Source organism: Schistocerca piceifrons, chromosome X (genome assembly GCF_021461385.2).
Source record: "Schistocerca piceifrons isolate TAMUIC-IGC-003096 chromosome X, iqSchPice1.1, whole genome shotgun sequence".
NCBI lineage: Eukaryota > Metazoa > Arthropoda > Insecta > Orthoptera > Acrididae > Schistocerca > Schistocerca piceifrons.
In genome coordinates this window covers 429,946,917-430,091,095 of record NC_060149.1, presented here as the reverse complement: position 1 = coordinate 430,091,095, position 144,179 = coordinate 429,946,917, and the positions used below count along the sequence as shown (strand labels likewise).

At 38.9% G+C, this 144,179-nt stretch overlaps 1 protein-coding gene across 3 annotated transcripts; it reads right to left on the bottom strand.

Moving 5' to 3' along the window:
* Positions 1 to 27,951: 27,951 nt before the first annotated feature.
* Positions 27,952 to 122,798, bottom strand: LOC124721261 (alpha-1,3-mannosyl-glycoprotein 2-beta-N-acetylglucosaminyltransferase). Of its 3 annotated transcripts, none has more exons than XM_047246137.1 (12): positions 122,716 to 122,798; positions 121,490 to 121,618; positions 113,499 to 113,610; positions 105,432 to 105,517; positions 103,515 to 103,742; positions 103,134 to 103,272; positions 78,625 to 78,853; positions 78,396 to 78,500; positions 78,158 to 78,248; positions 72,074 to 72,244; positions 53,830 to 53,960; positions 27,952 to 33,501 (listed from the first exon to the last, which is right to left on the bottom strand). In XM_047246137.1, exons 2-11 carry the CDS (start codon positions 121,595 to 121,597, stop codon positions 53,847 to 53,849), a joined length of 1,383 nt encoding a protein of 460 aa, XP_047102093.1. In that variant the 5' UTR covers positions 121,598 to 121,618; positions 122,716 to 122,798; the 3' UTR covers positions 27,952 to 33,501; positions 53,830 to 53,846. The 3 variants fall into 3 exon arrangements, with proteins under 3 accessions (XP_047102093.1, XP_047102092.1, XP_047102094.1); XM_047246136.1 differs by having other exon boundaries at positions 121,977 to 122,782; XM_047246138.1 differs by having other exon boundaries at positions 113,499 to 113,607; positions 121,977 to 122,782.
* Positions 122,799 to 144,179: the final 21,381 nt, after the last annotated feature.

The following is a 144,179-nucleotide window of genomic DNA, read 5'->3' as shown; positions in this document are numbered from 1 at the left end:
GTATCAAACCCCAGTCTTTGGATTTGTAGTCTAGTGCTTACTTATCATGACACTGAGCTACACCTGCATATTGACTTTATTAAACCATTTTGTGCAGCAAACATTTTCTTCCTCAATGAAGAATTGCTCCAGAATATGATTCCATAAGACATTAGTGGATGAAAATACACTCCTGGAAATGGAAAAAAGAACACATTGACACCGGTGTGTCAGACCCACCATACTTGCTCCGGACACTGCGAGAGGGCTGTACAAGCAATGATCACACGCACGGCACAGCGGACACACCAGGAACCGCGGTGTTGGCCGTCGAATGGCGCTAGCTGCGCAGCATTTGTGCACCGCCGCCGTCAGTGTCAGCCAGTTTGCCATGGAATACGGAGCTCCATCGCAGTTTTTAACACTGGTAGCATGCCGCGACAGCGTGGACGTGAACCTTATGTGCAGTTGACGGACTTTGAGCAAGGGCGTATAGTGGGCATGCGGGAGGCCGGGTGGACGTACCGCCGAATTGCTCAACACGTGGGGCGTGAGGCCTCCACAGTACATCGATGTTGTCGCCAGTGGTCGGCGGAAGGTGCACGTGCCCGTCGACCCGGGACCGGACCGCAGCGACGCACGGATGCACGCCAAGACCGTAGGATCCTACGCAGTGCCGTAGGGGACCGCACCGCCACTTCCCAGCAAATTAGGGACACTGTTGCTCCTGGGGTATCGGCGAGGACCATTCGCAACCGTCTCCATGAAGCTGGGCTACGGTCCCGCACACCGTTAGGCCGTCTTCCGCTCATGCCCCAACATCATGCAGCCCGCCTCCAGTGGTGTCGCGACAGGCGTGAATGGAGGGACGAATGGAGACGTGTCGTCTTCAGCGATGAGAGTCACTTCTGCCTTGGTGCCAATGATGGTCGTATGCGGGTTTGGCGCCGTGCAGGTGAGCGCCACAATCAGGACTGCATACGACCGAGGCACACAGGGCCAACACCCGGCATCATGGTTTGGGGAGCGATCTCCTACACTGGCCGTACACCACTGGTGATCGTCGAGGGGACACTGAATAGTGCACGGTACATCCAAACCGTCATCAAACCCATCGTTCTACCATTCCTAGACCGGCAAGGGAACTTGCTGTTCCAACAGGACAATGCACGTCCGCATGTCTCCCGTGCCACCCAACGTGCTCTAGAAGGTGTAAGTCAACTACCCTGGCCAGCAAGATCTCCGGATCTGTCCCCCATTGAGCATGTTTGGGACTGGATGAAGCGTCGTCTCACGCGGTCTGCACGTCCAGCACGAACGCTGGTCCAACTGAGGCGCCAGGTGGAAATGGCATGGCAAGCCGTTCCACAGGACTACATCCAGCATCTCTACGATCGTCTCCATGGGAGAATAGCAGCCTGCATTGCGGCGAAAGGTGGATATACACTGTACTAGTGCCGACATTGTGCATGCTCTGTTGCCTGTGTCTATGTGCCTGTGGTTCTGTCAGTGTGATCATGTGATGTATCTGACCCCAGGAATGTGTCAATAAAGTTTCCCCTTCCCGGGACAATGAATTCACGGTGTTCTTATTTCAATTTCCAGGAGTGTAGAAAAAGTAAGCCAATATTTTGATATCTTGTGTTTTATGCGAGTTCAGTGACAGTCCATTTGCAGAGAACTAATTAATAATTTTCAATGTAATTTTACACTTTTAAGTGTTGAACATCTCCAGCAAACAGAACTACACACATCAAAAAAAAGTTTTGCATCACCTTGGTTCCAAGAGTTCCGGAACCTGTACAGAAAATTGGAATAGAGATCAACATAAACTTTATTTCCGCCCTTTTTATTGCTCACGAAAACAACACATTGCATGTTGTACCACCATACAGCAAGACCTTCAGAGGTGGTGGACCAGATTGCCGTACACACCGGTACCTCTATCCAGTAGCATGTCCTCTTGCATTGATGCATGCCTGTATTCATCATAGCATACTATCCATATGTTCATCAAGGCACTGTTGGTCCAGATTGTCCCACTCCTCAACGGTGATTCGCCATAGATCCCTCAGAGTGGTTGGTGGGTCATGTCATCCATAAACAGCCCTTTACAGTTTATTCCAGACATGTTTGATAGGGTTCACATCTGGAGAAGGTGCTGGCCACTCTACTCAAGCGATGACGTTATCCTGAAGGAAGTCATTCACAAGATGTGCACAATGGGGTTTCGAATTGTCCTCCATGGAGACGAATGCCTCGCCAATATGCTGACAATGTGGTTGCACTATCGGTTGGAGGATGGCATTCACATATCGTACAGCCGTTACGGCGCCTTGCATGACCATCAGCGGTATATGTCAACCCCACATAATGCCACCCCAAAACAGCAGGTAACCTCCACCTTGCTGCACTTGCAGTGTATCTAAGGTGTTCGGCCTGACCAGGTTGCCTCAAAACATGTCTCCAATGATTGTCTGGTGGAAGGCATATGTGACACTCATCAGTAAAGAGAACATGATGCCAATCCTCAGTGGTCGATTTGGCATGTTGTTGGGCCCATCTGTACCGCACTGCATGGTGTCGTGGTTGCAAAGATGGACATCGAGAGTGAAGTTGTGCATCTTGCAGCCTATTGTTCACAGTTTGAGTCGTAACACAATGTCCTGTGGTTGCAAGGAAAGCATTGCTCAACATGGTGCTGTTGCTGTCAGGGCATCTCCGAGCCATAATCCATAGGTAGTGGTCATCTACTGCAGTAGTAGCCCTTGGGCAGCCTGAGTGAGGCATGTCATTGACAGTCCCTGTCTCTCTGTATCTCCTCCATGTCCAAACAACATCACTTTGGTTCATTCAGTGATGCCTGGACACTTCCAGTGTTGAGAGCCCTTTGGCACAAAGTAACAATGAGATATGATCAAACCATGGTACTGACTGTCTGGGCATGGTTGAACTACAGACAACATGAGCCATATACCTCCTTTCTGGTAGAATGACTGGAACTGATCATCTGTCGGACCCCCTCTGTCTAATAGGTGCTGCTCATGCATGGTTGTTTACATCTTTGGGTGGGTCTAGTGCCATCTCTGAACAGTCAAAGGAGCTGTGTCTGTGATACAATAGCCACAGTCAACGTCTATCTTCAGGAGTTCTGGGTACTGAGGTGATGCAAAACTTTTTTGATGTGTGTGTATTTCAGCTCCTAGGGTATACTATGGTACATTCCTGATGTATATCAGTTACTCTCATAGTGTAGATGATAGCACACAAGAATGCTCAGCCTTTGGTTTGAGTTCAATCCTTAATAGTGACTCATGTCCAATTTTTGTATCACTCTCCTGTTTGGTTTTAGCAAACCAAAGAAATGACACATTTGGTGACACCATCTCTTTTATGTACTGATATATTCCTGTAAATGTTGTGTGACAGAGTGAAGAACTCATGCTGGCAGTGTACAGCAGTGGGTGGCCAGAGTGCAATGCTGCCTTGAAGCAGTCTGTCATCATCACCATGATGAGGCTGCAGTACCCACTACAGATCCGAGCTGCTTCCTACTGCACTCTGTCTTTGGAAACACTTACCAAGGTACACTGTTAAGTAACACAATCTGCTGCACATAAAAAGTAATAACAAATGCGAGAGAGAGAGAGAGAGAGAGAGAGAGAGAGAGAGAGAGAGAACGATCATATAATGTGTGTAAAGAGTAAATCTCATAGCTACTCACTTTAGTTGACTGATGGTAGACAGTGGGGTATCTGATGGTCAGTACCTTTCCTTTTCTCTCCTACACTTAAATGTGACCATTGGTGACATCTGCAACACAGAATATTTGTCCACTTCCTGAGTGACAAACTACAATCACAGAGAGTTGGAAGCTCTGGACAGAAAGAAGGGTCATGTGTCAGTTTTAGTTCAGCACTATTATTTGAAGAAATGCATTCCTGACAAATGCTCATATCAAGATTTCATAATTTTCATGGGACATTAATATTATATTACATTTTCATGTGTTCAACTTTCTCCATCAGGGCTGATTAGAATACTTGTATCACCACCAAAGATATTTATGGATATACAATCATAGATCATTTGTATAAGGGTTGGTCAGCAACAGTCTGAAAACCTTGTAAGGCTTATGCAGGATGGATTGTGGTGAAAAATTATTGTTAAGAAAAGAATACTATACATTATGCTGTTTCTGAGTTAAATAGCATTGACGTTAACCAGTCAGGCCATTGCACATACAAATACAAGCAGCCCATCAAAGATGGTATCACCAAATGTATTATTTGTTTGGTTTTCTATAACCAAACAGGAAAGCAATACAAAAATTGGATGTAGGACAGCAGTGAGGATTGAACCTGAGTCAAAGCCCGAGCAATCTCGTGTGCTATCACCTACACTATGGGAATAACTGTCACTAACAGTACCTGGTGACCCACTTGAATTTGAGCCTGATTGCCTAACTTCGATACTAATTCAATTGTAAACAGCACAACATATTGATTTTTTTTCTTAACAGTTATTTCTCAGCACAGCTTGCCATTCAATATCATTACAAGCTTTTCAGACTGTTTCTGACCACCCTGTGTAAGAAGAACAAGAGCACACTCAATATAAACTCCTGTGGTACTCCAGTAGCGATTACAGCGAAACCCTTACTTTACATTTCTGTGCCGTCCATACTTAAAAAGCCCAAAATTGAGGAAAATTCAGAATTGAAGAATAAGTTAAAATCCCCCTAAAAACATGTGTAACTGGCGTATACAATTAAAAATGGAAATCCTCACTAATATTTTGTATAAAATCTAAGTGAAGGAAATTAAATGCACAATGCAATGTTTATACAATAATTTGTGGTAATGAATTTCATCAGTTCTTAAAATGTCACAGATTGAAACAGCTGGTAAAAACTCATAAAAAAATCAAAACTGGTATAAGGTAATCGAGCTATTTTCAGACTTGCTGCAGCCACAAACTATATGTTCAAAATACACATTTTTGAGAGTCATCCTTTGTGGTCACCTAGAAAAAAGCAAAAATTGATGATCATGTTGAATTAAACCAAAAACATCACAGCAGCTAAGTGGTTAAATCATGAGCATAAACACAAACATCTGCTTAATGATGAACTTTGTAACTATTAATGTCATTGTTTGACACTTTTCTTACAAGCTGCATTTCATGTGCTCACCACTGTCAAAGTGTTACTTTAGGCTTGATGAGAGAATCAGAGCAGTGAAAAAAATGAGTTTACTTCCCCAACTGACGTTACAACTTTATTAGAAGTTGGCTCAGTGAATTTCTTTACACTGTGTAAAATGTAAATGTGAAAGAAAGCTCAGGTGCTTCATGCCTCATCTCTGGTGCCACTCTTTACAATCTTCAGTGTGTGGTGCAAAGTTTATGTGGGAGTAGTATATGTAGTTGTTGCGACTGTATTGTGTCAGATTTGAAAATGAAAATCTTTAAAATGTGCTATCGCAAAACCCTTGTTCTATTTCCATGTGACATCTCTGTCATAGCATGTCATCTGCATAAAAAGCATATTTTCAGCACTGTAAGAATGCTTTCACCCCTACCTGCATTCCCATCATTGAAGGGCCAATACCCCTCTCCACACACCCAGTAGGTGAGCTCATTTTAAAGTGTTAGTGTGGTGTGGTGGTTGCACTGGCTGTTGGGTGACTTAACAAGTAGCCAACCAATAAAAGTTCACTAGCCTGAAATAGATAATGTTTCCTTGATTATAACTGAGCATACTCTTCAAGATTCAGTGTCTGAATTTAAAAGGGTGACAATTGATCTTGTTGCTGAAATACATGAAAAAGATGAGACCGAGTTATAAGTGGGACAAGGAAAGGTGGTGGCTGGGCCCCTTTGTCACATATTGGTTTGGTCCAGAACACTTCACATTGACTGTCTTGTTTTTCATTACTGCTGAAACCTAGCAATAGTTGTATCATAATTGCACAGTGAAGCTAAATGTTGCAAGCTGTGTTTGCAACAACGATTGTGGATGTAAATGTAAATGTCGTGTGACTTGGGCCTCCCATTGGGTAGACCATTCGCCGGGTGCACGTCTTTTGATTTGACGTCACTTTGGCAACTTGCGTGTGATGGGGATGAAATGATGATGATTAGGACAACACAACACCCAGTCCCTGAGCGGAGAAAGTCTCTGAATCAGCCGGGAATCGAACCCAGGCCTTTAGGATTGACATTCTGTCTCACTGACCACTCAGCTACTGGGGGCAGACATGATTGTGGATGACATCAGCATTTCCTCTTTCATGTGTTTCCTCTCCACAATGGTCTAAAATATTCCCGTAACTCCAACACCACCCGTGTGTGAACCATCCGTCTTTTGTGCCACTTATAACTCGTTCGGTCACGTCAAATGTCAATAGGAAGAACACACACACACACACACACACACACACACACAGCACACAGAGAGAGAGAGAGAGAGAGAGAGAGAGATAGAGAGAGAGAGAATGATCAAAGTCTCATAGCACCAGTAGAACAATGGTAATCAGTAGAGTACATGATGGCTAGTACCTCACCACCTTGTCATTCCACTCCTGACCTTAAAGGTGGTCATTAGTGTCACCTGCAACACAGCATATTTGGCCACATCAAGCAAGGTGAACTACAGTCACATTGAGGATTGGAATCTCATAATATAACAAAGGCATTTTAGTTTTAGCTTAAGGCTGGTATGTGCAGAAATTAATTGCTGATAGAGTTGGATACCTAGCTTTCAGATTTCTCACATTGTGTCATTGTAGGGAGGACACATTAACAATGCTTGACTTCATCTGACAGACTATGCACTGCTGTTTGCCTACTGATTGATCTGCATCATGGCCACTTGCTTCAACAAAGGGCTGGCACAAAGTTGGAACAATGATATTTCTAAGTGGAAATGTAAACTAACCCAGCACTCAAAGTTGATTTGCTGCATAATCAGGTGTGTCCTGTAATATCTATAACCACCTGTAGAGGTATTATGTTTACAGAAATTTTCTCTATAATAAAGCTAAACAGACACCAACTTCTTGAATATTTCAGTGAGGATAATTGCCCCACTGGTTACCTTTTATACATTTTCAGTTCACCTGTACCCAACATAAATTTCAATATTTTTAAGTACTGGGTGATCAAAAAGTCAGTATAAATTTGAAAACTGAATAAATCACGGAATAATGTAGATAGAGAGGTACAAATTGGCACACATGTTTGGAATGACATGGGGTTTTATTAGAACCAAAAAAATACAAAAGTTCAAAAAATGTCCGACAGATGGCACTTCATCTGATCAGAATAGCAATAATTAGCATAACAAAGTAAGACAAAGAAAGGTGATATTCCTTACGGGAAATGCTCAATATGTCCATCATCATTCCTCAACAATAGCTGTAGTCGAGGAATAATGTTGTGAACAGCACTGTAAAGCATGTTCGGAGTTATGGTGAAGCATTGGCATCGGATGCTGTCTTTCAGCATCCCTAGAGATGTTGGTCGATCACGATACACTTGCAACTTCAGGTAACTCCAAAGCCAATAATCGCATGGACTGGGGTCTGGGGACCTGGGAGGCCAAGCATGACGAAAGTGGCAGCTGAGCACACGATCATCACCAAACGACGCACGCAAGAGATCTTTCACGCATCTAGCAATATGGGGTGGAGCGCCATCCTGCATAAACATCATACGTACCAGCAGGTGTTTATCAGCCAGGGTGGGGATGGCCCGATTCTGTAACATATCGGCGTACCTCTCACCCATCACGGTAGCAGCCACAAAACCAGAATCACGCATTTCCTCGAAGAAAAAAGGCCCGATAATGATAGATGTGGTAAATCCAACCCATATTGTGACTTTCTTGTCATGCAATGGAGTTTCCACGACAGTTCTAGGATTTTCGGTAGCCCAAATTCTGCAACTGTGGGCGTTGACAGACCCTCGGAGCATGAAATGAGCTTTGTCGGTCCACAACACATTACTCAACCAATCATCATCTTCTGCCACCTTTTGAAATGCCCACACCGCAAATGCCCTCCGCTTCACTAAATCCCCAGGTAACAGTTCATGATGCCAATGGATTTTGCACAGATAGCATCGGAGGGTACGCCTAAGTGCCAACCAAACAGTAGTGTATGGAATGCCGGTGCGACGTGCGACCGCACGAGCACTATCTTCCCCATGCATAGACGAGCCCGCTACAGTCTCCATTTCTTCCTGAACTGTCTCGGCAGCATTACGCCTTGTGCTCTGTCGGCCACTATGGCGTCTATCGTCTGAACAACCTGTGGCATTGAACTCCGAAATCATTCTCGCCACAGTTGTATTTGTCAACGGACCTTTACTTGTTCGAATCCCCTTCCTATGGCAATAGGATTGTAGTGCTGAACTAGCACATTCCCCATTCTGATAATACATCTTCACTAAAAGCGCCTTTTCAGGTAACGTCAACATGCTGCGACTGCTGGTGCATCTGATTCTCTCTCTCATTACAGCTCCTTTTATACATGATTGTAACGTGCAGTCACTGATGTTTTGCTGTCCAGTGCCATCTGTCAGACATTTTGTGAGAACGTTTTTTTTTAATAAAACCCCATGCCATTCCAAGCATGTGTGTCAATTTTTACCTCTCTATCTACATTACTCCGTGGTTTATTAAGTTTTCAAATTTATACTGACTTTTTGAACACCTGGTATATTAACCTGACAAAATGACAACAATGTATCTATCATTTTTTAAATAATTCAGCAATGTCATAATTTTTCACATACCGGTATATATTGCTTTGTTCACCCTCTCATCCTCAGACAGAAGAAAATCATGGGCATTCTCAGAGAATTATTAGGCAGTTGGCAAAGTCACAAAAAAATATGTCACTCTTGGCTGGGAGAGTGAAATTTAGTTCATGTAATTGGAAATAATTTATTCCTCCACACACATTAGCTCTGTCTGTCTGTGTGGTGCAAGTGCCACACATTAAGTGTTCTGTTTAGTGTATATGAGTGAAAACAGAGTGCAATGTCATATTTGTGTTGTTAACGGTGAAGGAGGGAGAGTGGAAACCTCTGTTAGCACATAACTTACTCTTTCAGACAGCTGCTGAGCTTTGTTTTTCCATTTATCTCCATCAGCAATCTCACAGCCCTTGTATTATCAGGCAATGAGGAGAGTTTTGGAAAATAAGACAGGAAACTGACACATGATTTGGTGGTGAGGATCTATAACCACAACCTTTTCTCCTTTTTCTGACTAAATAGTTAAGATGAAAATAGTTTCCAACACCAGGAATAGAGAACATATGCTCCAGCTCATGCAAAACCACACTTGTGATGGAGGTAGGCACTGCATCCACATGAGTATCCACTGAAACACATCCTTACCCCTGGCAATGCGATATGCATGAACATCATCCTTCATATTGCAAAAATTGTGAAGGCCAGCATTGAAGGCTACATTATAAATTGGATTTTGCCACTGGAATGTGTTATTTGGTCTTGCCAGAGACTGACTGAGATAGTATACATTTATCAAACATCTGACCTAGTCACTACAGCAGGACTTGACATTCAATACAAGATCACAAAGAAAAGTCACCTTGTGTATCAAAGTAACACAATACAGGTGAAGGTATCTGTGTATATCATGAAATGAAAAGAGAAACTGATGGAAGTTGTGTGATGAATGTATGCTAGTGTCAAGAGAGTCCATGAAGATGATATAGAACAGAACGCATCTTGTTCACCAAGTGGAACATGGGGTGAAATACCATTATGATGGAGTGATGAAAGGTAGTGAATGGCTTTGGGTGTATGGAAGATCATCTAGGGAAGAAAGTGGCAAACCACATTTCTGCCCAAATGTGAGTGACATTTGGATTTGTTTTTACCACAGACTTCAGGAAGCCTTTAAGAAGAAATTCATGCCAAAATCATACATATTCAATTGCCCACAATGTGCCTTACTGGAAACCTCTGAGATTATCAAGAACAATTCACCAAGTATGCAAAATAGTATCCACACAATCTGGAAGAAATGTGTGATTTGTGGCAGGAATAGTGGGATGTTGATGTTTCCTGCATCCAAAAATTTGCACCAACAGTTCCACAATTATTCACAGCTGTCAACTAGACTTACACATTATTTAACTCAATATTCATAAGCTCGTTTGTGTGATTGCTAATGAAATTATGAGCAACAATTCTGTTGGCTATGAAGATATAATTTTAAACATACTGGCAGAATCAAACTGTGTGCTGCACCAGGACTTGAATCCAGAGGCTTTGCCTTTCAGTGGAAAATGCTCTGCCAACTTAGCTATACCTAATCTGCCAGGAAATTTCATGTGAGTGCACACTCCACTGCAGGGAGAAAATTGGTTCAGTATATATGATTTGTTTCCGTGTATGGCTACTTGATAGCCATTAACAGATTAATAAAGAGCACAGTGACTCAAATTTAATGAAAATAAACACAGTAGTGTCTGACACTACTCATGTCAGTTGTGAAACAATCTTAAATTTAACAGTAAAAGAGTCCTTTTCATCTAAATTACACATGAAACTAGATTTTCATTTTAAAAATTCATCTTAGAATAGAAATAGTTGTCCAACATACAAGATTTCCACACCAGTAATAGGGAACTGAACTATTTTGTTTTGTGTCCAGTGATCATACTTCATGGCCTGTATGCTGCTGAATTCTCAGAACTGGAACAACAAAGTAAATATTTAACTTCACAAGAAAAGAGAACAAAAGAGAAAAAAAACTGTAGATCTATCAGTCTTTTCATTGTATGCCGCAACCCACTGGCTCCACAGGTGTGTGCGTGCTTGGAGGGTGGTCTCTCAGTCTTATACCAGTGGTTAGTAGTAGTCTGCCTTTGTATCACTGTTCAAAGATGGTACAAAATGTTCATGTCTTTCTCTTTTTTCATGTTTCTTTGTGTTTCCCTTTCTCTCTCTTAAGTTGAAACCATTCACCCTGACATTAATAAACTACTTAGGGTATGTCCAGTGATCATATTTCATGGCCTGACAAACTTCACCTTCATCTCCATCTACACAAATTTCACCAACAGAATTTCATCTCAAGGTAAGGGGGACAGTTCATAAACACTTCAGAGTATGATGTTGGCAGTGACAAATGCTCATTAAAATATTGGTGGAGTTTACATATTTGCGCCTTTGTCTAGATATGAAAATCTCCAGCAAAGATTGATTTCACTCACAGACATTGTATTTTGACTCCACCTTGGAGGAATCCCTAAAAAATTACATCTTTGGTTTAAGTATATACGTTTTCCCTAAGTGTACTGTGGTTTCCTTTGGAGGAAATAATTGAATGATGAGCAGTTTATATCCAATTTCATTGGTTTCAATGTCTAGGATATGAACCATTTTTAGTTAAGATTAGCCTGTGCTTACATATATTCAGAACACCTCTCAATTTGTTGACATGACAATGCTTTTTATATCATAACTATGTTAGAATGCTGCAGTACTATTCATAATGTAGTTATAGTCACAAGTAAGGTCTAGTCTTTGAATTTAGGTAGTTCACACAGGGCTACTTTAAGCCTCAAGCAGAAAAAGCTGCCACTTCAGGCACCAAACTGAGAGGATTGCCAGAGGCACCACAGCTGTAAGACTTTTATACAGGATGCATCACAACTAGTAGTGGCCACTTGGGGCACCAAGCTAAGAGGGATCCCAACGGTGACGAAGTGCAAGATTTTTATACGGTGTGTATCACAATTATTTGTGAAAACTAACACGGGTGAAAGTCTGTGACAGGAAATGGGAGAAATGGGTGCACCAAATGATAAGTCACTTAATCTGCCAGGAAGTTTCATATCAGCGCATTCTCCACTACAGAGTGGAAATCTCATTCTGGAAACATCACCCAGGCTGTGGCTAAGCCATGTTTCTGCTATAGCCTTTCTTTCAGGAGTCTTCTTTCTGCAAGGATCGCAGGAGAGCTTCTGTAAAGTTTGGAAGGTAGGAGACGAGGTACTGGCAGAAGTAAAGCTGTGAGGATGGGGTGTGAGTTGTGCTTGAGTAGCTCAGTTGGTAGAGCACCTGGCTGCGAAAGGCAAAGGTCCTGAGTTCGAGTCTCGGTCTGGCACACAGTTTTAATCTGCCAGGAAGTTTCACATCAGTGCACACTCTGGTGCAGAGTGAAAATCTCATTCTGATAAGTCACTTGCTTAGAAAAATGTTTTTGAACTGGTCCTGATTTCATATGTCACAGATCAGGTGCAAAAGAGATTATAATGATGTAGAATGAGTCAGTTTCAAGGGTGTTTAAAGGAATTCAGTTCTATACATGTGCACATGCTGCACATCTACAGGGTTGCCCAGAAGGAATGGTCAGTATTCAGGGATATGACAGGAATGATCACTCAAAACAAAAAACTCTGGTAAACATGGGCTCCAAAATGCATATGTTAAGAGCTATGAGTACTTCATCTACAATGCTGTAAAATAAAACTCTTCTACTGCAAGCTCTTCCCTTTTCAAATTCTGAGATGTGGTAGTGTGAATGAAAAGAAGTAAGATAACATCCATTAAACATGAACCCTAAAGTGCATACCTTAAGAGCCATGAGCACTTGTTCATCCTCACTACTATGAAACACATCTCTTCTACTGAGCAAGTGCTCATAGCTCTTTATGGATGCATTTTAGAGCACATGTTTACTAAACAAGTTTTTCTTGTTTCGGTCCATTCTACTTCCTTGAAAAATATGGAAACAAAGAGCCTGCAGTAGAAGAAGTTTGTTTCACAGTATCAAAGATGAAGTGCTCAGAACTCTTAAGGTATGGGCTGTAGAATCCACTTTTATTAAATTTTTTTGTTTGCAGTCATTCCTCTCATATCCCTGAATGTTGACCATTCCTCCTGGGACACCCTGTATAAATGACCAGTGGCATACGAAATAGTGAAAAATCATGAAAGTCTCTTCAGGATTGCTGCCAGATCCTAAAATCAACTTGACTTGATATTTCAGCAATCCAACTGGCCACCATCCTCAGGAGAATGCTGCTTTGCTGATGAGTCCCACTGAGAACTGACACCAGGCTGCAAATCGACATCCTATATAGGCGACCATTCAGCATGCGGTGCGTGCGCCGCCAATCACTGTTGCTGTCTCCAAGATGGGAGTTGGTGCTTCCCTTAGAAGAACACTGGCAGCAATGATATATCGCACTCAGGGCTGCACTGAGGAACATTCAGTTTTGATGTGGGATAGTACAGGATTCCACATCCTGCTAAGATTAAACCCATTGTCTCTGTTAATTAAATTATCCGCCAACCTAATTTCAATCGCCTCTTTATAGACACTGTTCCAAAAACCGGAAATGTTGGCAACTACCACATTTTTGTCAAATTTCATACCATGTCCCTCATTTCAGCAGTTGTCTGCTACTGCCGATTTTTCTGGCTGTTGTAGCCTCGTATGACGACGATGTTCCACACACCTGTCATCAACTGCACAAATCGAACGACCAACATAAGCCTTCCCACATTGACACAGAATTTTGTATACACTGGGTTTCCTAAGCCCCAAATCATCTTTCACAGAGCCCAGTAGTGCCCTAATCTTAGAAGATGGACAGAACACACTCTTAATGCTAAAATTCCTTAAAATTCATCCAATCTTAAACGATATGCTTCCAGCATAAGGAATAAAGGCAACTGATCTATGTTCCTGTTCATTCACCTCTAGTGATGGTCCAAACTCCATAGCCTGATGAATCTGCTTCTCGGAGTATCCATTTTCCTTAAAACAGCTGTAAAATGCGCAAGTTCTTGGGTTAAGCTGTCCATGTCGCAAATGGCACATGCTCTGCTTACCAAAGTCCTAAGGACGCCACTGCGTTGGTGTGATGGATGACAACTCTTAGAATGCAGATTCCAATCTGTGTGTGTCGGTGTGAACACAGTGTCCCAAAGTTCCATCTGGTTTTTTATAAACCATAACGTCTAAAACTGGAAGCATCCCATTACTTTCAACCTCCATGGTAAATTTAATGTGGGGATGAAGACAGCTGAAATGGTCCAAAAATGTATTAAGAGCATCACGTCCATGTGACCAGATGAGAAAGGTATCATCCACATATCTCCAGAAGCATGTTGGTTGCAAAGCTGAAGTCCTCCGTGCCAAATCTTCAAAGTCTTCCATAAATAAACTGGCAATTGTGGGTGATAAAGGACTACCTGTAGCCACTCCGTCATTCTGTTAAAAAATGTTGCCATTAAATAAAAATTACGTGGATGTCAGCACATTATGACAAAGCTTCAGCAACTCTTCATCCAGTTTTTCACTAATCAAACTAAGGGACTCTTCCAGAGGGACTCGTGTAAACAGAGACACCACATCAAAACTCACTAATAGATCTGAAGGACTCAGCTTCAGAGATTTCAATCATCAAATAAAATCCACTGAATTGAAGATACGGTGTTCACACTTGCCAATATACGGACTGAGAACAGATGATAAATACTTCGCCAGGTTATAAGAGGGTGCACCCAAATTACTAACAATAGGGCATAGAGGAACCTCTTCGTTATGCAACTTAGGCAGACCATACAACCTAGGTGGAACGGCAGCACTAGAATGAAGTTTCTTATGTAAATCTTCAGACAACAAAATCTTTTTCAACTGTGAAAGTTTCTTGTGCTTAATCCTTTCTGTGGAGTCACTAGACAGTCTCCTGTACGCTGGGTCATTGAGTAGTAAATCCATTTTTAGAACATAATCATCCTGCGTCATTACAACCATGGCATTCCCCTTGTCAGCTGGTAAAACTACTTCTTCATCATCATTCCTAAGGGAACAAATGGCTGCTCTCTCTGCAGAAGAGATGTTATCCCACGGTTAACAGAGACAATGGGTTTCCTCTTAGCAGGACATGGAATCCTGTACTATCCCACATCAAAATTGAACATTCTTCAGTGTGGCCCTGAGTGTGATATATTATTGCCACCAATGTTCTACTAAGGGCGGCGCCACCTCCCAGTCTTGGAGACAGCAACTGTGATGGGCGGCGCATGTGCCATGTACTTAACAGTAGCCTATATAGGATTTCGATTTGCAGTCTGGCATCAGTCCTCAGCGGTACTTGTCAGCGAAACAGCATTCTCCTGAAGATGGTGACCAGTTGGATCACCGAAATAACGAGTCAAGTTGATTTTAGGATCCAGCAGCAAACCCGAAGAGACTTTCATGACTTATATTATGCCAGGAAAGCCTACAAAGTCACAATCGTGAAAAATGATTTATTTTAATAAATTATAAATTCAAATATGTCAATTCACTGACTTGTTTGTCTTTCATATTTTCAAATATATGACATGCAAAACTTCTTCAATCTAGTTATTTCAGAAGCTTCAGCATAACCTTTTTCCAGTTAAAATTCTCATCTGTATGTAAAGTCTAATTAGAAAGTTCTGGTCTATTCCTGATGAACTTAAATAAATCCATTTTTTGCACGTGATGTATCAGTAATAATTATTTACAGTCAGTCACCTTAATAGTACTTGATACAATTCGACTATACTTTCAACTGTGTCAAGTACTATTAAAGTTGTGTAAGTTAATTGCCATCTTTAGCAACTGTAATAAAAGTCTTATTCAGACCAGACCTGTTTCACTTTATTTTAAAGCATTTTCAGCTAAATGTGTCTAGTCTGAATAAGACTCTTATTACAGGTCCTAAAGACGACAAACAACTATACAACTTGTATATGTGTGACTGTGGGAAAAAAGAAGCCAAAAATCAAATAAAATAACTATTAAAGTAGTTGAACGCAAATAATTATTACTGATGTTGTACTATACTTATCAGTGATGTCTGACTCATTGTTTTGCAGAACTAAATATACAGTATTCACCCAAAATCATGGAAAAGAACTCTATAGAATTACCTAGTCATTCTTTAAAAAATGTTACTTATCATTTCCTGTACAGTTTTATGTTCTTTGAGACAGATTGCGATATTTGACTCATTCACAAAAAGTACTAGCTGTGCTTGTTGTTTTGCTAATAGAGAATTTGTTCATTTATATAGAACAGTAGCAGTTCCAATATGAAACCCTGAGGGGCAATATTTATGATTTCACCAGAGTGAGCCTACTTTCTCCTGTTTCCTTTAATTGAATTACTTGAAGGTAAAACTTACTGTATGAAGCCATCAGTAGACGTCCGTCAGAAAATACATAATATAACTGAGGAAGCAGTAGCTTTTCTTGGGATAGCAGGCTTTCTTGTCATTAACTAGGCTACATTTGGCTAACAAAAGTACTTTATCAAGCAATATAATGATATTTTATTGTTGTACAGTGTACAGATGAAGTTTTTGTTATTTGTTTGTAATTGTTAATGTACACTCCATTTCATTCCACATCCCTGATCGGATCTGTATAACATGATGAATGAGTACATACATTTTCTCATTAAACGTAGCATATTGTAACTATTTCATGCACTGTCACTTTCAACTAACCTCAGTTTATCTAGTGAAATGTAATGACTGACACAGTTAAATGTCTTGTGCAAGACAAAGGAAACAAAACCTATTTCTGTGTAGTGTTTGTAGATTGAATATGTAAATCATGTTCTGTACTGAGTAACTATTTTCAAAATCAAACTCTGATTTACTAACTAATAAGTACCCCAGCTCATACAGTTAAAAGAGAATTTAAATGATTTTAAAATAAAGAGATGCATGTGTTCTAAAACTCATTTAGGTTATTTATCTGTAAAGTTCTGCATTTGAATACAACAATGTTTGATGGCTAATGAATTTAAAGGCAACAGATGCACAAGTTACTGAAGGAACAATATCTTGCAACAAACAATGATTTACAAGACTCATGAATCAGGTATATTTGGCATAAAACTGAACATTTGCTTGAAACAATATACAAAGTGTTCTGAAACTATTCATCCAGATTAATACAGGAGAACATCAAAACAAATATACATATCGTCCCTGGCAGCAGTTTCTGATGCAAGAGATGATTTGCACAGGAGGTAGTTTACCATCCTAATTAAGTAGTGTCATTCACTGGGAATGCTCAAACATGCGACCATTGTGTGCACACATGGAGTACATTGTCAGTTTCAAGAATCCTGGCATGTTTGCAATAGTACCAGCAATGACAGCAATTCTAGAGATGAGGTCTTCTTCCGTTTCCACAACAGTTTCATAGACCACCTACTTCATGTGTCCCCAGATGAAGAAATCCAGACATGTGAGGTCAGGTGCCCTGGGTGGCCGATTCATCGATTTCCGAAGGTGGCTCTAAGATGATCCCTCACAGCAGCGCTGAAATTGGTTGGCACTACATCAAGCTGGAAGTAGATTCTTTGTCTAACATTCATAGGTACACCCAACTGGTACAGACAACCATCCATATACAGAGCAGTTTTCGAACATCAGTACACATTCCCACTCACTGACACCAACACAAAAGCTTACATCATTGGCACTAACAAAATATTCCTTAACATCACAAGTTGACTTCAGAGACCATATGTTCCTTATCCAAATATATTTGTTTTGATGTTCTATATCTCCTGTATTAATTTGAACAAATAGTTTTGGAACATCCTGTATGTTGACAAATGCAGAACTTGCAAAGTAATAGTTTCTAAAACAGAAGCTGCTGTGTCGTATGTTCTACCTTTACGGTGGACTGGAAAAGTATGAACACTTGATCAGTGCAACATGTGGACATAACATCACATCCAATGTATCCACAATGCAGTAGTCCAGTCTCAAAAGGCACAGTGAGCACATTACCCAAATCATTCCCTTGAGCTGTTGGTTGACCGCTAATGTTACTGCAATAGCCAGCATTTACTTCACTGATGAGCCAATTAATTGGAAGCCAATTAATATAATGGGTATAGAGCAAAAGGGGAAATGGGGTCGGGTCAGAAGAAGACTGTAGAGACACCACAGTTTTCATCACTTCTCCATTACTCAATACAATGTTGAGAAAGGGGGAAAGTTTCATTCTCAAAGTAAAAACACTATTTTCTGTATGTATTGCCTTGAATGATAGCCAGGTGCATTCTCTAACAGCTTATTTTCATTGATTAGCAGTGCCTGAAATCAGTGCCAAGGAAAATCAATAGAGTTTGGTAGTATAAGAGTTTGGGGTTGGATTAGGGACAAAATTGGCTGTGCTCTTTCAAAGGAACCATCCTTAAATTCCCCTTAAATGATTTTGTGAAACTGCAGGAAACTTACATCAGAGTGGCCATCCTCTTCACAAATGCATGTCCAGTGTCTTTATAGCTTCATCACCTCACTTGGTAATTTGCTCTTGTTCCCTTGTGCATGGCAAATTCTGGTAGAATTTACTTCCATTGCTTCATATCTTACAATACTTCTAATTATTGATTTCCTCTCAGAAATATTAGTTCTTCAAATATGGTGAGCATTTTAAAAATTACAGTAATTTTGATACCTTGCTTTGGGAAAAACTTGATAATAATTCATTGCTCATTGTTTTTGCTATTGATGATAGTCACACGTTACAGTATGACTTTTGACAAGCCAAGCCAACATGTATTCCACTGTAATCATTTTGCTATTTTGTTCACTATATACAATGCAAGAATAATTCTAGTTTAAATATAATTCATCTCCATATTTCAGTCACTTGTAGGCTGAATATGTCACGCCTTACTCTTCAGGTCCTTGTACAAATGTGAAACACTGGCTGAAATCATGTTTGAAACTAAAGAACATAAAGAATGTCATTCATATCTTTACACTACATTTTTGGGTTGTTCATGGAAGATAAGAATCATCACAGGTCCCATTCAGGACTTTTACACCCTACCTCTCACATAAAACCAAACAAAATCACACAGAAAAAAGTACAGAACACCTACCATAAAACATTACAGTAAATTAGAGATAAGTATGTTCACTGTTGAAAACTCTTTTTCTTATTGCCATTTCTTACTATTCATACCATCTATAAAATTGTGCTGCAAGAGGATTATTGATAGCTAAGCAACTGATCATACTCAAAGGTTTTGGATTCAAACATAATCATAAGCACGCAAATCACTTTCTTGTGAAGAAACTTACAATATCATTTTTACAGTGCCTACAGAGGCATAACAGTCATCATCAGCAACTGAAGACAGTAATACCATATAGAATACACAAACTGTAACTAAATTCTTGAGCTTCTGGAATCCAAGATTTCATTTTACTCACCAATAATGAAGATTCTACATTCAAAAATTAGTATCTACATTACCATTATTCCACATTGTCTGCTATGTTGATGAGAACAAATGTTTATCTGTCCTTACTATTGTCTTATGCATACCTGCTGTATTTTGTAATTAATATTTATGTTTTTATTTTCAGATCCTTCATACATCTTATACATTTTTCACATTACTACGTCAAGTAAGTGAAACACAGTGACATCTGAAGTATACAAAGGGATATAGATTATTCTGCATAAAAAATCTTTAATTATTCTGCCAATAAAAGGCATAGTGGTAGCCAAAAGAGACTCTCTCTCTCTCTCTCTCTCTCTCTCTCTCTCTCTCTCTCTCTCACACACACACACACACACACACACACACACACACACACACACACACAGAGTAGAACTTTTCTCTGAATAACACTAAAATTTTCATAAGACAGTATTGTATCCTGATGAAAATGATGCTTCAGAGCCACAAAATACATTATAACACTCATTTTTGCACTCAAGCATAGCTTTAGTTTGTCCGTAATTCTCAGTCTCAGCACTTAAAACTAAAGATCATCATGAGAAGTGAAGTACAAGAAGGGAATGCTGTTGGTTGAGTAGAAATAAAGGGGTTGGACAAAACTAAGGAAACATTCGGAGAAATGAATGCTGGACCATAAATGCAAATGCTTGCCTAGCCTACAGGTTTTGCTGTTGTTTTTGACCATGAATGGCACCTGTGCAATATCCTCAATATGTTGCAAGCACCAGTCATGGTCAGAACAGTGCTCTGTGTAGTTGTGAGTGCATTATTTCAGAGCTAAGTGAATTTGAAGGTGGGCAAATTGCTGGTGCTCATAAGGTCGGTGCTTCCGTAACCAAAGGAGCCACAGCATTTGGTGTCTCAAGAGGCACCATATTGAAGATTTATACCACATACAGGGAAAGCAGAAAAACATGACAATGCAGACAAAAGTGTGTGTTTTGTGATCATGACAGTCATTGAACAAGATTGTGACAAAAAATTAGTCATTGCAGAACTGAATGTCGCCCTTGTGAACCCTGTCAGCACTAAAATAATGATTTTATTCAACCCTTGTATGTAGCACATGATAACCTAAGACTGGTTATATTTCTGTGACATTATGGATCAAAAGCCAGTAACCAGTAGCGTATAACATCAATACAAATCGACTACTATACACCCACAAATATGTAGGAGAAACATTGATTTTAATAAAACCTCAAGTGCTAATGAGACTTTTTGTAGGTACTATGTCAAACTAGGTTCTTCAGCTACCATAAATTAACACGTGGGAAAATGTACTAAAAAGAAAGAACTATGCACTCCTCCTTACAGCTTTTTGCTAACTTCAATAGTCATATGAAACAGTAGAATACAGCAATTTAGTATAACATTCCTCCTACAGCAATAAACAGTAGATATATATTTGTGGATTTCACAGTTATAATGTCATCAAAAATCAGACTACAGGAATCAGGGAGAGATGATACTAATGACTGATCCCTCCCTGATAATTTGCAAACTAAGTAACTTTTGGTTCCTATTTTGACCCTTCTTTATACAAAATGTTTAATGAAAGTGGGCTATGAAACTTTGTACAACTCTGTTACAGGTCTGTTTCTCAGCCAACTTACATGATGGATTCCTGTTAGATTTCTCAAAGTCACAGTCACAGATGCATATTTACATGGATAAAATGCCTGTAAGCAGTATAAATTAGGAGTAGTTGTTAGATACATACTGAATACAGGAAATACTTTATTTATAGCATATTCAGTAATGGGCTGCAATTCTCAGACAGCTTCAAGTGAAAAACTATAACACAAAGTGAGCGTGTGTGATTTACAGTAACTTTTTCTCTCATATTAGACATATTTCTCAACTACATATTTATACTGCTGCATAAAGATGAGACATTGTTTAAAATTGTTACTAAAAATCCCAAAAAGTTCTTGACCAACTTATTTCAGAATTTTACATGATATTCTAATAAATGTTTCGACAGACATGAGCTACATATTTTTAATACATGCAATGTATAAGTGTATATAATATATAAAAGGGAAACATTCTTAGCAAAAATCTCAAAAAGTCCTTGACTTATTTACTTCATATTTTTACATGATGCTCTAATAAATATTTGGATGGGCATAGATTATTTGTTTTTCTAATATATATAATATATAACACAGAAACCTTGTTAGCACAAATATCAAAAAGTTCTCGACAGATTTACTTCAAATTTTTACACAAAACTCTCACAAATATTCCAACAGACATAGAGCATATATATTTGTGAACACCTATAACAGATTTTCTGTTAAGATCAACTGCAAGAAAGAAAATTAAAACTATGCAAAATACTGTCATTGAAGCTACTATCCTCACCCATCCAGCAGCAGGAGAGGGTCTCTCTCGTACACCGTATACCAATGATCCCAACAGATTTACCCACTCATTCTAAGCAACTTGCAGTTCCCAATCAAGGTTTTGTTCGCAGTAACAATAAACAAGGCTCAAGGTCACAAAGGGGGAAGAGGAGATGAACAGAGAAGGGGGGGAGGAAGTGATCAGGGTGGGAGGAAGGAAATGGATGGGGGGAAGGGGGGAATGGATAGAGGTGGGGGGAGGGGAAGGATGAAATGGACAAAGGAGTAGGAGGAGGATTCAGAGAGTTGAGGAAGGAGGAGATGGCCAGAGAGAATAAGGGAGGAGGTGATGGACAGTGAAAGGAAGGGGGGGGGGGGGGAGGACAAGGAGATGGACAGGGAGATGGGGAAGAAGGAGATTAGGACATATATCTGATTCAAACACATATTTAGCTATTGAGAAGCATTGCCGGACTTACTATATTAACATGCTGATTGTCACAATGGTGCCGCTGGCCACAGCACAGCATCACACTTGATGCCATGTGTCTGCCGGTGAAACATCCACTGCTATGCATGCAGCAGTCAACATGTTAATGACAACGGTTTCTGTGCTAATCAGCAGCGGTCTCCAGATTAAATGTGTAGAATCACTTTTGAATCAAAGTTGCAGTTCATGCAATACATCTGTCATATTTCTTAATTTTATTTCATCTCTTACTTTATGTTAATCAACTTTTCTATTCCTTTATGCACAAAACCATGATGTTTAAAAGGTTTCTCATACTCTAATGGGAGGTTGCTGGTCAAAGTTAGGAAGGAAAAAAAAATACCTTTTCAAATATGTGCAGTTACACTTGCACTGCAAAATTTCTGTACTTAGAGTCAAAATTTCTGTATTTAGTGGGGCTTCCTGCTGAAATTTGGTGCTGATTGTGTACTTGGTTAAGCTGGGTGTATTTTGTAAATTGAGTTTCATATTAATATCAGTTACAGCATTTGTACCAACTGTCTTCTACAAGGGAATACCCAAATGAAACTGAACTAATTTTTTGGTCATCACAGCTTTTGTAGTACCATGTTTTGCCACTAGGGGCACCTAGTGTCAGTATGCCTGGTGTCATCACTGAAGGGGTTCAGTAGTAGATTTGGCAGAGTTTATAGTGACAACTGTTTTGTGTCATTGTCGTTTTTGAAATGTTTGATTTTCATGAACAGCATACTGCAGTGAAATTCTGATTTATGCTCACAAAAGTTGAACAGAAACTCTTGAAATGTAACAAACAGCTTACAAGGACAATGCTATGGGGAAAACTCAAACGTTTGAGTGGTTTTCCCATTTCAAAAATACTGAAGTGTCAGTTCTACATCTACATCTACATCTACATACATACTCCGCAATCCACCATACAATGTGTGGCGGAGGGTACCTCGTACCACAACTAGCATCTTATCTCCCTGTTCCACTCCCAAACAGAATGAGGGAAAAATGACTGCCTACATGCCTCTGTACGGGCCCTAATCTCTCTTATCTTATCTTTGTGGTCTTTCCGCTAAATGTAAGTTGGCGGCAGTAAAATTGTACTGCAGTCAGCCCCAAATGCTGGTTCTCTAAATTTCCTCAGTAGCGATTCATGAAAAGAACACCTCCTTTCCTCTAGAGACTCCCACCCGAGTTCCTGAAGCATTTCTGTAACACTCACGTGATGATCAAACCTACCAGTAACAAATCTAGCAGCCCGCCTCTGAATTGCTTCTATGTCCTCCCTCAATCCAACCTGGATAGGGATCCCAAACGCTCTAGCAGTACTCAAGAATAGGTCATATTAGTGTTTTATAAGCGATCTCCTTCCTAAAATTCTACCAATGAACCAAAGACGACTATCCGACTTCCCCACAACTGCCATTGCATGCTTGTCCCACTTCATATCGCTCTGCAATGTTATGCCCAAATATTTAATCGACGTGACTGTGCAAGTGCTACACTACTAATGGAGTATTCAGACATTACAGGATTCTTTTTCCTATTCATCTGCATTAATTTACATTTATCTATGTTTAGAGTTAGCTGCCATTCTTTACACAAATCACAAATCCTGTCCAAGTCATCTTGTATCCTCCTACAGTCACTTAATGACGACACCTTCCCGTACACCACAGCAGCATCAGCAAACAGCCGCACATTGCTATCCACCCTGTCCAAAAGATAATTTATGTAGATAGAAAACAACAGCAGACCTACCACACTTCCCTGGGGCACTCCAGATGATACCCTCACCTCCGGTGAACACTCACCATCGAGGACAACATATTGGGTTCTATTACTTAAGAAGTCTTCGAGCCACTCACATACTTGGTAACCAAACCCATATGCTTGTACCTTAGTTAGGAGTCTGCAGTGGGGCACCGAGTGAAACGCTTTCCGGAAGTCAAGGAATATGGCATCCGTCTGATACCTTTCACCCATGGTTCGCAAGATATCATGTGAAAAAAGGGCGAGTTGCGTTTTGCAGGAGCGATGGTTTCTAAAGCCGTGCTGATGCATGGACAGCAACTTCTCTGTCTCAAGGAAATTCATTGTATTCGAACTGAGAATATGTTCGAGAATCCTGCAACAAACCAATGTTAAGGATATTGGTCTGTAATTTTGAGGATCCGTCCTTCTACCCTTCTTATATACAGGCGTCACCTGCACTTCTTTCCAGTTGCTCGGTACTTTATGTTGGGCAAGAGATTCGCGATAAATGCAAGCTAAGTAAGGAGCCAATGCAGTAGAGTACTCTCTGTAAAACCGAATTGGAATCCCATCAGGACCTGGCGATTTATTTATTTTCTACCCATTCAGCTGCTTCACAACCCCAGGGATGTCTATCACTATGTCCTCCATACAGAAATCTGTACAAGACTCAAACGGCAGTATGTTTGTATGATCCACCTGCGTGAAAGATTTCTCAAATGCTAAATTTAAAATTTCAGCTGTCGTTTTGCTGTCTTCCGTTACAGGCCAGACTGATCAGTGAGTGACTGGATGGAAGCCTTCGACCCGCTTGATGACAAACCTCATTCTGGTTGTCCTTCCACAAACTGAACACATGAAAATATTGAAAACATTCATACAATCATCAACTAAGATCAACAACAGACCACTGAAGAAATTGTGGAGCTGTTGGGTGTAACTTGGAGTTCAGTGCAGCGAATTATGACAGAAGATTTGGGAATGAAAATGGTGGCTGCCAAGTTCATGCCACAACAGCTGAATGAAAAGGAGGTCATATGGAAACATGCTGTGCTTTGAAAGAAGAGTCCAAAAATGATTCAAACATTTTTTCAAAAGTTATCATAGATGAAGAACGATACTGAATCAAAAGAACAATCAAGCCAGTGGAAGACTTCAAGTTCGCATCACCCCAAGAAGGCTCGTCAGGTGAAATTACAAATTAAAACAATGCTGATTTGTTATTTCGATGTGAGAGGAGTTGTCCATTCAGAGTTTGTTCTGCAGGGTCAGACAGTTAATCAGGCTTCCTTCTTGGAAGTTTTGGAAAGACTGCACAACAATGTGTGGCGGAAGTGGCCTGATTTGTGGCAGTTGGGTGATTGGTTTTATCAGAAATGTTGTGACCCCTGTTCCTCTCCCCCCCCCCTCCATACTCACCTGACCTTTTTGCTTCCTAGAACAAGAACAGATGCGAAAGGAAACTGTTTTGCTGATGTTGCTGAGGTACAGAAAAAAATGACGGAGGCGCTGTCATGAATTTAAACAATGTTTTGAAAAATGGAATAAAGGATTAGACAACTGAATTTGGGCAAGTGAAGAGTACTTTGAAGGGGATTCAAGGTTTGTGTTTAAAATGTGACTAAATAAGTTTAAAAAAAGTTTGGTTTCTTTTGTATACCCCTTCGTACATGAACCATTCCATGTGTATCTAACTGAGGTTGTGTTGGTATCAGAACAATGTTAACAGTTCTGTGTATTGTAAAAACAGAAACACTGACTGAAATGGAATTCAGGGAAATAGCGGTATTGTCTGTCATACACACTAATTTAAATCCACAACACTGCATGCCATTAGAAAAAAAAATGTTAAGCAATTTATTTCAGTGACTTGCAGACACTGGGTCATTTGCAGCAGGGAGAAAGGGCCACAACCGACATAACTGAGTTCCATTGCAGGGAGTGAGTGTTCAAAGAATAGAAAATATTCCTTTAACAACTGTGTGAAGAATTTCAGCTGGTGTGGGCATCAACATGCAAATGAAAATGACACACATGGAAAAGAAGTTGTTGAACTATTTATTATTTCAAGAGTAATCATCATAACAGTTAACATATGTATCCCACTGAGAGACAAGATGATCAATGCCTTCATGTGAAAATGTTTGCAGTTACCTATGGAACCGTGGTTGTACCATGGCTTGCCCCTCTTCATCCAAAGCAAATAGACAGTCACAAATGTCTTTCTTTAGGGCTCCAAAAATATGGAAATCACATGGAGAGAAATCTGAGCTATATGGAGGATATGTAAAAAGCCTCCCAGTTAAACTTCTGCAGTGTACTAGGAAGCACTCTCAGTAACACGTGCACAGAAGCAAAGGAATAGTGGGTCACTAACTTGTTGGTAAGTATACTTTAATGGACACATTGTCAACAATTTGTTCACAGCAGAGAATGCTATCCTTGCACAGGGTGATTTATGCATGACACAACACTATTACACTTTCAACATCTCAGACGATGGTAGCACACCAAAACTTTTAATTGATGACAGATCCACTGAAGAGAAAGCAGAAATGGTTCCCTGTTTATATGACCTAAAGCCTTTAGATTTATGGCTATATGTAATTTAAAGACATTCATTGGTCTCTGACATAGATACAAACCACACACACCAAGTTCAAGATTATTGGAAGAGAACTGGATGATGTGAAAAAGAGGTAGTAACCAAATGGAACACCATCTGCAGTTTCCACAGGTTGGCCTACATATAACCTAGTTTTCATTTCCAGGCAGAAGTTTATATTTTTTTCTGTTGCTGACCATAATAGTTTTTGCAAGAATACGGGGAGCTTTTCAAACATACTGTATGTGTGTATTTCAAAACATCATACATCTACTACACAGAAAAAAGTATATTCCTTCTTTCTCTACCCAACAATACAAGGTAGCCCATTAATGTAGGCATAAGACACTCTAAAGAACATATCAACTTTCAAGTGGATTACCATTGACAGTTAAGGTCCCCTACTGTTCTAACTGGAAAGACATGAATGACATCATAAAATATTCTGCAGTTATCCTCTCACTTCTAAAACTGGAAATTCTGGACTGACCATGGACCCTATTTTCCTGCGCAACAGAAACTTTCATAAAAATAAAAAACTAAATCCCTTACAATTCATTCTCTCAGAGAGAGAGAGAGAGAGAGAGAGAGAGAGAGAGAGAGACTTGGGGGGGGGGGGGGATGAGTTACTTCAACCAACATGTACAGAACAATTTGCTGACTGTTGTTGACACTATTCTTAATTATACTCTTCCTGATGATGAATTTAACAATCTCATATCCTCCAGCATCACTTTCTTTAAGTCAGTTTTTTCTGATGATGTAGTACATTGTACAGAACTATTTTATTTTTAAATGTATCAAGTCTCCAATGCCCTACACAAATGTTTGCAGACATGCTATGGAACCAAAAGCTACAAAGTGGAAAAAGTATCTCTTATTTAGGAGAGAATAAATAATCTGATTTAGTTCAGTGTTCTCCACATACATTTTGTTTAAAAAATCGTTAGCCACACTCGGAGTATATTTAATCACTGATGAAATTTTTTATCAAGAACCTATTAGAATTTGAACAGTATTTACAAACACAATATTAGAAGGAAAATTGACAGGGTTACCTTCTAGTGAATGTAATGTTGGTACAAACAGGCAAGAAACCCAGATCTATAAAACTCTTTGCAATCTACCAATGGAAATGACATTCTGACGGGCAGCAGAATTATTTTTAAAATCAGACTGAAGTTGCTTCTCACAGCCTTAGGGGCTTGATTAAAAATTGGTAGTAAGTTAGAAGCATGTCAACAGACAATATGTAGCCATAGAAACATATTGGTTTTAGAAGTGTGTGCAATAGCTGTTCCACTGACTTGCTGTACACATAACATTTATTGTTAATGTTATCTATGAAACATGATTTACTAATTACACCAGATGACCCTTGAGGTCATCAATAGCACTGAATCTTAAATACTAATAAATAAACTGATGTGGATGAGAGGATAAAGGACACAAATAAAACTGAGTAAAAAAATTACCATGAACTGTTTTATTTCTGATTCACTTCACACGCAGTGGATATATCGTCCGACTAATTCAATCACAAATGTAGTTTCTCCAAACACACACACAGTGATCACTGCAGTAAAGATTCTTAAGTTTAGTGCCTTGGATGAATGACAAGTGACTTGTACAATGGCCCACAGCATTTACTGTTATGGTAATAAATATAATGTTCCTTCCCCACAAAATTATGGAAAAAAGGTAAAAGAAACACTGCTTCACCTTAAAATTCTACAAGCTTTGTAGCTCCTCCAACATTTTATTTCCTGGAGCTAAACAAGATAATTTTAATCATCTTGTTTTTATCTTTAACATAACGTAAAACACATTTATAATATCCAACAGCACACAAATGAATATGATCATCAAATAATAACACAGCAGAAGTTACCTAAATATTGCTTTTCATAACTGCAGCATTTCTTTCTTTATATGCAGGATCTCTCTCACACATTACAAAAACAAATCACACACAAAAAAACAATGAAGAATTATGTAAACACAATACATTGTTATAAATTTGACTGGGTAAACTTACACACAATTTTAAACCAACAATTAAATATCTGAGCCGTTAATCAAAGGGAAACAATAATTACTTAGTGAAAAGGATAACATAACAAAAACTCAGCAAGCAACATGAGATCATCAGTAACCTATTTATATAAGGTTTTCGATAGTTAATGTATTCATTTTATTTACAATAACAATTTTTAGAAAAATAAATTTATGCAATGATAACCAACAAGAAATTCATTATAGCAGCTGTGAAAATGATATGTCACACAAGAATTTATATTCTTGTTTTGGAAGTTTTGCACTTGCTAAACATACAAACAGCAGACACCTGTCTGATGACATTGCTGGTAACAGAAAACTTCACAAGGAACTATCACTCAAGAAACATAGCTCTGCTGTTCTTGTAGCAAGAAAGATTGTTAATAAACATGACTGAAACAATGTTTCACAAATACAGTGGTGGCTATGACCAACAGCACTGGCTATTACCTAGTATCAAATTTTAATGCAACACTTAATTCAAAGTTTAAAGGTGGTGACCTGAATCATAGTACACACATACAATTCTTCACACTAGTGGTCCACTTTTCCAAGAAAATGACAATTTCCAAAAATACTGGACAAGCATACAAATTATAAAATGACAAATGAAAATCTACAAAGATATTCCTCAATCAGTATGGAAAAAAAGTACTGAATACCGCTGATGATCATCATCAGAATATTCTCCATAAACGTCAATTACATGAGATGTTAAAGCAGCTCTAAAAGTTATTGTAAGAGTACTTTGCATTTCCAATACTAAATGGTGATATATGGATGGTAAACAAACAATATATTTACTAATGCCTAGCAACACAATTTTTGTCATTAAGAACTGGCAGAGAGGAGAAAGAGGTGAAAGTAGCTCAATCACTGCAGTATTAACAATGTCCATTTTTGTGATGGACATCTGAATGCCAAAAAGAGAATATATAAAGAGATGGTGACACGGAACACAGAGATTTATCCATCATTTATAAAATTAGGTAATTAACAAGGAGTGATGTAAAAGGTAACAAACCATTCCACGAACACCCATAAGTAATTGTAACAAACAGATAACCTGAAAAAGATCATGTCATTAGAAGGAAAGAGAGGAAGGAGCAATTTACAGTGGGCAGATTATAAGGATGGTAAATGAACCTCAACAATTGTGTGTTCTGTGATTTTTTAAGCTGCTTTCTTTCAGCGACAATATTTAAAATCTGAATGAATTAGGAAACTTTATATGTGATGTTTGCTGCAATTTTCTTTTCTTCCTGTGTTTTCTTTCAGCATGTTATTAATGAGCCATAATTCACCATTCATAATATAATACAATATAACCCAATATTTATAACATATTTGCACAGTTTTCATGGAAACTTACACACACACACACACACACACACACACACACACACACACAAAACCAACCACCTATAGCACAACTGCAAATTCAGACACAAAAACAATAACCAATAACAATTTAATAAAGTCTTCATTTTGCAAAGTACTGCTACTGAACAGACCAGTCTTATGTTTTACCAGTTTTCACTAGACCTATTGTCAAGATGAACAAAGTAGCTGTAAATGCACTACTATGACCAGAACATGAGAGCACACACAATGATGTGATACACATTCAATATTAGTACAGGGGAATAAAAGTAAACATAAGAGAAGACATTTTCTGAGCTTAAAAGGGAATAATGTCTCACCATCATGTGTGTGCATACATGGCTAGGAATGATTTTGATATGCACCGCAAAAATTATATTACACAATAAGGAACTGTAACACCACATGTTGTGCACAGTACCACTACCAAATTAATGAACATGGGTGGTCACAGTCAAAAAGTGATAAGCTTATTTCTCTAGGTGCGACATACATTTTCTTAAAAACTGAAAGTGATGTTTAACAGTGCAAATATTCAGCCCACACTTGGTAACACTGATGAAATAAAAATGTTTCCTTTTTCATCCATAAAAGGATAACGTCATGGAAGTTTTCTGTAGCTAATTTTAAATTTAAAGGTACAACTACCTGAAAAATAATAGCTTATCAACTACTATATTGCACCAAACCAAACAAGCAAACATATAATGTTGTACCATTAAGTATACTTAAACCACAAGACAGGTAACAAATGAATTACTATGAAGTTTGCATATTACCCTTTGCTGCACTTTTGTGACAGTCTCTCCCACCGTTTTCCATGCCTTTCCAAGCTGCCATCTCTTAGTGAGCGTAGTGAACATATTTTTCAACATTTGCTCCTGCAATTTCTATTAATTGACATTTACTTTGAACAGTCTGCTGTTATTTCTTGTTAGTTTTAATAATTTTCTCTGTGTCTGACATGAGCTTTGGTTAGTTCTTCATGTCAGTCTTGTTAGCCACAATGAAAAAAAAAGTGCTCAAGAGTGGAAAATGACAACAAAAAATTATATCATTGACGAAGGGAAGAATTCTCAGTGGCACTACAAAAATCAGTATGGGACATACTGTTTCTGTTCAAACTACAACACAGCTAAAGATTTAGAATGTGATTCATTTAAGGTCTCATTCCTTACATGGAGAGATATAGTTTGCCACTATCTTTATTCAGCTACAGAGTTCCTATTGTATTAATGATGCCTCTGTCAGATCTGTAAAAAAATCACCAAGGAATCTATCAATCTCCTGTTGTGTGCATCACTACGCATTCTAGAACTGATGTGTTGCCACTGGAACTGTAGTTATTACCTTAATCATTACACTCCATATACAAATGAGATTTGTTGTCTCTCTTGCCAAATAAAGTTTTCAATTCAATTTCTTTACATCAAGTTTTAGTGTGTGTGTGTGTGTGTGTGTGTGTGTGTGTGTGTGTGTGTGTGTGTGTGTGTGTGTGTGTGTGTAATGATATCACGCACTCAGCGACCCAGTCTGAATGCTTACTAGTACATGAAATGTGTGCCAAAATATATGACATTTCCTTTCTCTTCTTCTCCTTCACATTCTTATCACATTGTACATTTCCTCCTGCCAAATGAAGGAAAGCAAGGATTCCTGTACAACACCATCATGTAGTAGAAAAGAACTCTGCTCAAAATGTTCTGTTTTAATTTTGAGAGGACCCTTTCAGCAAGTAACTGTTCCAATTGGCAGATGCATTTAGAAACATTACTATGACACCTTTGTACCTCTGACAACAAGCAGAACTTCTGTAACTATCCAGAATAATAGCAAACATAAAGAATGTTTTGCTTCTCTTTATGTGCTGACATTAATTTAAAATATTTACAATTCCTAGGTAAACTGACACCCAATCAAAAGGCCTTTAGTGGATTACACATTTTACATCAAAGTTTGAATATCCCTGTAGCAGTGTTCATTAAGAAGTATGATACTTTAATGTAATGCACAGACTTCCTGTATGACCCACATTAATAGCACTACTCAAATTAGTCCCAAAGCTTGCGAAAAATAAAGACCAAAAACTGCAGTGCAGCCTATCTGGTCTATTGACTGTTTTGGTCTTCTACATATATGAAATGTGAAAAACAACAGGGAGACTTGAAGGAATTAAGCAGCAACATGAGTGGAATGGAGACACGAAGGAGAGGAGGCAGGGGGCCAGTATGAATTACAGTGAGATATGGAGGGGGGAGGGGGGGGGGGGGCACGAGGGTAAGGAGGACGGAAGGCGAACAGAAGGAGCGTCTAATGTATTCAAAAATACATGTGGTGTGGTTTCATCGAAGGCTAATCATACTGATTTACATATTTAGCAAGCCATACCGATCGGTAAAGTTTATATCCAGAAAGTGAGACTGTATGGTTATCTTTTGTACTCAAATACCCCTAAAAAAAGCTACATTGTAAATTACAGCACAAACTGAAAAAGATAAATCAGTTTGTTAGATCTGTTTTACTATCAATTCATGGAATCACTCGGTATAAGAGATGACATTTACATGTTGTATTTTCACATACATAGATCAGATTATAGAGCTGACCAGCAGCCTCTCGTGCAGCAAAGGTAATATGAAACGTACATCAGTAGATTTTAAATGCAGTATATGACAAAGAGTTTTAGTCAGTTTTCTGGTGGACATCAAAGGCTATTAAAAAAAGTTTCACATTATTTATCATGAAGAAGCACATCAGCTTCTCGAAATCAGAAACTGAGGTTATGGTTACAGTTAAACACAAAATGCCAAAATCGATTTTTGACTTGCAGAAAGAAATCTTTAACTCAGACATCAATTTTGTCAAATGACACATCATTAAATACTTCTGCAAAAGTTACAATGTAGTTCATACCTTATTTCATAAGTGAATTAAAAAAAACTCAATGCCAAAATACTTACAATCTATTTTAAAATATTAACACACTTTGCTAAAACCTTTCGCAATCTCCCAGCGCACCCTGTTTCTCTCCCTTACTTCATAGTACATTCAAATTTAATGTAAGTACAGATGACTCTACTATTGTCACACAAGTTTTCTATTAGAAAATAAGCTACCCCACTAAAGCAAAATGGCAGGTTAATGATGTACCTAAGTAGTGTATCACTGAAATTCCGTCATTACAAAACTCATACATAAATAGCAACCCACAGGGTCTAGGAATAACCAGATTCTGAAAACAGCTTGTTCTGCAAAACAGAGACTGGTTTAATAGAGAGAATGACAGCACATATATGGTCTGAGGGACAATTTCACATTACATATCACAAGCTTTTAGCTCCACAAAGCATGAACCACATGCCATTTTTTAATTATTTATTTACTTGTCTCCCCAGCACATTGCTTTTAAATTTACAAAACAATCATTTAGGCTCTGTTCAACATTCTTCATCTACTGCCTGCAAGCAGATCACCACCACAGTATAATTCTCGGAAGAAACAGCATCAGCTCTGAGAAGCCACGTCAGGACCTGGAGGTGGACTTTATTGTCGACCACAATTTTCTCTATAAACCAGCCACCTGCAAACAAAATTTTTACTTTTATAAGTACAATTTTTTTATGTATCTACATAATGGATTCAAATTATGTAGTCAGCAGTCATACACAGATTAAGCAGAACAATGAGCACTCCAAGGTCAAGTGGAGAGCATGTGATAGAGTAACATGTGCCTTCAGAGCAAGCTGAAATGTGACAAATGACAACCTGTATGTCTATTATTGTTTAACCTATGTCATTATCAGGTCTATAAGATATACAAAAAGTTATACCATAAAGTAAGAAATTGTGAATCCCTACCACTACAAAAGCAAATTTAAATGTACCCCATTATCCACTTTTTCAGCAAATTATCAGAGTATCTAGACTGAGACTGAAAACTTCAGTGTTTGTTATAAAGCTGTAAGAAAAGTAATAATGTAATATAAAGAGCACTCAGTATTTATAGATGTAAGAAAGTTTTCTCTGAAAAACAGCATCGTAATCATGTAAATCTTAGCTACTAATAGCAATAAACAACAGCTGTGTAATAAAACTGAGGAGGCAACAGCTTTTGTCAAAGTAGCAGCTTTCTTATTAATTTACTCAACTAATTTTAGATAGCATAAGCATGAATAGCACTAAGCTGTGGAGCGAGAGTTTATTGTTAATACAGTACACAGATTATCTTTCTATGGTGTCTTCTTCTCATGTTAATGTATACCTTGACACATTCCACATCCCTGAAGGTGTTTCTTCTTGATGTGGACCACAGAATATGATGGATGGATGAATTAATTAATTAATTAATCTCAGATACAAATGGAGCATGCATGGGAATATTGTGATTTGTCTGTAGAACACTGGAAATGATTTGTTTTGTGCCAGCTTGTTGATAGTCAGTAGACACATGGCTTTCAGGAGAATGCCTTCAAGACACATGTACACATGTAGGAGCTGTATTGCTAGACTACCGAGGATTTTTATATGGGCCTCTTTAAGATCTGTGGTTGTTACACAAAACATCATAAGAGCTGTGGTTTAAGTCATTTAGCACGGGGCAACTTTTACAGAGGCAGAGCTTCTGTGCCATTTCAGTTGGAGACTCCAAGTAGCTCTGGTTGAATGGGGAGTGAGGGAATTTCAAACATTCAGCCTCTGTGGCCCCAGGGTAGCATTGTTTCCCCAAATCCCACATACATGGCCAGGCATCTATTTCACTTTACATACTTTTTGATATGCTAAATATAATGATAATTTGTCACTATGGCCTCAAAAATAGTGTGTTATCATAACCATATTAACCACTAAGATACAGGTATCAAATTTTTTCTTCTGTTTTAAATTAAACTGTGCTGTTTGTTGGTTTCAAAAAAATAGCTGTAGACAACTTCTGCTGCTCTTTATGCATTCTCAGTAAGTTAGTACATTGTCAACTAATTATACATTAATAAAAATCACTGCAGTCCTAAAATTCATCTACTCATACAAGTTTATAAGACTATCATACTAAATATTTTGTGATCAGTATAAATTAAATAAATTTTTGCACTTTGCTCAAATCTACAAAATGGAAATGTCTTTCTTCGCGGAGGATTTTATTCTGGAGAGAAACGTCAGATTCCAGGTGGTGCATATTCAACCCACCATAGGAATAATAGGAAAACTTAACAATAAATACATTTTTACTAAATAATTTATTCACAAATATCTTCAGAAATTTTCACATACATATATTCATTTTTCGTAATTCAATATTTCATTATTTTCTTGGACCCTCATCACTATTATAATTTTTGTAACATTCCTTTACATAATTGTGGAGACTACACTTTCCTCTCAGGACCCCACACAGGCTACATAGTTTGTTTTTGGTGCTCTTCTTTCTCAAAAAACTGCCATACAACCATTTTCATATTTCACATGGAGAAAAATTATTATTTTTCAGTTAGAGATGGAATAATATTCTCAGACTTGATCAAGAAGAATCTGCAAATCAATATAAATTTCAATATACATGCTTCTCTCTGTTCAATACATTCAGCATATGAGAAAATAGTGTCAATGTTCATCTGCTGTCTTTTGTCAAATGACTGCCTCATCTCTTTCCCCACTGCCTCTTGCAGATAACTGCAGGGAGCACACTAGTTGGTAGCTCTAATTTACTCATCCATTAACCAAATCAGCTATCTAGCTATATTTAGGTCAAGTAGCTGTCATTTTATTTGCTCTGGCTGGACCCAGACTTCTCATCTGCATCTACAGCAGCACCAAAAGTAACCAGTGGGCACACAGTACCTGGTACTCCACATTACTCGATGGATAACTGAATCCACTGACCAGCTCTAATGTTAATATCATTGTTGACCACGTACATCTCTCTCTGACAGACTCCTTCCTCACCAGTCACTTTATTTTTAAGGACACCTATCTATATCATAGGCCCAGAATCACACTACAGAGATTTGAAGAGCACTGTGATGAATTTGAGTTTATGCTCTATGTAGTTTATGAAAAACACCCCAAATCTTTTTTTCCTTCCTGTCCATCCAGTTGTTATCTTAAACTGCTTTACATATCAGGTCATCAACTGGTTACATGACTTCAGAGTCACTTTGTACTACTTTATACTCAACTGTTAACTGTACATTGGTTTTGTCAAATTATAACTGATTCTCGGGCCTACTTCCAAACATACTCTATTACATTCTTCCACTCATTGTTTAAGTTTATCTTACCTCCCATAGAGGTAAACAGCATGTTATCTTGAAACAGAGCAATCTAGAATCTTTCCATCTGTTCTTATGGCACCTCTACTAATAATTCATTTTTTTTCCCATTTTGAAGTTAGTTACAATCATTGGGTACGAGTAGTAAATGCCCAAATCTGTCCAAACACTATTCACACTATCACACTGTATTTCTTGCTAACTCAATTTTTCCTATGATAATTGTTGGTCAACTGGTTCCAACAGCATATTTAGTTGTATTGGAAACTTTATTAATTAAAAGTAATGAATAATTGAACTTATCATAAAGACATGTAAGGATAGATTTTGTATGAACTAATCAGTCACTTAGATACATAGGTACTACTCATTAGAAAGACTGGCATCCAAACACTATAGTAACATAATTTTAATTGAAACTAATTATCTTATGAGACAATTAACATTAAATTTTGGAAGCACCTAGAGTTTCCATTGTGAATTTACTTGTTACATTCCAGCTTTTATCACTGTACTTTTAGTGCTCAAACTCTGCTGGCATGAATAACATCCTCCATTAAGATGAGTAGGACGTCAAAAATTTTAAAAAAAATCCAATTTTTCAAAAATATGCCTATTTTGTAGTGCACATCTTCCTGAATAGTTTGATGTATAAAACATATATATTTGAGAGATTATAAGGCATGTTATTTGGTCTTAAGTGTACCAAGATGCAGCACCAAACTCCTTTGCACAGCATTCTTCTGTCGTTCATAAGTGTATTCCGCTCTGTAGAATTCGAATGTTTATATTTGCGCCAGAGATTGTCATACGTGAAACAAAAGACTATTGATATCGATACTTTCTCTGCTGCTATCGACGTGCACTGTTTTGATCATTGATTTTGTTTGTTCTCTGTTTTGAAAAGCTTGCAGTGTGGTGGTGTGAATTTCGAAACAATTTTCATTTGGCTGTGTTGTTTTGTGTTCATTTGTGGCATATTATCGCACAAGATGCCTAGAATTCATTGCTTCAACCGTAATCAACGTCACCAGGGCAACAGATACACAGTAAAGGGGGGCTATAACAAGTGTTACACCAGTGTCTCAAGACTGCAACCTCTCAGAGCCAGTAAAAAAACCACTGCCGAGTACTTCAGGAAGGAAACTTATTTTTTGTGCAAATCGAAATGGAGGCTGTGAATCTGAACATTCATGTCATATTATTGTTGATGTTAACATACTGTCACAGTTAATATTGGACAATGTTATCTGCAAGAATTGCTTTCGTTTGCAATGTGTTTCTGTGGTGGAAGATGAGGGTGCCAGGAAACGCCTTGGTATGAAGATATCTGTGATATGCAGCAAATGCAACATTTGTGCATCTTGCACAACATCTAAAATCATAAACAAAGGTTATGAATGAATTTGAGAGTAGCATATGGCATGTGCTGAATCCTTCACCTCCTCCAGCAAGTTGCAGAATCATCAATGAAAAGTGTTGCAGAAGAATCTATTATCGAAAATGATGGTGACAGGGCCATAGTGGCCACTTTTGATGGTACCTGGCAAAAAAGAGGGCACACTTCATTGAATGGTGGTGTTACAACATCTGCTGACACTAGCAAAGTACTAGATGCTGAAGTGTTGAGCAAATTTTGTAATAGCTGCGTGAAAGGGATTCCAGATGATCAATATAATATGAACTATAAAAGCTCAAGTGGAAAGGCAGTTTACCAGATCTGTTGCCTCCCGTGGCCTGCGATATGTGAAGTGTCTTGGTGATGGTGATAGCAAAGCTTTCCTTGAGTTTCAGAAATGTGATCCATCTAGAGCTGAGACTATTGTCCAGAAGTTAGAATGTGTGGGATGTGTACAGAAAAGACTTGGCACTAGACTTGGAAGGTTGAGACAAAATTTGTTAGGAGAAAAATTACCTGATGGGAAGGGAATAAAAGGGAGAGGGCGACTGACGGATGCAGAAATTGACAAGCTACAGACATATTATGGCCTGGCAATAAGAAGGAACACAGGGGACTTGAAAAATATGAAGCAAGCAGTTTGGGCCTTAAACTTCCGCAAAATGTCCACAGATTATAACCCTACCCACAACATGTGCCCAAAAGGAAGTGAATATTGGTGTGTGTGTGTGTGTGTGTGTGTGTGTGTGTGTGTGGGAGGGGGGGGGGGGGGGGCTACCAAAGGTCAATTGCTGGTGGTGAAGAATATCATCACAGGAATTCTCTACCAACTGCTGTAATGGAAGCCATCAAACCTATATTCAGGGACCTTGCAAATGAAAAATTATTGAATAAATGTCTTCATGGTGGTACCCAAAGTCCAAATGAAAGTTTTAACCAATGTGTATGGGATAGATTGCCAAAAGCCATTTTTGTGGGAAGAAATGCACTTGCTATTGGTGTTTACGATGGAGTTTAAGGTTTTACTGATGGTGTGCAAAGCAGGAAATATATTTTAAGGAAAATGGGAATTAAGCCCAGAGTGCATTGCATCAAAGCTTTGTATGCTATAGACGGAGAGCTTGTAGTGGAAGCAGATAAATCATTTTTGGAGGTGATAAAATCAAGAAGAATGCATCATAGGAATGTGAAAAGAAAGAAAACTGATTTAGAAAATGAAAAAGAACCTGCTTATGGTGTTGGGCTGTACTAAAAGAATGCCAAATACAAGCAGAAACTTTAACAGCCATTTTCAGCAAAAAACAAATTTCTGTGCTTAGGTAAATGTAACATCCAAAATAAATATCCTATTACTTTCAAACTTGGTATGCTTATTAAACACAAACTCCTTAATGCAAAACTCTAGAATTTTCCAAATCCATTAAAAACTGTGGTAAAAATTGAGAAAAAATTAAATAAATTCTAGAGTTTCACACACCTGTAATTGTGGTTTGTATATTGTGCAAAATTCATTGAAGAATATCTCTTACTTATGAAGAAAAGTATACCTATAGCAACAAATGCAGCCAATAGTAAATGAAAAAATGATGAAATTTCACATGTAAAAAAAAATTGTTTTATATCTGGACTTCCACTGCTATGAGTGTGAATCCTGAATCCCTCCTGGTCATGTTGACAAAGTTTTATGAATTTATTTGTAAAATTATAGCCAGTGGAAATTAAAATGTCCTGTGGTGCCTTTCCTGATCCAAGTCAGCCCATTCGTCTGCCTTCCACCCTTAATCAATCACGCAAATAATTATAAATGTGCATAAATGCTTAAAAGTCTGTAAATGGTGTATGTACTAGTAAATGATTGTTCCCCATGTTGACATATAAAATGGTTACATGAACTTTTACGAGGATGTGCTGAAAAGTAATGTCTCCAATTTTTTTTCTTCTTTTTTTGTTATAACTATTAAGGCTTTTTATATAAAATGAATGTTATTGATATTCTACATCTTTATTCTTCATGTTTACATATTCATTTCTCCAAAGAGTCACTCTGGTGATGAACACATTTCTCCCAAGAGACCAATTTGTTGATACTGTCACTGTTCAGTGTTTCCCTCTGCTTGCACCACTTCATCACTAACAAAGTGAAGCCCTTGAAGGCGTTCTTTACGTTTTGGAAACAGATGCAAATTGGATGGGGCCAAGTCGGAACTTTATGGAGGGTAATCACTGACAGGGAACCCAAGGCATCAGACTGTTGCAGATGTCGCAGCACTTGTGTGTGGTCTGGCATTGTCATGCTGAATGGGAGGTTGCTCCAAGTGTGGATGAACTCTTCAAATTAGAAACTTGATTACAGCATGCTGTTTCTCAGGCACCAACATAGTTGCATTACACACTACAATTTGGAGCACAGTGGTGTTAGAGGGCTACAAATATGTGTACATGAAGAATCAAGATGTAGAATGTTAATAATGTTTGTTTTATTTTTAAAAAAGGTGCAGAGTTTTCACATAAAAAATTTGGTGGCATTAGTTTTCAACACACCCTCCTACATTTTATTAACTCACCACATATCTACATCTACATCGTTGCTCTGCAATTCGCACTTAAGTGCCTGGCAGAGGGTTCATCGAACCATTTTCATACTACTTCTCTATCATTCCACTCTTGAATGCGCGTGGGAAAAAGGAACATCTAAATCTTTCCGTTCAAGCTCTGATTTCTCTTATTTTATTATGATTATCATTTCTCCCCTTATAGGTGGGTGTCAACAAAATATTTATGCATTCAGAAGAGAAAGTTTATGATCGAAATTTCATAAATAGATCTTGCCGCAAAGAAAACCGCCTTTGTTTCAGTGACTGCCACCCCAACTCGCATATCATATCAGTGACACTCTCACTCCTACTGTGCAATAACACAAAACGAGCAGCCCTTCTTTGCACTTTTTCAATGTCCTCCGTCAATTCTACCTGGTAAGGATCCCATACCGCTCAGCAATATTCCAGGAGAGGATAGACAAGTGTAATGTAGGCTGTCTCTTTAGTGGGTTTGTCGCATCTTCTAAGTGTTCTGCCAACAAAGCGCAGTCTTTGTTTCGCCCTCCCCACAATATTATCCATGTGATCTTTCTAATTTAAGTTGCTCGTAACTGTAATTCCTATGTATTTAGTCGAATTGACAGCCCTTAGATTTCTGTTATTTATTGTATACCCAAAATTTATCGGATTTCTTTTAGTACCCATGTGGATGACAACACCACACTTTTCTTTGTTTAGTGATAATTGCTACTTTTCGCACCATACAGAAATTCTCTCTAGATCATTTTGTAATTGGAATTGATCATCTGATGATTTTACTAGACGGTAAATTACAGCGTCATCTGCAAACAATCTAAGGGTGGCTGCTCAGATTATCACCTAGATCATAGCAGAGGGCCTATGACACTACCTTGCGGAACGCCAGATATCACTTCTGTTCTACTCGATGATTTACTGTCTATCACTATGGAAAGTGACCTCAAATCCAGACACACAACTGAGACGATACCCCATATGCACGCAATTTGATTAATAGTCGCTTGTGAGGAATGGTATCAAAAGCCTTCTGGAAATCTAGGAATATGGAATCGATCTGAGATCCCTTGTCGACAGCACTCATTACTTCATGGGAATAAAGAGCTGAATCCATGTTGGTTATGTATCAATAAATCACTTTCTTCAAGGTGATTCATAATGTTCGAGTACAGTATATGCTCCAAAACCCAACTGCAAATTGAGGTCAGAGATATGGGTCTGTAATTTAGTGGGTTACTCCTATTTCCCTTCTTGAATATTGGTGTGACCTGTGCTACTTTCCAGTCTCTTAGGTACAGACCTTTCGCCAAGTGAGTGGTTGTATATGAGTGATAAGAAAGGCGCTATTGTATCTGCATACTCTGAGAGGAACCTGATTGGTATACCATCTGGACCGGAAGACTTGCCTTTCTTAAGTGATTTGAGTTGTTTCGCAACACCTAAGATATCTACTTTTATGTCACTCATGCTAACAGCTGTTCTGGTTTCGAATTCTGGAATATTTACTTTGTCTTCTTTCGTGAAGGAACAAAGGAAAACTGTATTTAGTAACTCCACTTTAGTGGCACCATCATCGGTGACATTTCCATCACCATCGCGCAGTTACGGTATTGACTGTTTTTTTGCCACTGGTGTACTTTACATACGACCAGAACCTCTTGGTGTTTTCTACCATATTTTGAGACAATATTTCATTGTGGAAACTATTAAAAGCATCTCGCACCGACATCCGCACTAAATTTCGAGCTTCTGTGAAACTTAGCTAGTCTTAGGGATTTTGCGTTCTTCTGAATTTGGCATGCTTTTTTTGTTGCTTCTGCAACAGTGTTCTGACGTGTTTTGTGTACCATGGTGGATCAGTCCCATCTCTTATTAACTTACGTGGTATGAATATATCTATTGCTGTTGATACTGTATCTTTGAATTTGAGTCATATCTGGTCTACACTTATATAATTCGCTAGGAAGGAATGGAGACACTCTTAGGAAGGCATCAAGCAAATTTTTGTCTGCTGTTTTAAATAGATATATTTTGTGTTTATTTTTAGTGGTTTTGGTTGATATGGTTTTGAGCCTCAGTACAATGACCTTCTTGTTGTTGTTGTGGTCTTCAGTCCTGAGACTGGTTTGATGCAGCTCTCCATGCTACTCTATCCTGTGCAAGCTTTTTCATCTCCCAGTACCTACTGCAACCTACATCCTTCTGAATCTGCTTAGTGTATTCATCTCTTGGTCTCCCTCTACGACTTTTACCCTCCACGCTGCCCTCCAATACTAAATTGGTGATCCCTTGATGCCTCAGAACATGTCCTACCAACTGATCCCTTCTTCTGGTCAAGTTGTGCCACAAACTTCTCTTCTCCCCAATCCTATTCAATACTTCCTCATAAGTTATGTGATCTACCCATCTAATCTTCAGCATTCTTCTGTAGCACCCCATTTCGAAAGCTTCTATTCTCTTCTTGTCCAAACTATTTATCGTCCATGTTTCACTTCCATACATGGCTACACTCCATACGAATACTTTCAGAAATGACTTCCTGACACTTAAATCAATACTGGATGTTAACAAATTTCTCTTCTTCAGAAACACTTTCCTTGCCATTGCCAGCCTACATTTTATGTCCTCTCTACTTCGACCATCATCAGTTATTTTGCTCCCCAAATAGCAAAACTCCTTTACTACTTTAAGTGCCTCATTTCCTAATCTAATTCCCTCAGCATCACCCGACTTAATTAGACTACATTCCATTATCCTTGTTTTGCTTTTGTTGATGTTCATCTTATATCCTCCTTTCAAGACACTGTCCATTCCATTCAACTGCTCTTCCAAGTCCTTTGCTGTCTCTGACAGAATTACAACGTCATCGGCGAACCTCAAAGTTTTTATTTCTTCTCCATGAATTTTAATACCTACTTCTAATTTTTCTTTTGTTTCCTTTACTGCTTGCTCAATATACAGATTGAACAACATCGGGGAGAGGCTACAACCCTGTCTTACTCCCTTCCCAACCACTGCTTCCCTTTCATGTCCCTCGACTCTTATAACTGCCATCTGGTTTCTGTACAAATTGTAAATAGCCTTTCGCTCCCTGTATTTTACCCCTGCCACCTTTAGAATTTGAAAGAGAGTATTCCAGTCAACATTGTCAAAAGCTTTCTCTAAGTCTACAAATGCTAGAAACGTAGGTTTGCCTTTCCTTAATCTTTCTTCTAAGATAAGTCGTAAGGTCAGTATTGCCTCACGTGTTCCAGTGTTTCTACGGAATCCAAACTGATCTTCCCCGAGGTTGGCTTCTACTAGTTTTTCCATTCGTCTGTAAAGAATTCGTGTTAGTATTTTGCAGCTGTGACTTATTAAGCTGATAGTTCGGTAATTTTCACATCTGTCAACACCTGCTTTCTTTGGGATTGGAATTGGAATTATTATATTCTTCTTGAAGTCTGAGGGTATTTCGCCTGTTTCATACATCTTGCTCACCAGATGGTAGAGTTTTGTCAGGACTGGCTCTCCCACGGTCGTCAGTAGTTCCAATGGAATATTGTCTACTCCGGGGGCCTTGTTTCGACTCAGGTCTTTCAGTGCTCTGTCAAACTCTTCACGCAGTATCGTATCTCCCATTTCATCTTCATCTACATCCTCTTCCATTTCCATAATATTATCCTCAAGTACATCGCCCTTGTATAGACCCTCTATATACTCCCACCTTTCTGCTTTCCCTTCTTTGCTTAGAACTGGGTTTCCATCTGAGCTCTTGATATTCATACAAGTCGTTCTCTTATCTCCAAAGGTCTCTTTAATTTTCCTGTAGGCGGTATCTATCTTACCCCTAGTGAGATAGGCCTCTACATCCTTACATTTGTCCTCTAGCCATCCCTGCTTAGCCATTTTGCACTTCCTGTCGATCTCATTTTTGAGACGTTTGTATTCCTTTTTGCCTGTTTCACTTACTGCATTTTTATATTTTCTCCTTTCATCAATTAAATTCAGCATTTCTTCTGTTACCCAAGGATTTCTACTAGCCCTCGTCTTTTTACCTACTTGATCCTCTGCTGCCTTCACTACTTCATCCCTCAAAGCTACCCATTCTTCTTCTACTGTATTCATTTCCCCCATTCCTGTCAATTGCTCCCTTATGCTCTCCCTGAATCTCTGTACAACCTCTTGTTCTTTTAGTTTATCCAGGTCCCATCTCCTTAAATTCCCACCTTTTTGCAGTTTCTTCAGTTTTAATCTACAGGTCATAACCAATGGATTGTGGTCAGAGTCCACATCTGCCCCTGGAAATGTCTTACAATTTAAAACCTGATTCCTAAATCTCTGTCTTACCATTATATAATCTATCTCATACCTTTTAGTATCTCCAGGGTTCTTCCATGTATACAACCTTCTTTCATGATTCTTAAACCAAGTGTTAGTTATGATTATGTTGTGCTCTGTGCAAAATTCTACAAGGCGGCTTCCTCTTTCATTTCTGTCCCCGAATCCATATTCACCTACTATGTTTCCTTCTCTCCCTTTTCCTACACTCGAATTCCAGTCACCCATGACTATTAAATTTTCGTCTCCCTTCACAATCTGAATAATTTCTTTTATTTCATCATACATTTCTTCAATTTCTTCGTCATCTGCAGAGCTAGTTGGCATATAAACTTTTACTACTGTACTAGGTGTGGGCTTCGTATCTATCTTGGCCACAATAATGCGTTCACTATGCTGTTTGTAGTAGCTTACCCGCATTCCTATTTTCCTATTCATTATTAAACCTACTCCTGCATTACCCCTATTTGATTTTGTGTTTATAACCCTGTAGTCACCTGACCAGAAGTCTTGTTCCTCCTGCCACCGAACTTCACTAATTCCCACTATATCTAACTTCAACCTATCCATTTCCCTTTTTAAATTTTCTAACCTACCTGCCCGATTAAGGGATCTGACATTCCACGCTCCGATCCGTAGAACGCCAGTTTTCTTTCTCCTGATAACGACATCCTCTTGAGTAGTCCCCGCCCGGAGATCCGAATGGGGGACTATTTTACCTCCGGAATATTTTACCCAAGAGGACACCATCATCATGTAATCATACAGTAAAGCTGCATGCCCTCGGGAAAAATTACGGCTATAGTTTCCCCTTGCTTTCAGCCGTTCGCAGTACCAGCACAGCAAGGCCGTTTTGGTTATTGTTACAAGGCCAGATCAGTCAATCATCCAGACTGTTGCCCTTGCAACTACTGAAAAGGCTGCTGCTCCTCTTCAGGAACCACACGTTTGTCTGGCCTCTCAACAGATACCCCTCCGTTGTGGTTGCACCTACGGTACGGCTATCTGTATCGCTGAGGCACGCAAGCCTCCCCACCAACGGCAAGGTCCATGGTTCATGGGGGGGACAATGACCTTGTGTTCACTAATCCCTGTATCCGTCATGACGCTCTCTATTAGATCAGGAATATTTGTGGCTAAGAGGTCAAGTGTGTTTTTGCAACCATTTAGTACAATTACGGAAGAAGTTTTCTGTCTACCACCGGCTTCGAACATGTATTTTCGCCAACAAATCGAGGGTAGATTGAAGTCTCCACCAATTATAACTGTATGGGTGGGGTACTTATTTGTAATGAGATTCAAATTTTCTTTGAAGCGTTCAGCTATCATATCATCTGAGTCGGGAGGTCAGTAGAAGGAGTCAATTATTATTTTGGTACAGCTGTTGAGTATAACCTCTACCCACAGTAATTTGCAGGAACTATTTATTTCAACTTCACTAGAAGATAAACTACTACCAACAGGCACAAACACTCCACCACCTACCTTATTTAATCTATCCTTTCTGAACACGGTTTGCACCTCTGTAAAAATTTTGGCAGAATTTATCTCCGGCTTTAGCCAGCTTTCTGTTCCTATAATTATTTCAGCTTCAGTGCTTTCTATCAGCGCTTGAAGCTCTGGTACTTTTCCTACACAGCTACCACAATTTACAACTACAATACCGACTGTTGCTTGGTCGATTCTCATCGTTTCTTTACCTGGTACCATTTGAGACTGGAGCCCCTTTTTGATCTTTTCCCAGACCGTCTAACCTAAAAAACCACCCAGCCCACACCACACAGCCCCTGCTACCAGTGTAGCTGCCTCCTGTGTCTAGTGGACACCTGACCTATTTAGTGCAACCCGAAACCCCACCACCCTATGGCGCAAGTCGAGGAATCTGCAGCCTACATGGTCGCAGGACTGTCTGAACCTCTGATTCAGACCATCCTCTCGGCTCTGTACCAAATTACTATCTTTACATACAGCTCATCCATTAACAAAATGTAACCTATCTGTTTTCCAAATGATTATGTAGTAACCAAAATACGACAGTGTTCATACATTAGTCTTTATAACTCCTACCTCACCCCAAAATCCTCAGTCTGCACCTGGTAATCTTAGAGGCAACTTCTATGCAAAAGTTCAGGAACTTGAAGCTAGTTAGTATTGTGTAGAAGCCTGTGCCCACTTATTTTATGAGCAACATCTTGGTTGTGTTCTGCAATTATGTACTCAGTTAACATATATGTGGATGTTTGTTGCCAGTAATCACACATTCAGTATACCTGTGTGGTCAATTAGCATCTAAACTGTATTAAACATTATGAATTTTACTTCGAGCCAATACTGAACAATACAGTGTTTTAGGGAACATTTGTTTATTTGTGTCACCTATCATAAGACATGGTGTACTGATAGCTTATGTACATACTGAAGTCAATATGCTCAGCTGTACGTTGTGTCGGAGTCTAGCTGTGACTGTTTACTGTTAATATTCTGCCACTGCGATACTGATAATTAGTGCAGTGAAAGTGCCTACTTGTAAAAGTTATTTCCCGTGAGAAATGGAACTGCCCATCATACTGTCTACATTGATGATAAATGTGGGAAAAAGCACATTAGTTAAATGTTGCCCAATGTACATCAATGGAATATTTCCCATAATATCAGCTCTACAGCAATCAAATTAACTTCCTTCAATACGACTCCAAGTATAGAATACGGTTTTGCAGTTAGGTTAACTCACACTCAGCGAAAGAGTGGTGGTTCAAATATGTTCATGTAACTCATTCCTCCTCCTTTTTCCCAGTTTAAGAATCTGGGAACTTCCTCTAGCACTTCTGAGAATGGTTTTGATAATATGGAATTTTCAGGCTTCACCTACAAACAACAACATGGTACAGCAATGAGCACCCCTGCATTGCACCATCCTATGCAAACCTATACATGGGCCACCTAGAAGAAGCCTTCCTAACCATCCAGAACCCCAAACCCATCACCTGGTTCAGGTTCACATCTTTGTGATCTGGATTGAAGGTGAGGACACCTTCTCCCCCATTCACTTCAGCTGGTCCTCCTCAACCGAACAAGCCACCTTCCTCTATGCTGACCTCCACCTCAAAGATGGCTACATTAGTACCTCCGTACATATCAAACCTACCAACCACCAACAATACCTCCACTTCGACAGCTACCACTCATTCCAGACTCTGAAGTCCCTTCCACACAGCCTAGCCACCCATGTCTGTTGCATCTGTGGTGATGAGCAGTCCCTCTCAAAATACACCAAGGGTCTCACTGAAGCCTTCACAGAATGAAATTACCCTCCCAACCTCGTACAGAAAGAGATCTCCCATGCTTTATCTCTTCAGTCACCCACCAGCTCCCAAAGCCCTACTCTCTGGCGACAAAGGAGTATTCATCTGATGACTCAAGACTGGAGCAACTGAATCGCACTCTCCACCAGGGTTTTGACTGACTCTTGTCGTGCTCTGAAATGAGGAATATCCTACATGTTCTTCTTCCCATCCCTCTCACAGTAGTATTCCGCTGCCCACCAAATCCACACAATATCCTCAAGCTAAGCTGCAACCACTGAGCTGCATTCTACATAAGCGTGGCAACCAACAAGCTGTCTGTCCGCATGAATGGCCACCAACAAATTGTGGCCGAGAGACAGCTAGAACATCCAAATGCTCAGCACACTGCTCAATGCAATGTTCTTCACTTCAGTGACTGCTTTGCAGGCTGCACCACCTGGATCCTTCCTGCCAACACCAGCTTTTCCGAATTGCGCACGTGGGTGCTCTCCCTGCAAAACATCGACGTTCCAGTAATGCCCCCCCCCCCCCAAAATCGTGGACTCAACCTTCGTTAGTCACTGTCCTTCACCCACCAATCCCCATCCCTGCTCCCACTACAGCACAACACAGTCTTCTATTCCACCAATGCATCACAGAATCTTTACTTCTCTCCTTTTCCACTCCCTGCCCTCCCTCCCCTGTCCTCCCAGTCTGGCCCCTGACTGCACCTACCTGCTTTACCCTGTCCCCACAATGTCCCTGTGTGCTCCCACAAGCAGCACTTTACAGTTCCCCACTCCTACCATGCTTTCCCTCAGTCTCCCTGCCCCAGCCTCCTCCTTATACACACCACCCAGATTGCTTCTCCCATCAAGTGTGTCCAACCTCTGTAGCAAGACAGTGGTTTTTGTGTTTGTGTGTTGTGTGTGTGTGTGTGTGTGTGTGTGTGTGTGTGTGTGTGTGTGTATTACTAAAGTTAATACAACACAATCTATAAAGCTATTATGTACAATGTTTCTGAGGGAAATACGATCGGAAAATTTTTTTTTCTTTAGAACTCATTGTTCTTTGATAGTATCTTTCTGCACCTGGACACTTACGGCAATACTCACATTTATTGCATTACTCCATGAGCTTGGTGTGTCTCTGACGATGAGGAGATTAGTATTTAATGCTCTTTCAACAATGTGGTCATTAGAGATAGAGTACAAGCTCAGATTGGGGACTGATAGGGATGGAAATCTGATGTGATTTTTTGTAGGAACCATCCCAGCATCTGCCTTACACAATTGGGGAAATCACAGAAAACCTAAATCAGGATGGCCAGATGAGGGTTTGAACAGTCATCCTCCCGAATGCACGTCCAGTGTGCCAACAACTGCACTGCCTCACTTTGTTCTCTCAGCTGGGTCATTTACGAAATTGTTTAATAACTAGGTACAGAATGTTGAACATCACAGAAGTTCTTCTGCTGTATCAGTGCACACAATGCTGCAGAGTAAAAATTCATTCTCGAAACAATTCCCCAGGCTGTGGCTAAGCCACCTCTCCACAACATCCTTTATTCCATGAGTGCCAGTCCTGCAAGTTATGCAGGAGAACTTCTGTAAAGTTTGGAAGGAAAGGGATGAGGTACTGATGGAAGTAAAGCTGTGAGGGCACGTCACTAGTTGTGTTTGGATAGCTCAGACAGTAGAGCACTTGCCCATGAAATACAAAGGTCTCAGGATTGAGTCCTGATCCGGTGCACAGTTTTAATTTGCCAGGAAGTGTCATCTGTAATATTGTTATTAATGCTCCCATTCACACTAAAGTCTACACCTGAGTTTCCTCCCAGTTCCATCCTATTTGGTGCTGATGACATGCCAGCACAGCCTTCAAGGCTTCAGTCAATATTGTTATTTCATAGTCAGCCAGTCTTTGTATCAGTGAGTTACACTTAGTCCAGCTGTCTGGAGTGTGTCTTGGTAAGCAACCAATTTGCACTATCGGCAGTAAATTATCCTATACCCATTTAAAAAAGAATTGTTATCCAGTCACGAAGCTTTTTAATGTGGTTTTCACATCCTTATTATGAAAGGTTTGGACAGTGATGATATCTAATCAGCAAAAATGGCAGTCCTTTCTTGATGTTATATCATGGAAATACTATGAATGGGTCAATAGTTCCCATGAAAAATCAGTTAAATTTTTACCTCATTACTGCAGCAGAATGAAATCTGGTGTTACCTACATCAATAATATCTTTATGGGCTACAGTCACTGGTCCTTTGTTGATGAGTTTCCCTCGCTGTCTATCATACTATTCACAACAGAGGTCAAATATTCACTGTCTGGTTATGTGCAAGTATTTTGCATAGGCTATTCCTTTTGTAAAATCTAATCACTTTTTTTTTAATCTGTACAATATGCTGGTCCCTTTTTGAAGTTGACAGGTGTACCATACCTTGATGAACTGCCACTGCTGCACAGTCAACTTCTGTGGGCCGCATGTTGATGATTGGGGTTGCCAATGACTATTTGGATTTTAATAGTACATATATCGATCTCAGTGGAGCAAATCCCCTGTCAATTGAATGCTGCACAACCAGTGAACAGTCATACCATCTAGAACCCTCTCTCTGTCATGTCTACCTATGATTACTACATAAAGCAGAGCAGAGGGAATAGCATGAGCACAAAACACTGCCATTGAATACCAAAAGCATCAAAAAAGGCTCATATGAACTGATAAATCCTATCACAAGGTGGTACATAGTGGATGACAGTGTCAAAGTAACTCAAAACCCATGAGTAGAAGACATCCCATTTGCCAACAGGTCACTGTTCAGCCCTGTGTAGAGGTATTCATACACAAAAAGTACTTGCAAGGGATGAAATGGTATCCTTGAAACACCCATAATCACCTCTTACTGGCACATTATACAAAATCTACTGTCCAATCAAGTACATTTGGGTGTTTGCTTGGCGTACCCCACAGATGAGAAATACCTTCAACAAAGTAATTAAGCAATTGTGTCAGAATGGTTTGAAGAACACTCCGTGGGCATGAGGATGCTGAGTAGATGTATCCAAAACTGAACCAGGCACATATTCACCCCAAAACTTATCAAGATATTTTGTGTGGACCTGTAACTTTTCTGATCAGTGCATGTTTTGGAAAAAATATCATCATCTTTTTAATAGAAGAGTCCTGTACAAAGGCACTTAATTTTTGTGGATGGCTGTGTTCAATCCAAACCTATGATCATTCTTTAAGTGAAATGCAGTAAAAATGCACAAAATGGAAGATATAAAAAGTACGAAGGGGAAGTATTCGAGGGAACAGGTGAGAAGAAAATAAGAGAGACATTTGTCTGTGTGTGTCATGGGTTTCTACATTTCAACTATTTATGCCTAATGTATATGAACTGTGGAAGCAGCCATGTAGTTGCCTAAATTGTTGTAGGAAACCACATCACATTCTGAATGGCAAGTGTAACAGGCCAAGCATCATTTGTCAGGCAAATGGATTTAACCTGAGTCTGGTCATCTCCTTGTTTCACAGGTTAGTGCTTCATATGTTAACAGCATATGAGCACCTGACCTAAAAGGTTCTCCTGCTTAAGTAACACACATTATAACTTATTCATACTGCACATGATCTAATTAATTTAATGTCTGATATACTTCTTTTACAGGCTTCCATCCAGTACTACAAATATATTCGGGCATCTGCTAATAAAGTTTATTTCTCAACAATATTTAAGATACATCCTATTATTTCCAGCAAGATGATAAGATGTGTTCAGTCTTACAAGGACAATCTCTCTAAGTAACAAAATGATATAGTCATAGGATTAAGTAACTATCTAGCGTATGAATTTTGACTTGTTACATTCCACTCAATCTCTTTCACTCATCTCAGATAATATGCCTACTTTTGATCATGTAACAGGTTTCCCTGCCAAGAGTCAACAGGCGACTTCTCCAAGGTTTCTAAATCTGTTTTAAATGTTTTTTTGTGTTGTACATAACAAAAACTGTTCATATGTTTCAAGTGACACCCAGTGTCAACTGAAAAAGTAATTTTGATTTTCATTTCAAACAAAATGCTGTGTTAATTGTAATTTGGTGTGTTAAATTAATACTAAAACCTGAACTTGGTCTGGTGTCATAATTCAGTGCAAGGATATTTACTGAGACAGAGAGAAAACATTAAGAATATTGATTGCATCTAGCACTAACCATGCTGTGCAGTGCTAAACTGTCAATAATTATCCTTCAAATGAATATAACAATAGACCAATCTGAGGTCGCTCCATCAGTTGATAGACATAAAACCATAATTTAAGGCAACATCTTGTCTGTTATAATAACCAAAACAAGTTTTATCTTCAACATTGGGCATCAAATGCAATACCCATGAGCAGTTAAGAAAAAATAAGAAACTGCCTCAGACTGCAATTAAACTCTCTTCATTTCATTACACCACAATTTAACATATTTGTTACATCACAGGACAATGTCTCATTGATGTTAGTTGTCCTTCAATAATTTGCACCACCAAACCAAGGGCTTATAAAACCAGTCAAAAAATTACATCCTCAGTAGTAAGGGTTTCTTTTCGTGCGTGGTACAGTGTGTCCTTGGTTTGCCAAAACACACTGTTGAAGGACAACTGATGTCAGTAAGACATGGCCCAAAGGTGAACATATCACACAACGATTTGATGTATATGCATCAGTTACATCTTATGAGGACACAAGAAGCCTTGAAATCAATCATGGCATAATAAAATTTAGAACATTAATTGTAACCTGAGACAGTTTTTCCTTTTTTCCCAATAAATTATATGACTGCAGTCCACATAGCCCCAACAATGATGGAAAGTTTAAACATATAAACATACTAAATAAATTTTGTTTGGGCTGGCTCTATCTATACACTGCAAACACAAAATTGGAAATATCAACAAAAACACAAGAGAAAAAAGGCAAAGGGCTCTTATAGTCCGATTTGTGAACAATGGTGGTCTGTGCAGGTCGATGCATGGCTGCGGCATGCAGTGTTGCCAGTGCCAAGTAAGAGTTGTGGTACATGCAAACAGGGGCTTTGTGCTTGAAGAAAGCTCATATCCTGCAAACTATGTCCCTCATTTGCTTAAATAGAATTTATCACTTATCCCAATCATCTCCCATGAAAACTTGCAACTAATGGAATAAAAATTCAATAAATAACTCATTACGATCATGTAAAATATTCACATTGGCTACTACATTCACAGCAGAACACTGAAAACACTACTGAATGCACACTGGCTGCCGGAGAGTGTGTGACGTCAGGTGCACAGAATGAGCCTGAACTCTACCATCCCAAGTTTTATTATGTATTGTTTTGTTAGATGCCTATTACCCCATTTACAGTTTTTTACAACGCTTACTTCCATATCCTGTGCTTTAAAGAGTTTCAGTCATCCCCAAAAATCATTTTTAGCTTCACACAATAACGTTGTATCTGTTACAGGTGCGATTTCCTTTTCTCACAATGTAGAGTAGAAACATTTCTGACATCCTCCCAACTGACATACTAACAAAAAACCTTATGTGTTCTTGCTCCCAATCCCTGCCAATCAAGACTGACCACCCACTGCCACATAAGCATCCCAATGTAACCTTCCCACAATACAGCACCTCAAATTTCAATTCAACTTCCTTCAAAAAATTCCATGACACAACAACAATATCACAGTGTTGAAAGGACAGCTGAAGAGCTTTATCATTTTCAGCACTGCCATGTGGTCACTTGCAATCATTATATGGCAGAAGCTCTCTAATAAAGAGTTTGATGAATGCTCCTCACCTCTTTTGGTCTCCCTGTCTCTTATATTATACAACCTGTTCCATTCCTGCTTACGATTCCATAGCATGGCCTATCAAACCCAGCCTGCATAGCCTTCAGCTTCACTTATGATTGCTTCAGCTTCAAAATGTAGTCCGTCAGACATACAGATTCTCTGACAATGTGAATTCAATATCAGAGTCAAAAGATATTCATTTAAGAAATTATATACTCCACACTCACCTACAGTCTCCCCTATGCTAGCTCCATGTTGGATCGTAACTTTTCCAGTTGGCATTTGGTGCTAAATATACTCTCCTGCCTTTGTACATGAAGCTCACAACACCACGATATCCAGTACGTGGGACACCACTCTGTATAAACATAGTTAAGTGCATTAACAAACCTTCAAATATCTGTCTGGAAATAAATTCCAATAAATAACTAAAAACTTTATGTTCAGGCAGCCACTCATTCAATAAATATAACTAAGAAGGAAAATGAGTTAGATTTCTCTGAACATTTATTAAATATGCTGGTAGTGAGCAACAACAAATATCAAAACCATAAAGCTAAAATATAAGTAACAGATACTAAGCTATAGTGTTTTCATTATTATATTACAAATACAAATCAAAGAATAAAAATTGTAAATAAAAAGTATTAGATAAAAAACAACATGTTCAGATATGATACTGGTCAAAGTATTGAAAAGCCAAAGGCAGAAGAGTGGCTCTATTTAGATACATAAACATTCATGAAAACTGTTCAGGTAACCAGCTGAATGGCAGTGTAAAACTGTTATGCTTCAAAATGTTATTCTAACAGGTATCCACAAGGAGGGGCATGTCATCCTTACCACCACCCCCCCACCCTCCCCCAACCCCTCAACCTTGAGTCTGGAGTACAGAGGTTTTAGTCATTACATAATTGTCATACACCATGGATAACTTTCACGTCTCCAGTATATAACTTTTTGTGTAACTGCCAAAATTTAATTCTTGTGGCATAACATCTCTAAACAGACCAAAGACCAACTCATTTATACCACCCCCCGCCCTGCCCTCCCAGGTAAATTTCTGCAGATAGCTACAGTCACACTCATCATCTTCTGGTGAAATGTCAAGGCAAAAACATGAGTTGCAATTGCCCTCTCTCCTTGAGTGCAAGCAGTAACCCAAGATACAGGGCACCAGTCTCTTGTAGACACAGGCACAGTGGTCTGCCCCCTGTCAAAATTCTCAGTTGGTTCATACGGAGCCTGAACTATCTAGGTTCCACTGCATTATGAGAGCCACTTTATTTGCGACATTTTTTCTACATTTGCCTTTTCTTCCTTCCGAGATCACAGATACATGGCAGTTGTGGGTTTAGAGGAGGGACTTGTTGGTTCCCTTCCACAGACTTCTTACTCCATTACCTCCAGGGATGAGTCCTCTTTGGACTCATCAGTCAACCCAAGAGATGACCTAATGGCTTTGAAATTGCACTTTTATATTTTTGTTTATTTGTGTGATGAATATCTTTCAATAACTGTCATTTTGGCATGCTCCTTTTATTTTGTGACACACTTTTGCTGTAGTGAAGCTCTCTCGATATGGACATATTTGTATGGGCACACAGCAGCAAGGTCTTTAGCACCTGCATGAAAACAGTAAAATACACAAAACAGGAAGATAAAACAGCACGTAAAACGTAGGTAACAAAAGTTGGAAAACTATGGGCACACCTGCACAGAACCATGGAAGGAAGTATTGCATCAGTAGTAAAACATTAATGACACAGGAAGAAAGTGGTTAAGGAGCTATAACAATACAGCAGATGGACAAGGATGGCTGACCACAAGAATAAAAAAAAGGAGAAGCCAGGCACCCTGCAACTCACTAAAACCTCTAGCCTTAAAGTTTAGGCCAGAGTCCAGACACATCACAAAACTTTAAAACCTTAGTCACACTCCTCTCATCATCAGCTAAAATAGAGAGTAGATCCCCCCAATATTTGCTTCTGCCCTTGCATCACAATATAAAATGCACTCCATTAAAATGTGGTGAATAGAGATGTGCACGCCACAAGCATCACAAAATGGGGTATTGTCTCGTAGTAGTAAAAAGCTAGTGCCCAATTCTAAGACGCGTGAGGGTCACTTCATCCCACCTGAGAAACTGGCAGGAGGAACGCCACAGTCAGGTTGTTGACTTCACTAAAAGCAGCTTATTGGCTATCACTGCCAGCCATTCCTCATCCCACAACTGCATGCACTCCCTGTGCAGTGCAGAAACAACAGCCTGCAAGGGAATGGGACACTGTGCCACGTCCTGTCCTCTGTAGGCCTCCTTGGCAGCCCGATCAGCCTCTTCATTTCCCCATATCCTTAAATGACCTTGCAACCAGCAGAATGACACATGCTTACCCTACCATTGGAGGAAGTACAGTTGGTCAATATATCAGCCGGACCAACCCCTCAGCTGGGTACAGGTTCTGTAACGATTGTAAGACACTAAGGGAATCTGAGTAAATGAGAAACTGTTTGCCCCAAATACGATGCATCTGCTCCAGTGCCTTCAGGATTGCACGGAGCTCCGCTGAGAAAATAGTATACTCGACAGGAAGGCAAATCCTGGTGACATAGTTGGGGAACACGACAGAGCAGCCAAGGGAATTCCCTTGTTTGGAGCCATCAGTGTACACTACTGTGAAACCTAGATGTATATCTAAAATGTTAAAAAAAGAGAGATTGAAATGTAAAATCTGACATACAATCTTCCTTAAAATTCATCAAGTCTAAAATAAGCCTGAGCCTCTGAAGAAGCCAAGGTGGAAATCTGTTCCCATTGCGATGTAAAACATGAAAACCGGCCACACCATCTCTAGAAGGAAATCCTGTGCACGAATCCCATTGGGCCTCACTGACTGTTGCTGGTTACGAAAAAGTCTTTCCAGTGGAGGCTGAGCAATGGTATGGTAGGTGGGTGGGTGGGTGGGTGTGTAAGGTATGGGCAGTAATTATATACCTGGCGCATGGTAAGTAGCCCTTGCCTGATGTCAAGTGGTGGTTCACTAGCCTCTGCACAGAGGCTAGGTGTGGGGATTGTTCTGAATGCCCCAGTGGCCCACCGAATCCCTTCATGGTGCACTAGGTCCAACATCTTTAAATAAGAAAGTCTTCCAAACCCATACACTGCGCACTCATAATCGAGCTGAGATCGCACAAATGCCCTGTAAAACAGGAGCAGACAAGTCATATCTGCTCCCCACGTACTGTGGATAAGACGTTTTAAAATACTTAAAGCTGTAAGTGACCATTTTATCAGGTCCTTAAGATGTGGTAACAACCAGCGTAAGCTTAGAGTCAAATGAAACCTCACTGTATCTTTAAAAGTAAGGACAGTGTCCCTCATCCTCTATCCAGGAAAGTTTAAAATGGAATGAGAATGGTTAAAAAGAACCCACACAGATTTCTCGGTAGAAAACGTAAAACCAGTTTTCTGCATCCATTCATCCAAATGTTGAAGAGCTTGTTGCAACTGACGTGTTGTCGGTTGGTTTGTGGGGGGTTGAAGGGACCAGACTACAAAGGCCATCGGTCCTGACGTGTTGTCATTGCGAGGCTTGAAGAAGAGAAAAATACAGAGAAGTCATCCACAAACAAGGAACACTGGACAGGGCTTTTCACTATGGATGTAATGCTATTAATAGCTATGGCAAAAGCAGTCACACTTAAAACACTGCCCTGAGGGACACCGTTCTCCTTCTCAAAGCAATCAGGCTCAGTACCTAAAATATCATGGTGAGAGGAAGGGCTGAACAAACATGGGAAGACAACCACAAAAACCCCATTCATGATGTTGCTCCAGGACAAGATGCCTCGAAGTAGTATCATAGGCCTTCTCAATGTCAAAAAATATGCCTACAAGGTGATGCCGGCATAGGAAAGCCTGTTGTATAGGTGCCTCCAGGTGGGCAAGATTGTCAAAGGTGGAGCGATACCTACTGAACTCACACTGAAAGTGACTAAGGAGTTACCTGGATTCTAAAGATCCAGACAAGGCGGCAGTTGACTATCCACTCCACAGTCTTCCCCATGGAGCTACTAAGGGCAACACTATGGTAACTACTTGAGCATGTACAGTGTTTCCCATGTTTTAAAAGAGGAATTAAAATTGCCTCACGCCACAATTCGGGAAAGTGACCTTATGCCCAAATGGCATTAAAAAGTGCGAGGAGGATATATTTCTTTCACCTTGTGAGGTACCGGAGCATACTGTAATGGATTCTGTCATGACCAGGGGATGTGTCACAAGCCACAGACAATGAAGAATCCAGCTCCCACATGGAAAATGGGCAGTTTTAATCTTCATCAGAGGTGGACTGGAAGTCCAAACTGGAAACATGGATCCTGATTGGCTGTTGTAGTAACTGTAGCAAAATACGCCATCATAGTCTGGGCAATGCCTCATGGATTGGTTTGGAGAGTGCCGTTCCCCATTACAGCAGCCATGGGGCACCTGCTTCCTCTCCCTGAAATTCTCCTGGTGGCCTCTCACACAACAGAACTTTTTCAAACGATTAATGGTGTTCAGGAACTGTTGCCACAACCTTTTCTTGCTCTCTCAAATAATTCAGCGACACTTTGCCCTCACCACCTGAAAGGCTGCAAGATTTTCTGCAGTTGGCCGATACTTGAAACTACACAGAGCTGCACACTTGGTCCTGATTGCAGAGCAGCATTCGGCACTCCACCAAGGGATAGGTTGCCTCCTCTGTTGTCGCGTGGACTGTGGAATGGATGATGCAGCAGTGCGGAGGATCATTTTGGTAATATGATCCACCCATGCCCAAGCTTCCACAGGATAGAGTAGCATGGAGAGCTGCATCAAACCAGTCTCAGGACTGAAGACCACCACCACCACCACCACCACCACCACCACCACCACAACAACAACAACAACAACAACATCCCTCGGCATTCACACAATGTTCAGACTGGGCCAACTGGCTATCAAATGTCCAGTCAGCTCTGCCCAGCACCCATCGTGGCAGTTTCCTTCCGGGTTCCACCCCATCTGGCAGGTGAATCTAGATCGGGAAGTGATCACTTCCACGCAAGACATCAACCACTTCCCATTGAGCAGTGTGAGCAAGAGCTGGAGAGCAAAGTGAGAGATCAATGGCAGAGAACGACCCAGATGCTGTACAAAAGTGAGTGCTCTGTCCCACATTTATGCAAGTATGCACAAGATGAAAGTAAAAGAAACATATTGTCAACAGATGACACACATGCGCTGATACAGCAACTGCTTGTAAAGTCATTGTAAGTGAAAGAGCCGAGGAGTGGTAGTCGCTACTGAGGAAATTACATACGCTTCCTCTAGCTCTCTCTCCCATCAGGTCGTCCTTTTTGAGGAATAGTAGTATAGCCAAACCAATGGCTGTAAAATTTGCTGGCATCATTCATACATAGCAGAAAACAACATGCTTGTGAATGCAAGAAAACCTGATTTAATGGCACCACAGTATCATTTATCAGAAAAAGTGCAATTTTGGGGGAAGTGGGGGAATGGGCATTGGCATAATGAATGAATGTCAAACTCCGACAGAGGTGACCACAGTATAAATATCCATAGTATTTGTCCTTCTCTTATTTATAAGACAGTAGCAACAAGTTATAATATACATTCAACAACCATGAGGTTCAGACAAGAATGGCCACTGGCTATGAAAGGCACCAAAAATCAATATTTGGAGTTACACAAGGAAAGGAACATGAGCTAAATAAAGCCCGCCTAAACACTGGTCAAACCTTGCTTCAGCCACCAAAACGATTATATCATCAACTACTGTTTTGAGAAGACTTCATGAAGCTGATATGTATATGACACAATTAACTACATGAGTGCATTCACAGCTTGCTGAAGATCTGCAGTGGACACACCAAAATGGGCACTGGATATCTGACCAATGGAGGACATTATGCTAAGCCAGAACCAATTATTATCTGACAAATATCTGCGAAAGGAATGGTTTTAAAAGAAACTTTGCCTCTGTGGGAGGCAGTATGTCATTAGATGTCTTTCTAAATGGTACTGTGACTGTGTAGACTTGACATCAATTATGTAACATTTATTTCAGTGTAATAGGTGACTATTCCATAGTACAGGACAACAATGCTTCACCACACAGGGTTCATCTGGAGAGCAAACGTCTTCAACATCAAGAAACATAGTGCACAGAATGGTCATCATTATGAGCATCACCTGAATCACACATAGGATATTTGAGATGCTGTGGGAGGCATGTTGGTGTTTGCAGTCCTCTCCCAAAGATCTCTGGCACACAGAGAACAGTTATGCAAGACAACACTCAGTTTTTATTAATCTCATAATCACCATAAATAATAGCTTTACGCATTGCTGTATTGCTCCTTTCAATAATCACACACCATATTTAAAGTGCTTCTGCTACATCACAGTGATATATCCACTTTCAAAACTTTTTGAAGTCTTAACATAACTTCTTTATGTCTGAATTACGTTTCTGGGGTCTCACATATTAATACCATCTTACTGCCACATCACACAATTGGCAATGGAACAGCAAGTTTCCATGCAATGCTGATAGCGGTCATGTGGGATACAGCAGATCCATTAGAGCACACCCACTGAGCCACACCTTCAGCAACTCAGTACTACGAGTGCCCTCTGCAGCCGCAATACTGGGCAGCTGGTGGCAGCTGCTCAGCCCTGACAAGATCTAGATCCAAGGCACTGTTGTCATTTTCAATGAGGAATTCTGGAGCAAGCAGTCTCTGTTTCTCCAGGAAAGGTAGCTATGTCACGAGCTGTGGTGTACACACTGCAGTGTAGCGATTAGCACCACTGGCTGGTGTGCTGCTGGTAACCGGCACAAACCTAACCACCTGTAGTTATTTGCTATTTAGTATTTATCATTTCTGAAGCTTCTTGAAATAAATTACATTTGGAATGTTTGTACATTTGGAATGTTTGTACATTCTGTATTATTCAGTGTTTGTATAAACAGTGGCACTCTCCGTCCATGAGTTCAGTTTTGTTCTGGCTGTACACTGGTGTTCGTAAGAAACGTGCTTTCAGTACAAAGTATTGTACTTCGTCAATGACCGTTTTCAGGTTTGGACCCTATTGTAGCTACGATGTGACAATATCCTTTTGAGCAAATGGTGATGTTACGGTGTAACAGCAAATGTCACACATGATTCATATCATATGTGTCCGGCAGGAAACATAGGGGTGTGAACAGGAAACAGTTTTGTATTAAGCTATTTGTTAGCAGCCAACTGAAAACAAATTACATGGAGTGTCCCCACAAGATTCTACCTTAGGGCCATTATTTTCTCTTGTGTATGTTAATTATCTTTGATCTTTAACATTACTAGACGTTGAGTTTATTCTGTTTTCTGATGACACAAAAATTGCAACAACCAAACCTAGTTTTAGGAGGATTGGCTCATGAAATTTTCATGAACAACGAAAGGTTCCCAGCCAACCCTTTGTCACTCAACACTGAACAGACACACCATATTCACCTCATAAGTTTTAAGGCGTTTCTTTCCAGAATATGTATAAAATATGATGACTATCAGATAGAAAAGGTTGACAGTGTTGAATTCATAACTCATGAGGAATTCAGTTGGGAGCAACTGCTGCAGCACCTAAACATGTCTTTATTTACAATGCAGATGATGACAGACACATTAGGCATAAAAATTAAAAAAGCTTGCATACTTTCACTGCATAATATCATAAGGGATGATTTTTTGGGGTAACTCACCAGGCCAAGCACGTAGTTTGCATTGTGTGTGTGGTGAATTCAAGAATGTCCTACAGAGGCCTATTCAAGGTACTAGAGATACTAAATACAGCTTCCCAATAATGAGCATGTAAGGACAGTAGTAGAGAAAGCAAACGGCTGACTTCAGTTAACTGGGAGAATTTTAGGAAAGTGTGGTTCACCTGTAAAGGAGACCGTGTATAGAACACTAGTGTGATCCATTCTTCACTACTGTTTCAGTTTCTGGGATTTCCATTGGGTCAGATCAACAGAAGAAATATGAGAATTCTGAGGTTTGCATCGAGATTTGTTACTGGTAGGTTCAGTCACCAAGTGAGTATTACAGAATTGCTTTCTAATCTCAAATGCAGAGGGGAAATGATGTTACTTTGGTGAAAAACTGTTGAGGGAATTTTTATAACTGACATTTGAAGTTGACTGCAGATTCCACCGCCATCAACATACATTTCAAATAGCAATGTGTCATTTTTCCCTCACTCTATTTTCGAAAGCAACAAGAAAGGAAATAAGTAGTAGCGGTACAAGGTACTTTCATGAACCATACACTGGCTTTCAGAGTATGTATGTAGATGTAGAATATATTTCTTCCTTAATAAAGTATGTCAAATAATGTCTCTCTTTTGCAAACTAACACCTCAGTTCATTGAATCAATACTAAAATAAGACTAATTTCCATAGAAATTTAAAATCACTTACGTTGGTAGAGAAATGTGTTGATTATTCAGCAGTCATACAAAAATTTAACTTCTAATAAAGTTCAGTATAATAGGAGCCTACAGTACTTATTAGTGGGCAACTTCTACTACACTGACAAATTTCTTAGTAGAACTGCTTCATGTATACATTAATAATAATGTCAAATACAGTGTTACACAAGATCTGATTTCTGCAAATAGTGCAGTAATGTGATCAACATGAATAAGTGTCATAAACTGATTTTCTAAATGGTGATGTGCAGCTACAATAGCCTAGGAATTATCATAGCCAGCACAGTGTATTAAACATTTATGAGATTTGTGACAAGTTTGTTATTACTTCTTAAATGAAAATACACTTAAGGGGAAAAAACTGCGGCACCAAAACATACAGTAATGAAATTTCTGGAGTAAATTTGTCTAGATAACATACTTAAGTGATTAACATTGCAAGATAACAGGTTAATGTCAGCATGAGATAAGCCACTGCAAATGTGAAATGCTGGTACATTAAAAAGCGGTGTAACTGCCAGAATGTTGAATACAAGCATGCATTTTATTGTATAGGTGCCACATGTCAGTTCCGAGGATGTAGTTCCACGCCTGTTGCACTTGATTGGTCAATACAGGTATGGTTAATGCTACTTGTGGATGACACTGGAGTTGTCTGATGTCCCATATGCACTCAACTGGAGACAGAGCTGGTGTTCAAGCAGGCAAAGGCAACATGCTGACACCCCGTAGAGCATGTTGGGTTACATTAGCGGTATGTGGATGAGCGTTATCCTGCTGGAAAACATCCCCTGGAATGCTGCCCATAAATGGCAGCTCAACAAGTCATATCACAAGATTGACATACAAATTTGCAGTCAGGATGCGTGGGATAATAATGAAATTGTACCCCAGACCATAACTCCAGTTGTAGGTCTAGTGTGTCTAACATGCAGACAGGTTGGTTGCAGGTCCTCAACTAGCCTCCTCCTAACCAATACATGGCCATCACTGGCACTGAGGCAGAACCAGCTTTCATCAGAAAACATAACAGACCTCCACCTTGCCATCCAATGAACTCTCACTAGACATCACTGAAGTCCCAAATGAAGGTGGTTTGGTGCCAATGGAATGAACACTACAGGGTGTCTGGTTCGAAGCTGTCCTTGAAGTAACCAATTTGTAACAGTCCGTTGTGTCACTGTGATGCCAACTGCTGCTCAAATTGCTGTTCCAGATGCATTAATATGCACCAGAGCCATACACTGAACATAATGGACTTCCCTCTCAGTAGTGCCATGTGGTCTCCAGATCTTGGTCTTCTTGCGATCATACATTCTCGTGGCCACCACTGCCAGCAATCGTGTACAGTGGCTACATTCTTGCCAAGTCTTTCTGTAGTATCGCAGAAAGAACATCCAGCTTCTTAAAGCTCTATTACAAGACCTTGTACAAAACTCAGTGAAATGGTGATAATGGCATCTTCATCACCTTAAAGACTTTCTCGACTCACATCAAGTCATCCAATTGTGCCACTCTCGTGTGACTGGCGTGAAATTTGAATTGAAACAATCTTTCAGATGCAGAAACGCAACAACCAATTTTCATTTATGTCGCACAACTCCTCCTTTGTCTTGCGATTCTTTTCCATCGAGCATGTCACTTAGGCATTGTTGAATAAACATTAACACATCTTTTTTTTTATAAATGTGTATTATGTATTCTTGTTTATGACACATTCAACGTCTCCTCACTATGGATCTATGGAATAAAATGTGTGTCTAATCTACTCTAATCAGCAAATTCTCACCATGAATGGACACAAGGACACTGGAGTAGAGTCCTGTTGATGGATGAGTACCAGTTTAGCAAGCTTCGTATCCTCGCCAGTGGACATCGTTATGGGAGCAAGTGAGCTGGATTGGGTCACATGGCAAAGTAGCATGGCATGCTGCCATGGACAGCACATGTCAAACATTGTATGGGCAGGACAATTGACCCAGGTGTTCACCTGCCAGCAGCTATAGGCCACGCCCATCAGTTATGCTTATTTCAACTACCTCGCACCTGGCTTTTGCTCTGTTTCCATGTGACAAGTGTTCAGTCACTCACATTGATCATGCCTGTATTTATCTCCATGCTCAACTCTGTGATGTTTGGACACACTGTTCTCCTGTAGAGTGACTCACCCATCAAATTTCATTCCCTCTTCCAGGGTTCATATCTCCAGCTTTGTTGTTGAGCCAACATTGGATAGTATAGTTACATTTGTACTGACAGCAAGCATTTCATTGGGTTGTCACACCCTGTGCAGATACAAAAGCATGGAAAGATGTTCTCATTATATGTGCAGATACAGAAGTGGTGTCATAGGACATTCCCGTGTGTGTGTGTGTGTGTGTGTGTGTGTGTGTGTGTGTGTGGGGGGGGGGGTGTACTTTTCTTTTTTTTTCGTAGTGTTACTTTGTAGCCACCATGGACCTGACATTTTTGCAATGCTGGCAGGAGTAGGTGCAGCAACAAAAGTTACAGCAGGACTAGATGCAGGAACTACTCAAACAGAATGTAGACTTGCTCCACTCTCACAACATGCTGCTAGTGGGCCAGACACCTGAAGGGAAGCCTTCTCCCCTACTGTTATTCGCCGGTTCCAATGACTCTGCAGAATGGTGGGTGAATTATCTGCACCAGTTGGCACTTCACTGCCAGGTAGGATTTATCTTCAATACCACTGATAAGGCCACATCATTATTGTCAAGTAGTGTGGGGTTCTACAAAATCAGGCAAAATTTGAAACCCTCCACAAAGCACGAGAAACGTAACTTTGATGAGCTCTTGTCGGCTGTTGTCACAATATTTTGGATATCAAACCCATGTGGTGGCAGCACAGTTGCAGTTGAACCAGCACCACAAGTGCCCCGGGCAATCATAAGTGGCCTGGATTGCTGGCCTGCAAGGTCTGTTGTGCAAGTATCAGTTCGAGTGTCCCCAATGTGTTACCTTACATGGACTTGCTAATTAGGTACATGATTGTTTGGATAGCACCTGGCACTAAAGTCTGAACTAAGGCACTGGCTAGTCAGACACCTCCTTCAGCGAAATTACACAGACCACCGAATCACATCAACTTTGTGGAAAGGAATGTACTTTCCAACAATTGGCACGTGTGTAAGTTAGCTATGTGTGGTACACAGCCCCTGGTACACTGTAGTGTTGGCCAGGTGACTATATCTTCTGATGAGCCACTCTTTGATGCGCCATTGATGATTTGAGCATGGTGCTATCACGGTGTTCCCTGACTTTGCCCACAGAAAGCCTGGAGCGTACACACAAGTTGAAGAGTCATTATCCTCACTCGCAAAGTTTTTTGGGTTCTAGGCATCCCTCCACATCTGAATCCACTCAATGGGCAATTTGGCGGTGCTGCCCCAATTGCCATGTGGTCCATATTACATGGGTTTGTATTTAAATGCTGTGTGTGGGATATGTTGGAAAGTCGGCCATTTTGCATCAGTTTGTCACAGTTGACGGGCCACAGGATGGCTCTCAGAGGGACCAGTGTTTTCCCTGGACTTAGAAGCTGTTTCTGAAACCCTACTAGCTTTGCCCCCAGTGTGTTCTGCTAACACTGGTCATGGATGACTGATCTATTGAATTTCAGCAAGATATGGGAGCAATTGTCAGCCTCATTAGACTAGACACATACAGGCTCTGGGGCTGTCCTGCACTGCAATGGCCCAATGTCAAGTTGTGTGTTATAGCAAACAGTGTATTCCTTTGAGGAAGCAATTCTCTGTATCAGCATGCTATAAGAATGTGGAATGGCAACTTGTGTAGTAAGTGGTTAATTCACTGTTGGTGCAAAATATTTTTGGGTTAAACACCACTTCTGTTTTTGGCTTCCAGACTGACATACACTTAGCATTTCAATTGGTCACCTTTCAAGATTTGGAATCTCTACTACAGCTGCATGATAAACTGTTTGAGAATAACTTGGATCGTGCAGAAAATTTTGAGACACTCATCATGCTTAAGCTGTCAGTAACACCTAAACTTTGTTACCCCCCAACCTATTCTCTTTGCCATGCGAAATGTGGCCAGGGTCAAGTCGCAACATTGGCAGGGCCTCAGAATTGTTTCTCCTATTTCATCAAGTCAATGGGCAATCTTTTGTTGGCGATTCAAAAACCAGATGGGTTGATGCACCTCTGTGGCATTTGTAAACGAAGAGCCAACATGCAATGTGTTGCTGACTCATATGGTATTCCGCATCAGGAGGCATTCAAGAAGTTGTCAGGGAACCAATATTTTTCAGGCATCGATTTGCCTGACATTAACCTCCAGTTGCCATTGGGCACTGGTTCTCAGAGTTTCTTTGTGGTTGACAAGATCTTTGGGCTTTACCAGTTTAATCGCTTGCCTTTTGGAATTTCATCTGTGGCAGGAATTTATCAATGGTATTTGGAGCAGTTGATTTAGGACATTCCCTGTCTTGTAAATTACCTCAATGACATGTAAGTCACAGGCTCTACACAAGAGGAGCATTTATGAAATCTTTATGCAGCTTTCCAACACTTCCTGGAGAACAGACTTCGTTGGAAGTCGGAAAAATGCAGTTTATTTCCCTACAATGCATTTTTTGGGTTATGTGCTCAGTAAAGATGGCCTCATGCCTACAAACAAGCACAACACCTGAAGGATATCCCATAATTTTTAGACCATGAACATCTGCCTTCCTCTTAACTGGCTTCACCAAACAGATGTCAGATTTTTAATATTCATGGAATGTTACAGGCTTTTCAGCCCCTCAAGAAGTGTTTGTGCTCTGTTTGTGTTTTGGCTTCTTTTATGCAGGATAAACCATTAACTCTGGCCACCAACGCATCCCAGAATGGCATAGTGTGATCCTCTCACATTGGAACCCAGATGGCACTGAGCAGCCTATTGCTTACCCATTGAAGACACTTTCAATGGCACAGCATAATTATTCACACGTGGAAAAGTACACCTTGGCTATCATTTTTGCATTGAAAAATTTTTCCATTTTCTTGTATGGAGCGAAGTTCCTACTTACCATCAACTACAAGCTGCTGGTTTTCTTATTCAACCCTCATTCCAAGCTAATGGATAGGATACCTACAGATTGCAGTGGTGGTGCTCTTTCCCAGTAATTATCGCTATGACATTCATTACATGTCCACCATCCAGCATGCTAATGCGGATGCATTATCACAGTTTCCAGTGAAACCAAATTCAGAGTTCAACTGGCAGAAGGCTCTCATTTTCACATTGGATGATATCTCGGAGAAGACATTGCTTGATTTTCCTTTGACAGCACAGGAGCTCATGACCATTGCATCCACTGCCCCACTTTTTAGGAAATTTGTTTCAACAGTCCAGAAGGGATTGCCCAAGGACATCCCTATGGTAGTGGGGTCAGTGTGGCGTACTTTTTTGTCCTACATGGGCACCTGAACATATTCCAATGGTTTTTCATGTTTGCCATGGAGGAGCAAAGCTGTCAAGTGGTTGTCACTCCAGCATTGCATCCTCTAATACACCAATTGTGGAGTGCATTGTACTGGGGTACGTCTCGTACGAAGGCTTTGGCAGAGTGTCCCATCTACTGTCCAGCAATTGATCATGATACTGAACGTCTGGTGTGGACTTATGTGACCTGTACACAGAACTACACTGGGTCGCAGTTCCAGCTTTTCCCTTGGTCAGTCCCAGAGCATCCTTTGGAGAGGGTGCATCTCCATTTTATGGGTTCCTTTTTGGGAAGCATGTGGTTATTGATAGTAGATGATTTGTCCAATTTCCTGGATGTTGGCAAATTGAGTTCCAAAATGTCAACAGCTACCATTCATCCACTGCCTTTCATTATTACTACAGAAGACTCCCCTTAGACCCTTGTATTTGATAATGGTTGGCAATTTGAGCCACAGGAGTTTGAAGATTTCTGCATTTGCAATAGTATCCAGCATCTGACTACTGACCTGTTTCACCCAGCTTCCAACTCAATGGCGGAGTGCTTCTACTGAACGCTCAAGACCCAGATGAAGTCCACACCTGCCTTGTTCGACAATAATCCACTGTCTAGTATTTTCATCAGATACTGGGCAACACCAGGAAATGGCTGAATTCAGTAGGAGCATCCACATGGGCACCCGCCTTGGGGTCTTTTCGCTTTGTTGCAAACCAAGTTGCATGCCCCAGACTGTCGCGGCCCACAGAGCTTTCCTGATGGGTATGCCACATAAGGTCTTTCGGCTGCCAGGAGGGGTGGCTCCCTGGTATAGTGGTGAGCCACAAGGCTCAGCATTTGTTTGTCGTGGATATCAGGTTGGAGCAGCTGACCCATCATTCCTATCAGTTTCATCTGCAATCTGTTGGACCCACGGTGCCACCACCTCTGTGCCATTTGGACGATGGGGTTGTTCATGGTGTTCTCTCAGTAGGAGGCTCCAGAGTGTGGCAGCATGCATGCCCACTGCAATCCCCACTACGCTCTCCACTGTCCTAGTTTTGCCTGCAGAATAGGACACTGGCGACAAACACTACTGTAATTCCAGCTGCGGAGCCCATGGAACTGGAACCAGTACCTCCTTGCCCCCAAGGCTGTGGCCTTACCCCTAATGATGCAGATGGAATAGCCATTAAGTCAGCTTTCACAATTTTCCACCACTCCAGAGGCATCAGCATTGCTTACTTCAGGGAAAGATTCAATGCCGGGGAATGTCACACCCTCTCCAGTTTAATAGAGGTCATGGCACAAATGGGGCTATTTTCAACCCTATGTGTCCTTAAAGGATGGCAGCATTTAGTATCCCTGCCAGCAACCATTAATATGGAATTAGATGAGTGAGTATGGGTCTCATGGCAGAGCAATGTGGCACTCTGTCATGGAAGGTGTGTGCAAAGTATTGTACGGGCAGAACCATTGATTCTGATGTTCCCTATCGGCAGTGATAAGCCGTACCCATCAGTTCTTACAACAATTTCAACTGCCTTGGATCTGGCCTTCACTTGACCACGTACCGTGCTATGTTTACATGTGCTAGTGTTCAGTAATTTATGCTAGTCGTGTTTTGTGTTTATCACCATGCTCGACCGTATGTGATGTTCGGACACTCTGCTCCCCCATAGATTGACTTGCACGTCAAGTTTTGTTTCCTCTTCTGGGGTTTAGCTCCCTGGCTATTTGGTTGAGCTACCATCTACTATTACAGTTACATTTGTGCTGACAGTAACTGTTTCGCAGCATTGTCACGCCCTATGTAGATACAAAAGCACTGAAAGCTACTGTCATTATAAGTACATCTGGTTCATACAGGGGTGATGTAATGGAAAAGGTGATATTTCAATCCCAGTGTTCTTGTCCAAGGCAGTGGCATGTACATTGCTACACCTGTTTTCTGGAGATACTGTAACAGTAGCAGTCTACAGGCATAACCATTCAGTACTGACATGGCGCACACGTACTTGCAATATACAGACATACAGACTTAACACATCTAGAGTGGCCGCCTTGCTCCCCAGACTTTGATTATACGTGAAAGAAACTGAGCTGAAGGGTTGCACCACCACCATGGGCCACTACTGACTTGCAAAGAGCATTTGTCTAGCAATGTGAGGTGTTGCCACAATAAAAGTTGGATGGTTCCTTCCACAGTATCAATCTCCATCATAATGAAACAAGTCACTATGTTCCCAGGGCACCTTCTAGTGCACATATTATCACTGCATTTCATGATGTGTGGATTTCTAACATCTCTTGACTCATGGGTATGAAAGTATGTTACCTAATGAGGTCCAGCTTCTTGAAATACTGGACACAGTGCGACAGTATAAATGAAAGCCCATCTTTCTCAAATCAAGATAAAGTACAAAACTCTCAAAACTTTTTGACATATTAGGAGAATAATTAGCTATATATGTACCCGAATATCTTATATTTTATGCTAATGTTATTTGTTTAAAAAAAAATCCTCACCAATTTCATCACAAGTGGGCGTTACGTAAGCATTTCTATATACAACAAAATTACTTTCTCTGAACAGATTATCTACTAAACTGTATGCAAAGAAACAAATCTGCAGTAAGTAGCTAAACTGGACAACTAACAAGAACAAATTTGACAGCCTGCTGGCACGATATGCAGCTGAGCATAAAATGCTCAATTTCAGTGGCAGCTTCACAAGACCTGGATCCTTCCCTCCACCAACAGCTTCTTTGAACTATACAGATTGTCCTGGCCTCAGTCTCCAGTAACTCACTGTCCCACACACTCCACCCAAGAGTTCCCCCTTTCTCCGCTCCACTACCTGCTCCCAATTGACATCCTCATGTCACCTTCAGCGGGTGCCTCTCCCCACCAGCTCTGACACCCATGCATCACATGCCTTGCCCGTGCCCATACCTCCCTCCTGCCCCCCCCCCCCCCACCACCACCACTCCCAACCACACATCCACCCCAAAATCTTCAGCACGCAAACCTGCTGCTCCCTCCAAACCACTATCCACCCACCCCCACCTACCTCCCACCTTTCTCCTCTACCCATCCCACCTGACACAACCCCCACCCCAACCTAGTCCACTTGCCAGACTGCAGCACTGGCATTGTGCATCCAGCCAGTGGCATGTAAAAGTATTGGCACACACACCATCCGTAATGCATGTCATTCATTTATTAGTAGCAAAGATGATAGCCTTTATTCTTTCAACTTAGAGAGTGAGATGCCTGATTTTATTACAACTACAGAGCTTATTCTTTGCAAGACTGCAGACCAGATCTTTGGGATTTAAGTCTGTACGGTAAGGCAGAAGTAGGTAGGGAACAACTTTCTTGCAAAATTTTGCCAGTGGAAAAAACAGCAGTGATTAAAATTTCTTTTGTATTTGTGGGGATCCACAGCCTCCAGATGTTTAATAAACATAAATGTGGTCTGTTGTACGGTATAATGTGATTTTTATTCATTACAGCCTACTATGGAATATGTTTATGTTTGTTAAACAGCAGTGGGCTGGTGCTACTTCAGTATAATGGCTTTCCTTGCTTCTATCTATCTTTAATTTTTTCTCTCTCTATTTCTACATGATAATCTGTTTTCCTGTTATAGCAATTGAGAAGTGAACAAAAAATGAAACTGTGCATTCATAACAATGAAATGTTGACCAGCACTATTGTTAGCCAACACTCTTCGACACCGTCACTTTGCAATATTCACAGTGCAGTTCTTATGAATCCACAGTTAGTCTGAATGAATCACTGGCCACTTTAATTCTAATATGTTAAGTTTTCATAAAAAGTCTACTGCAGAATGGTCTTTCGGCTGGTACATTCTCCCATCTGCACATAATGACTTAGTTATTGTGGAAACTTTTAGAAGCAAATCCCGTAGATGAAACAGCTTTTTCTCAGTTGTGGGGGGGGGGGGGGGGGGGGGGGCAGAGCTGTGAGTTTTTTTTTGCAACTGTGGTATTTTGTATTGCAAAAATTGCTGTTTAATAACACATAACACATTTAACACATTTACCTATATCATCACTGAAATATTTATTGTGTGCAGTTTACTTATTCTACTTTACAGCAAATACTTGAATGCTGCGCCACTCAGTGTCACGTCCCACCTTCTGTAATTTGCACATCACTGACTTCCTTCAATTTTGTTTATCAACATTTGCTTGCACCTTCTGTTGCCTTCTCTGCTGGCACTACCATCAATACCTATTCTCATTGTCATTAATGAATGACGTTAACAGACAGTTGTCATGGCTTCCCACGAAGCTGTTTTCCAAAATCAAAATTTATGCTCTCACTGCAAGATAACAAGTGCTACTTTGAATTGGAATGCAATTGTACCTCATCACATGACCAAGTTAATTCTTGCAACAGCCAGATGTCCACTTTGCCTTGCCGAGTAACACAAACCAGATAAATACATCATATATGGTGAAAATAAGTCACTCACTCTAAAATCATCCATTAATCCGAGTAATTTTGCTGTCCTCTTGTAACTATCCTTCGTGTAATATGGTATTCGTACTGGTCCATCATGTACTATGGGCCCATTCTTTAGTTCTTGATAAGTTACAACTGGGCTGCCATACACTTCCTTTACAAACTGGACATCATAATTATCCTGTAAAAAAATATTAATGTATGGAAGTGCCTCACAATATAGCCATACAAAAGTAACAAAGTAATATAACCACCAGAAACGTGAAACTTATAATACAATGTATTTTAGTGCAACAAAACAGTTATTAAACTTCCTAAAATGACATGCGTAATCAGAGGAGAACACTATAAGGGGATGCAGAGAGCACCATAATCTTTGGCTTTCAAGACTCAAAAGAACAGACAGCTGTTGACTCAGAGATAACAAGTAAATAAATACCAAATAATTTATTTTGATTTTTATTTAACTTTACCAAAGCAACAACAGAAACTATGGGAACAGAAAATGAACACATGAAGTATTACTGAGTAAAGGCAGGTTTTAAATACCTGCTTAAAAGTAGCACCCAATACAATGCAGAGGTACTCTTCTCAGCAAACAAAATATCGAAATCATCTCTCTCTCTCTCTCTCTCTCTCTCTCTCTCTCTCTCTCAAGAGACTCACTCATACTGACTATAAAGTGGCAAGCTGATGGACAATGAAGTTCCTAATGTGACTAAACTAAACGTTGTTATTAACAAAACTGGCAAAAGAAAAGAATATACACAATGGGTTTCTGAATATCATTAGATATGAACTTGCTGGGTCAAAAACTAATTGTAATCCTCATACAAAAAACCTTGGTTTTAAAAATAGTTTCACACATTGTTCCACTTGGTTACAACATGCCTACATTGCATCTCAACAAGACTAGGGCTTCAGCTGCTTATATCATGCCTGGAAATGAGGAATATCCTACCCAGAGCCCTTCCTGCCAAATCCCCCCTCCCACCCAAAGTGGTAGTCCACCATCCACCCAATCTGCACAGTATCCTAGACCATATGATCTCTCATGTTTCCAAGTCATGAGTGATTAAGGGTGGGCAACCAGACCGGTTGGAGTTCAGGCAGTGAGTACATGTAACAACTGGCACCATCTGAAGAGAACCACTGTCACATGTGTCATGCCACTGTGGAAGTCCCAGGCAAGACCTGTCCAATAAATCCACCCAGTACACCTTCTCCAATCCTGTTACAGGCCCATGCTATCAGAAATAAGTCCACCCGAGCAAAAAGTCATGTCATACAATAGCTCTGCTGTAATTTCTGCATAGCATTTTATGTGGGAGCGACCACCAATCAGTTGTCCACCCATACGAATGGTCACCACAAAACTGTGACCAAGAGAAGTGTTGACTACCAAGTGTTACACACAAATGCTGGCTTTCTATGGCTGCTTCACAACCTGTGCTATATGGAAAATACAAGATTCTCTGCAGCCAGAATGAGCTCACAGGAGCTACATTCCTATCCCAGGCACCTTCTGCCCCCCCCCCCACCTCTCTCTCTCTCTCTCTCTCTCTCTCTCTCTCTCTCTCTCTCTCTCTCTCTCTCTCCCTCCCCCCCCCTCCCTCCCTCCCTCCCAGGTCTCCCTCCTATTCCTCATCTCCTTTCTCCCTTCGCCCACTCCATTCAACACAACCGCTCCACCTCAACTTTTGGTGAATTATTCAGAGAACTGCTATTCCTTGAATTATTTATATGTAACCTAGGACAACTGATTACCATTATATTTGTTTTTGCAAACTATGGACCGAAACTTAAAAAAAAATATTTCTCATTACTCTAAAAAAAGACATTCATTACTTGGAATCCATAGAAAGAACTGATGTTCATTTTCCTTTGACTGCTTATATCCTGAGGAATCAATCATAACCTCTATGAACTCCATTCTTGTCACATCCTTCATGAACTCCTCCACTGCTCAGAAGTTTTCTCTTTCAGATCAGTAATTTCATACAGTTACATTTTTGCCAATTTTCAGGCAAACATATTTCTTAAAATCTATTCAACTTCCACCTATTATTTAAGAAAGTAAATTAAATGTACTTGTCCTAGTTAAATTCAAAACTGATTCTGAATTGTTTTGAATCACAATTTAAAAATCTAAACAGGTCAGATGAAACAAAAACTAAGATTTTCTTGAAAATCGAAATTCTTCCAAGCTTATACTTTTAGAATGAAAAGTGAAACTTTCAAGACATGAAGTGCTTCTGGCTGATGAGGGCTTATGCTTTATGAAATGTTAAAGGTAAATTATGCCAATCTACACTATACACGTTTCATGTTGTTTTCAGTGCATACAGCAATGTAATTGTGAGAAAATATGTTCTTTAGCTCAATGTACAAATCAACGTATTAACTCAAGAAGGGTTTACTAATGTTTTCTACAAGGTAAGGACAAGAGGAGAAGATTAGTCAGTTGCAATGTACAAGATCTTTAATATTGTTTGGAAGTCACAGAAAGCACTCATATGTTTGGCAACAGGTTGTATCACAATCAAGACAACCCTCATGATGCCATGACAAAGACTGGCAGATCTTTCTCACATGACATACTGAGGTGCGACAAACTGACAGATCTCTGTACACAATATACACACTTTTTTTTTATATAACATACTGAAATCGAGGAGCTCCATATGCCAAGGTTGCTCAGACTGTTCTACTAAATAAATGCCCAATGAGGAATATACAAAGTACCCTGGGGAATTTTAAGTGTCAGTTAGCAAAAAGAGATGAAACCAGTAAGCAGGGTCCAACAATATGATGACTGATTGTCACATCACCTTCTGAATTGCAACAGTCTACAGAACTGCTCTAGGAAACTTTTAGTTATTTATGAAACATCTAGATGCACCATTGAGCTACCTGTCAGACAAGAAGAAACAATAGTTTGTGGAGATTTCAATGTAGATTTTTTAAAAGATACGTACAGGAATGATGAACTAGAATCATTGTTTGGGTGTTTCAATCTCATTTCAGTAGTCAATTTTCCAACTCGTATGCAGCAAGATAGCTGGACACTGATTGTTACCATTTTTATATGCAGTGCTCAGGCAGAAACAATTAATGTGTACCCAATTGTTAATAGACTATCTGATCAAGATGCACAATTGATGGAAATAAACAATATGATACCTTATAGCCCTGAGGCAGGTTCATACAAAGCACGGAGGCTTATTAATGAAAACACGATGCAATATTTTAAAAGTATGTTTAAAGAAGTGGTAGGGGATAAGGTATCCACAGAAAGAGACTGATTCAATAGTAAATGCGTGTCAACAGTTGAAAGCTGCTTTCCTAAAAAGTTATCCATAAGATCCATAAAAACAAAACACAAAAACAAAATAAAAAGAAAAAAAGACAGCAGTAGTTCACTAAGGAAATTTAAATCTCATTTAAGAGGAAAAGGGAAATTTATATAAAGGCTAGAGTATGTCAACATCTGGTATCATTTGCATACTACATAAAAATACTGTAGTATTTTAAGGAAGGTCATTAAAACGTACAGATGTATCCACATCCTGACAGAAATAAATAAACCAGATAATAAGATTAAAACTATATGGGATACTGTGAAACAGGGGAAAGAACAGCCTCTCAGTGTACAAGATACCGTAACAATTAAAGTAAATGACAATGTTGTGACTGATAATTCAAAAGCTGCAAGTATTTTTAACAACCACTTCCTATATGTAGCAGCAAAAATAGAATTAAATGGTTCAGCTGAAGAAGCAATAGAATACATTAATGTCAGTCAACAAAACTTTAAGCGACTATTCATAGCACCAAAATTCCTCACTGAAATTAATAGAATTACAAAAATTCTAAAAAACAAAAGCTCACGTGGTGATGATGGACTTTCAAACAGAATTATGAAAATGTGTTCCAACTTAATAAGTAATGTCCTTAGTGATATATGTAATGCATCACTGGCACAGGGAATTTTTCCAGACACATTAAAATACGCAACTGTTAAACCTCTTCATAGGGAAGATGGTACAGCAAACTTAGATAATTATTCTCCAGTTTACTTACTAACAGCCGGGCGGGATAGCTGCGCGGTCTTAGGCGCCTTGTTATGGTCCATGGGGCTCCCCCCCTTGGAGGTTTGAGTCCTCCCTCGGGAATGGGTGCATGTGTTGTCCATAGCGTAAGTTAGTTTAAGTTAGAATAAGTAGTGCCTAGGCTTAGGGACCGATGACCTCTGCAGTTTGGTCCAATAAGACCTTACCACCAATTTCCAATTTCCTTACTAACATCTTTTTTCCAAAACATTCAAAAAAGTAATGAACTTGAGAGTAGTCTCATACTTAAGTATAAACAATTTACTTAACATATTACAGTTTGGATTCCAGAAGGGTTTCTCAACTGAGAATACTATTTATACATTCACTCATAAAACAGTACAAGCCTTAAGTAACAAAATATCCCCATTTGGTACTCTTTGTACTCTTTCCAAGGAATTTACTCTCTGGGAAAAACTGAAGTTTTACAGAATTGATGGTTTTACGCACAGTTGGCTGAATCACACTTAACAAATAAAACAAAAACAAAGCTGAATAATTCAAAAAATGTTGGCAGTGGAGAAAATTTTTATGACCAGGGAGAAATCAAAGGAATTCCCAAAGTGCTCAATTTTGGGTCCATTCCCATTCTTTATATGTGTGAAAGTCCTTCCACTTAACATTCATCAAATGGAATGATACTAGTGGTATAATAAATCGCATTAGAGAGAAAGCAACAGAAGACATTTTTAATGATGTTTCCCAAAAAATTATTAACTGGTTCTCTGAACATGGACTTTCCCTAACTTTCAAAAGAACACACTATATTCAGTTCTGTACAACAAGTAGCCATACAACAATTGATGTTGCACATGAATAGGAGTCAGTAAATCATGAAGAGTGCTCCCAAATTTTTGGGTGTTCATACTGATGAAAACTTTAACTGAAAGAAGCATAGTACTGAGCTTCTCAAACAATAAGTTCAGCTACTTTTGCTCTTTGTATAACTGCTAGCCTCAGAAAGAAACGAATTAAGCTCCTGAAATATTTTTGCATATTTCCACTCAATAGTGTATTATGGAATAATTTTCTGGTGTAAGTCACCACTCAGGATGAAAGTACTGATTGCACAAAAGCGAGCAATAAGACTAATATGTGGTGTTTACCCATGGATGTCGTGTAGACACCTCTACAAGGAGTTAGGCATTTTAACTCCGCCATCACAATACATATATTTACTAATGAAATGTGTCATAAATAATCCATCACAATCTGACAAGGTCAGTGATATCCATACCTACAGCACTAGAGGGAGAAATAATGTTTATAATTCAACATCAACGCTATATGAGGCTCAGAAAGGAGTTCAATGTGCAGAATAAACACTTTTTATCATTTGCCCAATACCACAAAATGTCTAACAGGTAGCAAAGCAAATTTTAAATCTAAGTAAACATCACTTCTGCTGGACATCTATTCCACTGTTCCACCAATGATTTTCTATTTAAACACTGGTAGTCAGAAAAGATTGGTAGGTAGGTAGGTAGGTAGGTAGGTAGGTAGGACAGGTAGGAAGACACACAGAGAGAGAGAGAGAGAGAGAGAGAGAGAGAGAGAGAGAGAGAGAGAGAGAGCGAGTGGGACCCAAAAAAAGTAATGTGTTCATTAATGTTAATACTAATCATGCACACACATCCTGTAAACTGACTCATTCCACATAATTTCAAGTCAAAGAATCATTCAAATGGTCTATGAAACATGTAACTAACTGATTCATTTTACATGTCAGTTCAGGACAACAGCAGGTGTTTTTGAATACTGATATGCTTTTTGCAGGTTCATGTGTATATATAACTGGATTTTTTTTTCAGTCTTGACAGAGTCACACTCATTGGGATTTCACCATTAAATATTCTAGGGCACTATTTTCCCTAAGGAGTGAAGTACGTTACCTGCAGTTTACACATTTTGTTATGCCATACAGTACATATTTTGCTAAGATCTAGTGTCAGGGAAATAGTAATATTAGTGAAATATCTTACCTTTAAGAGGTAGTTCAAATTCATCTTAGTAAAAGGCACAAACTTTTCATTAAGTTTAATGTATTTCAAATGTTTTTCATAGAAGTGGCCACTGAAAAATAATAACACAGAAAAATAATAATATTAATTGCTCATGTTGTAAGTGTAACACTACAGTAAAACTAAATTTTTCAGGAAAAAGAAATAGAACACACTTTTGAGATAACCCAAACAGAAGCATATAATTATTACAACATACTTGCTAACTCCAACTTTGCCAAATGTCCTTGTTCGAGATATTTCTGGCCGAATACAGGCCCTGTTTCTTCGCTGATCAGGTTGCCTGACCCAGTCATCCCAGTAACTGAAAAATTAAATAGTTCAAACTCCATTACAATTTCAAAACCTAAATCAAATCATAGTTATCATTTCTTAAATGTGTTTGTCTCAAATAGCTTGCAAAAATGAATAGAGGAAAAAGAACTTACGACAGTGGCCATTTTGGAGCCAGTTCTTTCCAAAGTTCTTTGGTCAACATCCATCCCAGACCTGGGAAGAAGTCTGTACGGTACAAGAGATCAGGGGCAGATTCATTTACAAGACCAGCCTTTCCATTATCATTCCAGGCTGACACACACCACAAGGTAGGATCCATGTGCAAAAGTGAGTAAGTACCCAAGAAATACTCAAAAAAATCTGGAGCAACATCGAGATCATCTGCAATACAAAGTGCATATGTTAAAGTAAAAGCTATGGACAATTCTCAATGTATTTTTTCATAAAACTACATTTTCTATAAAAAACTAATACCATGTTTAACACCACTTTGTAAATGTATCCTGACACAGAAGTTATCCACAGAAGTTACCAAGAAACTAAAATGCAAAGATAAAAAAGAACGCAAGCATCCTTATGTCTATGGAGTGTTCCTCAAACCATTCTGAAATAAAATAATGCAGAAATAATAGGGTAGTGCACTATCTTACTGTAGGTACAGACTGGCTGCAGGATTTCATAGGTGAATAAATGGACGCACATTATGAGTCTGTAGGCTCCTTCGCCATTCACCAATAGGAGACTATGACATTTATCAAAGGTCCCTAAATCATCCTGTGTAAACATCCTCCACATGAGAATACTTTCATCCTCCGCCTGAATGGTTCTCTGTTTGCAAGCTGGGTGATTCACCTCATGTAATTTTCAACATACCCATACTCTGTGCCAATATGAAATATGAGTTATCAAAATAACTGATTTTTCCCATGCTTTTAATATTCAATGGCAGTAGTCCTGCACACAAATACTAATTTTTGCGCTCTTTTGTATGCAGCAAGAAGGGATACACATGTAGGACAGTGGTTTCTGTATCCCCTTGCAAGTTCTAGGTGGTATGGTTGCTCAACCACTTTTTGCTGTCCAGTGAATTGTTATTTGGTGCACTGTATCCCACCTATCCATAGTTAAAATTTGTGATGGTCAATAGCACAACATTACAAACACATTAGTGTCTATGATAGCTGATCAGGATGCAGTGGTTTACCTGAATTAGGGTACTCTGTGATCAACCTTGACAGGGAAGCATGTGAAAAACCCTGTGACAGCATGAAGCCTGAAAAGCATGAAATAAGGAAGTTTATGGGTTAAAATCTTATTTGCAGTGAGGGCAGAGCAAGGACAAGGATGTGGCAGGAAACTGACCTTGTCTTTCTCATGGACCCATGCTCAAATTTGTCTTAAATTAGAGAAATCACAATTAACCAAAACCTACATTGCCAGACTGCAATTTGAACCCCATTCCTCATTAAAGGGATTCCAATGTATTAATCCTGAGCTACCTTACTTGGTATGATCTCAGCAGTGACTACAATCTCTGACAACATCCCACTCACAAATTATACTGAACTATTTCATATGTTGCAGTGACAAAAGTTCTCTCTTTCCAACACAACAGTTGTCGCTAAGTCAGTTACTTGTAACTGTAACTGGAGGAATAAACTGGAAAGTTTGAATTTCTGGTATTTCTTTCCTCAAATAACCATCGCAAAATTAATGGAAAAGAAGATTGTACAGGTTCCTATCATCCAAAAATGAAGACGAGCAAGGAACATAAATCACACTTGCTCCCCAATTGAATGAAAAACTTTTTCCACTTCTTTTTCTCTAAGGAAGTTAATCAGTAATCACTTATAGTGATTATAAGGCCAATCTGTCATGCTAACGAATGTGCTTAGCTCAAACATTCTTTCAGCTGTCCCACTCACTTAGCTGTTGTAATAATGAATCCAATTGATGTACAACATAGAATATAATGTCTTTTTTAATGTTAACTAGTTTATCTACGTGATGGAATATGAGGATCTGGTTACAAAGTGTTTTATTTATTAAAGCAAAATGCATCAACAATCCTCAGGTGCTCCTTAGAATCATAACATACTATTACTTAGGTTGTTGAGCATTTCAAAGCCTGTTACCAAAATTCCTAAATTTCTAAAAAACTACTTTAAAATATTACTTTGTCAAAATAAAAGTGAAACTGCTCACATTATTAAGAAAATATTTGTGATCTGCGGCTTTCCCAGCTACATGCTTCTTCCATGGTTCTAGGTATACTGCCAGATCCAATCACCCAAAGTTCATGACATTTTGGCAGACAACCGTTCCACCCTCATCAGGTGGTGCTGATGGAATGAAATGTCTTGTGCACACTCAAAGTATTTATACCTGCCAGTTCAGAGTTTAGGTCTCGCGGGCACCGTGCCATGCTTGGTGTAGGGCTGTGTGCGGCTGCAACAGTGACTCCCATCCATTGTTCATTTGGAAACCAGTGTCTTTGTTGATTAAATATTCAGTCACATGAATTTCAATTGCTTCTTAGAAAATGAAGTCCCACCATTTATCAGAGGTAGCTAGGACTTTTGTTTGCTGTTAATTCATTTTATACCCATTTTAAATGTAGTATTCTGCTATTGCACACTTTTGGGCTGAAGCAAGCGGGTGCGGCACTCACATCCTATACATCGATCTTCAGTTGCATGGATCATTTGTGCAATATCTTCTCCAACGTCTTTTCCATTCCCACAGAACCTGGCACATCTCTGTTATTCTGAGACCACGGTCGTATTTCTCTGTTCCTAATAAAGCTTGTGTTTTGGCTGGCGGGCAGAAAACTGGCATTTTATTTTGTCAAAAACTGGCAGACTAATGTGTAAACACCACATAATGACAGTTTTCCACCTGCCAGTCAAAACATGAGCTCTATTAGGGACAGCGAAAGATGATCTGGGTCTCCAAAAAAAAGCATGGGTGTACCAAGTTTTGTGGGAATGAAGCTAAAACTTACATTGGGCAAACAATCTGCACGACTGAAGATCGACCTATAGTACACGAGTGCCACATCCATACACTGCAGCCCAATAAGCCTGCAATAGCAGAACACTGCACTGAAAATGCACATAAAATACATTACAAGTAAATGAAAGTCCTGGCTACTATCAATCAATTTTGAGACTGTATTTTCAAAGAGTCTGCAGCTCATGGTCTCGCGGTAGCATTCTCGCTTCCCGAGCATGTGGTCTTGGGTTTGATTCACGGTGTGGTCAGGGATTTTCACCTGCCCCGAGATGGCTGGGTGTTGTGTCATCTTCGTAATCATCATTCATCCCCATTACGGTTGGAGGAAGGCAACGGCAAACCACGTCCATTAGGACCTTGCCTAGTACGGGGGTGTGGGTCTCCCACATCATTCCCCTACGCTTTGTCATTAAGCATGGGACTTCATTTGCATTTTTCCATTTTCAAAGAGGCAATTGAATTTATAATCACTGACAATTTAATCGGTAGGGACATGGAGCTAATACTAAGCACCATGAAAGCAAAAAGTGACACCTGGACGCAAGATGCACAGAGATGGTGCGTGGAAGGCAACTGATGCTCTCCCCTCTACCATCGTAGCTGCATGCACCCCCCACAACCAGGGCCGGCAGGGCCTGACTTCTGGACCAGCAGGTATAAATACCGCAAGCTCGTAGAAGACATTTCATTCCATCACCACCACCCGATGGTGGAAGGACAGCTGTCTGCCAAATTATCATGGACTTTTGACAGTTGGATTTGGCAGTACATCCAAGAACCATGGAAGCAAGAAAATACTTGCCATGCCATATTACTGCACAATGGTTTTTGATTGTGTTCTATGTCCTTACAGTGCAAGAAGTTTCATCAAAATGAATCAGTGCGTGTGTGAGCATGTGCGCGTGCATGCACAAGATTCGTACTCTTGGATGTCAACGACTGTTAATAAAACATATCTGCTAAATACCCAATTTGCAGTGTAAGTAACATTGCTTTTGTGTCAGATGTAGTGCCTGACATTTTCTGGTAATGCTAGAAAATGTCTGCAGTGAATAGATCTTCCACTGCCACAGAGTCTACTACTTTTGATGAAACTTGCAAGGTGTGAAGACAAAGTTCAGGGTAAAAAGAAAAACAAACAGTTCCATAATAATGAAACCATTTCAACCCAATATACTTTAAATGCGCAGCAGAAAGTACTCATTCTGAAGAGTGGCAGCTTTGTTTTTATACTCTTTTAATGTCCCAAAACTTAAATATGTATACTGATTTCCAATTATTGAGTGATGTTCACAGCAAACATGTCAAAGAAGTACTACATAAACTGCTGCAAAGATTTTCTTCCATTGTTGTTTCCAGAGCTCATATACAACAGTGTGCAAAATTTAAGGACAAAAGTAACTTTTGCATGATGCATCACTGCCAAGCTTTATGAAACATGGACCATTATACGAAGAACTGCTGCAGTATGATGCAGAAAGTAACTGAAAGAAATACACAATGAGGCAAACAGAAATAATGCTTTTATTGAGAGTCAATATTTACACTGACGTCACCAAAATTCACGATGGTCTCCTGGATATAACAAAAGGCGCAACATGGCTCATAATAAGGCATGTGATCACCACGGGTGGCAGTGCATGCTCTGCAATGTGCTTCCATACTGCCACCAAGGTTGGTAGAGAGTTCTTGTAGCAGGGCATTCCATTCCTCTGCATTAGTGCACATGGAGGTGCCACAATGCATCTCCCTAGTGCATCCCACATGTGCTCGATGGGATTTAAGTTGGGGGAACAGGCAGGCCACTCCACTCGCCAAATATCCCCTTGTTCCAAGAACTACTCAATGTTCAATGCAGGTAAGTAATACTGCATCTACCCTGAGGTGCCAAAGAAACTGGAATAGGCATGCATATTCAAATACAGTGATATGTATACAGGCAGAATATGGCACTGCGGTGACAATGCCTATATAAGACAACAAGTGTCTGGCACGGTTGTTAGATTGGTTACTGCTGCTACAATGGTAGCTTATCAAGATTTAAGTGAGTTTGAACACGGTGTTATAGCCAGCACAGAAGCAATGGGACACAGCACCTCTGAGGTAGTGATGAAGTGAGTATTTTCGTGTACGATCCTTTCATGGGTGTACCGTGAATATCAGGAATCCAGTAAAACATCAAATCTCTGACACTGTTGCAGCTAGAAAAAGATCCTGCAAGAATGGGAGCAATGACAACTGAAAAGAATAGTTCAACGTGACAGAAGTGCAACCCTTGCACAAATTGCTGCAGATTTCAATTTTGGGTCATCAACAAGTGTCAGCGTGCGAACCATTCAACAAAACATCATCCATATGGGCTTCCGTAGCTGAAGGCCCACTCATGTACCCTTGACGACTGCATGACACAAAACTTTGCTTCTCGCCTGGGCTCGTCAGCATCGACATTGGACTGTTGATCACTGGAAATAAGTTTCCTGGTCGTATGACTCTCGTTTCAAATTGTATGAAGTGGATGGACATGTATGGGTATGGAGACAACTTCATGAATCCATGGATCCTGCGTGTCAGCAGGGGAATGTTCAAGCTGGTGGAGGCTCTGTAATAGTGTGGGGTGTGTGCAGTTTGGAGTGATATGCGATCCCTGATAGATCTAGATACAACTCTGACAGGTGACACATACACAAGTATCGTGTATGATCACCTGCATCCATTCACATCCATTGCGCATTCCAACGGACTTGAGAAACTCCATCAGGACAATGCGACACCCCACACATCCAGAATTCCTACAGAGTGGCTCCAGGAACACACTTCCGAGTTTAAACCCTTCTGCTGGCCACCAAACTCCCCAGACATGAACATTATTGAGCGTATCTGGGATGCCTTGCAACATGCTGTTCAGAAGAGAACTCCACCCCTTGTACTCTTACGGATTTATCGACAGCCCTGCAGGATTCATGGTGTCAGTTCCCTCCAGCACTACTTCAGACATTAGTTGAGTCCATGCCACACCGTGTTGCAGCACTTCTGCATGTTCGTTGAGTCCCTACATGATATTAAGCACATGTACCAGTTTCTTTGGCTCTTCGGTGTATATAAATGAACTCAGGGTCAAATGCTCTACTGAAAAGACTCATATGGGAAAGGAGTACAGTGTCACAATCACATTGACAGTTGAGAGGACTATGTTCAAATATTTAAATGTCAGCATGTCCATACAACATTATTCCTCCATACACCCTAACACTTTAGCCACCAAAATCATCTTGTTCGACAACATTCTTGGGTGCACTGCATGTTCCCACCTCTTGCCATATGAAGGTACACCAAGATTCACTATCTGGGCTTAATCTGCTCTCATCTGAGATGAAGATGTGACTACTCCTCATTGGTCCAGTCTCTATGCTCCTGGCATCATTCAAACAGTGCTGCTGATGTACGGGTGTAATTGAACACTATGACACTGGTTGTCGGGCACAGAGATCACCCCCATGCACTCACTATGTCACTGTGGAGCATGAGATTGCATGGCCTGCAGCCTTATTAAATGTGTTTCCAATTGCATTCACTGTTTGTTGTGGGTCCCTTCTTGCCTGCTGCACTATGTAGCAGTCGTCTGCTGCTGTAGTTGACCATGGTCGACCACCTCCTTTCCTGTGAGCAGTAATACCTCGGGTTCAGAATGCTCCACATGCATGTGAAACAATGCTGAAACCAATACCAAATTCCTGTCTACACACATTACACTTTATCCTTCTTCCAGTTTTCCAATAATACTTCCCCATGTGAAGGTATCCAAACGTTGTCTCGAGGCCATGTCGTGAGGAACACCACCACAGTGCACTGTGACTGCTTGCTGACTGACAAATACTGCCTTTTCCTGCTCCTTCTACTGCCCCATGTTGTGGGGACACTCCCGTATGGCACTATAGTCACTGCAAGTCAAGTGTAATCCAGCTTTCTGTGCACGAATTGGACACCTCTGGCAACAAACTCCTCTACTTTCAATCTTTTCCACAGAGTAGTTAATATGTTATGGTACTTTATTGATCCCATACTTCAGTTTTACAGAGCATTGTGTTATTGTTCAACTGTTATAAGAGGCATTCAAATGAATATAAGATGATGGATAAATAGTAAGTAAACTGTTTATTATTTCGAAAGTAATTGCCATATCTGTTAATACATTTGCTCCACTGTGAGACAAGATGGTCAATTCCTTCATGGAAAAATGTTTGTGGTTGCCTATGGAACCATGATTGTACCCAGGTGTGGCAGGTTTGTCAAATGTGTGGGCCTGCCCACATGGTGCCAAGGTGGTATAGAGTACGCTGCAGAAGTTTGGCTGGGAAGCCCTTACACATTCTCCATGCAGTCCTGATCTCTCCCCATGCAATTCCCATACTTTTGGAGCCCCAAGAAGACATTCATGGCAGCCGATTTGCTTCAGATGTTGATTCATTATAATTGTCACCCAAATATAGTGATTTTCACAGAATTAAGTGTTTTGTTATGTTGATGATGTATTTTATGTTTTTAGCTTTTGGTTAAACTATGTAGCAATGAGACTAATATTTGTTAGACAACACAAACAACTGCATATTCCTTGAGGAATAAGTTTTCTCTCAACATAAACTTTTGTCATGCCTATGTGACCCAAGCCGCCTGCCTTTCAGAACCAAGACAGTTCTGCCCAGTTAAAGCCACTAACAAGAGATGCCTTCAGCCATGCTGGAGCATGGGGAGGAGGGAATAATGTTTGGTCATTGAAGAGTTCTGGAGAGCAAAACACAGTCACTTGAGTCTCTTGTAATCCAGACCTTGACTAGAGCAGAAATCTCTCTTGGGAGACAGAGCCTCTGGCTCTGCACTCTGTGAACTGCCACATCTCCCTCTTCCTATTCCCATAATCAGGCCCCAATCTGAGACTGGCAGCCACCCTGTAACTTCCACTCCCCAGGATGAGCCCTCTCTGTATACCATCATTTTGAATAAATCCGAATATTTCTAAGTAGCTCTTTTACTTTTATACACCTTTCCAATGCTGACATCAACCCCACTCCACATCCTACGCAAATGCAAACATAATGACATCAATCATGTCAACCAGCATGCATTTCGAAAACCTCGATCGGGTGAAACCCAACTTGCACTTTTGTCACATGAATTCTTGAAAGCCATGGATCAATGCAGTCAAGTAGATGCAGTATTTCTCTATTTCTGAAAATCTATTGACTTGGTAACACATCTATGCTTATTATAAAATGCACAACTGTGTGGGGTATCAAACTAAATCTGTGACTGGACTGAAGATTTCTTGGTACGGAGGACAGAGCATGTTAACATGGATGGTGATTCACTGACTAACTAACGCATGCGTGTATGTCAGGAAAGTACATTGAGATCCTCGCTGTTCCTGTTGTAGATTAATGATCTTGTGGACAATGTTAATAGTAACCTCAGACTTTTCACAGATGATGCATTTATCTACAATGAAGTAGTGTTTGAAAAAAGTCTCACAAATATTCAGTAGGATCTAGTAAGAATTCAAAGAGATGCAACGACTAGCAGCTTTCTTTAAACATCCAGACGTGTAAAACTGTGCACTTCACAACTGAAAAAATGTAGTATCCTTTGACTACAGTATTAATGAATCACAACTGGATTCTGATTGTAGGTGTACAAAATGGAGCTACCACATAGGCTCATGAGGCCATTGTGGTCTAGTGAGTAGCCGGCACGATAGCTCAGCGAGTTCGGTCAGAGGGTTTAGCTAGTAATAAAAAACTGAGTGAACGGATCAATGAACAACATGAACTAGTGTCATCGGACGTCTGCCATGAACAAATTCAATGAACAATATAGACGAAATAAGATAAAAAAAGGGTTGAACACTAGACTCTAGCTCTGGAGGTCCCAGGTTCAATACCAGATAAAAGCAATTAATTTTCCTCGTTCCAGTTTCTCCAGGACAACCCCAGGTCCACTCAGCCTGCCATTACATGAGTACTGCAGATTCTTCTTGGGAGTAAAAGACGGTCTCAGCAATGGGCCTGCCCCCCTTACATTACATTACATTACATTTATCGTTTCCCATGGATCCCTTGGAGAGAAGTCTCTGCGATATGGAAAGAGTCAAAGGTTTTTTCTTTTTTTCCTCAGATATATGGATATTGTTCAATTCTAATGCAGACAGAGTTATGAGCTATAATCATTGTGAAGATATTCATCGATGGAGTAGAAGGAGTTGGCCAACAGGAAGTTCTTTAATTCACTCTGAAACCAATCTTTATCACTTACAAGACCTTTGATATGCTTTGATAAGTTATTGACTATATGAGTACCCATGTATTTGACTCGTTTTTGTACTAATGTTAAACTTTTATAGTCCTTATACAGATTGTTTTTGGATCTGGTATTATAATCATGTTTTGCATTTTTTGTTGTAAAAAAAGACATGTTGGAAATGACAAAGGACATCAATGAGTATATGTACTGAGAAGTAGTAGATAGAATACCAGTTTTTTAAAGAGGTCTCTGCATGATGATCTAGGACTGACACCAAATGTAATTCTAATGACTCGTTTCTGAATTTTGAAAATGTTCTCTTTGTGAGATGAGTTTCCCCAAAAGATGATTCCATAACTCATTAGTGAAAGGAAGTAGGCTGAATAAAATAACTTCTTCATTTTTAAATCACCTATTTGTGCTATCATGCGTACTGCAAATGTTGCTGAACTATGGCGTTTCATTAAGTCTAGAGTGTGAGTTTTCCAATTTAGGTTGTGGTCAATTTGTAGCCCTAAAAATTTGACACTGTCTACAGCTTTAATTTCATTGTTTGAATACATTATACTTATAGGGCCAGGTATTCTTTGTGAGGTACTAAACTATATGTACTGGGTCTTGTCAAAATTCAGTGACAATCCATTTGCTGTGACACACCCATTGATACAGATATTTCATTAGCTGATTGCTCAGTGAGCTCACAGGTACTGTTTTTTATACCAATACTTGTATCATCTGCAAATAAGACACTGCATATGGAAGGTCATTAATATATAATAGGAACAACATGGGACCTAGAATAGAGCCCTGGGGGCACCCCTTGTCCATATTTTGAATGATTATTGTTATGTGGTAAGCCTGACACACACACACACACACACACACACACACACACACACACACACACAAAAAAACCATGAGCCTGCTACTCTTGTTATCCCATAATATTTTAACTTTTGTATAAGGATATCATGCTTAACACATTCAAAAGCTTTAACCAGATCACAGAATATTCCAAGTGGTAATAACTTTTGATTTATTGATTCTAACATATCATCTGTAAAAGTGAATATAGCTTGATCAGTTGACAGTCCTTTCCAAAATCCAAACTGATTGCAAATGAGAATATTTTTCTGTACTAGGTGTTTATAAAGTCTATTGTACATAACCCTTTCAAGCATTTTTGAAAATATTGCCAATAATGAAATGGGAAAGAAGTTTTCCACTGATGATTTGTCTCCTTTTTTGTGTAATGGTTTGACAATAGCATATTTAGGCCTATTTAGAAAAGTACCACATTGGAGGGATTCATTACATAAATAATTCAGTCTGTCACAAAGTTCTGAGGAGCAACATTTAATTATGGTAGTGCTGATTTCATCATAACCACTGGAACATTTGTTTTTAAGAGAGCTAATAATATTAGAAATCTCTTTCGGTGAGGTAGGTTATAGTTGAATTTTGTCAAACTTCTGCGGAAATGCATTTTTTAAATATTTTAAGCTGTCTGCTACTGAAAGGAAAAAGTTGTTGAAAGTGTCTGCAATTTTTCAGGCATCTCTAATCAACTCATTATTTACATTTAACATAATTTCCTCATTTGCCTGATTAGTTTTTCCTGTTTCACTTTTTGCTATGTTCCATATAGTTTTTATCTTGTTATTACAGGCATTTATTTTTTCTTGAAAATAAATACATTTTGAGGTTCTGATTACTTTGTTTAGAATTTTACAATATAATTTGTAATGTGACTTAGCTCTGTAGTCATCATTTTCCCTTGACATTAAGTACAGTCTTCTCTTTGTTTTGCAAGATACTTTTATTCCATTTGTAAGCCAAGGTTTTGAAACATTTAATCTATTTGCTATAATCTATTTGCTATGATTACTTTCTTAGGGCAGCAGTTTTCAAATGACTATTTTGCATTTATCCCGGGTGAACTGTATACATCTTTCCAGTTTGTATTCTTCAAACAGGTTTTTATACCTTCAATTCCTGTTTCATTTATTATTCGTATAATTTTCCACTTCCTGTTATTAGTTGAATCAGATCCCACTATATTAAATGTAAGCAACTGGGCATCATGATCTGAAAGGTCATTAAATATTGGATTTATACTATGATTCGCTAATGTGGTAGTATCTATGAAAATGTTATCAATAGCAGTGCTGCTGGTACCCATAACCCTGGTTGGGAATTGTACTAAGGGAATCAGATTATAAGAAGTGGTAAGATACTAGTATGGATCTTGATTAACTATCCTCCAGAAAATTTAAATTAAAATTCCTTCCTAGTGCCACAGAAAAGGTTATATTGTGAGTAAAGTAGGTAGCAGACTATGGTTTATTGGTAGAATACTAGGGAAATGCAGTCAGTCTACAGAAGAGGTTACTTACAAATCACTACTACTAGAATACTGCTGAACTGTATGTCACCTGTACCAAATAGGACTAACAGACGATACTGACTGCATACAGAGAAGGGTAGCATGAATGGTCCCAGGTTTGTTTGACCTGTGGCAGTGAGACACATAAATACTAAAGAAACCGAACTGATGTACACTGGAAGACACACACAAACTATCCAGAGCAAGTCTATTTACTATGTTTCAGGAACAATCTTTAAGTGATGAATTGAGGAATATACTACGACCCCTTACATATCACTCCCATACGGATCACAATGACAAGATTGGATTAATTACAGAACACATGGAGCCATTCAAACAGTCATCATCTTGTACTCCCTATGTGAATGGGATGGGAAGAAGCCCTAATAACTGGTACAATGGAAAGAATCCTCTGCAACACGCTTCACAGTGTGTTTGCAAAGTTTTAAGTGTAGATGTAGGTGTAGGGATTTCATAAAACTATTACACAAAAATATTTCTGTAAACACACTAGAAACAGATACTACTACTACTACTACTACTACTATCATCATCATTTCACCCTACTTAGGGTATGTTAAATCAGTTTTTAATGTTCTGTGCCTTTCAATTATCCCACTATTGGTTCATTCTTTCTGATTTTGCTTTCCTTTCTTTTTCAGTGATTTGAATTGTTTGGTTTTCATTTTGACTTTGAACTTCTCTTTCTTGCTTGCCTTTTTTTCTCCCCCCTTTTCCTCCACAAGCATTTTCTGTGATTTGTAGTTCTCCAAGTCGTCCTCCATTTCCTTACACCAATTTTTTTTTTTTTTTTTTTTTTTTTTTTTTTTTTTTTTTTTTTTTTTTTTTGGTGTAAGTAGACAACTTTTCTTTTTTTAATCTATTTGAGTTCATTCTGAAGATGTGTCTATAAAAATCAATTCTCCTTTTCCTCACTATGGCTGAAAATTTTTTGGTACTTTGGTAAAGGGTTTCATACTTTATTTCAATCAGTTCGTTGTTGTGGAACCTGGGGCCAAGGATTTTTTTTTTTTTTTAATATTTTCCTTTCTTTGATTTCTGACATTTCAACTAGGCCATGGTTTGTGTCTGACTATGTTTCGGCTGCATACAGGGCTTACGGTTTGATTACTGTATTGTATTGTCTTATTTTTGCATTCCATGACAGGGACTTTTTGTTATATGTGTTTTTGGTGAGTTGAAAGGCCAGTTCGAATTTACTTCTTCTAGATTCATTGCCTTTTTCTCATAGGCATTCCAGCTGATCCATTCTCCAAGATATTTGAATTCTTTGATGATTTCAATTTTTTGTTCTCCCACTTTAAAATGTTTTGGTGTTTTTTTTTATGTTTGTCGTTATCTTGGTCTTTTCAAATTAGATTATGAGACATCTATTTGTTCAGCTTGTTTTTGTAGTTTGAGGGTCTGTTCTTTGGCTTCTTCCCAGGTCTTGGCTAATTACGGCCATCATCTGCAAAGGCTAGATAATTGACTTTGATGCTTTTGTTTTTTGTTCCTAGTCAGATTCCATTATGGATCTTCATGTTCCACTCTCTGATTACTTTTACTACGCACAGTTAAATAGCAGTGGAGAGAGTCCATCTCCTTGTCATACAACAATTTTAACCACAAAAGGGTTGGAGACTTTTCCCAGGAATCTGACTTTGAAGTATGTGTTTGTTATGTGTTTCTCTGATTAAAATTGAGATTTTGTTGTCTAGGTTTAATTCTTTTATTAAAGAGATGAGAGATTCCCAGTCTACTGATTCGTATGCTTTCTGAAAGTCAATTAAAGTGATAACATATGATTTTGCTCTTGCTTTTTGGTAGGGCATAAGGTCTTTAAGGTTTAGGATTTCTTCTGGGCAGGATTTCCCTTTCCTGAAACCTGCTTGGTATTCTCCAAGTTGATGGACTAACTGCAGTTCTGCCCTGTTTAGTAGGACTTTAGAGAATATCTTGTATGTTACATCTAGGAATGAGATCCCTCTGTAGTTGTTGGGATCTGTTTTGGACCCTTTCTTACGGAATGGGTGGATGAGAGCTGTCTTCCATTCATATGGGATTCTTTCATTTGCCCAGATTTCTTCAAAGATGTTTCAGAGAGAGTCTATGGCATTTTTGTTGACATTTCAATAAAGTTCAGCTGTGATTTGGTTTCCTCCCAAGGCTTTACAGTTTTTAGGATTTGAGATGACTGACTGTAGTTTCTCAGTGGAGGGTGGTTCAGATTTAGGACTGGTTATTGTTGAGATCCATTTTTTCTATGGGTTCTTTACAGTTAAGAAGGTTTCTCAAATACTCTGCCAATATTTTGCAAATATCCCTGTTGTTGTGAGTGGTATTTCCATTTTTGTTTTGGAGCTGTAGAGTAAGTGAATTCTATTTGGGTTTTTTTTTTGCTTTTTTTTTTAAAAAAAAGCAAGTTCTTTGTGTTGTTTTTGGTGAAGTCCTCATTGACCTGAAGGAGGAGGTGGTCTTATTGGGCTTCTTTTATTCTTTTGATATTTTCATCACTAATTTTTATTCAAGTTTTGTCTGTTCTGTTCACTCTTCTGTGACTTTCACTGTTGCCATGCTTTTCTTCTTAGTTCAAGCAGTCTATCACATTCTTCTGTCCACCAGGCATTGTTTCTGACTTTGATTATGGGAGCTAATTGTTTGGCTCTACTTATTAGGCTTTCTTCCATTTCATCCTAGTTTTGACTTTGTGTATCTTTAGTTGTGAGGAGAAACTCATTGGAGTGTTATCTTTTCTGGATCATATTTTCTTCTTTTGGGGTAACTGGTTCCCTTTTTCCTTTTAGGGATGATTTTGAGTTTTATTTTAGAAAGGTAATGATCAGGATCTAGAGTGGCTGCTCTAAGGATTTTGAAATTTCGTATTTCTTTATGGAAATTCAGTTTGATTGTCATGTGATCAAGTTGGAATTCATCTACGTGTGGGTTTGGTGAGACCCGTGTTCCTTGTTTTCAAGGTAGTTTTTTAAAGGCTGTAGATTTCAGAATCATGTTGTGTGCTTGGCATAATTCTATCAGTCTGATGTCATTTTGGTTGGTTCTGTTATGTGTTTGGTAGTCTCCAGAAATTTGTTTGCATTTCTTCTCCTTCCCTACCTAGGTGCTGAAGCATCCCAAAAGTAGGGCATTGTGTTTTTCTGGGATTTTCTGCAAATCATCACTGAACTGGTCCCAAAAACATTCCACCTTTCATTTGTCCTTTCGACTGTCATATTTATGGGGCATGTGCATTCACGATGGCGTATACTTATTAGCAGACTTGAAGGTAAGTTGGAGAGTCTTTTGGATTGAGATTCAAAGTTGATAATGGAGCCCAAAATATTTTTGTCTATTATGAAGTCAGTTCCAAGATGCAGTCTGTTTTTCATAATTTGTTTTGCCTACCTTTACTTTGTATATTCTGAAGCCTCCAGGATAAAAACTGTTTTCATCTACAAATCTGGTTTTTTGTACTGCTGTCATGAGAATTTTGTGCTCTTGAGGGTGTCTGTAAGGTGTTTTAATTTTCTAGTTTTTAGAAGAGAATTTGTATTGAAAGTAGCTATGTAACTTGGTTTCCTATACTTAATCTTGCTTGATATTCCAAGACACTCCAAATAGCCTCTCAAATTCAGCAGGATCCACAGAATCCAACTGTCAACTCACACACTTTGTTTCACATCATACTCTTCAGTGATTGGTAATATTATGTGTGGAATGACTCCTATTGTTAGAACAACTGGTTTAAAACCATGGTTGTTAGCCCTGGAGATTTTTCTCAGCCCCCCCCCCCCCCCCCTCCAACCTTGGGGACAGATGCTGACCAAAGTCTGTCAAATCTGGGGACAGCCGTCTTTGGATTTTGATTTTTGTGTTTGTCCATGGGTTGTATTTTATTTCCCACCAGCCATGTATATCTGGAGAGCCTTACCTTATCCATCACCTAGGCATGCACCCAGTATGAGAACAGATTGCACTAATAAAATATTTTTCCTCTAATTGTGTCAGAGTGCTTTTACAAAAGAGATTTCAATGATTCTATTGTGCATCTTTGAAATGTTTTCTGTGATTGCTTTCATAGAAAGAAAAACTACATACATATATAACAGTTTAAGTGATATGCTGATAAATGGGGAGAAAAATGGGATCGGGAGCTGTGAATATTTGTAGTAGGTGTACTTGCAGCTGTACATATAAATGTCATTAAAGTATCTTTTAGACTTATTTGTTACACAAGTAATAATTTGGAAGTTTTTTGATAATAGTTATAAAAGTAGGCAACAGTCAAAGTAAAAGAATGTTCTGACTGTGAACACACCAGAAGATGAACCACAGGGTTAGAAGGCATTGTGCATTAGCACATTTTGCCAACTATTTATCAGGTCCTGGTTGTTATCAGTTATGAGCTACCTGGTACGAAGAAAGTTTGCACACAAGGTCACTTATGTATGTTTAGGGGATTTGACATCAAATTCATTAGCACCCCTTTTAAAGCAATCTGAGATGAATGTGTTTAAAACTGGTAAAACCAAAAGCTCATAAACTACAAACTCACTTAGAACTGCAAACTTACACTCCTCCATTTTCCACACACCCACCTAACCACTTATACCCAATCACACAGAATGTAAAACTGTCAATTTTAAAATACATTGTTAACATCCTAATTGTACTATAGAATAACAGGAAAAATAGTAAAGCACAAACAAGGACTGTGTGGTTTTTTAGTGTTATTTCTTTTAAGGAAGCAAACTCCTGGATGAGGTAGTTACCCTGACAACACATTAAAACCTTCTCCCACATAATTTAAGGAGCAAGTCAAACACTTAGTGAAATTTTAAATGTCTTACCATGTTCCTCTCATCATTCACTAAAATAGAGGACAGATCAGTTTGTAACCTAGCCTTTGTTCACTTGTTTCAATATAAAATACATTTATAGAAGATGGCATACTGAAATCTGTACAGCACAAGTATTACACAATGGTGGGTCCTCTCACCAGAGGAGGAAACTATGTGCTACATGCCAATCTGTTGTCAATTGAACAGGACTTCATCACACTTCAGTGGAACAGGAGGTGGTACACCACAGCCAAATAGCAAAAGGCTATAGCATGCAGGGTGTACAGCACTGTGGCTAGCACATCCACTAACTCATTTCCTAAATTCCCAAGTGCCCCTGGTACCCATCAGACTGACAGCCAATTCCAGACTTTGTAAGTGGAGGAAAGAGGCATTATTCTTTGTACCATAATTTCTTGAGAGTAAAGGAATATGTTTTCACCACTGCCTAAGAAGAAAACAGACATCAGTCTCCTCTTGAAAGATTGAGATATTTGTACTGAGACAGGTGCAATCCCATTTTTTGTTTTGCAGATTTTGTTTGTGATCCCTGCCATATTGTGTGAGGCCTGCTTTTAGCAAGACAGCCATTGACGCTTCAAAAAGGCAACCATAAAATTGGTGTCCGCCACAGGATCAATATTACTCCCCTTGATACCTACAAAATTCCATGATATTCTAAAATAAATTACAGAAGCAAATATCTGCTACATTAATCATCCTTTTAAACTGCTTTTAGTGACTAGATAAGAGAACAATTGATGCTGTACGATGCAATATAAGCCTAGCCCAGTCTTTTGCCTGCTCTATACCGCCTGTAGTCTAATACTTTATTGTTATTGTGGCAGACATCATTTCCAAGATACCCACACATTAAATACAAGTAAAATTTTCCACAAGGTTCACTTTGTTGCCACATTTCTATAAGCCTCGACCACTACCTCAAATATTTGTGCCAATAACCTCATCATCTGAATACAGTTTCAGAATGGTAGATGATGATTTGTTCAATTTACATTTCGGCTGTTTTCTAAAATTGCAAACTGCATAGAGACTGAAATTGCTACGCAAAGGCAACAGAAACAGATTTCTGTGCAATTGAAGGGATCAAGGTACAATAATGAGAAATGTTAAGACAGTAAATATGCAAGAAACGACTGAGATAAACGCAGACAATTAGCTTGGTGGAAGTCAAAGTATTATACTACATCATTGCAGATACTTCCATAAGGAATGGTGTAACGAATAACAAGTTTCCAGGATGATTTACAATAAACATTAGCAATGGGCATAAAGATGGCAAACTGTGAACAAATGTAGGTTCTAAATGGCTGCACATTGTGACCATTTCTGACATGCTGCATTCTTGTCGATGAAAAAGTAATACCAGTAGTATGGAGCATACGATGTGGTGCTTCTCTGTGGCAACTGATCTCTCTCATTCCACAGAGGACTCTGATAGTATTTATTTCTCAGCACAGTTCTACTATAGAGCAAAGACCTCTTACCGATTTTGAAGATAGGGCTATGTCTTATTTTTATTCGTCTTCCACAGAATCATTTTCCTTCTTGCCCATTAAAAACATCAGAGCAGGAACTATATAATCAACAGGCTTCATACATTTTGTAGTACCCCTTCTATAGAAACTACCCTTTCCACATTGAAAGGGAGGCATCATTCAGCCACTTGTTAGTTTGAATGCTAAAATAGTTTATTAGGAATGGTTTTCTCTTCTCTTGATGTATGAACCCTATTATCTAATGTGTTATGTAAAGATATAGGGTTTAAGATGGTGTCTGAACAACAATCAACTTAGCACGCATCGCACATAAAGTTATCAGAGGTTAAAGTCACATAAAGAGGCATAAATAAATCCTGGACGTGACTGGGAATGATACGTATGGCTTTAGAACTTTTAGGCTCACACACCTGTAGTGTCAGTTTTCTCCAATGCATGTTTAGAACTTGTCATTTGTGAGCTGTAACCAAGAGCTCAAGCTGCTCCTATCAGTTTTTTCAAAGCTGTTGCTCAGTTACTATAAAGACTGTGGTACTCTGAGGAATGAGGAAAAGATTGGAAGTGCAATTTTTCTTGAAGGCTGGCAATGGAAAAGCACCTCAAGGGAATCCTACCAAGACATACCTATCTTCCAGAGTTCTTAGGAGGTTCCTTGAGCTTTCAAACATCAGCCCTGCTGAAAAGTTAGAGTTCCACCCTTGTGGGTCTATCGTGTAGCCTCCATTGTTCATTGCTTTCCTGGGGTTAGCCAGTACTGCAAATGTGTTGGTAGTGGCTCAATTGCTGCCTGTAATTTTGGTACGGCAGCATGTGTGGCAGACAGTAACCATCACTGTACAAGGATATATGCTGACCTGTTGGAAGATAGGTGACAGAAGACTGAAGAAGAACAACAATGAGTGATCTCAGACAGTTACTCGTCTAACTTCTTGTGTTTTTAGCTGTTCAGTCTCACCTCATCTGTACCTTTTTTTTTTTTTTCTTTATTGTGTGTCACTGGTCAGAAGTAATATACTATTCTGCCAATGATGGGAGCTGTTACTTGTTGTTCAGGCTTCTTACTTCTTCTCAGTTTATCAATAATTCCTCTTCCACTATGAGAGTTCATTGTATTTTCATTGAGTGTAAAAATAGAGGGGGCACCATAGGTGGCTTTGTGAGTTCTCAGGAGTGAAATACATCATCTGAGACTGTGAACATGAGCTGCATTCAGTGCTGTTTCAATCAACACAACACTACAGGAGGTATATAGCAGGCAAAAGAGTGGGCTAGGCTAGGCTTGTATTGCAACACACAGCATCAATTGTTCTGTTATCTACTCACTAAAAGCAGTTCAAAAGGATGAGTAATGTAGCAAATATTTGCTTCTGTAATTTATTTTAGAACATCATGGTATTTTATAGGTATGAAGGGGAGTAATATTGATCCTGCTGGCAGACACCAATTTTATGGTTGCCTGTTTGAAGGGTTTATGGCTGTCTTGCTAAAAGCGGGCCTCACACGACACGGCAGGGATCACAAACAAAATCTGCAAAATAAGATTGCACCTGTCTCAGTACATGGGTTTTACTGGGAGACACCTGCATCAGCACAACAATATTCATACATACATAGAATTATCAGAATCATTTATATTTCTAAGAACATTTGACAGTCACTTTTTTGGTTAAAATTACATTATGACACTGCAGACTTTTAATCCAGAAATGCTATAAAATTTCTTGTAGCTGTTATGCAAAATTCTTCCATTTAGAAAGGGACAAGGGGATCTCTAACATGACTAGATGACTGGGCTCATGCATTCCAAGAGCCTTTTCGGCAGAGTCTACTATTTGTGTGCCACATTGGATACATAAATTGGAGTTTAATTAACTGTCGAGTACATGCAATAAGAACCTACAACCATTTTAGAAAGTATTCTTCACACTGTTTTCAAAACATGTGCAATAAACCTCTGCACAGTTTTATTCCCAGGGCAAAATATTGTAAACCAGCACAGCACATTATATGAGCATTGCTCTTAAGTATATAACATAGAGCGTTGTAATTTGGTAAAATTAACAAGAGCTACCTGTCTACAGATTTACCTCATGGAAGGTAAAGTGAACACACTGTATCCCTATATGCAATACACATTGCAATAAAATGACAATTTTACAGTCTCAGTATCATTCATGGATGCTGAATGGAAAGTACGGCACTCAGTATAGCTCCACATATGCCACACCTCCTCTCAACTTTACTGTTACAATTTTTAAGTGAGATGTATGTATGAAATGTATGAAAATGCAATACGTTTCTTGACTTGCCATGCAATTGGACCTCTCAATACTAACAATAAGCTTTTTTTATGATACACACCTTTCTTTATTCTTTAGCTTGACTCATTCTGACTGACTAAACCTGTGAGCTTTACAGCTCTTCTTAGATATTCCCCCCCCCCCCCCCCCGCGCTCTCTCTCTCTCTCTCTCTCTCTCTCTCTCTCTCTATCTATCTATCTATCTATCTATCTATCTCTCTCTCTATATATATATATATATATATATATATATATATATATATATATATATATATATATATATAACCTAACTCATTGCCAGACACATGTAAATAATTTAGAAATAAAAAAAAAACATCTCACTAAACAGTAGAAGTGTCAAGTCATTGACAGGCACATGGTTAGGGGAGGAAAGAGGCAAGGAGTGGGGGGGAGTTGGGAGGGGAGGGAGTGGGGGGGGGGGGAGTGGGGGGGGGGGGAAGCACGGCTGATGGCTTGGAATGAGGCAGCAGGTGCATAAGAAGACAAGGTTACTGGAACTGGTGTGTTTATGCAATCTACACTGACGATGACATGGGGGAGTCAATTGGAAAGGGGTGACCAAACAGAGGAAGGGGAGAGTGTTGGGAGAGGGTGTCTGTGCAGGATGCTAGTGGAGAATAAGACCAGGATGACTGAGGGAATGACGGATGTGTTGTAGGTATAACACCCATCTTTGTAGCTCAGAAAAGCTGGTGCTGGGGGAGGGGGGATTCAGAAGGCATAGGTTGTGAGGCACCCACTAAAACTGAGCAAGCTACATCTTCCCAGTGACCATTCATTCTGGTGGATAGGTGGTTGGTGGTCATGCCCACACAAAATGCTGTGAAGAAAGTGCAGCAGATCTGGTATACATCATGGCTGCTTTCACAGGTGGACCTGCCTCTGATGGGATAGGATAAACCTATGACGGGACAAGAGTAGGATGTGCTAGTTGCATAAATCTGTCAAGTCTTTCACCTGGGTCCTCCACAGGCATATGACCCCTGTGGCAAAGGGTTGGAAGTGGAAGTGGCATATGGATGGACTATGGTGGTGTGTAGGATAGGCTGGTGGTAGAATACCACTTTAGCAGAGGTAGGAAATACTGTAGGTAGGGTGCCCCTCATTTCTGATTTCTGGGCACATGATAGATAGTCAAAACATGGTAAAGGACATGGTTCAGTGGCTTCAGTCCAGAATGATACTGGGTGATGAGACCGGGAGGAGGGGGTGGGTGGGCAGGATCCTCTGCAGCTGGTTCTTTGGGGTGATAAAAGGATTAGGGTTGTGTTAGGATATGGTGCATGAAATCTGTTTGCAGGCTAGGTTCGAGAGACAGTGCCTCTATGTGATGGCCTTTGTGAGTCCTTTCACATACTGGGCAAGGGAATTCTTGTCATTGCAGGTAGACCATCCACAGGTGGCCAGGTTGTATGGGAGTAATTTTTTGGTGTGGAAGGGATGACAGCTGTCAAAATGTACTTACTGATGGTAGTTAGTGGACTTGATATTGGCAGAGGTATGGATGGAGACATTAGAGAGGTGGAGGTCGACAGCCAGGAAGATCATGTGAAGTGTATGGGAGAAATGCTGTTGAAGCTGCGGAAGAGTGAAGATTGGTTCAGTTATGTTGACACATACAAGCATTACAGCACAATCATCATACTATCACACATTTGCTGCAACAGATGTTGTAGCAGCAGTATGGACTGCTTTTACTCTAGTGGAGTTTCCAGCAAGACTGGAAGAGGAAAATCTCAAATCTGCAAGATGTATATAGCTAAAGGAACACCTCCAGCTATGTTACAAATACATGACAAAATTTATACTCTGTACCTGGATCAGAATAACAAAGTGATTGGCAACAAAGTACAAGTGAGTGTGGAAAGGGGCGATGTTGTCAGTTTGCCAGTGCAATTGCCCGCAGTATGGCAACAGTCAGCTGATGCAATAGGACATACTACCTCCAGCACATAAATTCCCAGGGTTTGCGCAGAGTCTTCTGCTCACACTAAACAGTAGTACAGACTTCTGGCACAAAGATGTAATGTGACATTCACATTAAAACTGTAAGTGATAAGACAGTTGTGAATGGTCAACATAATGAAGACTAATAAAGTAGTACGTATATGCTACTAGCAGTATATGAACATATTGACAGCAATGCAATGCAATAAAGGATTATTTTCATATAGTATGAGAACACGGAGAAAAACATTCCACCTGGAATGTTTTTGGCACTGATATGAATTAATTCACATTTTAAACAGATCTGCAGAGAATTTTTGTTCATAAGGCATTTTCAAGTAGTTTTTTGTGTGTACTTTGTTCAAATAAATAAACTGGAAAACCAAACTGCCATATTTTTTTTTTTTTTTTTACCCTGCTGAAACTTATCCAAAGCTGGCGAAATATAATAGAAAGTGTGATGCTTCATTTTCAACAGTTCAGAAATAGGTAGCTGAATTGAAATATAGATGCATTTCCCATATCGGAAGAAAGAAAGGTTAGGGTCTAATGTTCGACTGAAGATGTAATTGGAGACAGCACAAGCATGAACTTGGGAAGGATAAGAAGGAAATTGGATGTGTCCTGTCAAAGGGACCATCCTGGCATTTCCCTTAAACAATATAGGGAAATCATGGAAAATCAAAATCTAGATGGCCAGACAGGCATTTGAATCTCTGTCCTCCTGAATGTGAGCCCAGCTAGATTTATTATGTGGCTTAGAAGGGAACTGCGTCATCTACATGTTTGTTAGCATTTAAGAAGAAAGGAGAAAATTCTTAAGTCAAATACAAAGAAGGAAGAAATTGCAAAGTGGCTTGAAGAGAAACTTGTTTCAAGCTTGGGTTGCTATGCAAAGTCAGAGTTGGAGGAAGTCATGCGCCACAAGCACTTTTACAATAAATTTGAACCTGACAGCATAGTAACAGAAATGGGCCATGAATAAGTGTCCAAGGAATAGAAAAGCAACTGAAATCACTCAACAGAGGAAAGTCCACTGGACCTGACGGGATACCAATTTGATTCTACACAGAGTACGCGAAAGAACTTGCCCCCCATTCTAACAGCGGTGTACCTCAAGTCTCTAGAGGAACGTAAGGTTCCAAATGATTGGAAAAAGAGCACAGGTAGTCCCAGTCTTCAAGAAGGGTCGTCGAGCAGATGTGCAAAACTATAGACCTATATCTCTGACGTCGATCTGTTGTAGAATATTAGAACATGTTTTTTGCTCGCATAACATGTCGTTTTTGGAAACACACCTTTCTGAATTAAGGTATCTGAGAAAAGCTAATTAAAAGCTTTCTCACTGCTTCAAACGGTTTCTCAGATACCAGGCCTACAGAACATGACAATTAAACAGCAATAAATTGCATAAAATGTTATATTTCATATTTATTTCCCTCCCCAAAGCTGTTAACTCCCCCCCCCCCCCCTCCCAAAAGCAATACCACCAGGTGATTTCACAGCCATAATAATGTTTAAATAAATGATTGTTTACTTCCAGCTATAAAATATTTATTGCAATGTGCTATCTTCTGAATTTGGGTATCATATAATTTTCAAGTGATTGCTTTGTAATGCATTGTGCATACATGTGACAGACAGCAGTGTCTAATGGAACAGTTTGCCAGGTTCAGCTTGACACACGCAGGCTGACAGCTTCCTACTTCTGGAGACTAAGGTGTAAAGCGAGAATACCAGTAGGGAAAAAAAAAAACAACAACCAGGAGGTACCTACACTTGCTCCTCCGGGCATCACCTTTACTGCTCCCTCGTACAGCCTGTACACTTTTTTTTTTTTTGACAGATTTATCTGATACTGATATCCATTGTTAGTGAAGACAGACAGACCGACAAAACGATAAAAATAATCAAACTATTCCAGACTCATAGCAGACCATTCTCTGACAAACACCTGAGAGGTATAAATATCAAACACAATCATTTATTTCTGTTTACCACTGGGTTCACACTATCTGTGTCCTTGCGAGTGCTAATAGTGATACGCATGCAAAAGTTCAAGAGGAATTATATAGCTCAAAAATAAACTTAATATACAGATCAGATATGGTGGAAATGTTTTGCATTCACACTACAGTGGCTGTGACGATGTGTTTTCAGTAAAAATAACAAATGCAGTTTTTAGTTATGCCTCAGTTATTTATCCAGTTTAAGCTGCAGTCAAGTCCCACAATATACTCTTTTGTCCACAGACTGTAAAGAACACAAACTACATTGAACATTGCAAAAGAAGAAAAGACAGAAAAAAAGAAGGTGAGTAATAATGCAATATGTTACCTTCCACAATGATGACTGTGTTGAACCCAAATCTGAAAAATGTTTCGTTTAGAGCCCAGCCGTAATGCCGTGCTATGTTGAAATAACCTCGAAACTTTTTCTCCTTTGGAGGTACTTCAATCTCTGACTGATCAGGTTGCTAAGATAAAGTTGAACAAAATTTTAAATTAACTGGCCAGTGTGTTTAGTCAACAACACAATACAATAATACACCAACACTGACACTTTTCAACAAAGATGGAATGCCAAATAAAAGGGTAAATACTAATAAAAGGTACATACATTTGTTTCAGAAGATTTTTTACAATTTGAATAACATAATGAGATATTAAATATTGTACATAATAATCAGCACACAACAAAGATGAGAAAGTAATTTACCTCTATATGAAAAACTTCATTGCTATATGAATCAATAACATCAGCTGTGGCTTTATGGCGACAATCTTGGCTCACAATGATAGGAAACTGATGGCGTGATGGACGGTAACGCACCAACTGATCAATACACTTGCTGACGGTAATACGATTGCACGCAAACACAACTATAGCAATGACAGGGCCACCATTTGGTAGTTTCTGTTGTGCAATATCTTTCAACTGTTCAACCTAGAACAGCAATGGAGTTAGCCTTATTCAGTCAAGTTAGATCTTAATATAAAAGAAATATGTAACTAAAGCTTTTCCATGCAGGCAGACATACAATTCTAAATTGTGAAGCTCATAGACAGATAATTATTATATGAATTATTAAACCATGCATTACGTGCACTGTGCCATTTCCACTACAGGACGTGTAAAATAAGATTCTTCATTAGAAAAGTACAAACTACTTTACAAGTATCATGCAGACAGAAATGAGAAGACAGATTTAGTAACAATCATCAAATGCTTAACATTCTGTGCATATCCAAAGGTATAATTATCATTAAGCTAAGCTCTCTGTATAGAAACCATAACACTGATGTTAAAAATATGAAAAATAATGATGCAACTGTGCAAAACCCTGCAACAGGTCAGTTATTTTGGGATGACATTATTTTTGGCACATATTTTGAATGAACAGCTGTATGCTCATTACAGATAGCTGATAGAAGATTAAAATTATGTGGTATACTTTCCATTTATTTACCACTAGTCTACTTTACACACACCTTGTTACAAAGTGTAAGTCATTTCATTCCCAACTACAGCTACACAAAATGCTTGCCAAAGTTTTCAATTTCTTGTCAATAACAAAATTCCTCAAATAATTAAAGAAAAATTATGTCCTGAATATATTATAACAGCCCACACAGAAATTCATCATGACACTCAGTTGGCCTTTTATGTAAAACTTTGTTCTGTCATTTCACTAAAAAAAAAAAAAAAAGTTTTAGATAGGGATCAAGTTGAAATAAAACTTGTCCAACATACGCATTTGACACGTTTATACACCACAAGCCAATTCCCAGCATACAATTAAAGGTACCTGGTACCAGCATCATTTTGGTCACCTCTTTGTTTCCTTCATGAATGGTGTACGATAAAATTATAAAATGATTCTCTCTGTGTCTTTGTCTTTCCAGTGTGCATGTTTAATGATTCCATACCAGTTCCACATGACAAAATATCACATACATTTTAATTACAACATGCTATTTATAACGACATACTTCATTATAACTTTGTCACATGTATGATTCAACATCATATAAGAAAATGTTCTGCTTCTTATGCAATTACATAAAGGGCTCACAGAAACTGGAAAACATAACATGCCTGAACTTCGAATAACGAGCCAGTCATTGTTGCAAATAATTTTTTGACATTATATAAGAGAGAGAATCTCTGTCTCTGTCATCTAGGAGAAAGACACCAGTCTTGTCAGTAAAAGGAGAGTTTAAGCTTTTAACTATCACATTACTAGCTTCTTTTTCATCCAAAGTTAGAGTGAATACACAATTTTGACTTCAAATTGATTTTACAACAGATCAAATATTTTTCAATTTTTTTTAACCATTCACAGGTCAGAATTGCAGTTTAAACCACATTAGTGGCTTATCACTAACGTTTGTTCCATAATTAGTATAGTTTGTTCAGAAAATTGAAAGAATTCATTATAATAAAATGAAACATGATCTACAAAATTCAATTGCTTGCTTCGCAACTAATTTAGAAAAAAATGGACTATGTAGCAAAAACTATTAACTTCATATAAAAGAAGACTACTGATGAAAAACTAGTAAATTAACATACACAAGATACCTAGAATCTGAATCCGTGTTCTAAAATAACCTGTGCCAATGTGAAACCAACCTTGCTATTCTTCTGTCGACTTCCCAGGACTTCATTCTGAGCTTCATTCCCAACAAGTGAGTTTTCTCCAATGTGGTTGTTTGCAGCTAAAAAATTACGACATTTTTATATATTGCTGAGATAAAGAGACACTTCTTCAGTAACTTATGAAAGAAGCACAAATATGACGAGTGATTTATTCTGTTACTTCATTATAAAATTTTAATTCCAGGCAAGAGTGGGCCCATGACAGTACAATAAAAACTGCCCTCTTATGCCACTACGATTCACAAAAATGTGTAATTCTATGCAATGTGGGTTTATGCCCATATTTAAAATGGTATTGTGTTATGTAATAAAATGCACATGGCATGCAATTATCATTATTGTTTCAGGAAGCAGCCGTATGCTACAAAAAACAGAAATAAATAGCACAATTGATGGAAGTCTGGACCTTTACATGTTTTACATACTGTGTAAAGTTTTCAGGGTAATGTAAAAATTATACGTGCATTTCAAGACAGACAGAAAAATGTAAACAGAGTTCAAAAATTGAAAACAAATCACAAAAACAATATAAGCATGTACTGATTGCTACAAATTTTGAGTATATTGTTATTAGCATCATGTTGTGCCAAACCATCACAACTCAACTGGTGATATTGCAATCTGCTTTTATCACTGGTACGTAACAGATAACTGAATACAGGGCTATTACAAATGATTGAAGCGATTTCATAAAATCACTGTAGCTCCATTCATTGACATATGGTCACGACACACTACAGATACGCAGAAAAACTCATAAAGTTTTGTTCGGCTGAAGCCGCACTTCAGGTTTCTGCCGCCAGAGCGCTCGAGAGCGCAGTGAGACAAAATGGCGACAGGAGCCGAGAAAGCGTATGTCGTGCTTGAAATGCACTCACATCAGTCAGTCATAACAGTGCAACGACACTTCAGCACGAAGTTCAACAAAGATCCACCAACTGCTAACTCCATTCGGCGATGGTATGCACAGTTTAAAGCTTCTGGATGCCTCTGTAAGGGGAAATCAACGGGTCGGCCTGCAGTGAGCGAAGAAACGGTTGAACGCGTGCTGTCAAGTTTCACGCGTAGCCCGCGGAAGTCGACGAATAAAGCAAGCAGGGAGCTAAACGTACCACAGCCAACGGTTTGGAAAATCTTACGGAAAAGGCTAAAGCAGAAGCCTTACCGTTTACAATTGCTACAAGCCCTGACACCCGATGACAAAGTCAAACGCTTCGAATTTTCGGCGCAGTTGCAACAGCTCATGGAAGAGAATGTGTTCAGTGCGAAACTTGTTTTCAGTGATGAAGCAACATTTTTTCTTAATGGTGAAGTGAACAAACACAATGTGCGAATCTGGGCGGTAGAGAATCCTCACATATTCATGCAGCAAATTCGCAATTCACCAAAAGTTAACGTGTTTTGTGCAGTCTCATGGTTTAAAGTTTACGGCCCCTTTTTCTTCTGCGAAAAAAACGTTACAGGACACGTGTATCTGGACATGCTGGAAAATTGGCTCATGCCACAACTGGAGACCGACAGCGCCGACTTCATCTTTCAACAGGATGGTGCTCCACTGCACTTCCATCATGATGTTCGGCATTTCTTAAACAGGAGATTGGAAAACCGATGGATCGGTCGTGGTGGAGATCATGATCAGCAATTCATGTCATGGCCTCCACGCTCTCCCGATTTAACCCCATGCGATTTCTTTGTGTGGGGTTATGTGAAAGATTCAGTGTTTAAACCTCCTCTACCAAGAAACGTGCCAGAACTGCGGGCTCGCGTCAACGATGCTTTCGAACTCATTGATGGGGACATGCTGCGCCAAGTGTGGGAGGAACTTGATTATCGGCTTGATGTCTGCCAAATCACTAAAGGGGCACATATCGAACATTTGTGAATGCCTAAAAAAACTTTTTGAGTTTTTGTATGTGTGTGCAAAGCATTGTGAAAATATCTCAAATAATAAAGTTATTGTAGAGCTGTGAAATCACTTCAATCATTTGTAATAACCCTGTAGTATATTACAGAGTAGAATGACAGTCAGTGCTATAATAGAGAGGGAGTCTACCAGAGAGAAATAACTTGGTAGAATCTACATTTATGATTTCAACTATGATTAAGGGCCACCAAGATGTTAGAGACACAACAAACTCAGACAGGTGTGGAGAGTCAATTAAATGCTTATCCTTGTGCTGTTGATAAACTACAGCATCAATTTCTAAACATAGGGTTGGCATCCGAAAAGTTCAGCCAATGTCTACGACATTAACCAGTGACTAATATTTGCTGTTATGTGGTTTTAATCGTGATCTGCTCTTGTTACAAGAAGTCTGATGGATTGTATCACCGAGTACTCTACTTAGAAGACATGCTTATAAGACAGCCACGTGTGCATCACTCATCACAGGAAGCAGTATTTGCAGTTGTATGTCAACAATTCCACTCAACTGTGCATCAATGGAGAAGACCATTCACTATACAAATGAGTCTAACTTCTAACTGTGAAATGACAATATTTGTGTTTCAGTTTGATTAGAAGCAATATTTTATTATCACCCATCCAATATCTGTGATACAGATTTCTTCACATGAGATATTGTCTGTGTAAGGGAAGCAAGTAGATGCAAAAACATCCAATTCTTTCCACGTGTAACTGTGACAAGGCAGTTGTATGCAAATAACAACTGTCATGCTTATGTTGATATTTATGCCAGTACAATAACCAATAAATTTATCCAAGAAAATAATGACACTTGAGCAACAGGGCACATCTCGTGAACTCATATCTTCAACAATGAACAATTCTGTGCACGAAGTAGCCAACTCAATAATCTGACCCAAATTCTATTAAGCTTGGGGAGTTCTTTGGTGGTATTTTGTTGCTCACACACTCCTCATTAGCTCATTGTCATACTAAGAGTGGCCTGCAGGAAGAGTGACACCCATTTCTCATAAAATTTTAATCCCAGGCAAGAGTGGGCCCACGACAGTACAATAAAAACTGCTCTCTTATGCCACTACCATTGATGCCAGCTTCTTAGTATTTGCTGCTCATGGTAATGGTAAACAACACCCCCCCCCCCCCCCAAAATCCCCTACTGATACTATTAGTTTTTTTTATAAAACAAACATACCCATTCTGTAAATTTCAAACATTTTTTAAGTTCAAACATATTTTCTTTGTTTTGGAAACTGCTTTCACATTTTATTTATGCTGTATTTTGAGTTCAAGAGTGATACTTTTGAAATGTTCAATACAACAACTTCACAAGTTATTATTCATGGTATTTTCCCTTGATTTATGAAAACCAATGTCCAACTAGATAATGGTTTGGATGTTTGGTTAACAGCCATCTGCAGCCTGTAAAACCTTGGCAACAGGGTAGATGTCCAAATACCAAGTACCTTTAAAAATGCTTCACTGAATAAGCAGGTATTAGAAGAAACCAAGCTACCACTCTTCTTTTGTTAGTGTGGACGTTTAGCAGCTAGATTACGAATTTAAAATAAGTTCTATGAACACTTTTCCAAGCTTACATTCAAACCCTGTAGCTTTTTTTTTCTATTCCCATTCATATTTTTGGATATAAAAAAGAAGCATGTCAAACAACACTCAAGAAAGCCTCTCAAAAATGCCAGCAAGCACATGGATATAAGGCAATGTAAATGGAAACAAATGAGATTCTCAGGCTGGACCAGTTACCCTGATCAAGAAGTCCTGAATATTAACAAAACAGTAAAGATATACAAGATGTGGTGAGAAACAGTCAGGCACAAAATGTTAGGTTTGACAGCAATATAAGAAAAAGTGACAGCAGTAGAGGAGGAGGAGGAGGAGGAGGAGGAGGAGGAGGAAGGTGGGTGGGGAGTATTTACAACACAAGCAAGTCCCATCACTGATGGCAATATGGTATTGTACGAAAGAAAGTGATGAGACAGGAACATCTGTCACTGTTCTGTATCCAATTCGTCCTCCTGATCTATACCTCTGTGGGACAGTTTCCCATCTTGCTCCAGTAGTATAATCTATTTCCACATGCCTATGGGATATGTTACGTTTCAAGATTTCATGTTAGTTATACAACAATCTCTCTAATTAGCTTGGCTTTTCATATCTCTTGACCCCCATTTTGTAGTACAACTTTGTAATTAATATTGTTGATTAGTATTGCAAACATTCTCATATTTAAGCAATGCAAAATATATGAAATTTGAAGATTATAAAAATATTTATTATTAGTATTATTATTATCCCTAGCCGAGCCTCAGGTACAGGGCGGGTCGCAGGTGGCGGATAGCGAACGATCCATCAGATATGGTGGACAGCTGCGAATAAGGGGAAACCCAAATAAGCAGTCCCGGACCGAGGCGGCAGCATCACGAGGGTGTGGGAGGGTGACTTTTGGCAAGGGTCACACTCATTCAAAAACCACAGAACCCGAAGATGTTGCTGTGTCATGGCGAGTAAGTGCCGCCATTACAATAAGCACTGTCAACACCCAAATCCAGGACGCGTCTGAAGTGGGAACCATCGGCATCCTGGTCAGCGTCTGTTCACACAATGTGCGGCTGGTCATAATGCACCAGGAACTAACAATCCCTGGTCTAAACACCCAGTGGAAACACTGGACCAACTTGATTACAAGCAAGTATGACTCGTGCAAGTAATAACAACATTACCCCAGGTGGTAACCAATCCACCCATCAACAGATGGCAACCAGGAATTCGGATTCTGGGGAACCTGGACTTACACAATTACATCAGAGAAAGTCGGAGCTCTCTGGCAAACTTCCACTTAAAACACCTACATACATTGGAACCTTTAACATAAATACATTAATCCAACCAGGGAAACTTCTAAACCTTACAACAGAACTTGAAAAGCAAAAGATAGTAATACTAGCTTTACAGGAGACACGTTTTACAGATGAAGAAACATCAGATTATGGCAACTATCGCATCTTTAAGAGCAAGACGGATAAACGAATCGGAAGAGGAGCCCCCCATCTCGGGATGGCGTTTATCATACACAAGAGCGTGCTCAGCTCCATCAAGGAAGTTACTCCCGTAAATAATAGGATAATGACGATGCGCTTACAATGTGCCAACAAAACATACACAATGGTTAATGTTCATGCTCCCACAAACGGAGACAACAAGAAAAACCCCATAGAAACAGAAAAGTTCTGGGAAAATTTGGAGAATATAATGGCCAAGATTCCAAAAGATGATACAAAAGTTCTACTCGGCGATTTTAATGCCCAAATTGGTAGAGAGAAAATCCACCAAAAAACCGTAGGCAAATATCCTGCACATAAATTTACCAATAAAAATGGTACAAGGCTCGTCGAACTATGTAAGCAGAATAACCTGAAGATAATGTCAACATCTCTAAGAAAATGTCCAAGAAAACAAAAGACATGGAGATCTCCTATACAACAAATTGGCGAGTTTCAAATAGATCATGTGGCGATTTCATACCCAGTACAAAAAGAAATTTACGAAGTCCAAGTACGCAGAGGAGCAAACATTGATTCAGACCATTACCTAACTAGAATTAAAATCAAGTTTACAGCACGAAGAAGTCATCAGAAGAAAACAGAAATATGACACCAAGAAGATTAAAGAATCTAAAGTAAAAGAAGAATGGGAGAAGGAAAAGGCAAACACATGGGAAGAATTTCATTCTAAAATCACGCGAATAGCTAAGGAAACTATTCCCTTGAAAAAGATATTCAAACACCCTTGGTGGGATTCAGACTGTGAAAATGCATTGGAAAGGAGAAAAAAGGCATTTCAAGAATATAACAGTAAAAAATCACAAGAAAGTCTACATTTATTTAACGAGGTTAGAAAACATGTTTCAAAATCTATTAGGCAAGCAAAAAGGAAGTACACAAAGGCACAACTGGATGGCATAGAAGAAAATTTCCAAAACTATAATACAAGAGACTTCTACAGAACTTTCGCAGATAAAATACGAGGATATATCCCTCAAAATTTATGTTTCAGAAAACCAGATGGTAAATTAGCCCTAACAAACCAGGAAAACTGTCAAGTATTGGCTCAATATTTTTCTAACCTACTAAATTGCCCAGAACCTAGTTTAAGGTTTCCCAAAGAAATCTGTGCCAACGCTCAACCGGATTCATTACCACCAACACAGGAAGAAATCAAATGTCACATTAAAAACCTAAAAAATAATAGAACATCTGGCGAAGATGGCATTGTTGCAGAGCTATTAAAAAACCTAGGACCAAAGACGTTGCAAGAGCTCACAAAAATAATAACGAAAATATGGGAAACAGAAAAATTACCAGAGGATTGGAAATGTGCCCTTATTCACCCGTTACATAAAAAAGGAGACAGAACAAATGTCAATAACTACAGGGGAATCTCACTTTTACAAGTCACCTACAAAATTCTCTCAACATGCCTGCTGAAAAGAACACAAGAGCAGCTGGAACGCCAAATTGGTGATTATCAAGCAGGCTTCCGCCCCAGTCGCTCATGCATAGAACAAATATTTAATTTAAAGACAATATTAAAACACAAAGCAATTAGAAATGCCCCATAATTTGTACATTTGTAGATTTTAAGAAAGCCTATGACTCAATTGACCGGCAATCTTTGTTTAACATTTTAGAGGAACTTGGACTTGACTCCAAAACACTAAGGCTTATCAAAGAATCACTGACAGACACTGTATCTAAAGTTAAATTCAGGGGAGAAATCTCTGAACCTTTTCTCATAAAAACTGGAGTACGTCAAGGTGACGGGCTATCTCCACTTCTGTTTAATATAGTCCTGGATAAAGTCATTAAGGTATGGGAAAAAGAATTAAAAAATCAATCCTACTGGAAACCAATCCATCTTGGTAGAACCAAAGACAACGTGGAGATATCTTGTTTAGCATTCGCGGACGACTTGGCCATACTTGCAGATGATGAAGAAATCGCCACCAAACAAATAGAGATCCTTAAGGAATGCGCGGATAAAGTAGGTTTACAAATTTCGTTTCAAAAGACAGAATTTTTCTGTACGAAATTCCATATACACAGTTTGAACACAAAATATGGAAAAATAAATAGAGTAAAACATTTTAAATACCTAGGTGAAATTTTGGAGCCAACCGGAGGAGAGAAAGTTGCACAGAAGATCAGACAACAGAAAATGAAGAGAGCATATGGTATGACACATGAAATATACAATAAAAAATGCATCTCCTCGAACACAAAAATCAGACACTACTGCGCAGTAATTAAGCCAGCAGCACTATATGCTAGTGAAACGCTCACACTCCACACAAAATGTGATTTAGAAAAAATACTAAAAGAAGAACGCAAAATTATGAGAAAGATTTTAGGTCCAAAATTAACAGAAGAAGGATACCGGATACAATCAAGAAGAACCACAGAAACTATATCAAACCTGGCAGCAGACATAAGAAGGCGAAGATTAAAATTTTATGGACATGTCACTAGACTTCCCCCCACACGACTCACCAACAGAATTCTCACTTACATAGAAAAAGTCAAATCAACAACACCATGGATTAGCCAAGTAAAATTAGATTTACAAAAAGCAAATATTGAACTTAAAGATGTCAAAGATAGAAAAACTTTTAGAAATAAGGCGGAAAAGTGGATTGTATTGTTGGAGAAGGAAGCACTAAAGAGACCAGGAACAAAATGGACAGAAGAAAGAAAAAGAAAACATGGAGAACGAATGAAAGAAGTATGGAAGAAACGACGTCAGAAAGCTTTGCGTGATCCTTCTGGGTCCATTCGCGATAAGTAAGTAAGTAAGTAAGTAAGTAAGTAAGTATTATTATTATTATTATTATTATTATTATTATTATTATTATTTATACTAATTATTAAAAACAATATTACTTGAACAACAATAATTATGTAAATGTCAACTTAAATACGTTTTTCTTTAAAACTTGAGAATCAAATGGATATTTGTGATTTCTTCAAACCATAGCTAAATATTTAAAATCACAACAATATGAAGCCTTCAAATATTTGAAATAAAAAAAATATTGTTACCTTCCTTAAAAACAAATTCCTGTATTTCTCTGAATAAGTTTTTGTTGGCTTTTAAATGTTCCTTCAACTTTTTTTCCAGTCTTGCTAAAGGGTCCTCTACAACAGATGCCTTCTGCAACAGAATCATAAGGCTATGATCTCTTCATGTATTTACTGATTTACATACGTGTGCACGAACGTATGTGTGCATCAATTTATAGTTGTTAGAAAACAGCTCAGATATAAGAAGTATCAAACATCTTTATATTCAAAATTAATCATACACAAATGACATGACACACTATTCTCAGCCTCGCTCCTAATTTTACTAAGCATATGGATCCTGAGTCAAATCACAATTATGAGTATAAAGGTTACATTACAATTTATCATATACACAAGATCACAAAAATGTATGTCACATGCAGTTTATGGTGCAAAGTTGCTTCAGCTTTCAAATTTTCCAGTGCTTTCAAAGGGTGAGAGGCTGATGCTAGAGTTGTGCACAGTTTAGGTTTCAAGCTGTCTTGCCCATAAAACATGCAATGGCACATACAGACTCACACGCTACAGTTGTGAGCCAAGTGCAGCTTACCACACCATAGGTGGCAGGATAGTATCCAACCCACCAACTCAACAGTACACTATGCTGTGCTTGCTGATTACAGACTAATCACTCTAGCTCACTGCATGTGCTGCAGAACATCTTATGTCTATCTGCAACATCCCAAAACTTATGGGGAGAAAATATGAGATTGTGTCATACTTGATTCCTACTGTGTGTCACTGGTTTCTTACATTGTGACTATCAGTAATTCCACAATACAAAAATGTGGTGTCTTTAACTCCATCAATGTATGATATTCTTGATATGCACTATTTGGATTATTAATAAGTAGACTTAAAGAGTCTATCCAAGGGAAAGATATTCTGTGATTATTGTTGGTATTATATACTCTCTTCTGAGCATAAAAAGAGCTATCTATGTAGATAATGTGACTGGGTGGATATGAAAAGACTGGATAAACTGACACTAGAGTGAAGCTCAAACATTCACTGAAACTGCTGTCCACGTAAAACTGTACAGTTAATTGAAATAACAATACACAAGGATAAATTCAGGGCATTGTAGAGGCATGCAGAATGAACTGCAGTAGAGGCAACAGGTTGATCCAATGAGTAACTTCAGTGGGCTGAGGAAGTGACTAGTTGACAAAGCATGTCATCCCACTGGGCTGGACCAGCAGCTTGCCCTCAGCTTCACAGTGCAGTGAGACAGCTGGGCTGGCACATGTACCATATGAGCAGGCTGCAAGACAGGGGTAGGCAGGCTGAAACCTGCACTGTGCTCGACTCTAGCTGTAGAACATGAAAATGAGCTACACTTCTGCTATTAAGCGAACTATGTTTAAATCATATGTTTTTGAGGAGCTTCCCATCCCTGTACATTTTTCTCTTGCTTTCTCTTAATAACTTGCCATTTTAGCTTCAAAAATGTACATTATTTACATCTGTTATGCTTGCCACACAGCTGCGGGGAGTTACGCACATGGATATCCTGTTTATTTTTTCCATGTTTGTGGCTGGATTTTCCAAAGAATTCTAGGGTTGCTATTATTCTGTAGAATGGACCCCCCCCCTCCCCCTCACCAACCTCTCTCTTCAAATGTTTTACAGTAATTTATAGCTGGAATCTGGAAGGGTACTGAATATATGAGATGAACAATTTTCTCATGCAACACTAAGACTGACTGCCACATTGGTTCTATAAAATTCACTCTTCTTCACTGTGCAAGTGTCAGTGAAAAGAACTGAAACAATTGTCACGCCCTGTAATTACCAGAACAAAAATTATATGGCAACTGAAACATCTGATACAAAACCCCTTTGATCAAAAGTAGCACTACACTACTAACACAAACCAGAAGGTAGACATGCCAATTCCTCTACTTCTTCACTAATACTATGACAGTTGCTTGATCAGTCTACCCAGTAAATTACTTAGCCTATATACCGTGAACAGTTCAAACATTCATGCAACTCCATATCGAATTTGTTGCAGACTATTACTCAAAAATATAATTACACAGTTGTTTCCAGTTATAACACTGAACTTACACACTGAAATGTCACATTTTAGTATGGCATTTGATTTATTTGGAGGCAATTTCTTTCTTTCCTCCATTTTAAATGCTTATTCAGTCTGTGATTCCACAAATCACATACCATCAACTTACTAACTGTATTTTTCTTCAGCTACTTTCTGCATAATTTTGGTCAACTTTTAATGGGATACTTGTTTCGTGCTTATTATTTCCCTTTATGATTTCCTTCATTAGTATCACTAACTTTTGTTCTAGTTTAATCATCTCCACAACTGTCACAGTTCCAGCAATTTTTTACCCATTCTCTTTCTGCACTTCTTGGCATAAAACTATGCCAAGAAGTGTAGCAATAATGGGTCAAAAATTGCAGCAGCAACTGTTTCCTCTACAAATACGTCATACATTTCAATCATCATTCACATTTGATTGGACTACTTGAAGCTTCCATGTGGAAAATTTGTATTATGGGGCATCAGTTTCTTATGAATTTGTGTTTGACAGCCTGGGCACCTACAAAACATAAAAAAAATTAGTTAGCTGGAAACACCACATTCAGATGTAATTAATACACAAACTAATGAGCTTTTAGCAAGCAGCGAGCTTCACAATGCACATTACAAGTAGGTACAGTCAATATGATGAAACCTTTGATTAAGAATTGTTTCCATAGAGGATGTGTAAAAGTGACACTAGATAGGCATATTAGGTTGAGGGGTTATTCTTCCAAGAGAGAACCCATGCTCATAAATTAATGGTTTGGGCATTGTGGAGTACTGAAGTTTCATTAGAGTGACTCCAGTGTCCTGATAAGTAGGTATGGAACACATTACTAATTACCAAAGATGGACCGACAAAGCCTAAACTTTAATTTGCATATTCTGGGCTCAAATCATAGTCGACAATGTACCGTGTGCCAAAAGATCTGTTGCATGCATACAGCAAGGTTGATGCAGATATGCAGCATGACTGTACTCAGAAAGATTTCCCTTCAAATATTCTGTGTCAACTGACACTCTAAGCAATTGAGAGAAGAGCAGAAAGTTGCATGATGGTATCAAGTTTTCAAAAATTTTTCCATGTACATGCAGTTAATAATATTTTCTGCATTTGTTACATTTCACTGTATGTCAGTAGTACCATGTGGTATTGAGAAATCTACTGTACATACAGAAGACTTTCAGAATTCTGTATCAATTACTCTCTATTTCTATCCAATAGCAGATGTCAATAACAGATGTGGGGCCATGCACACTAGAAACAAACCACTCCCAGCACTCACAAAGAGTTGCGAACACTGAACACATGTTATTCTTATGCGTGAAGAGCTGTCTGAACAACAGTTACATCTACATTCTTATATACCTGAAGATAGCAGTGGTTCAGACATCAGCTACAAGAAGATGTAATATCACAAGATTTCCAGCAGGAAGTGTGTATGAAGAGGTAAGTCTTTTTAATTGCCACAGCAGGATACTCAAAGATACCGCAGAGAAACTTATCTTTAATGGCACTGCAAAGTGGTATGCCATTCTTATCACTCATGGACTGACCTGGTTGCACAGGAGAGACCAATATAAGTTGAACTGCCAGTTGAATTGTGGCTGGAGTTCATAGTACTGTTGTGAGCACACGTTCACAACTATTGCCTTGACTTTCTGCAGATGGTATGTGAAGGACCCATAGATTTTTTGCTGGACACAACAGTGTGCAGCACTTATTGACAATCATGAACAGTTCTCTCTCTCTCTCTCTCTCTCTCTCTCTCTCTCTCTCACACACACACACACACACACACACACACACTCTCTCTCTCTTCACTGTGCAAATGTCAGTGGAAGGGGTCAATGGAAATGTCCGATTCCACAAGTCTGCTTTGACTCATGATGTAAGGGTATTGTGGTGTGATGTCATTACAGCATGCAGTTTATAAGTTGGTTGTGTTTGCAGATATATGTGTGTGTGTGTGTGTGTGTGTGTGTGTGTGTGTGTGTGTGTGTGTGTGTGTGTGTGTCTGTGTGTGTTTTTGGGATGTCTGATCTACTCGGCAGCGCCACAATTTGTTGATGGTAAATAATTGTTTTTTTGGGTCTATTTTTCTCGAGCTGTAACGTTTTGTGTATTTATTGTGTATTGAATGTGTCTTAATTTACGCAAGGGTGTTTGACTTTTGAATTTTTGCATGGTTTTGGTTTTGTTTTTTGTAGTTGTAGGTATTGATTTTTTCGTATCAATAGTTATGGTTGACCTATATAGGTCATGGGAAAAGACCGATTCCAATTTTCGTAGTTTTATATGTAGGTATTGATGGTTTGGTATTGTCAGCTGTGGTCAAGCGAAATGTCTGATTCCAATTTCCGTAGTTTTTGCTGTAGGCGTTGGTGTTTTGGTATAATCAGCTGCGGTTGACCTGTATAGTTCAAGGGAAGTGTCTGATTCCTGTAGATTTTCATTATTTTTTTCATCATTTTGTATGTTTTGGGATCTTGGTGGGTTTTTTTCTGTTATATTTATCTTGTCCCCTCCCAAAAATCCCAGTTTCCCGCAGTTGTCCCGTTACTTTGATTTTATTTTGGGAGAGAGATGTTATTGTCTTATTTATACGTATTTTCGTGTTTGTTGCTGTGTGTATGTAGTGCCATCATAGGCGCCATATTGGAGACGCTCAGAAAAGCCATTTCCGCCACATTGATAACATCAGGGGTCAAAGCAGACGGGTGGAATCTGACACTTCCATAATCCCAACCGAATTCAAAGTAAGCAGCGTGGCCTATCAGCACAGGCGTGTACAAAATGAAGGCCTAAAAATTTCCACTCAAGTGTGTAGCCACAAGCCTCTCCTGTCCTCTGACACACAAAGAAATGAATCATCAGGCTTGGGATCCAGTGGTAAAGAAATCCACTGGTGGCTACTGCTGATGCACAACTATTGGGCATTGCCCCAATGGCAACGGGGATGCACAAGTTTTCTGACCTGAAAAGCAGCCTGAAGTTTTTAAGCCACCATGGACCATAACAACATATTTAAATAATTTTTAGTCACATCACATAAACCACAAACTATATGAAGAAAAATATGTTATACTTTATACACTGAAATTAAACAAGCATGCCAACAGCATTTCACAGTAAAAAAGACATACTCAAAATTCTCTATAACAAGAGTCTTTACTAAAAATGTCAGTTAGACTATTATGAACTTCCTCAAAACTTAATGTGACAGTGGTGTAAAACTTGAAGGCACTTTATACAATGTCTGTTGCACTTGTTATGCAACAATTTTACTACCATAATGTCCAGCACCTTGGTAGTTAAGGTTAAATTGTGACGTGCATAACCAGTTTGATTCAGTGGTTATCATAGCAGAAAAACAGGCTGAAATGTGTCAAGATCAGTTGTTACAAAAGATACCTTTTTTTTTTTTTACGTTTTTCCAACTCAATCTCACTTCCACCTCATGAAGAACTTTAGCATTACCTTCCCCCAAAAAGTACTAACCAGCTGTAGAACAATAAAAAATGTCAGATTTAATTTGAGGACCAGTGGAATATGGGCATATTTTAAGTACACCTCCGTCTTGTCGTCATGTTTTAGGGCTTTATATGCTTGCATTACAAAAGCAAATTTAGTTTTTAAGAACATGTCCATTCTGATGAAAACATTTTGAAAAAGTTTTCAGGAGATACCCCTTCCCCCCCCCCCCCCCCTCCTTCAAAAGACGGGCTACAAGCAGCCATTTTTGACATTTTTACAAAAATATTCAAATTTGCCCTCAATTTGTAAACTGTTGGAAAGCAGTAGGGGAATGAAATTTTATATTCTAAAACCTTGTATTGGCGAGTTATAACTTGCAAAGTTTCAGTCAGGTTTATCCCACAATTACTTCCGGAGGTATAAAAAGCTAAACTCTACATTTTTTCAAGATTCTCTCTTTTTCAGCCCACTTTGCTTCAAATGATCCATATGAAAATTGCTCAAGAAATATTTTTTTTTATTGTTTTCATTAATAGAGTGCAATGAGTTGTACAAGATGGCCTAATTTTGTCTCTTTCAAGAAAATATTGCCAGAGATGACAACATGCTCAAATTTGCTGAAAACTCAGGGCAGTACTTTACATAGCTGCACTATGGGGTCAAACAAATGACTGTCTCTGGAAATATTATACTGATCAAAGTGAAACTTTACCAATGCTCACTGGGAACATGGGCAAATGTTCACACAGAATGTCAGCAAAATCGGTGACTGCCATGTGGGAACCTTTTCCCGAAGTTAGACGACTTGGCATGGAATGGCCCTACTACTCAAAATGTAACTTTATCCCAATTTCCAGAGTTACTCGAACAAAGTCCAACTTTCCTGTTTTTCTTTTCATGTTATCTGCACAGCTCCACTGCATCACCCTTTAGGTACAAAATATTTTCTCTTGTTATCAGAAAGACTTCTCATTTCAGTTTTTAAGCCGACATGATGCATTTACTTGTTATAAAGTGATTGTGAGCACAGATAGTTCCAAATTTAAAAAAAAAGGTAATTCTGTGTCACTTTACAGCATCACAAACAAACAAAAATTCTAGTCAGTTTCAGGGTACAATGTAAAGACAAGTACCAAAAATTACACATATGGTCCTGTAATGAAATGGCTTTTGCTTTAATCTACATACATAGCTGTGTCTCCATTTGTGTGAACAGACAAACATTTGTACATTACCTGTACACTCCAATTGAAACATAATGGTTTGGATAGTTTAAAACAGTAAATAATTCTGTGAAAGCTTCCTTTGAATACAGTCTCTCTCCTACAGATGAAAGGAATAAAATTTCATATCAAAGATACTGGTACCAAGTACCACCATAATGTCTGTAATCAACTTGTTGTGTACAAACTCATGAACTGCAACATAAACGCACTCCACAAATGGGTATGTGGATGCTGGCAATTCTTATCAACTTAAATGTAGATTTGAATAATAGTGATGTAGTAGAGGAGGCATTAAGTTGCAATGGGCACAATGAAAAAGAATGGACTTTCCATTGTTTTAATGGAAAAAGGCATGATTGTGATGTTTCTTAGGTTAAAACTTTCTCCCCCACCCCCTCCCCCCTCATCACAATAAAGACACTTAACTATACAGCTTTTGATATGTAAATATTATGATTTTCATATTTTTGTTATTTGAAATAGTGCTGGAGTAACGACTTCTGCATGACCTCACAACTTTACTTTTATCATACCAAAGGACATGACCACTACATAGTAACAAGATTTTTCTTAACTATCAATATTACAATTTCAAAACTTCTACAACCCACTTTTAATAACATGAACTATGCTTATGCCTACTGCACTACTAACGGATGGAGGGCAGGAAAGAGACAATCTCAGAACTTCTGAGATCACTATTTTATTTTTTTTATTTTTTTTTAAAAAAAGGTAGTTCAGTTTGGCAAGGAAGGAGAGTTTTACATCATGTCAAATTTATAATGATACACAGTTCTCTCTATTGTACCAATATGAGAGAGTAAGCCTCAGTATTTCAAATTTACAATCCACTTTTGTTTTCATTTACATGATGGTTATTTAGGCAGATTCCTACAATCCCTATATCATTAAGAAAGTGAACCCACCTTCCAAGCCTAAGCTAACGACTGTGCTACAACACTTCTCACAATAACTGTATGGGGTGCCACAGGCACTGTCATAATAGGTTGCCATGTGTGTTTCATAAAATGCCCACACCATATGAGGTCAGAATCAAGAATGTAAAGCATGGAGACATCCACCAAAGCTATAACACTGAAGTTATCAAAAAATACAAACACTGAACACATAACAAGCACAGACATATCAAAGCATAAACATTTTTCATAGCAAGAACACAATGTTATTACTAAATCAATGCAATACTTACATCTGGGAAGCGCGTTCCGAGAGGTCGGTGTTGGAACAGATAATATGTCACTACAGTCCACAAACAAAAGGACACAAACACAAATGCAAAGAATTGATTTTTGCGCATGGCAATTTGTCGTCACATCATCTGAAACATAATATAAAAACCACAACCAAATTTACTTGTGAAACAGTCGCATAAATTTCTTTGGAGGTGTCACTTGCAATTCTGATACCAACAACTAATAATGGTATGCACTACAAAATGAATTACACGAAATAAAAGAAGCCTGCTACATAAGTATAAGCACCTAATGTACATAAATACTACATTACTTCACAGAATTATACACCAAAACAGCAACAAATCTTGATTCAAACCTTTTGCTAATGCTATATGTACAGTTCCATTTGCTACATCTTCAAGCAACATTATGCAAAGAGGATCAACACATTGATTGGGAATAAAGGTTTCGATACGTAATACAAGAAATACAACAACTAACCTTTAACGACACAAACAAGAGTTTGAGCTCTGAAGAAACTTGTCATAACAACGTTCAAGCAGGAAAGCTACAAAGTATGCATCGTGCAACATTCAATTCTTGCATGCGGTTTGTGTACGATATCCAGGATGTCAGGTTGTAAAAGTGTTGAAATTTTCTCGGAGACCTCATTTCGGTGACTGAGAATACTGCCGGTTTCAACAGATATCTTCACAACTTTCCTCTTCTTCCATTCCTTCAGCATTCGTCGTCGATCGAAAACATGTTCTGTTAACATACCCGGGTGCAATGTAACACGTATGGGACTTTTTGACAGATCACAACTCACGTTCGAGGACAGAAAAGCGTGGTCGAAGTATCTGCACACGGTTCACTTCGGTGTTGTTGGCATATATTTCATTGAAATACAACAAACATTGTCAATTTGAAAGATTGGACGAACAACAATATTGACGGAAAGTCATGTCTCACGCAACTGCAGAAGCGGAACACGAAGTACCAAAACAGTTCCGATGCATTAAACGTTGTATAGAATAAAAGCAGGTGAAACCGAATGACAGGTACTGCTAACAAAAAACGCTGTCATCTGTTATTTCCAACTGCATACACTGTGTAGCGCATCCTTCTTCGGTAACTATGGGCCGGAAAGATTGTACTGGCGCTCAAACTTTGTCTTCCCGTTATTTATTGCCTTTGCCATATACGTGCAAATCAGCTGTGAACAGAAAAAAATACTTACGCCTGCCAGTTTATGCGTCAAACGCGTTACTTTTCCGCGTACGCACAAAACTATAGTACGTGTGCATATCTACTGCTGACGTCTCAAAGCAGTTCATCTAAACACTAATAACATCATGCACAGATGAAGAACTTGAACAAGATCACACCGACTGTATTTGTAAACAAGTTACCACTGGTACCTAATATTTTGATTTATCATACGTAAACAATTTATACGCTAACGCAGAACACAATTTTTTACATTCCATATTATGTGTGCAGTAAACTTCATGATTCACCTTAATACCATTGACCTAAACATTATTTCTTATTTGAGGCGGAGCTACAACAATAATAACAACACTGGATTTTTCAGACAGATATTTACTAAAGTGTTGGGGCCTTCAGCCCGGAACTGGATTAGCCATACGAAAAGAAAATCAATTCAGCGCACGATCTTTAATTTTACGTTTTTCTTTTTCCATTTTACGTTTTACTTTAGCCCAAAAGCACGATATTTTTACAAAAATCGGAATATCATCGGACCACTTAATGCTACTTGCTAACTGTATAAACAAGAAAACGGATAGAAATCAAATCACATCAATATTTGTTCCATATTTTAAAAATTATGCGTGACTTGACTCAAAGTATGCCTACATAACTGAATCAAAAGTCTGCTATGAAACTGTACAAATATCTCAATAAGTTATCTCAATGTAAGATGTTATGGTTTTAATAAATGAACACACTATTCGCCTCGTATAGGCAGGTAAAATCACAAATAGTCAATATTATTCTCTTTCTGCTGTTTGTTGAACTAGTGTAGTAGCATGCATAGCCGCCCGTAAAGCATTAGTTCCTTAACAAGGATTAGAGCTTAACGCCCCATAGACGATGCCATTTTCTTTAATAGTCTGCCACAGGGTTGTTTCGTACCGAGAAATGGAACCACATTCATAAAGTGCATATGCATGAGCGTTCTTGTAATCTTGTCCTCACCGTTCTACATCCACAGCCATCGTCTGTAAATCACAGTGAAGTGCTTCGCAGAGGGTATATACCATTGTACCAGTTATTAGAGCTTTTTCCTGTGCCATTCGTGCATGGAGCGCGGGAAGAATGACTGTTTAAATACCTCCGTGTGCGTTATATTGGGTTGGTGAGTAACGTTTCTCTATGAGTTCAATAAACACAACAGATATACATAATAGAGACTTTAGTCATAAATAATATATTCTCCTTCACTATTTACAATAGTCTGCCAGCTCTGGCGTAACTTTTCGATTCCGCAACTGTATAAATCATGTGGTTTTGAGACGACAACTCGTCGAACCATGTCCGGTGCGTATTTTCATCCGGAAAGGAAGTTCCTCGAAGGTTGTTCGGTAGAGAGCGTAAAAGGTGTAAAATCTAGACGTTATCGTGAAATAGCGTCACTTTACACAGTCCTCCTGATCGTTGTCCTTGGATTGCGTCAGCATTACATCTCAGTCGTTGACAATAAATGTCAGCAGTGATGGTTACACCTACGGGAAGCAATTCATAGTGCACCACACCGTCGCTGTACCACCAGATGTCAAACATTACCTTCTGTGGATGCGGGTAGGTCCCTGTATGGGGAGTTGCTGCTTCGTTTGGGCTCAATCATTCCTCACTTTTCCTTATCTTAGCATAAAGATACCAATTCTCGTCACCAGGAAGATACAGATGATCACATTTCATCAAATTTGCCAGTTCTGGAGTACTCTGACTTGGATCATTGTGCATTAATGCATTTAAACTATCTTCATCAAACCCCGAAGGTCTTCCTGAACATGGAGAGTCACTAATACCATAAAGATCTTCCTCAAAAGGAGAAAGCCATTTTCTTGCCATGCTGCATCCAATGGCATAATCCCCATACACGGCACAAATTATTCCGGCTTCTTCCACTGCTGTCACCCCTCAATTGAACTCAAACAGAAGAATATGTCGCAAATGTTCCGATATTTCCACTTGGCACTCCATTTTCTAGCTTTCACGGCTCCACTCACAATCTCAAAATGACAATATGTAAACTCAAATAGCAAGAGTGAACTACAGATAAAAGAATGGCGCTAGATAAATAAACCCATAGCAACTGGAATACCAGCGTGCAAAACAAAAAACGCTAAGAACATATGTACCAAACTAATAATTAACCGTCTCCTCACAATTCCTATGGGAGCAATATGTGGGGAGTTGTAGTATATTGTCAGAGTCATCATTTAAAGCCAATTCTTGAAACTTTATAAGTAGCCTCACGTGGGATATTTGACATCTACCTTCAAGAGTCTGCCATTTCAGTTCTTTCAGCATCCATGACACTCTCCCATGAGCCAAACAAACCTGCGACCATTCGTGCTGGTGTTCTCTGTATGCATTCAATGTCTCCTGTTAGTCTAGTTTGGTATGGGTAGCACACACTTGAGCATTATTCTAGGATGGGCTGCATGACTCCTTTTTAAACAATGTCCTTTGTAGACTGACTGCATTTCCTTAGTATTCCACCTGTCAACTGAAGTTTGCCATCTGCTTTACCTATGCCTGAGCCTAGGTGATGATTCCATTTTATATCCCTACAAAGTCTTGGGCTCGTTTCACTCTGGGACACTTGTGACGGTCACCGGTGACGGTCACTGATAGAGATACATTTCTTTGAATTGGAGCATTCACACCGGGACACTGCACTGAGTCACCGAGTCACAGTGACCCAGCAGTGACTCACCCTCGCCACATGTGATGGACACCGACACTGTGTTCACTGCCGTCACCGCCGGACATGCATTAGCTTGTATTGGAGTGTTCACACTGGGACACCGATCACAGACACAGCAGTGCAGAGTTGTCAACAGACAGGCAGCCGCTGCTGAGCCCAGTGGTTCTCCACACAGTGCAGCCATGAGTTTAAAGTTCATCAACAAAGGAGTTTTTATAAGTGAAGTGGAAAGTCGTCCCATTATTTGGGATATGAAAAGCGATGACTACAGTAACAAAGACATGAAAATGAAAGCGTGGCAAGAAATTATTACGAAGTTTGTGCCTGATTTCGATGGAAAGAGCATAGATGAAAGAAACAAAATTCGTAAGTTCTATATTCTTTTTTCATTTTAATACCGTATTTTTCGGACCACAAGAATAGCGAAATATATTTTCTACCCCTGTACGAGGCTAGGAGGTTAATAACCTACAAGGAGAATGCTATCCCTCACCCCTTTTCTTTTGCATTACCAATAGCAAGTGTACTGTTATGCAGTCTCAATGCGAGAAGAATGGACAAAATGGATGAGCGCAGAAACCATGTACTCACCCCTACAGGGCGAATGAAAGCAAAATAAAATAAATAGTTTTATTTCAACATTTTCATAACAAAATTAAGGGTACGTCTTTTCGTAATCTAACAAGGCGCTCCGCCTTATGGTCCGAAAAATAGAGTTAAACTATTATTCAAAACAACAATAATTTACGCATATGTTGTTACTATAATAATGAATTTTATTTATTTACCATAATACTATTGACTTACAAGTTTTTGACACCCGAATGAGAACAGTGCTCGTGCTTGGGTTCTGTTCAATTAGGTACACACAACTGTAATACAAAAAAGTGCATTGTAATTATAATTTTAATCAGTTCAGTGAACGCAACAGTATGGTTTGTTACAGTTAACATGGTAATAATTGAACACTGCACATTTCAAATACAATTCCAATGAACATTTAGGCCTAACGACATTAATGTTCACATAACATTTCTAGCACTTAGATTTTTTGCAGCTGCCATGGCACTTCGCCTTCAGGGCTGATGAAGTAGTTTGCGAAATCTTCTCTGATACTGTTCGCAATATTTCCTCCATGGACCAAGCAAGGTGACATGTCCTGCAATCCCTGAATAGTTAACGTGTCCTCAAACTGTATTCCATCACGATCACGCACAAAGTTATGGAGGAGGCAACATGTCTTCACAATAGACTCTGCCAAATCTAATTTAACATCCAGTGGTCGATAGAAAATGCGCCACTTCTTTGCAAGAATTCCAAAAGTACACTCGGTGTACCTTCTAGCTCTGCACAGTCTATAGTTGAACACACGTTTTTTAATGTCTAAATACTTTCCACCATAAGGGCGCAAAATGAATTTTGACAATCCTAAACCTTCATCTCCTACTAACATGAATGGCATAGGTCTTTCAAACGATAATGACAGTTGTTTTGGTGCAGGTAAATCTAGCGTACCATCTTGTAGTTTATTATTTAACACTGTATTACGAAACACAGTTGAGTCGGACGATTTCCCATATGCTCGAACGTCTATAAATAAGAATTTGTACGTCGAATCACAAACAGCTAACAACAGAATGGAAAAATAGTTCTTATAATTATAGTAGAGTGAACCACTGGAAGTGGGTTTTACAATTCTGATGTGCTTCCCGTCCACTGCACCCACACAATGAGGAAAGTTGGCCCTCTTATGGAATCCTTCAGCTGAGGCAAGCCATAGATCTTTCGAGAGGTCGGGAAAACATTTTGACTTCATTTTACGCCATATGGCAGAGCAAACGTCTCGTATAATATACGAGATAGTTGATACTCCAATTCTGTACTGAAAATGTAAGCCCATCATGAATGATCCGGCCCCCAAGTACCTGTAAAAAAAAGATAAAGCATATGGAGCAAAACTACAAAATTATGCAGGTTACACACAAGCATACACACGCACGCACACGTAGACATTATAGATAACCAGCTGAAACACCCGGTAACTATAATTTTAATAAATGTTAATAATTGTACTATGCCTATAACTTTCGCGCAAGTGACAAAGTTTCATCGCAATCGGATGAACGGTAAGGCTGCGCATAAAATACGAACAAAACCAAACAAACATTCATTTTTATATATTAGATACTACAATACTATGGTGGTCTTTGTTTGTTGCAGGGACAATCCTTCAAAGGAAATGGAAGAGCTTAAGGGCCAGTTATACCAGAGAGTTATTAAGGCAAAAAACAGAAAAGAGTGGTTCTGCAGCAACTGGTAGGAAGAAGTATATCTACTTCGATCAGCTGCGATTCCTAACAACTGACTGTAAGAACACTACTTCTAGTATTCACAATGATGATGATGAAGACAGAAATGAGTTTGATGAAGGAGAAAATTTAGAGCAGGAGGCACATGAAAAAACTGCTGAGCGACGGCAAAAAAGGCCACGTGAAAAGAAGAGTCTTGAAGAAGAAGATATCCTATATAACATTTTGAAGGAAAAGTACGCCAGAAAAGACAATTCATCACAGCAAGCAGACGAAGATAGCTTGTTTATGCAGTCTCTAGTACCTGAATTAAAAAAATTACCCAGTCATGCAAGATTGAAAGTGAAATCAGATTTGATGAATGTCATTATTAATGCCCAACAATATTACAGCGCTTCTGCTTCCTCTTCGTCCCAAATAGGATTTGCGCCGGTACCAAATTACGCTACGGGGGATCCGCATCACGACCATGCATATCATGGAACAGTTCAAGGCTACACTGGAGGACAGTCGAGGTTGTCCGATCAGTTACCAGCTGTGTGCTCGCCAGCGGCCTCCGAGTACAGTGACGAGTCCTTAATATACTTTTCAAGAGCACAGGCAGAGAAACAATGAACTTAAAACTATCAGTGAAAGTTTTACAATATTTTGTAATGTATATTAATACCAGTTAAAATCTGTAAAATGTGCTTTCAATAAAATAAAATAATACTACAGTACCTACCTTAATGTAAGAGCAAGTTTTTCCTCTGGTGGGATAGCCTTCCTTAGTATAGTGTCTTTCCCTGTGATTGCTTCTTTCACATTTTCTAGTAGTTCATCAAATGAAGTTTTTGACATTCGAAAATACTGAAAAAACTTCTTCTCGGATTGTCTCAGATCGTCATAAAGGGTGTAATACAATCCTTTCTCCAGCCGATCACGTAGCAGTGGATGTATGTTTAATGAACGTTTTGTCTTCATTCTCCTCCTCCTCCTCCTCCTCCTCGTTACAAGTACTAACAACAGTTCCTCCTCGCTCGAGTCCATTTCACCAACTAATCAGTTGGCAACAGCTGCAGTGTGGGACACCAGTGACCCAGGAGTGTTCGCCACAATCACCGGTGACCGTCACCGGTGACCGTCACAAGTGTCCCAGTGTGAAACGAGCCTTACACTCAGGTATTGTATTAATTGACCGATTCCATCTGTGACACATTGATTCTATAGTCATAGGTATTACCTTTTTTCTAGTTTTGTGAAGTGAACAATTTTACATTTCTGAATATTTAAAGCAAGTTGCTATCTTTGGAAAATTTTACTGAATAATTGTGCCACTTCTTTGAGATGGTACCTCATTATTGATGACTTTATCATCTCCAAAACGTCTGACGTTAATATTGTCCACAAGGTCATTAACATACAATAGGAACAGCAAGGGTTTCAATACACTTCCCTGGAGCACACACAAAGTTATATCTTACATCTGCGATGACTCTCCATCCAACATAACATGCCGTGTCCTCCCTAGCAAGATATTCTCAATCACAATCCGAATTTTGTTTGATACCATATACAGTCGTACTTTTTATAATAAGTGTAGATGTGGTGCTGAGCCAAATGTTTTTCAGCAGTCGAGAGATACTGCATCCACCTGACTGCCTTGATTCATGGCTTTCAGTATGCCATGTGAAAAAAGTGCGAGTTGGGCACCATATGATCAATGTTTTCGATATCCATGCTGGTTGGCACGGATAAGGTCTTTTGTTCGAATTAATGCATCATATTTGAGCTCAGAATATGTTTTCAGATTCTACAAAAAAACTTATGTATGTCAAGGATACTGGACAGTATTTTTGCAGATCGCTTCTGCTACCCTTCTTGTAGATAAGATATTGTTTAAAAAAAGTGTCAAATACTTTGAGAGATGGTAGTACTCATCGAAACAAGAAAAATAAGTCCAGCGAACATGGGTCTGGAAATGCATACTTTCTGAGATAAACCCGTGTTTATAGGAAAGATTGCACGACTCTTAGTTGTGGATATTAGCATACTCGTTGCATTGGCGCTCTGTCAAATGTGTCAGCAGGGTACTATGATGTCTTATTCACAGTGTTGTACCTACCATTAGGTGGCCTGCAGTCAGCTGTGTGGTTTGAGTCGTGTTGTAGGCTACATTAGTTTTCGTCGTGTTTGTGTACCTTATTGTACAGTACTATCAATCCTTGGTACATGTTATGGCGTTTTACCTTCTCCTAAACACGAATTCACTTATGTGTTTACTGTTATTCCACTGATTGTACGTATAAATGGTGTGGTGCACATACATTTTCTCTCTTCCCCTCCTTGTTAGCAATGGAAGCGTACTACTTAAAAAGTGAAATGGTGAATTTGATATTCTGCTATGGTTAAGCAAATGAACATAGCCTGCGAGTCCATGCCCTCTACGCTGAAAAGTACCCACAGTGCAGGTTGTCCTCTGATAAGCTGTTTGGCAGACTTTTCCAGCGTCTGAGGGACACAGGTACCCTTGCACCTCAGAAGACTGACAGAAGAAGGCCAACACAATCCGCACACCTGACATGGAGGAGCATGTGCTACGTTCAGTGGAAGGTAACTCGAGCACCAGTGTGCGACGAGCAGCAGAAGATGTGTCCCACTCTCTTATGTGGAGTAGCTTCACGAACAATTCTTCTTATTTCAGGAACAGCATCTAGAAAGCTGCATTAGGATGTTCAAGTAATACATACTGTGAAGACATCGTTATTTTGCGATATATATATATATATATATATATATATATATATATATATATATATATATATATATATATATCTTGTTTTTTTCCCTGTCTGTTCATATATCTTTGATGTTGTAGCGCATTTTTTCTTTTGTCCTGTAATATTGAGATAGAAGTTGTTTTCTAGATGTAATATGTAACTGGAAATTATTTCTTTTTTGTAAGTAGATAAATATGTTTACAGTATATTGATTGCGGAAAGCTTTAATTTTTTTGTGTTTATCATTTACTGTAATAAGTTTGGTAGAAAATAGTTGTGTGAAGATATGTAATTTACTTTGATGTTGTATAAACTGTGGGCGAGAGTATTGAGAAAGAGAGAGAGCAATATCGATAGTCGATCCAACAAATGGGGTTGTGTGTTGTTGGGTAGCTAGGGAGGCGGACACATGTTTCACTGTGGGAGTTGTGACTTTTACGAACTGGTGAACATTGAGTTTAGTGGCAAGCGATGTACGTTTTGAATGACTGTTATACCAGTACGTGATATGATAATAGTGAGTGTAGAAACTGGGCGACGTAAATACTGAGACTGTGCCGTGAGACGAAGTAACTATGACAATGCAACCGAGAATGGGCGGTATTGTAGCTTTGTGTCTGTGAATTGAACTGCACTTGTATTTTGACTGTGTTTTCGTACACTCAAGTACTGTGAACTTACATATTTATTCGCGTTTCGATGAACTGTCGGACGCCTATAATCAGTAACAGTCGTTATGAACTTATGCGAACTGTCTATTGTGTGTGAGTACATCCCCGCCCAGTACGGTTTTTCTCGATCGCGGCAGTCATAATACGAGCTGACTTTCTAAAGAATTCGCCGTCGGCAAGTTTTATAAACTGTGTGTGGCATAAGTAAACTTAAATTGTGTGTGCCAGAAACATTAATACTGTGCACATACAGACATCTGTAACAAAAAATACATCGACCAACCTGTGGCCTGCAAAACGCCACTGTAATCAGATTTGCAGCTTAATGAATACCACTGCTCGCCCAATTATGAGGAAAAATCATCAGCTGCAATCACACGACCGTGGGAGCAGATCTCAGCGTTTCACCAGGTCGATATGGCGACCATCGTCACAACACACAAGATAAGATTTAAAAGCAGCGCTCTGCTCTCAAAGACTCAAAATTATTGCAAACAATTTTAATTTCCTTTTGGCTGACATACATGTAACATTTGTCTTCTTTAGAATAAAAGTGTTCCCCATGAAGTGGTGTGTGCTATGCAGACATTGTTGACTTTCATTAGCAGTAGTCATTTCCCTTTTAATTATTTCCATTTTTATTTTCTTTTACATTTTAAATCCGCTGCCGCTGCATGTGTATTTTTTTATAACTTTTGGAGGGTATGTGTGTAAATTCGTGTGCCGTAGCATTTACCAGAAGTATTGTAATGCTTTGCTACTTGGACAAGGGCACCCAACATTAATTTCTTAAACGTCGACCAATGACAGTGAAGCTCGCTTGCTGTTGGTGCTAACATTATGTAGTGGGTAATTCAAAGGTGGGTAGCTGTCAAACCAAACGGGTTGTGATTACTTTGAATGAGAGTCGTGTAAAACTGTGGGTTAATCACTCAACTTTGGTATTCTTTTGTTTATTGATGTTAGAAACAAATTTTTTTGTCAATCTCCCTAAATCATATTTAATATGGTTATTCTATGCTAAACTGGGATAAATGCACGGTCAGATATTGTGTTGGGAAGTAAAATTTGGAGAAACGTCTATTTAGATACGATTTGATTTGGACTGCATTAGTTAACACGGTACTTTTCGGGTATTTTGGCGATACTTAGTGACAGGGTAGAATCGCAGTCGTCACAATACTTATAGGGATGTCATGTCACCTACATGGGCAGAAATCGCAATGGGCATACTGTAGAGTTCAGTCATGCACCAGTTACTTCCCTAGACCTATGTCAATGACCTACTGTGGTATTTTATTTTAATCAAGAAGCAAAATTAATTTTCTTTGCAGCTGATACAATCATTATCGTCAGTTCCAGCAAAGAACCACCCACAAAGAGAACGTAACATTCATTTTAATTCGTGACCAGTTCAAGTTGTCATAATGTGGTTTCTGACAAGTTATAGAACACTGAGGGGCATGTAATTTTGCTCATTAATTAAAGGAGATGTTATGTCTCAGATAACTCATACTGTGTGTACAGCAGGTTACTGACTGGTTTAATTGATTTCTTATATTTAGTCTGTACAGAATGGGTTATTAAAGAGAAACAAGTTTAATCACGATTGGGTCAGTTACATGCTGGAAGACTAATAAAGATTTTGTTACATTTGAAAACACTTCTGCTCGCTGCCAGACATTTTGTTTCAATTGGCTAATTAACAGTTTTATAGCTGTGAATTTCTCCCTATTCTGTGTCAAACTGGATACAGTAGAGGGAAATGCAGAACAGTTTTCCTTCAAGTAAAGTATTGTATTTTGACTCTTACTCTGTAAATGTACTTTGGGGGTGTGATTAGTGTTCTCAGTTTCTTAAACAAATGCCAACAATCTTTTCTTGAATAAACATGTACCACAGCATAGATTTTATCATCAATATGATCTATTGCCTATGAATCTCGTTAATACATAAATCGAAAATCTTTGGTTCACCTCTTTCACTTTCGGACCTCCAGAGATTCCCCTACAAATCCTTCGAAGTTTACAAGTTATGTTGGATAGTGGATTAGGAACTTATAAAGTATGAATATAAGTTAAAAATATCTTGACCTTTTAATAATTAATCTACACGAATAATGAGTTGAATAACTATGTCTTTTTCAATATACCATAACCTCCATTGCCTCTCTTGCATTTTGTGTGCATACAGATTGATTCATTACTTATAATGGGTAATAATTGCGCAATACAAACGTTGAGCTGTGTGGCTTTGGATAGTCACGCAGGAACAATTTTGATAATGGGCCTCAATGTTTGGTGTAAGCTGCAGCCTTAAAAGATAGATATCTCTGTTTTCTTTTCAGTTTGCTCACAGTATGACGTTTCTGGCAGAACCCATAATTTCTTCTCCGGTTGTTTTATTAAAGCTTTTTGCACTGGAATAATGTCTTATCGCAGCCGAGTATGTTGAATATGTCACATATTGGACGAGCAGCCAATGGGATTACCTCACTAATTAGAACACAGGCTTGGCACTGCGGCTGTTGTAGTGATATAGAACCGGCGCACTCGCCACAGCTTCCCAACGGAAACATATATGAAAGTAGTTCGGGAAACTCTCAATGTTAATCAGATAGTGTCAAATTGACATAAAATTCATATCAAGCACAGTTTTAAGCCCCCTTCATGTCGAAGCGAACATTATCAAACGTGCAACATGGAACAGCGAACTAGAATTCTCTTTGCACATGTATGCAAACGGCATTCGGTCATGTGAGGGTCGCATTCACAGGTGTTCGCTAGTGATCCGCTGGTTGTCGGTTTTTGAACCAACGAGGAAAGGAAGTTCACGCCTTCTCCGCTTCAGCGCTAGTGGTACAGAAAACTTTTGCTTGCTATCTTGTCTACTTCTGTTGTTGAAATAAGTCATGTGAGCGACAGTCTGAGCTGAAGGAAATGTAATGTTGCTGATAGAAGAATGTAGATAAAATACATGCTTCTTTGCTCGAAGAGATAAATAGTGAAAATGTCGAAGGAAAAGAAATATGATTGGTAGAAAATTTCTGAAGCGCTCGAAGGTCTAATTGGGGATGTGAAAAAGACGATAAATTCATAAGACGCTTGCATCCAGTGGGAACGAAGTGAAAAGACACAAGCTTTGTAATGCTTTTTATTAAAAAGTAAAACCACAATGAATTTCCGTAAAGTAAACAAATGCGAATCTATATGTATTATGCTGATTGAAATTAAAAATATGCGAAAGACATGATCATGTTCGTTGCTTATGGTCATGCTATCTGAAACTGTATGGCTGATTTATCACTGCTAGCGATGTTTGATGATAAATAAAAATGATCACGCTGTCTACATCTTCAACACACTCCCCAAGCCACCTAATAATGTGTGGCGGATGGTACATGTAGAACAAGTAACTGATTTCCCACTCGTAAATGGCATGTGGGGAGAATGATTGGCGGTAAGCCTCTGTATTAGCTCTAATTTCTCGAATTTTCTCGTCATAGTCATTTCTTGAAGTGTATGTGGGAGGAAGTAACATGTTGTCTGACTCTCCCTGGAAAGTGTTCATTCGAAGTTTCAATAGCAAAGCTCTCCATGATGTGTAACTCCTCTCCTGTATCGCTTGCCACTGGAGTCTGTTGAGCACCTCTGTAATGCCCTTGCGCCAACTAAACGATCCCAAAAAGAAACGCATCGCTCTTCCTCCTATATTTTCTCTCTCTCTCTCTCTCTCTCTCTCTCTCTCTCTCTCTGTCTTCTATCAGTTCTATCTGGCAAGGACCCCAGTTGATAGTCTAGAATCGGTCGAACTTGCGCCTTGTGAATCACTTCCTTCATTGGATGAACTATATTTCCTTAAGATTTTTTCCTATGAATCCGAGTCTTACATGTACTTATCTTACTATTTGTTTTATGTGCTGATTCCAATCAAGGTCGCTCTGGATAGCTAGTCCAAAATATTTTACGTATATATTGTTTCCAGCAATTTGTCAGCAATAGTGTAGTTGTAGAGTGGTGGATTTGTTTTCTTATGTATGCGCAATATGTCACATTTATTTACGTTCATGTAAACTGGCAGAGTCTGCATTATTCATCAATCCCCTGTAGGTCAATCAGCAAATCGATATGTTGCTACTTTCTTATAGACAACTGCATCACATGTGAACAGTCTTAAAGAGCTTCCAACACTTTCTACTAGATCATTTATGCAGGGTGTATCATAATTAATGGCGAAACACATACAGTTGAAAGTACACGATACTAGAAGCAAAAAAGTCTCAGTAAACATGGGGTCGAAAATGCATACCTTAAGAGCTATGAGCAATTTTTCATCTTCAATACTGTGAAACAAATCCCTTTTACTGCAAGTTCTTTGCTTTCTATATTTTGGGAAGTGGTAGTATAGGCCAAAATATGTAAAAAATGTCCAGCAAATGTGTGTTCTAAAACGCATACCTTAAAAGTTACGAGCACTTGATCATTAGAAGAGTTGTTGGAAAGCAAAGAACGTGCAGTAGAAGAGATTTGTTTCACAATATCGAAGATGAAAAATTGCTAATAGCCACGGTCGCCTGTAATACGGCCGGCCGTGTCATAGCTCTTAAGGTATGCATCATCGACCCTATGTTTGGAGAGACATTTTTGCTTCTAGTATCGTGTACTTCCAGCTGTATGCATTTACGCCATTAATTATGATACACCCGAATACATTGTAAACAGAAACGACCTCTTCCATTTCCTTGCAGTACTCCAGAAATTACCTTTACATCTGTAATTTCTATTCCGTTAAGTCTATTGAATTCTGTCTGCAAGCAAGTCTTGAGATCAGACGCAAGTGTAGTCCAATAGTTGGTAAGTTCGTGTAATTTTTTTCACTAAACGGCAGTGCAGGACGATGTCAAATACCTTCCTGATGTCAAGGACATGTCATCGGCCTGATCGTCGCTGTCTGCAGAGCTATGACTCTCATGAAGGAATAGAGTGAGATGAGTTTCGCAAGATCTCTGTCTGCGGAATCCATGTTGATTTTATATAGAGATTTTCGTTCTCCAAAAATGTCATGAAACATTTTCCGTAGTTCCAGAACAGACTTATGTCAGCGATATAGGCCTGTAGTTACGTGCATCTGTCTAAGGTACTTCTTGAAAACGGAAATGACCTGCCCTTTTTTCCAGTTGATAGGTACACTTCGTTACTCCAGCAACCTACGATAAACTTCTGCTAGAAGGGAAGACAGCTATTATGCATAATCTTTGTAGAATCTTACAGGTATCCCATCTGGGTCTGATACTTTTCCACTACTATGTTCTTATAATTGGTTTCCTGTTTCACGTTCAGTTATCTCAATATCTGCGATTTACACATTCGTACGATGACTGAAAGGAAGCACCACAGTGAAAGAATTTCGGAAGAACGAGTTCAGTATTTCGACATTCCCTCAGTCATCTTCCATTTCGGTGCCAGTTTGGTCACTGAGTAACTGAATAATTCGAACCACTTACTGATTTTACATAGGACCAGAAAATCTTAAGGTTTTTAGTCATATCGGTAGTCAAAATTTTTCTTTAAAGGTCATTCTCTCGTTGCTCCCCTTATGCTCATTTTCGCTTCGTTCAGCATTTGTTTGCAGCTAGATTGTGACTTCTCTTTAAACTGTGATGAAACTCTCCCTGTTACATATCAGATTTCTAAGACAGCTATTAAATCATGGTAGGTCTTCCCCATCCCTTAAGACCTTGATCGGCAAATACTTGTCTAAGGCATATTGAGCGACGGTTATATTCCACATCTTCGTCATCAGCACTGAACATTTGATGCTGACTACTCAAATACTCTGCAATTTGTATTACTGACACCTTCCACTACGTTAACAGATTCTATAGGTTTAGCTCTGTTTGTAACTAGGATGCCTAAGACATTATCTTGATGAGATGGTTCTCTAAGTATCAGCTCGAAGTAAGTTTCATTGAGAATAATGTTACACAAATCCCTCTCCCTGGAGCCTGTGTTAATAGCATAACTTTCCAAATCTATACCTGACAAGTTAAAGTCAACCTCTATTACAAGCATGGCCAAACAGCAGTTTATCAGTTTTATCTAAATTTGAGACTAAATTTATATCTTTTTCTTATATATATATATATATATATATATATATATATATATATATATATATATATATATATATATGGGAAGCTTTGAGGGATGAAGTAGTGAAGGCAGCACAGGATCAAGTAGGTAAAAAGACGAGGGCTAGTAGAAATCCTTGGGTAACAGAAGAAATATTGAATTTAATTGATGAAAGGTGAAAATATAAAAATGCAGTAAATGAAGCAGGCAAAAAGGAATACAAACGTCTAAAAAATGAGATCGACAGGAAGTGCAAAATGGCTAAGCAGGGATGGCTAGAGGATAAATGTAAGGATGGAGAGGCTTATCTCACTAGGGGTAAGATAGATACCGCCTACAGGAAAATTAAAGAGACTTTTGGAGAAAAGATAACCACTTGTATGAATATCAAGAGCTCAGATGGAAACCCAGTTCTAAGCAAAGAAGGGAAAACAGAAAGGTGGAAGGAGTATATAGAGGGTCTATACAAGGGCGATGTATTTGAGGACAATATTATAGATATGGAAGAGGATGTAGATGAAGATGAAATGGGAGATATGATACTGCGTGAAGAGTTCGACAGAGCACTGAAAGACCTGAGTCGAATCAAGGCCCCGGGAGCAGACAACATTCCATTAGAGCTACTGACGGCCTTGGGAGAGCCAGTCCCGACAGAACTCTACCATCTGGTGAGCAAGGTGTATGAGACAGGCGAAATACCCTCAGACTTCAAGAAGAATATAACAATTCCAATCCCAAGGAAAGCAGGTGTTGACAGACGTGAAAATTACTGAACTATCAGTTTAATAAGTCACGGCTGGAAAAAACTAACGCGAATTCTTTACAGACGAATGGAAAAACTAGTAGAAGCCGACCTTGGGGAAGATCAGTTTGGATTCCATAGAAATATTGGAACACGTGAGGCTATACTGACCCTACGGCTGATCTTAGAAGCTAGATTAAGAAAAGGCAAACCTACGTTTCTAGCATTTGTAGACTTAGAAAAAGCTTTTGAAAATGTTGACTGGAATACTCTCTTTCAAATTCTGAAGGTGGCAGGGGTAAAATATAGAGAGCGAAAGGCTATTTACAATTTGTATAGAAACCAAATGGCGGTTATAAGAGTTGAGGGGCATGAAAGGGAAGCAGTGGTTGGGAAGGGAGTGAGACAGGGTTGTAGCCTCTCCCTGATGTTATTCAATCTGTATATTGAGCAGGCAGTGAAGGAAACAAAAGAAAAATTCGGAGTAGGTATTAAAATCCACCATGGAGTAGAAATAAAAACTTTGAGGTTCGCCGATGACATTGTAATTCGGTCAGAGACAGCAAAGGACTTGGAAGAGCAGTTGAACAGAATGGATGGTGTCTTGAAGGGAGGATATAAGATGAACATCAACAAAAGCAAAACGAGGATAATGGAATGTAGTCGAATTAAGTTGGGTGCTGCTGAGGGAATTAGATTAGGAAATGAGACACTTAAAGTAGTAAAGGAGTTTTGCTATTTGGGGTGCAAAATAACTCATGATGGTCGAAGTAGAGAGGATATAAAATGTATACCGGCAATGGGAAGGAAAGCGTTTCTGAAGAAGAGAAATTTGTTAACATCGAGTATAGATTTAAGTGTCAGGAAGTCATTTCTGAAAGTATTTGTATGGAGTGTAGCCATGTATGGAAGTGAAACATGGCGATAACTAGTTTGGACAAGAAGAGAATAGAAGCTTTCGAAATGTGGTGCTACAGAAGAATGCTGAAGATAAGGTGGGTAGATCACGTAACTAATGAGGAGGTATTGAATAGGATTGGGGAGAAGGGAAGTTTGTGGCACAACTTGACTAGAAGAATGGATCGGTTGGTAGGACATGTTCTGAGGCATCAAGGGATCACCAATTTAGTATTGGAGGGCAGCGTGGAGGGTAAAAGTCGTAGAGGGAGACCAAGAGATGAATACACTAAGCAGATTCAGAAGGATGTAGGTTGCAGTAGGTACTGGGAGATGAAAAAGCTTGCACAGGATAGAGTAGCATGGAGAGCTGCATCAAACCAGTCTCAGGACTGAAGACCACAACAACAACAACAACAACATCTTTTCCTGCATATTGAATTTTCATTAATTTCTTACAAATCTTTTTCTGTTTTAATCCTCAGTTCTGTATATAAATCTATATACTTTCTCAACCAATCAAACTGTTTAAATCCTAAAACACTATGTGCATTTGTTAATTTCATCCCCAACATAAATATTGTTTAAAATTTCTGTAATGAACGATTTCATCATATTTATTACCTAAAGTAGTTAATTATTTGTTCTGTAGTTCCTGGTACAATTTTGTTTCTAGGAGCCAATGGTGGATCATTGTGTAGATTGCTTAAATTTTTTGAATATTCTACATCTACTTTGATAATATAACCTATTCATAAAGTGTCAGAAATTTCGATTATTTTTTTTTTCGGAATCGAGCAAAGGTGAGACAACATATACAAATCCAGCATATGAAAAATATTGACTCACAGCATATACATTATTTGCATCAAAAAATATTCAAACAATTTCACATCTTAGTTTTATCAAAATCTTCCATATATTTGTTATTTGATTTAACATATCTTTTACACAGTAAGCGCAAGAATGCTATGCAGGAATGGCTCGATGACAAATGGAAGAATTTAGAAGCGTATTATGGAATACTGATGATTTTTACTTTTGGACTGTCCAGCTACTACTGAATGAAACACAATTTTCGGCCTGTCAACGTTTCACCTTATTTCTCTGCAAGGTATCTTCAGTGGCCGGGAATACGTTCATATTTTTACTGCTTAGTTTATATTTTGAGGCAATGTGCCTATAGGCTATCAAAGGTTCTGGTTGTTGGTTTTTGCAAAGATGTAGTAATATTTTAAATTGTACTTACAGGTTGCATGGATGATTTTCTACATATTATGTTTCTGTTTTCTCTCTTCCTCCCCTTCCTCTCTTTGCCTTATGGACACATGCACACACACACACACACACACACACACACACACACACACAAACACACGCACTCACAAATAAATCCCACACATAGCAAAAATGACGCTGGAAAGTTGGCAATAATATTCGATCTTTGCCAACAATATTCGACAATCGGCAACACAAACCAAAACATTGCATCAAAACAAGTGCTCAGTTCCTAGGGCTAACCTAACCCCAAGTGGCTATTATAATAAGAAGAAACAGCACCAAAAGTGGACCAGAAATACAATATGTAGAAATTTGTCCAAACGACTATAAGTAGAATTTTCACTATTACCACACCATTGCAAAAACCAGCCACCAATACTGTTGATAATCTATAGGTACATTGCCTCAAAATCTAAACTAAATAGTAAAAATATGTACATATTCCAGGGCACTGAAGATGCCTTGCAGAGAATGAAGGCAAAATGCGAATGGCACGACAATTGTGTTTCATACAGCTGAAGTCAGATGTTCCAAAATTAAAAACTATAAATATACTGTAATATTACACACAACTGAGGACGACAGGACTACGATAGTTGAAGATTTGGAATCATACTTCACTAGGGGAAGTACAGATACTGCCTACAGGAAGATTGTAGAGGCCTTTGGGGAAAAGAGAAGCAGAATATTAAGGGCTCAGATGGTAATCCAGTCCTAAGCAAAGAAGGGAAAGCTGAAAGGTGGGAGGAGTATATAGAGGGTCTATAGAGGGAAGATGAATGCAGTATTCTAGAAATGAACGTGGATGCAGATGAAGATGAGATGGGACATACGACACTGTGAGAAGAATTTGATAAAGCTATGAAAGACCTAAGTCGAAACAAGGCCCTGGGAGTAAACGACATTCCATCAGAACTACTGATAGTCTTGGGAGAGCCAGGCATGGCGAAAATCTTCCATATGGTGTGCAAGCTGTATTGGACAAGGGAAATACTCTCAGATTTCAAGCAGAATGTGGTAATTCCAATTCCAAAGAAAGCAGTTGCTGACAGGTGTGAAGATTGCCAAAGTATCATTTTAATAAGTCATGGTTGCAAGATACTAACACGAAGTCTCTACAGAAGAATGGAAAATCTTGTACCAATAAATCTGTGCAAAGATTAGTTTGGGTTCTGGAACATGTGAGGCAATACTGAGCCTATGACTTGTCTTAGAAAATATGCTTACAAAAATCTAACCTACATTTATGGCATTTGTGTGAGTATAGAAAGTTTTTGACAGTGTTGACTGGACTACTCTCTTTGAAATTCTGAATCTAGCAGGGATAGAATACAGGGAGCAAAAGCCTACTTCCAATTTGTACAGAAACCAGAGGGCAGTAATAAGAGTGAAGCAGCATGAAGGGAGAGTACTGGTTCAGAGGGAGTGAGACATGGTTGTAGCCTTTCCCTGATGTTATTCAATCTGTACATTGAACAAGAAGTAAGGAACTCAAAGAACAATTTGGAGTAGGAATTAAAATTCAGGGAGACGAAATAGAAACTTGGAAGTTTGCCAGTGATACTGTAATTCTGGCATAGACATCAAGGTGCCTCGAAGATCAGTTGAATGGAATGGACTGTCTTTTGAAAAGAAGAAAAGCAAAACAAAGATAATGGAATGTAGTCGAATTAAATCAGGTGATGCTAAGGGAATTAGATTAGGAAATGAGACACTTAAAGCAGGAGATGACTTTTGCTATTTGAAGAGCAAAATAACTGATGATGGCTGAAGAAGAGAGGATATAGAATATAAACTGGCTATAGCAAGGAAAGCGTTTCTGAACAAGTGTCAGGAAGTCTTTTCTGAAAGTATTTGTATGGAGTTTAGCGATGTATGGTAGTGAAAAATAGACGATAAACAGTTTGGACAAGAAGGGCATAGAAGTTTTCTTAATGCCGTGCTACATAAGAATGCTGGAGATTAGATGGGTTGATCACACAACTAATGAGGAAGTACTGAATAGAATTGGGGAAACAAGAGATTCGTGCACAAAAGAAGGGATCAGATGATAAGAAACATTCTGAGACATCAAGGGATCACCAATTTAGTATTTGGGGGAAGGGTGTGGGGTAAAAATCGTAGAGGAAGATCAAGAGATGAATACAGTAAGCAGATTCAGAGACAAAGAGCCTAGCACAGGAGAGAGTAGCATGAAGTGCTGCATCAGACCAGTCTTTGGACTGAAGGCCATAATAACAACATCTTTTACAACATTGTGATATGCTTCCTGTTATGCCTTTTTCAATTATTAAAATCATATCATAATTGTGTACTAAATCAAGTAGTTCTCCAGTCATTTTTAACATCGACCTAAAGATAAACCTGGAGCAAACAAATACCAAGACGGGCTAGATCATAAGCTTCTACACAAATTTTTCTAAAATTTTTAAAAACTTCAGCTAATATTAAAACATCAGTTTTCAAATATAAATCATGATATTGTCCTAGATTTTTTGTGTTAAAATTTTCACAAATTAGTTTAGTGTGTTTATAGTCTTCTTCACTAATGTCACATCCATTTCAATTATTATAAAATCCTTCTTCTGATGGAAGTTCTTTTCCTTCATATTTTTCATAACTGTTTATATATTGATCAGGATAAACTCCTTTCCTGACTACTAAATGTACTAGATCTGGAAATTTTTTAAAATTTTTTCCTTTCTTGTCTTTAATTTGAAGAACGTTTGTCAAGACTTAAACATATAAATCTAAAAGTGTTGATAAACAGTATTACTATCTTTTCAGTTTTTTTCACTAAAACTAATATATCTGTGTTCATTATTTTGTATTAAATCTACTTGTTATTCATCATAACCTAGTTCATTTACAAATAAATGGGAATCATATTGTGAGAAATTATGTAAATAAATTGGGGAAAAACTTGGGTGTTTCAGTTTGTAACTGCAATTAATATATAATGGATTCGTATATTTCCCTGTAATTGATCATGACAATGAACTATTTTATTATTTTTTGTATAACGTTTTCTACACAAAAAACAAATTTAATTCATATGTCTTGATTGTTCTTCAAAAATTAAAGTTTTCATTTCTTCTCCTTCTCAGTAAATTCTGTCAATTTCTCCAACTTTTTTTAAATTTATATAAATTTTTTATGAGAATTGGTTTCTTTATACACTACAGTATTTTCACCAAACCCATTTATATATTTAATATAATAAGAAGAACCACTTCAATCATGCTTTTTATATTTTACAGTATATAATTGATTATTTAATTTTAATTCGATTTCATTTATTGGTCACTGCTAAGTTTTTATACACATTTTATTTTTTATCCATTGACACCATTAACACTATCATCTTATGTTAATTCAGGACAGTTTTTACGTAATTTTGATGACAAACTTTCTAAATCATCATTAATAACAAAACTATCTTTCTGAGCAAATTGCTAATTTTTAAGACTTATATACAAGCCTTTCTGTGGTAATTCTAATTTTAATGGTTTATTATTTTAAAAAAGTTTTGTGTGACCATTCGATTTTTCTTTCTTATTAAAATGTAATAACCACATGTCAGAGATAAATTTTGCTTGCTCATGTTTTGTTATCTTTACCGAAACAAGACTAGATAAATATTTTATCCAGTAGTAATCTGAGTTATTTTCATCTTTAAGATTATTTTTCATGGGTGTACTTCATATTTTCCATTAAAGGAATAAATGGTGATGGGTATATTAATTTAACTCTCGATTTTTTAAATGTGATACTACAATTAGGTATTCAAAATTTTAAGGTTTTTCCTCGATAATAAGACTAAAATTTTTATATTTACTAACTCTTTGTGGATATAATGGTGATCTTATTGAATGCAAAAACATTTTGTGTCATAATTTTCAGCATCAATAAAAGATGGTTTCTTTTACATTTTAACATACTTTAAAAATTAG

What these genes read in the sequence shown, in the direction of transcription:
- LOC124721261 (XM_047246137.1), bottom strand. Translation starts at nt 121,597, where the DNA reads ATGCGCAAAAATCAATTCTTTGCATTTGTGTTTGTGTCCTTTTGTTTG. An exon ending in ATGAAGTTTTTCATATAGAG is followed by an intron (nt 103,273 to 103,514) that starts GTAAATTACTTT and finishes ACTTTATCTTAG; the next exon opens with CAACCTGATCAGTCAGAGAT. An exon ending in GCTCCAAAATGGCCACTGTC is followed by an intron (nt 78,501 to 78,624) that starts GTAAGTTCTTTT and finishes TTAATTTTTCAG; the next exon opens with TTACTGGGATGACTGGGTCA.